Source organism: Oryx dammah, unplaced genomic scaffold (genome assembly GCF_014754425.2).
Source record: "Oryx dammah isolate SB20612 unplaced genomic scaffold, SCBI_Odam_1.1 HiC_scaffold_13, whole genome shotgun sequence".
Classification (NCBI taxonomy): Eukaryota; Metazoa; Chordata; class Mammalia; order Artiodactyla; family Bovidae; genus Oryx; species Oryx dammah.
Genome location: NW_024070197.1, coordinates 4,619,266 through 4,763,444, shown reverse-complemented (window position 1 = coordinate 4,763,444; position 144,179 = coordinate 4,619,266). Strand labels below are relative to the sequence as shown.

Below are 144,179 nucleotides of genomic sequence, written 5' to 3'. Positions count from 1 at the left end.
GTTACTCAAAATGGGCACAGTTTTCCTAGGACCCCCAAGAAATGGAAGAGCAAGCAATGAATGCAGTTCCTCACAAGCCAAGAGGAGACTTTCAGTTCACACTGTGATGAAGGAAAGTAAACACCAGAGATGAATTTATGAATGATTTAAGAGACAGAATTGGGCAGGTAATACATTTCTATGACAGCAGTGGACACAAACCCAGGTTTTCCAAAATCATTTCCACTGAAGATGATCTTCCAAAACCAGCTGACGAAGGATGACTTCCTCACTACTCCTTGGACCTCTCATCTGAGTCATCATCTCCATCCATTCATACATACCTGGGAATATGGCTGTTGTCTCTATTCTCCTTATACTCCTGGGATCGTTCAATTGTTCCAGAAAGGTGATCAGGTCCAGCTTAGTGCCCACAAGGCTTGTTCATCAGAGAAAGAAAAATTTGTGTTGTCAGAGACTTATCCGTGTTCAGCTGAGATGAGAACATAAGGGACAATGTTAATACAGCCTGGAAAATGATTCCCCAAATCCTTTATTCAAATCATCTATATAACACTAACAAATACATAACATCAGATCCTGAGATACTGGTCAAGTACTGCGAAGGCAAATTGTGTAACTGTGAAATTAAGAAAAGGTGTGACTATTTAATACTACAGAGCTTATACAATTACCACTAACCTAGAATGCAGTGATAGGTTACAGTGAAGGGTGTCAGATTCACGATCTCCAAACAAGATTTAACTCTGGGGCCAGGGATCAGGCACCAGGGTTGATTGATCAAGAGCATTTGTGTAGCAGAGTTTTATTAAAGTGAAAAAGGGACAGAGAAGTTTCTGACGTAGACATCAGAAGGGGGTGGAGAGTGCCCCCCTTGCTAGTCTAAGCAAGGGAGCTATATACTTTTTTAATCAGTAATTACAATAAATCAAAATAATGTCTTAAGTTTGTAAAAATTTTACCAGAGCCACTCACACAATTTACATTAGAGGATAACAGGATTAGAACTTCACAATAGAAAGACCCTACCAGACCCAGACCCCTCTATTGACTATGTCAAAGCCTTTGACTGTGTGGATCACAACAAACTGTGGAAAATTCTTCAGGAGATGGGAACACCAGACCACCTGACCTGCCTTCTGAGACATCTGTATGCAGGTCAAGAAGCAACAGTTAGAACTGGACATGGGACAACAGACTGGTTCCAAATTGGGAAAGGAATACTCAAGGAGGCCAGGTTCCCACAGTTCTGTAACATCACGTTCCTGTACAATTCCCTCTGCCCGAGGTCCAGGCATTTCCACTCCTCTTGAGTGAAGTCTATGGCCACATCCTGGAACGTCAGCTGTCCCGGAAATACAAAGTACAGATAACTTGTGGCCATGGGAAGACTTTCTAATGTGACCCAAGGTGAAAACAGCAAGTTCAGAGACCTGGTCGTAATTTAGTGGCTTGGCTGGTATTACAAAATATATTTTTTACACTGTAATCCTTTCTACCCAATTTCTAATATGAAGAAAAAAAGATGAGTTATGATCCACAAGCCATTAGAGAAACTATTCTCATCTGAAAGAGCAATTATAAAATAATCAGGGCAACATTAGGATATTTATTTTTCAGTGTTCTACTCGTGTGACATAGGGTAAATTTTTATCAAAGAAACAGTAAATTTTTTAAAAAGTGTATTCTGAGCCAAGACTTCTGAAGTGGACCCAAGTGCCACATTTTTAGCAAGGTTATTTGACTTAGTAATGTTGAAAATTCTGCTCTATGAATGACGATTTTGAATCTCAATGAAATAAAATAGTAAGGTAAGAATTCATGCTTAAGTGGAACTTTAATTGTATAACAGATTTCAACAGGTCTAATAGGATAGTAACTTTTCTTGTGGTCTGGGCTCGTGTTGGAAAAGAATTTCCAGACGAGACAAAATGAGAGGGAAATAATGTTTATTAGAATGGGGGATGCTGTTAGAACAGCCGGCCAGCTTAAGGGAGAATGGATGTTGTACAGAGGTCCTCAGTCCACTTTCATAGCCAGGGTACAAGGAGTGGGATAAGGGTCTTGCGGATCCTTTGCTGAATGGATGAGGCACATATACTGGGTGGGGGAAGAGTAAGAAAAATACTTTCTCCTTATGGGGTAGGAGGGGACACCGTTTATACTGCTCAGGAGGACCTGAAATCCATCAATAGTTACAACATGGGGAGGGAAAGATACTAAGGGGGCCTTGTTTTTCCATTCCTGCATTCTAAGACCCTCCTTCATTTTATTTACTCTTTAGTTCCTGGGTGACCACATACCTCCCTCTCTATTTTTAGGGCCAATTCTTTGGCCTTTGTTGATACCCTGCTCATGTCTAACTATCTATCCACTTCCCTTCTCACACATTTGGGAATCCAGTTTCAAGGAAAAGGGGGAATGACCGCTCTGGCTTCTTCAGGCTGAGCAAGGGTGCATGGGGCTCTGGGTTCCTTTTGCCTACTCTGTCAGGGTGCATTTATGAAGGGAGATGAGAGTCCATGGAATGATAAAGCGACTTGTTTCACCATTGTCTAGGTGTTAGGGAATATTCTTGCATGACCACTTGAAAAATTGTAGTATTTTAGAAGAAGCAAACTTTACAAGAACGTTAAAGATACATGGCCCAAAGATTAAGAGAAGTAGAAAAGCTGCTCAGGGGCTAGCCAGGAGAACCGGGACCGGACATTGGTTCGTGACGTTAGTGTTTCTCTAGCTATGAGGAGAAGCCAGAATTTGGGCTCATAAAATCTTTACCTGAAAACATCTCACTCTCAGAAGGCCAGTTCTGGGTTTTCCCAGAGCACAGAGTCCCTTATTTCTGATCTCTACTGTGAAATGCTTTCGGCGGTGGGGGTGGGGTGAGGGTGGGGTGGGAGTAGGGGTGGGTTGAAAGTCAGGAGCTTGCAGTGGTCATGATGTCATCTTTGTAGAGACAGCTGGCAGAGTCCAGTCAGCAGAGTCCCTTCATAGCCACATATTTGACCATGCTTTGGGGGCATTTCTTGGCCATTGTGTCCTGTGGCACTGGGAAGGCTCATTCCCAGGTCTAGGGGAGGTTCCATTGATAGGCCACTCAATGTGCTGTTTCTAGAGCAGGCCTTGTGAGCAGCAAAAGTCTTTGGACCATACCTCTCTTACTAGCCTCTTGGTCCTGGAATATATTTCCTCTTGTTGTTTCTTCCCATATCTAGAGTTACATTACTACAATCATTGATCACATATGGAAGAGCATATCAACATTTTATCACAGGCTCAGTCACACATTTAGTAACCTAAGAAACAATCTTCTGAAACAAGCAACATAAAAAATAATATAGCTACAGCTAGCAGTTATTAGTCAGGTCGTAAGTAAGAATGATGTCAAGAGCTTTCATTAGGTAGAGCCCAGTATACCCCAGGTCATCTGACTTCATTTGTTCAATGACTATAGTCAGGTGTTAATCTCCTGGTTATACATCATAGAGTATCTCATCTTTATCTGAAGATTGCTTCCTGAGATTACCTTTAGAAACAAACAGAGTATCATTTTTAATTACTTAATTAAATCTTTTATAAATAAAACAGAAAAAGGAACTATGTCAAAAGTGAGTCTTAGTAAACACTAGACTTTAATTAACAAAACTAGAAACTTCTTTTAACAATGAACAAAACTTAATATTCAGTGAAACAATTTTTTCATTATTAGGGCATTAACCCTGTAGCCAGGGAAGGCTTTAACCCATCAAATAGAAATGAGGTTTGTCAGGGAGCCAGGAAAAGCCATGCAGCCATCTTGGATTTCCCATAGCACTGACTCTTTGATTTACAGCTATTGTTCACCCATTTTTAATTCCACAATTCAGGAGCAGACCATGGCCATGTTTTAAGGACATCAGGATGGCAAAAGTTTAACCATGAGGGGTTATATTTGTAGAAGAAGAATGAGCTTTGTCTACATGTACCATAATCTTGCTGCTGCTGCTGCTGCTGCTAAGTCGCTTCAGTTGTCTCCAACTCTGTGCGACCCCATAGACAGCAGCCCACCAGGCCCTGCCTTCCTTGGGACTCTCCAGGCAAGAACAATGCAGTGGGTTGCCATTTCCTTCTCCAATGCATCAAAGTGAAAGTGAAGTCGCTCAGTCATGTCCGACTCTTAGCAACCCCATGGACTGCAGCCTACCAGGCTCCTCCGTCCATGGGATTTTCCAGGCAAGAGTACTGGAGTGGGGTGCCATTGCCTTCTCTGACCATAATCTTAAGTAATGCTTATTTACTTTACCAAAGTAACAAAAGATTTTAAGAATGAATATAAATCACTTAAAGGGAAAGAAACTCATAATGAGAGATTATGAATCTCACCTGAGAGATAAGCTTAGTTAGAAGGGGATTCTTTAGAACATAAGGACAGCTTTTGATCCTTCGGGCTTTTGAATATAGAAGAAAGACCTGGACCAAAGGGAATCTCAGAATCCTTTCCTAGAGATCATGTGGATATGAAAGGTCGAGTAGGGGTCATCTAGGAAATCTATGGAGAGAGACAGAGAGGGACAGGACACAGGGAGACAACAGAATGTAAGGAAATTCTGAGTCTGTTCCCTTCTTTTGGAAAAACCTAATGTGCCATTCAGAGGCCATTTTTAGGGGAATACCCCATTTCTATAGGAGCCAGGCCTTTTGGAGGGTCAAAATCTTCCAGTTTCTGAGACTGTAGCCAAGGGTTGAGTATGAGAGAGCCTCCTGGGATGTAACAGAACCCATTTTTAGCCTACCTACCATAGAATGGGAATACTGAGAGTCACTGGCTGACAGAAAGGCGTCCCTTTTCCCCCAGTGATCTCTCCGTGCGACTAATGCACAAATTGGCCGAGCATCCCAACAGTTGCGTCCAACAGTGAGAGGAGACCTCTGAGAACCGTGCAGCTAAGCCACCAGGTGACATGGGCAGAGAAAGACAGAGATTCCTGGGAGCAACCAGGTGACTCATCATTTGGTGATTCTCTGAAACGTGGAAGGCACTCTTGGGATGGCTCAGACAACACCCAGTTCAGTTCAGTTCAGTTCAGTTCAGTCGCTCAGTCGTGTCCGACTCTTTGCAACCCCATGAATCACAGCACGCCAGGCCTCCCTGTTCATCACCATCTCCTGGAGTTCACTCAGACTCATGTCCATCGAGCCCGTGATGCCATCCAGCCATCTCATCCTCTTTCTCCTCCTGCCCCCAATCCCTCCCAGCATCAGAGTCTTTTCCAATGAGTCAACTCTTTGCATGAGCTGGCCAAAGTACTGGAGTTTCAGCTTCAGCATCATTCCCTCCAAAGAAATCCCAGGGTTGATCTCCTTCAGAATGGACTGGTTGGATCTCCTTGCAGTCCAGGGGACTCTCTAGAGTCGTCTCCAACACCACAGTTCAAAAGCATCAATTCTTCGGCGCTCAGCCTTCTTCATAGTCCAACTCTCACATCCATACATGACCACAGGAAAAACCATAGCCTTGACTAGACGGATCTTAGTCGGCAACGTAATGTCCCTGCTTTTGAATATGCTATCTAGGTTGGTCATAACTTTCCTTCCAAGGAGTAAGCGTCTTTTAATTTCATGGCTGCAATCACCATCTGCAGTGACTTTGGAGCCCCCCAAAATAAAGTCTGACACTGTTTCCACTGTTTCCCCATCTATTTCCCATGAAGTGATGGGACCGGATGCCATGATCTTCGTTTTCTGAATGTTGAGCTTTAAGCCAACTTTTTCACTCTCCTCTTTCACTTTCATCAAGAGGCTTTTTAGCTAGTCTTCAGTTTCTGCCATAAGGGTGGTGTCATCTGCATATCTGAAGTTATTGATATTTCTCCTGGCAATCTTGATTCCAGCTTGTGTTTCTTCCAGTCCAGCATTTCTCATGATGTACTCTGCATAGAAGTTAAACAAGCAGGGTGACAATATACAGCCTTGACGTACACCTTTTCCTATTTGGAACCAGTCTGTTGTTCCATGTCCAGTTCTAACTGTTGCTTCCTGACCTGCATACAGATTTCTCAAGAGGCAGGTCAGGTGGTCTGGTATTCCCATCTCTTTCAGGATTTTCCACAGTTGATTGCGATCCACACAGTCAAAGGCTTTGGCATAGTCAATAAAGCAGAAATAGATGTTTTTCTGGAACTCTCTTGCTTTTTCCATTATCCAGTGGATGTTGGCAATTTGATCTCTGGTTCCTCTGCCTTTTCTAAAACCAGCTTGAACATCAGGAAGTTCATGGTTCACGTACTGCTGAAGCCTGGCTTGGAGAATTTTGAGCATTACTTTACTAGCATGTGAGATGAGTGCAATTGTGTGGTAGTTTGAGCATTCTTTGGCATTGCCTTTCTTTGGGATTGGAATGAAAACTGACCTTTTCCAGTCCTGTGGCCACTGCTGAGTTTTCCAAATTTGTTGGCATATTGAGTGCAGCACTTTCACAGCATCATCTTTCAGGATTTGAAATAGCTCAACTGGAATTCCATCACCTCCACTAGCTTTGTTCTCAGTGATGAAGAAGGGAATGGCAAGCCACTTCAGTATTCTTGTCTTGAGAACCCCATGAACAGTATGAAAAGGCAAAATGATAGGATACCAAAAGAGGAACTCCCCAGGTCATTAGGTGCCCAATATGCTACTGGAGATCAGTGGAGAAGTAACTCCAGAAAGAATGAAGGGATGGAGCCAAAACAAAAACAATACCCAGTTGTGCATGTGACTGGTGATAGAAGCAAGATCTGATGCTGTAAAGACCAATATTGCATAGGAACCTGGAATGTCAGGTCCATGAATCAAGGCAAATTGGAAGTGGTCAAACAAGAGGTGGCAAGGGTGAACGTCAACATTCTAGGAATCAGTGAACTAAAATGGACTGGAATCGGTGAATTTAACTCAGATGACCATTGTATCTACTACTGTGGGCAGGAATCTCTCAGAAGAAATGGAGTAGCCATCATGGTCAACAAAAGAGTACAAAATGCAATACCTGGATGCAATCTAAAAAACGACAGAATGATCTCTGTTCATCTCCAAGGCAAACCATTCAATATCACAGTTATCCAAGTCTATGCCCCAACCAGTAATGCTGAAGAAGCTGAGGTTGAACGGTTTTATGAAGACCTACAAGACCTTTTAGAACTAACACCCAAAAAAGATGTCCTTTTCATTATAGGGGACTGGAATGCAAAAGTAGGAAGTCAAGAAACACCTGGAGTAACAGGCAAATTTGGCCTTGGAATGCGGAATGAAGCATGGCAAAGGCTAATAGAGTTTTGCCAAAAAAATGCACTGGTCATAGCAAACACGCTCTTCCAACAACACAAGAGAAGACTCTACACATGGACATCACCAGATGGTCAACACCGAAATCAGATTGATTATATTCTTTGCAGCCAAAGATGGAGAAGCTGTATACAGTGAACAAAAACAAGACCAGGAGCCGACTGTGGCTCAGATCATGAACTTCTTATTGCCAAATTCAGACTTAAATTGAAGAAAGTAGGGAAAACCGCTAGACCATTCAGGTATGACCTAAATCAAATCCCTTATGATTATACAGTGGAAATGAGAAATAGATTTAAGGGCCTAGATCTGATAGATAGAGTGCCTGATGAACTATGGAATGAGGTTCGTGAAATTGTACAGGAGACAGGGATCAAGACCATCCCCATGGAAAAGAAATGCAAAAAAGCAAATTGGCTGTCTGGGGAGGCCTTACAAATAGTGTGAAAAGAAGAGAGGCAAAAAGCAAAGGAGAAAAGGAAAGGTATAAGCATCCAAATGCAGAGTTCCACAGAATAGCAAGAAGAGATAAGAAAGCCTTCTTCAGCGATCAATGCAAAGAAATAGAGGGAAACAACAGAATGGGAAAAACTAGAGATCTCTTCAAGAAAATTAGAGATACCAAGGGAACATTTCATGCAAAGATGGGCTCAATAAAGGATAGAAATAGTATGAACCTAACAGAAGCAGATGATATTCAGAAGAGGTGGCAAGAATACACGGAAGAACTGTACAAAAAAGATCTTCACGACCCAGATAATCATGATGATGTGATCACTCATCTAGAGCCAGACATCCTGAAATGTGAAGATAACACCCAGGCTCCTGTAAATCAATCCGGACCAAAAGGGAAAGAAGTGAAAGTGACAGGGAAGAAGGCTGAGGAATCCGCTTTACAATATATCCGGGAGGTGGTGGCCCGGGGACAATGGTCTCTGTTTTGCCTCAACCACTATGTGCCTGACATGGTGGGCGGAAGTTGTCCTGCTGGGAGCGGATGCCCTTGTGGCCTGATCTGTTCTGTGTGCCCCCTATCCTCACATGGAAGGCCTCCTGTGGCAGACGCCCTAATGGCTTTTATGTGTCTGATCTGTGCCCACACAATACTGGTTGGTATAGTTCCTCAGTTGGAAAAAAGACAAAGGAGAGACCCTCACCCATTCAAGTGGCAGCTACTTTGGGTGCAGTGACCAGTGGGGCATTTGAAACACACCAGAGGGTAACCCTGGTCAGAGTTCCTCAATTGCCTCCACAAAACCTGGTCAGAGTTCCTCAATTGCCTCCTCAACAGTTGCCTGTTGGCAGAGGGTCCCTATGAGAAATGAGAAGCGAGGAGGTGGGGAAGAGACTCCAAGTCCCCAAACAAGCCACCAAAAATGTCATGGTCTGGGTGCAGGTTGGAAAAGAATTTCCAGACACAAGACAATAAGGGTCTGGTTTTTCAGTTTCTGCATTCTAAGACCCTCCTTGGTTTTATCTGCTCTTCACTCTTTGGGTAACCACAACCTTGGCAGAAAGAATCATTTTAACTATTTAGTATATATTCTATATCTTTGACTGTTTTTATCAGAGTCTTGAAAGTGCAAGAGAAAAAAACTAAAAATCAGTAATGTTGCTCTTGTACCTTTTGGCACATATTTTAACAAACAGCTATTAAATGGCAGAGCTTAAACTTTTCTTCATTTTATGTACTTTAGACTTTAACTAATAAAACACAGACAGATTCACAGAGACAACTCTAGGAAATGTTGATAGAAATTTCTGTAACTGTAAAGAATACAAAAGACAAGAAATGTTTTAGTCACTCAGTCATGTCCCATTCTTTGTGACCCTATGGACTCTAACTTGCCAGATTCCTCTGTCCAAGAAATTCCCAAGCAGGAATACTGGAATGGGTAGTCATCCCCTTCCCCAGAAGTTCTTCAAAAAAACATAGCAAAAAGAAAAGAAGAAGAAAAAAAAATTGATCAAGTCATGTTAATATTTTTATGCATACGGTTCAGTTCAGTTGCTCACTCATATCTGACTCTTCATGATCCCATGGCCCACAGCACACTAGGCCTCTCGGTCCATCACCAACTCCCAGAGCCTACTCAAACTCATCTCCACTGAGTGCAGACATACAGTCAAATGGGGCTATATGCTCATTAAGAGGAAGAGAGAAAATTTTTCATGTCACTAAACTCAGGTAATTTTGAATGGATTAAAATGTACATCATGTTAGAGGATGATATTCTTTATTTGTACTGAGCTGTATTTTAAATTTTAATACAGTTGAGCATAGATTAGAACTAATAAGATTCTTGTAAACATTTTGGAAAATACAAAACTGTGATGAGACTCTGTGATGTGAGCATGGAGTGTACTGGAAAGATCAGACCTGGGCCTGGGATGAAAACCGCCACTCCCAAATCCCAGTATCTCTGCTAAACACACGTGAGTGTTCATTTTCCAAAGCAGAAAGAACATAAGAAGACATGAAGTTACTCCCTTAACTGTGATAGTTTAGGTACATCCCTCACTTTTTCTTTGCAAGACACTTGTTCAAGTCAAATGGAAAAAAACAAATTGATAGCATGGGAATCTCACAGAAACACCTAAACCAGTGAACGAGTCATGGAGTAAGAAGAACATGGAGGAAGGCATTATCACTGCCCGGGTATTTTGGCACTATTATGGAAACTATGATCTGAATCTATCATTAAAAAATGTTAGTTTGGGGCCTTGGTGATGATCCAGTGACTAAGACCCTGAGCTCCTAATGCACGGAGCTCTGGTTCTTTCCCTGATCAGGAAACTAGATCCCACATGCTGTAGCTAAGAGTTTACATGTCACAACCACAGAACCTGAAAACTACAAGGACGACTGAAGATCCTACCTGCCACAACGAAGACTCAGTGCTGCCAAATAAACTAATATTTTAAAAATGTGTCCTAAGCAACTTCACTTCATATATGCTTTCCCTGATCTGTAGCCTAATACTACATTTAAGTAGTTAAGTCTCACTTATCCATATAGAGCAGTCTCTGCAACTTTTTTATTTCTGAAACTTTTCTGAAGAACTGTGGACCACTGAGTTCACTCTATTTATAAGGACAATCTGTAACTCTTGTTCTAATTAGCTGAAGCTGCACGCACTTGTAAACTCACCACAGCATTTCCCCTACTTCACTATGATCCTAACACCAGACCACATCCCAGTGGGAATCTCTGGTACCAGTGCTTCCCCGTGTTGATCTCATCCAAAGGGCATATAGTGAACAACTGAACGTCACTAATTCATGTTGAGAATTCATCATGCTCTAGAGAAAGCCGGGATACAGAGAATGGATAACAGGCTCTGGGATTTAAAGGAGAATTTAGTCTAAAGAACGGTTCTTCACTATTATAAGAAAAAAAGGAAAAAATAAGAAGATGATAACAAATCCCCCAGAGAGAAAACTTAGAATCAGAGAACTAAAGGTTTGCAGGTTCTCAGTCCAGGCATTTCAGGAGGAAAAGCAGACACAGCCCCAGACCCGGGACAGGAGATTTACGTGAGAAACTGCCATTTCCTGCTCTTCTTCCTGCTGCTCCGAGTCTTCTCTGGGGATGTTATGTCGCAAATGCACATTCACAGGTTGAGAAAATACCTTCAAAGGCATCCACACAACTCTTTCACCTGCAAGTGCTGCAGTGAAAATGAAGAAAAAACGTTCTTGTTTCTCCTGCCTTTTTCTGAGCCTTTATTTTATTTTATTTTATTTATTTATTTTTTTGGCTTCCTCTGTTCCTGATTGGTAGGCAGCAATCAAGACTAATCTGAAATGCTAACCACAGCTTCTGACCCAAATCCCAGTCCTGGGCTGTGACTGAAGCTGGCCCTGTAGTGACCGGCACAGCAATAATACCAATCAGGGATAGAGGCCAGGGTTGACAATAAAAATCTATTAATACTTGGATAGCCATATCCTCAAGCTTCCGCCGAGCACTTACCAGCCAGCTGCTGGAGTGTGTCTGGAGCAAGGCTGAGGAATCCTCAAGCTTCTGCTGTGCATGGACTAATCAGCTTCTGGAGCAACTAGAGCAGGGCTCAGCGTCTTTGGTGGGTGAGGGCCATTGTTTTTGAAACCAGACCTTGATGGGATTTCTGGGGTCCTGAACTGTTTTCCAGGGGTTCTCATCACAGGAAGCCTCTGCCTTCTTGACTCTGGTTTGGTGGATCCAAGGGATGATGTAACTTTAACAGCAGTAGGGGTTGCCAGGACAACCGTGTGAGGGCCTGTCCCAACTGGCTGACTTGGTTCTTTTTTCCAGTCTTCAGCCCATGCCTCATCTCCTGGCTGATTGGGATGAACTCAATTGCCCAAAGGAATGGGTGTCCTTTCTAAGGTTTCTTGGGTGATAAGGTAGAAGACTTTTCCCAGGATCTGGAGGTGTCAGGACATCTCCAGGTCGGCTAGTTGTTGGGGGTTTCCCTTGAGCTTTCCTATCACTGGGGGTTTCCTCTCATATAAGATCTCAAAGGGAGAATAGCCTAAGGACTCAGGGTACATCGGGCTTGGAGTAAGGCTGGGGGGTAACTTGTCGACCCAAGATAACTGGTCTCCTTACAGAGTTTAGCTAAGGTATTCCTGAGGGTACAATTCATGCGTTCAACTTTCTCTGAGCTCTGTGGGCTGTAAGCAGTGTGAAGCTTCCATTTGAGTCCCAGTGTCCAGGATAGAGTTTGGATCATCTGAGAAACAAAAGCTGGCCCATTGTCAGACCCTGTGGAGAGAGGCAGTCCATATCTTGGATCATGTCTCTTCACAGGGCCTTGGCCACTTCTCGTGCCCGTTCAGTGCACGTGGAGTGAAAGTGAAAGTGAATTAGCTCAGTCGTGTCCAACTCTTTGCGACCTGTGGACTGTAGCCCACCAAGCTCCTCCGTCCATGGGATTCTCCAGGCAAGAATACTGGAGTGGATTGCCATTTCCTTAGCTTCATCCAATCCCGAGTAGGTGCAGACTACCACAGGGAAATACTTATGGCCCCTACAGGGCTTGACTTCAGTAAAATCCACTTCTAGATCTTCAAAGGGCAGTGTCCCAATGGTCAGCACCCAACACACAGGCCATCCTACAGCCACTGGATCCAGTGGTTTCAACAAGTATGTGACTGGGCACTACAATGGCCCAACTGTTTGTGTGAGGACCCCCAGTGCAGTGCAAAGAGGGTAAAGTCCCATGTCTCATCTGGCAGCCCTAATGCTGGAGCGCTAGTCAAGAGTCTCCTAATCTCCTTGAAGGCCTTTTTTTTTTTAGGTTCCCACCCCAGGGGGTCCTTACCAGACCCTGCTGTGGCTATAAACAAAGGCTTCATTATTTCAGAGAAACCCAGTCTCCACATCCAACAGAATCCAGCAGCCCCATTCATGGACTTCTTTCTTGGTATTCAGCCGAGGTATTGAACAGATGACTTGTTTCCCCTTATGTCCGAGTGCCCGATGCCCTTTTGGGATGACAAACCCAAGGTACTTGACCTCCTGTCTGCAGATCTGAGCCTTTTTCCATGGCACCTTGTGCCCTGTGGTGGAGAGTAGAGCCAGCAGGGCCCTGGTGCCTCCAAAAGTCCCCTGGGTGGGACTGGCTAGCAACAGGTCATCCTCGTGCTGGAGTGGGGTGCAGTTCAAAATTTCTCTGGGAAAGACAGCAAGGTCCATAGCCAAGTGTTCACCAAACTGGGTAGGTGAGTTTTTGAAGCCTTGTGGCAGTCGGGTCCAAGTCAGCTGTGTCTTTTTCCCAGTGTGTGGGTCATCCCATTCAAAGGCAAACAAGGGCTGGCTGGCTGGTGACAGTCGGAGAAAGAAGAATGCATCCTTGAGATCGAGGCATGTGAACAGCATGTCCGAGCCAGTAAGAGACTCACAAGAGTGTAAGGATTTGGGACCACTGGATGGATGATGATCACTGCACTGTTGATGGCGTGGAGGTCCTGGATGGTGCAGTAGTCGTCCCCTCCAGACTTTTTGACTGGTAAGAGTGGGGTGTTCCAAGGAGACTGACATTTGACTATGAACTTGGCATCTTGTAGGTGCTGGATGTGGTCCTGAATTCCCAGGCATGCCTCCCATGGTACTGGATATTGTTTCCATCTAACAGGTGTGGCTTGTGGCTTCGGGTCCACTATAATAGGCACATCGTTATTGACCAAACCTGGGAGCTCTTTCTCACAGGCTTCTCACAGGCTTTCCGGGGGCAACGGTGATTTGTGTCCCTGCTTTGCCAGTAGGTCTCTCCCTAGCAAGGGAATGGGGCATTCCGGTAAGTAGAAAAATTCACGGGTCCTCATATGGCCCCCTAGCTGACACGAATGGGCCTTGCAAAATGAACGGGATGTCATGTTCCCTGTGGCCCCAACAATAGTCGCTGTTCAGCCTGTGAGGGGAGCCACAGGTGTGGTTACCACGGAGTGTTCAGCCCTGGCATCCACTGTAAAAGTCATTGATTGGCCCCTGACTTTTGTTGAGATCATGGGTTCCTGGGGGCCTAGGATCAGGGAGCTGGGTATTCCCTACTCTGATTCTGTTCCAGCCAAGCCAATAAGGTTTTGGAGGGCCGGCTCAGGCTGGTACATTTCTTTGTTGGGTCGACTGAACTTCTTTGACCTTTTAGATGTCCCTCTGCGGTGGGGGCACTCATTCCTCCAGTGTCCGGTCTCTTTGCAACAGGCGCACTGGTCATGGCATAGAGGTGGTCTCTTAGTTTCCCCTTTCCATGAGGGAACAGTCTGTTTCACTGGATCTGAGCCCCTCAGTGCTGCTCCTAGCAGGGCTGCTTTCTGTTTCATTCTTTTATCTGCTTCTTCTTGGACTTCACGGTCTCAGTTCACAAAGACTTTATTTGCTACTTCCAGAAGCTGTGCAGCATTCATCCCAGCAAAGCCTTCCAGCTTTTGGAGCTTTCGTTGGATGTCTGCACAGGATTGAGCCACAGTGGCAGTGTTAATTAATCGTTGATTCTCAGGAGTCTCAGGGTCAAACGGGGTGTATGTCCGGAATGCTTCACACAGTCTTTCATAGATTGGTGGGAGTCTCATCTACTTTCTGTATTATTGTTGTAATTTTGGACATATTGGTGGGCTTTTTGATTCCCGCTCAAAGTCCATGCAGAAAGGCATCACGGTAGCGATCCAGGGTTTCTTGCCTTCTCTGATATTGAAATCCTGATTAGGTCTTGTCTCTGGCATCGCTTCTCATGCCCATCCTTCTACATCTAAGACTTCTGCAGGGGCTTGCCCTCCGAGCCATTTTTGGGCTTCTGTCGAGATGCGTCGCCTTTCCTCAGTGGTGAAGGAAGACATAAGGAACTGGTGATAGTCATCCGATGTAGGCTGATGGGTGTGGAAAATGGACTCTAGGAGATCAGTCATAGCCTGCGGTCTATCAAAGTATGCTGGGTTATGCTGTTTCCAGTTTAAGAGATCAGTAGTGCTGAAGGGCTGGTAATAGAGGATGGAGCGACCAGGCTGGACTGAGTCATCCTCATTCACTTGTTGAGGATCTTCAGTTTCTCTCAGAGATATCTGACAGGCTGAGGCCAGCTGGTTAGATTGTTTGGCTGAGAGGAGCCGTGTCCCTCCTTGTTCAGGGCTGGAGTCTTGCTCATGAGGTGGTATGGGGGACACGGAGGGAGGTGGACTGCTGTTCTGGTGCTGGCTGTGCTGGGGCTTGTGGAGTCAGGGGACTGTATGGCGGGGGCATCAGTGGGTCTTCTATTGGATCTCCCTGGAATACAGTTTTTTTTTTTCTTTCTTTTTTTTCTGAGTGATTGGGCCACAAATACCCTACTCTGTCCCTGTCCATTTGCTCAAAATCTTGCCCATGGGGGCAGGGTCTGTGCTATTAGAAACCAGGAGTACCAGGGTCCATCCTCGGTTGGATCCAGGGTATCCTCAGGGTAATGGCATCCGCGACTCAGAGATAGAGAAAGAGATAAGGAAAGAATGACACGGGGTGACCAAGCTTCAATGAGCGAGGCCCATCACTTTATTTTCAGAGAGGGCTTTTATACCCTGAGTTGTACATTGAGCAAAGTGAAAAATGCGGAGTCAACTCAACATTCCATTGGTATTAACTTTTATCGACATCAGATTCCTTCCTGCAAGAGTCTTATTTTTTGTACATTATCTTCTGGCCCAGAGGCCTGTTGATATTTTATGACCCCTTTCTGATAAAGGTTGGTCAGCCAGAACAATAATTTTCCCTTGAAGTGTTTCTTCTTAAATTCCTAGCCTGCGTCACCTTTAAAGTACAGAGTTACTTTTTTATGGAGCAAAGATTCAGTGGGTTACAGCAAAGAAAGAACTTATTAATTCAAAGTCTAATGTTGCTAATGCTAAAGCTGCTGCTTGTTTTTTCTACATCCTGACTATATGCACTCCCAGGAACATAATGGATAAGGGATGTGAGAACTTGGCAGAAAGCATTGGCTCAACAATGTTGCAAGAGTCTGGATAAACCTGCCAAGTAAGCTAGAATGCTAACAGGAGGTTTGAAATACTTCTTTCATGCCCAGGAGATTTATCAACTAGAGCCCTAAGTTGATTTTCCCCAGAAAAAAGGTGGTCGGGGATAGCCCCCTGTTAATGTCAGAAGAGTTGGTGAAAGACATAAAATAGTAAGACAGACAGATTCTGGTTTTGGGGTAGATGCTCGAGCAGGTCCAGGGGGTCCATTGAGTCCTGAGGCCTTGCTTATCAGGTCTCATCCACATGACCTTGTCATGGGTGGGATGGCCCAGGGAGTCCCTCGAGTCCTGCATGACCTTGTCATGGGTGGGATCTCCCGTGCTGGCTCCCAGCACAGGCGTCTATGTATGGAAACTGATCTGGATGTCCTGGAGTCCCAGTGACTACCTGGAGCACTGCTTCGACGGTGGGCAGGTCGAGTGCCCTCTGGTGGCCATCCAACATCAAAGGATGGCCAATGGAGTTCACATAAGTTACAAAGCTTCCTAAGGGTCATCTTGACTCCAAAACTCCTCCAAAGCCCTTCTTAAAGTTCTTTATCAAGACTGTTGGTTTAGAGGAGCTTCTACCCACATTGACAAATGTAATCTACTTGGCAGGGTTTTGAGGAAAACCTAATCTCTTAGATGTCGGCTCAAGGAGTCAGTCGACAGAAGAATAACAAGTAACCAATAATTTCTCCCTCCCTGTGTATCCTGTCCTGAGTCAGGAACAAAAAGACAAACAAGGGTGGGTGCCCCCTCAAAAGAGGAGACCATTTATGTGTCTGCTTGGACGTGGCCTCAGGGAGATCTTAGGTGCCTCTTAGCATTGGCAGATCAGTATAAACCCCCTGATGCAGATCTGTCTTGCAGGGAGGGACTGGGTCCCCCAGAGGCAGACACCACCTAGAGCTGTATGAGGTCCCCATGGAACTGCAAGCTAGGGCCCACTCAGACTCCATAGCCATGAAGGCCGTGAAGCCACACTATCGAGCCTGAAGCTCGAGGGAATCAGGCCACACACTTACATTCATTTTGCATCCGCCTGATCACTCTCCCGAGGGAGATTTAAGATGCCTCTTAATACTGGCAGATTGGTATAAACCCCCAACCTGATCCAGCCTCTCAGGAGAGATAACGTCCCCCAGAGACAGGCACTATCTTTCAGCCTTATGAGGTCATCACGGAACCTCAGGTTTTGGACCTTCTCAGGCTCCGTAGTCCATGGACTGTGAAGTTCTCTTTCACTTCCTTCAATGAGCAATCATTCATACACAGTCACTCAGAGTTTATCATCAGTTCAGTTCAGTTCAGTTCAGTTGCTCAGTCGTGTCTGACTTTGCGACCTCATGGATTGCAGCACGCCAGGCCTCTCTGTCCATCACCAACTCCCGGAGTTCACTCAGACTCACGCCCATCTAGTCAGTGATGCCATCCAGCCATCACATCCTCGGTCGTCCCCTTCTCCTCCTGCCCCCAATCCCTCCCAGCATCATTGACTCATTTTCCAATGAGTCAACTCTTCGCATGAGCTGGCCAAAGTACTGGAGTTTCAGCTTTAGCATCATTCCTTCCAAAGAAATCCCAGGGCTGATCTTCAGAATGGACTGGTTGGATCTCCTTGCAGTCCAAGGGATTCTCAAGAGTCTTCTCCAACACCATAGTTCAAAAGCATCAATTCTTTGGCGCTCAGCTTTCTTCACAGTCCAACTCTCACATCCATACATGACCACTGGAAAAACCATAGTCTTGACTAGATGGATCTTTGTTGGCAAAGTAATGTCTCTGCTTTTCAATATGCTATCTAGGTTGGTCATAACTTTTGTTCCAAGGAGTAAGCGTCTTTTAATTTCATGGCTGCAATTACCATCTGCAGTGATTTTGGAGCCCCCCCAAAATAAAGTCTGACACTGTTTCCATTGTTTCCCCATCTATTTCCCATGAAGTGATAGGACCAGATGCCATGATCTTCATTTTCTGAATGTTGAGCTTTAAGCCAACTTTTTCACTCTCCACTTTCACTGTCATCAAGAGGCTTTTTAGTTCCTCTTCACTTTCTGCCATAAGGGTGTTGTCATCTGCATATGTGAGATTATTGATAATACCTTCCTTTTCCTGAGTGCCCAGGTCTCCCTATCTGATGCTCCCTTCCTGGGAGCTCCAAGGAGGTGATCAGTCTCTTCTACCTATTGGGGTAAGATCTCCTGACTGAGGATTGGCCCCAGGGCTTTACCTGATCCTGTGGCTATTCCTGGTGAGTTGTTCTGTCCCTCTAATGGGTCCGGTCAGGGCTCGGCCATCCAGAGAGTTGGAACACCATTCCAGGAATACCATCAGGTGTCATGCCACCTTGTTTGTCTTGGGGCTCCTTCACTCTGACCTAGCTGAGCCACCAGTCCAGTGGATCAAGGGGCCTGAGTAGTTGGAATCTCTCTGGAGCCTCCAGAAATGTTGTAGAAACCAGTACTCAAGAAACCAAGCACCACACGCAGAGAGTTGGAAAACTCAGGTTCATTACACTGGTGGGCCCAGAGGAGTTAACCCTCCAAGCTCTGAGCTGGAACAAAGGGGTAAAAGAGTTTTTTTCATACAGGAATGATTAAGCAGGTTTGCAGTTGCTAGGGGGATTGCAAAGAGCAGTACAAGGGTGAGTGAGATAAGCTCCAGTTCATAGTATTGTGATTCTCCATTTTTTGAGACCTGTGTGATATAGACTTGGCAAGGAAGGAGTAAGCTGAGTTACAAAGGCAGAAGGAGCAGGAGGTCATGTAAAAATTGAACTTTTTCTCTTGACAATCACAAATTTATTTGAAAATAAACCAGGGACAGCAACGAACCTCAGGTTTAAAATGTATGTGCCTAGACGCTCAGTAATGTCTGACTCCTTGTGACCCTTTGGACTGTAGTTCACCAGGCTCCTCTGTCCATTCAATTTGCAGGCAAGAATCCTGGAGTGGAATGCCATTTCCTCCTCCAGGGGATCTTCCTGACCCAGGGATCAAGCCCATGTCTCTTAGGCCTCCTGCATTGGCACTTAGACTCTTTAGTACTACTGCCACTTTGGAAGTCCAAAAGTGTGTATGGCAGTGGAGAAATATCTGTGAAAATGATGCCTTAAATGCATATTTGATGATCACCAAGGGAAATAATTTTCTGTTAAGTAATAAGTGAGATAACTATAGCCTGGGGGGGGGGGGGGAAACATGTGGCCTGAACATTGAGTGTTAGGTTTTATTTTGTGGGAATGTTAGGACTTGAGCCCAGGAGACAGTGTGTCAGGTGACCCCAAGACAGGTGACTCTGAGGTAGCAAGGAAGGAGCCACACAATATACAAGTTTGCAGCAAGGGGCAGGTAATCTGAATATTAAAATTGACAATTAATGTAAGGGAAGAGCATCACTCACATGAAGAGATTTAATGATTTTCCATGTATAGGAAGACGGAAACATCTGAACTTACTGAAATCATTTCTTTCATATGCATCTAGCTATCTGGGGACAATCCTTCAACCTTGATTGTTCATATCCTGATTCTAAGGAGACAACAGAGGACTAGAGATTTTGATGGCATCACCATCTCAATGGACATGATGAGCAAACTCCAGTAGATGGTGAAGGAAGGGGAAGCCTGGCATGTTGTAGTCCGTGGATCTCAAAAAGTTGGACAGGAGTGAGTGACTGAACAACAACAAACATAGAGACAGAAGCCCATCATACCCCGACTTCTGAATGGATAAGGGGGCTCTCTGATCACTAAGTCACACCCTCTATGAATCAGTCTATTCAAGAACCAAAGTCTGAACAACAATGGCGGATGGCAGTCTCTCACCCCCCCCCCCCCCCCCCCCCCCACCCCCCCCCACCGCCCCACCCCTACCCCATTCTCAGCACTTACCAAATAGGAAATATCTGGTGGCTTCTGAACAGCTGCCTTTGTTTCACCTAGGCTCAGAGATCTGCATTTAGAAAAAGGCTTCTTTAGTGTTAGAGTCAAGGTTGCCTGGATAAACAGCAACAACTTAGATATACAGATGATAACACACTACTGGCAGAAAGTGAAGAGGAGCTAAAGAGCCTCTTGACGAAGGTAAATGAGGTGAGTGAAAAAGCTGGCTTAAAACTCATCATTAAAAACTATGATCATGACATCCAGTCCTATCACTTCATAGCAAATAGAGGGAAAAAGTGGAAACAGTGACAGATTTTCTCTTTTGGGGCTCTAAAATCACTGTGAATGGTGACTGCAGCCATGCAATCAAAAGATGCTTGCCTCTTGAAAGGAAAGCTATGACAAACTTAGTGTATTAAAAAGCAAAGACATCAATTGCTAACAAAAGTCCATCTAGTCTAAACTATGGTCTTTCCAATAGTCATTTGAGATTTGGACCATAAAGAAGGCAGGGCACTTAAGAATTGATGCTTTCAAATTGTGGTGCTGGAGAAGACTCTGGAGAGTCCCTTGGACAGCAAGGGGATCAAACTAATCAGTCCTAATGAAGGAGGAAACAGACAGAACTGGCTCCATTTTGAAAGCAGGAGTCCATCTTGGGTCGTACTGTGGACTTTGAGCTATATGCCCAGTATCTGTGGAAATAACATACCAATGGAAAACCAGACCCCTGGATGAAGGAGTCTCAGGAATTGTACCTAGACTCTCTGTCACCTAAAAGAATATGCTTATTATCTCTGTAACAGAACAAAGTCATAAATCTCATTATGCCTATCGGGGTATGACCACAGGCCTATTGATAAATGTCCACTGCTTAACTATCCAGGCTTATGACACCTGAATCATGGGTTAACTTTGATCATATCTCTCTTTCACCTTGTCCAGACTAGTTTCAAGGAATTTGGGGAGGTGGGTTTGAGCATGTACACTTAAGGTATATAAGGTTTTCGTAAAAACTGTTGGGGGTCGCTGGCTAACTCTGCTTTGGGCCCGCTGGTGTAACAAACTGCATTCCAATATCTACACTGTCCTTCTGAGTGAGTTTGTTTCCCGGAACGTGTGGCTACAACACTAAAGGATTGTGAAGTCGCTCAGTCGTGTCTGACTCTTTGTGACCCCGTGGACTGTAGCCCACCAGGCTCCTCATCCATGGAATTTTCTAGGCAAGAGTACTGGAGTGGGTTGCCATTTCTTTCTCCAGGGGATCTTCCCAATCCAGGGATAGAACCCGTGTCTCCCGCATTGCCAGCAGACGCTTTACTGTCTGAGCCACCAGGGAAGCGCTACACTAAAGGATATCAACCTTGAATATTCGTCGGTAGCACTGACACTGAAGCTAAATTCCAACATTTTGGCTTCCTGGTGTGGAGAGCTCACTCATTGGAAAAGACCCTGCTGCTGGGAAAGATTGATGGCAGGAGAAGAAGGTGATGACAGAGAATGAGATGGTTGTTTGGCATCACCGACTCAATGGGAAAAGTTTCAGCAAGCTCTGGACCCCTGGCGAGTTGAAGTCCATGTGTTTGCAAAAAGCCTGATACTACTGAGCGACTGAACAACTCACATCCGTATATGACTACTGAAAAATCCATAGCTATATTTGCTGAAAATAAAATGTCATATTGTAAAAATCATAATTTCTGTAGTCATCACTCCATTTCCCAACGTCCCTAAAATCCCAACACCAAACCACATCCCAGTGGGAGTGAGGATAGGAGTGACTCCCCATGCTGATCTCTCAAAAAAATTAATAGTTTCAACAGTTGAAAGTCACTGGTTCACGTTTAGAATTCATCATGCTCCATAGAAAGCGAGGATGCAAACAAGGGAGAAAAGGCTCTGGGACACAGGAAGGAGTCCAAAGGGCTGGTCTTCACTACTAGAAGAAGAAACGGGAAAAAATAAGATGAAGAGATGCCCGGGAAGGAAAATTAGGATCGGAGAGCTAAAGGCTTGCAGATTTTCATTTGGGCATTTCAGGAGGCAAAGCATACACAGCCCGACTCAGAACAGGACATTTACCTGAGAAGCTGCCATATCGTCTTCTTCCTCCTACTCTCTCTTCTCTGGGGATTTTACACTGCAAATGCACTACTGAGTTTTGAGAAAATACCTTGGAGGGCATCACCACAGCTCGTTAACCTGCAAACACCACTCCTACAGACAGAAGGACCTTGAAAAGGTAAGACCACCCTCGCCTGTCCTCTGTCTCAGGAGAGATTCTGGAACAATCAATTCCTACCTGGAGACCAGCCTGTGAACTTATTTCTTGATTGTTTTCTCCTCATACAGGGCTCCTAACACTCTGCTCACCCAGATGATGTGCGCTGACTTCCCTGGTCGAAATCCAGCTAGACCAACCCTGTTGCCTCTCCTCAGACTGACGACGGGGCTCAGCTCTCACAAACGGACCAGAAGCCACGTCCTTAACCCGGGCCTCCCCTTAGAATCCCATGGAGCACTTCCTACACACCACACTGATGCTCCCACAGGACCAACACAGAACTCTGTTGGGAGGGCATCAGTGAGGTCATTTCCTAACGATGGTCAAGTGATCCTGATGGGAAACCAGATGGAAACCTCTTGCCTAAATATTCTTTATGAACCATTTCAATGAATACAAATCTCTGGTTGTCAGGTCCCACTGTAAGAACTTATGAATTTGCAGGTCTACAGTGGGGCCATGAATGGAGTCATCAGCAAATTCCGTTTTTTTCTGATATTTCTTCCTTTAAACCAACATTCAGGAGTCCTGAGCTCAAGGCCTCACACTCATCATACCTGAGACCTCTCTGTAGGGGAGGATTTAGGGAGGGAATTTCTGAGAGAGGTCAAAGCTGGAATCAGACACAGAAAACAGGACTACTTGCAGTTATAGCTTTTATAAGTTACCCTGGGTGAAGTGCTCTGGGTTCCCTAAGCTGAGTGTGGATTAATCCATTCAAACCAAGAAAAGGATTCTGGTGAGTGCTGTGAGGGTGTTGAAAGGTTGTTGCTGAACCACGAAAGATGCAGGGATTCTTGGCCTCCAGTAGAGAAGAAATCAATCCAGGGCCAGAGACAAGGCTTGATTGGTCAGAGTTTTTGTGTAATAAAGTTTTATTAAAGTATAAAAGTGATAGAGAAAGCTTCTGACATAGACATCAGAAGGAGGCATAAAGAGTGCCCCCTCGCTAGTGTTAGCAATGGAGTTATATACTTTTAATTAGTTATTACAGTGAATCAAAAGAATGTCTGGAGGTTGTAAAGACCTCACTAGACCCACTCCCATAATTTACATTTTAAGATAACAGGATTAGCCAGAAGGTTTTTTTCAGAGACTGTCCTCAAGCAGGATAGATTATTTTTATATAATCTTAAGGAATATGGGGGGGGGGGGGGGAGAACAACTTTTGTCCTTTCTTCCTCCTTGAGAATTCTAGATCCCTCTCTCCTTGGGGACCCCTGGACTTCTTATCAACCTGCCTAGAAACTGACTCTCTCATTCCCCCCTTTTCTTTTAGGAGAATTATGTTGCCAAGGGAAAGGGGCATCATTTTCAATTCCTAACTACTCCTGCTGTTTAGGGGAGTATTCTACTAACCTTCACATTGAGGGTCCACAAATAAAAGTTGTGGAACCTGTGGCACTCGTAGGAACTTGGACAATGGTTTGTAACTTAAAAGCTTTCCGACGGTTAAAAAAGTCCATTATACAGTTACAGATATATGGCAAGATAGTCATTAAACCAAGTTAAAATCAAAATCAAAAGTCACATTATGTCCATAGTTATATCAGTCCATCTTAGGATTGTTAGACGTCATCACAGAGTTGAAGAAAGTCCTTTCCTTGAAGTGGAGAAACCCACCATGGGAAGTCTTCCACTTGATGAGGAGGGGAGCACTCTGCAGACCCACCAGTTAGACCAATTGTCGAGTGCAGCATAGGATGAGCCGAGGACAGGAAGGTATTGTCTTCAGTGTCAAAGGCAGACTCAGGACTTTTGGAGTCCACAGAAGTAGGCTCATATAGATTATCAGGCCCATCTGAAAAGTCAGAGCATAGAAACTAAAGACATGAAAAGACATCACTTAGTTCTGGTCAGGGTGCCACGTCTTAACTCGAGTGTGATGCACCCACGAATCAACTCCTGGCACTGTAACAGCTGTGGGAAAAGAGACTAACCTGGTAAGGGCCTTCCCAGAGGGGCTTGAGAGATTGGACCCCCAGATTCCAATGTTTTTTATCAGGACCTTGGTTCCTGGTTCAAATACAGGTTTGCTTGACTCAGAGGCTGTGTCTGGAGTCACCTCCTGGAGTTCCATTAATGCCTGTTGTAAAGCTGAGAGCTGAGTTATATAATTAGCTCATTCCAAGGACATGGAACAACAGACTGGTTCCAAACAGGAAAAGGAGTACATCAAGGCTGTATATTGCCACCATGCTTATTTAACTTATATGCAGAGCACATCATGAGAAACGCTGGGCTTGAAGAAGCACAAGCTGGAATCAAGCTTGCTGGGAGAAATATCAATAACCTCAGATATGCAGATGACACCACTCTTATGGCAGAAAGCGAAGAGGAACTAAAAAGCCTCTTGGTGAAAGTGAAAACGAGAGTGAAAAAGTTGGCTTAAAACTCAACATTCAGAAAATGAAGATCATGGCATCTGGTCCCATCACTTCATGGGAAATAGATGGGGAAACAGTGGAAACAGTGTCAGACTTTATTTTGGGGGGCTCCAAAATCACTGCAGATGGTGACTGCAGCCATGAAATTAAAAGATGCTTACTCCTTGGAAGAAGTTATGTATGACCAACCTAGATAGCATATTCAAAAGCAGAGACATTACTTTGCCAACAAAGGTCCATCTAGTCAAGGCTATGGTTTTTCCAGTAGTCATGTATGGATGTGAGAGTTGGACTGTGAAGAAAGCTGAGCGCCAAAGAATTGATGCTTTTGAACTATGGTGTTGGAGAAGACTCTTGAGAATCCCTTGGACTGCAAGGAGATCCAACCAGTCCATTCTGAAGGAGATCAGCCCTGGGATTTCTTTGGAGGGAATGATGCTGAAGCTGAAACTCCAGTACTTTGGCCAGCTCATGTGAAGAGTGGACTCATTGGAAAAGACTCTGATGCTGGGAGGGATTGGGGGCAGGAGGAGAAGGGACGACAGAGGATGAGATGGCTGGATGGCATCACTGACTCAATGGACTTGAGTCTGACTGAACTCCAGGAGTTGGTGATGGACAGGGAGGCCTGGTGTCATGGGGTCGCAGAGTCAGACACGACTGAGCGACTGAACTGAAAGTATAAAAGAGATAGAGAAAGCTTCTGACAGATTTCAGAAGAGGGCAGAAAGAGTGCCCCCTCGCTAGTGTTAGCAAAGGAGTTATATACTTTTAATTAGTTATTCCATTGAATCAAAAGAATGTCTGGAGGTTGTAAAGACCTCACTAGACCCACTCCCCTAATTTACATTTTAAGACAACAAGATTAGCCAGAAAGTTTTTTTCCAGAGACTGTCCTCAAGCAGGATAATGTTACATAATCCTAAGGAATGTAGAGGAAAACAAACAAACACGTTTGTCCTTTCTTCCTTTGAATTCCAGACCCCTCTCTCCTTGGGGACCCCTGGACTTATCAACCTGTCTAGAAATTGACTCTCTCAGTGTGATTGAACGGGGGTCTGTGAACAGACCCTGAGTCCAGTAAGACTGCTGGTCTCAAGGAAGGGGGTCATCTAGTGCTGGTGCTCACAAGACTGGCTGGTGTGAGCTCAAGGACCTGCAGGCTGCCTGACCCCCAGACAAATGCTGAGGAAGCAACATCATGGAGCAGTTTAGGGAAACTGTCAACAATACTCTGTATAATCTTTCTTATTAGAACCATCCCAGTGTCTAAGTAGTTACAAAATGGGAGAGGAGATACAACATAGAAATGATGGAATGTACATGAAGTTATGAGAAGTTTAAATCCAGTGAGGAAACTAAATTCCCCATATGCCATCTTTGTGTGGTACCGAACAGTTAATTGAGGTCTCTTCACTACAACCTTAAATAAGGTGGGCGAAGTTGCTCTTGGTGGTGGGTTAACATTTCATTCATTACAATCAACCGAAACAATAAAAGCCATTCACTTTTATGAATAACCATGTATTAAATTTCACACATAGTTAAAATAAAACCTTTTACAATCCACGGTATGATCCATGATTAAATACAGATAAAAAGTACGAAGAAAGATATTCATTTTTTGATATAATGATGTGAGATTTCTGATTTTCACGGCTTACCATACAAAGCCTAGGAAGCACTTAGCAAGCATGATATACACCAATTCCGTGCCTTTTCCAGGAAGGGTTTCTTACGTTTCTAGGTTATCACTGTCTTTATTTCAACACTGTCAAGTAATAATCATGACGTGTTGATATTATAAAGATACATCAATATTGCAGTGAACTGTCATTGTGTTCTTACAAATCAAGGATATTACTATTGAAACATTACAACCAACATCTGTCTTACTTTAATACATGGAAAGATTAAATGATCACTTATTTAATGGCAACCTCCAGATATTTCATGTCAACGACAAACACCTCTATTTAAATGTTCATTGTCCATTTTACATTATGGTATCCTCAATCTTCTAATGGAGATTAGATAGAAATGGTTGCAACACAATATAAAAAGGCTAATCTTTAATGAAGCATCAAAAACCTATCTTTGCAAACACACTAGAAAGAAAGCATAATGTGGATTTGAGTGGTGAATTACATTCACTTCAAATAACCTCACATCACATCATTATTAACAAGCATATATACATTGCTAAGAATTGTAATGTTCTAACCATCAACCTTCACCTCACGACTCATGCTAAAATATCCATTTTCTATCTGTTTTAACTACGGAATGCTCCCTACAGTCATTCTCCTTGAGAAACTTCTGAAAACAAAATTGATGAAATGCCTTCTAGTACGCATATTTACTTCAATTTAACTTTTGATTAAATACCTTTCTATATATTTGTTACATCGTTTCCATTGGTTTCTTTTACAATCTCTTGTGTTTTCTGATGCATGTTTAGGGCAAACCTCTTCAATCACTTGTTCCATTACTAGGGTTAAGTGTGTGTTCTCAGATGTTTAGTGAGATTACTACTATGACTAAAGGCTTTGCCACATTCTGTACATTTATAAGGTCTCTCTCCAGTATGAATTCGCTGATGTTGAGTAAGATGTGAGCACTGAATAAAGGCTTTGTTACATTCTTTACATTTATAAGGTCTCTCCCCAGAATGAATTAGTTGATGTCGAGTAAGAAGTGAGGGACGATGAAAGGCTTTGTTACATTCTTTACATTTAAAAGGTTTCTCTCCAGTATGAACTCGCAAATGTGTAGTAAGAATTGAATTCCGATTAAAGGTTTTGCCACATTCTGTACATTTATACAGTCTCTCCCCAGTATGTGTTTGCTGATGCTTAGTAACTCTAGAAACCTTAATGAAGGCCTTGCCAATTTCTGTACCTTTATAACATCTACCCCAAGTATGAATTCGGTGATGTTGAGTAAGGGCTGAACTTGTAATAAAGGCTTTGCCACATTCTTTACATTTATAAGGTCTCTCTCCAGTATGAATTTGGTGATGTTCGGTAAGATGTGAGCAACGGATAAAGGCTTTGTTACATTCTTTACATTTATAAGGCTTCTCTCCAGTATGAATTCGCTGATGTCGAGTAAGATTTGAGCGATGAATAAAGGCTTTGTTACATTCTTTACATTTATAAGGTCTCTCCCCAGAATGAATTCGCTGATGTCCAGTAAGATGTGAGGAACGGATAAAGGCTTTGTTACATTCTTTACATTTATAAGGCTTCTCTCCAGTATGAATTCGCTGATGATAAGTTAGCTGTGAGTAACAGATAAAGGCTTTGCTACATTCTGTACATTTATAAGGCCTCTCTCCAGTATGAATTTGCTGATGATAGATTAGATGTGAGGAACAGATAAAGGCTTTGCTACATTCTGTACATTTGTACGGCTTCTCTCCCGTATGAATTCGCCAATGTTGAATAAGATTTGAGTTGTGATTAAAGCGTTTGCCACATTCTGTACATTTATAAGGTTTCTCTCCAGTGTGAATTCTCTGATGTTTAGTAAGAAGTGAGCTATGGTTAAACGCTTTGGTACATTCTGTACATTTGAAAGGTTTCCTTCCTGTATGAATTTTCTTATGCCTACCTAGATGGCATGAGTTACTAAACACTTTCCCACATATCTTACACTTATTTTCTTTCTGTGGATTCTGAACAGTCTGCTGTTGAGTAAGTTCTGAAGACTGATTAGAAACTTTCCCATATTCAGTACAAGTCGTCTCTTCAGTACAATTACTCTTATCTAGAGAAAAACCTGACATTTGATCAAAGGTATTTCTACATTTATTACTTTTAGAATCCTTGTTTGATGATTTGGGTCCCTTATGTTTCACAAGGTTTGAGTCTCCTTCAACCCTATACCCATTTTCATTGCCTGAATACCTTCTCAGTCCACCATTAACACTCTTGTAATTATTGGAGCTGGAGCTCTTACTTAAGGTCTGACTCATTTTATTACATATGGAAAGTTGTTGTGTATTAACCATATCACAATATGTATTGAACAATGATGGCTGGATTATGTCTCCTCCATTATCATCAACATTATACATCTTGGAATGGAGAGAAAATATCCGTCGGGGGAAGAAAAATGACCCTCTGCTCACGGATCTCTCAAATTGATTAGACTGTGATTTTTCCCACTCATTGTTAAATTGTAGGTGTTCAGACATTCTTGAATGTATGTTTAGTCGAAGCCTACGTTCACAATTGTCTGAATGAGTATTTGCAGTAGAGACTAGATTACCTTCCAGATTTTCCATGTGTCCCTTTAGAGAATATGTGTGTTTCAAAAAAGGATGGAAATCTTTTCTTAAACACTTATACTTCTCGTCAGATGTTGAAGACTGAAGTTGGTGTTTTTCCCAGTTTGACTCACGTTGCTCATTTCTTTTTGCAGTAATGTTAGCATTATGTATAACCGTCTCCATTTCTTTATGTCCATATAAACATCCTCTCTGTCTTTCATATACCCTTGTATATTCCCAGTCTTTCATTAAATTTAAGTTTCGGAGGTGAAATATTTGATATATTCCTAGGTTTGCTTTTGGGAATATATCTTCTAACACTGGATTCTTCAGCATCAAATCCTGGGTGTCTTGTGGAGACATAGCTGAAAGATACCAAATAATAAATAATTTTCCCTGCTATTCTCAGTGAATATCTTTAAAGATTTAGAGAAAATTGATGACCATTAGCTAGTTTAAAAATAAAATAGAGACCAAAGGATCAAGATGCCAGAGGCTTAGGCAGATGTGAAGATCATCTATCTCTCTCTCCACAAGGAATGAGAAATGGAACAATTTTCTCAGAGCCCAGCTGAACAGTAGCAGAGGCCCTTGGATATGTGAAAGGACAAGAAAGATTCCTGCTGAGCCAGGTAGGACAAAAGTAAGAAGAAGGAAAAGGAAGAGGAGAGGAAGTGGGTTGGGGCCTGTAACCCTGTGGGGAGATGAAGGTGAGGCGAGGTCTCCATATCGGGGGAAGCCCCTCCCTGGGGGAGCTCGGTTTGGACAGAAGGAGAGCCTCACTTTCTGTGGGAAGAGAACACGGCAACCAGCGTGTGGCGGCGGGACAGAGTGAGAGCTGCGCACAGGGTACTGGCCCCAGCCCTGCCCGCCCAGCCCGGGAGGCGTGTCCAGCAACGCGGACGAGGGCTGGGCGCTGAAAGGCGGGGTTTGGAGAGCAGACCCAGGCAGAGGACTGCAGTTGGCTGTGAGGAAACAGCCTGAAGGATGGGCATGAGGGAGGAGCTCTGCAACCGGGATGCTTGTGGTGGAGCCTGAACCACCAGAGAGCAGAGTGCCTATGGTGAGTGATGGCCAAACAAGAAGCCCACTGCATCCCTTCCACCCACATAGGACTTTTGAGCCACCAGCCACAGCCTCCCCCATCGACCTCCTCCACAGTCAGCAGAATCCTGTGCTCTGGGGCAGCCTCAGGAGAAGACACCTGTGAGCTGGCCACATGCACAGATGGAGCTGAAAGCACAGGTGAAACCCAGGGATAAAGAAGAAAAGCTGAAACCTCTCCTTGCAGCAACACAAGCCATGGGCTTACACCCACGACCAGCTTTGTAACCTCAGCCCCTACAGAGCATCTGAATCAACTACCAGGACTCTCCCAGTCAAGGCAGGTGGAGCTTTAGCAGCTGTAGACTTTGTGGGCTCCTACACAAGGGGGCTGGGCCAGGACAGAGCCTGAGCTGCCCCGTAGCACCACAGTGGGTCCAGCTCCACGCTCAATGCAATCCCAGGACCTGACTTCACTGAATCTATGCTGGTGACCTTGTGAAAACAACATCTGAGAGACACCAGGGCCATGTGCCATTATGCCCATGGTTAAGGTGGTCCAAGAGCAGTGTCAACACTACATAACATGAGAGCTTGCGCATAAGAGGGGACACCAGAGCACACCCTGAGGTGAACATTCCCAGAAGAGTAATACTCAGTGACTTCTCTCCCAGTGGGTGTGCTCCAATCGCACCTGCCTCAGACCACAGATCAGAATCACAGCGAAGACTCAGATCTGGGGGCTCTATTCCACTACGCAGGGAGCAGGCCCCACCAGAGACAGGGCAGTAACAACTACAGAACAAGGAGGAAACAGCCCTGAATATCAAGGGCAAGCTCTGGTCACAGTTAACAGTAATCAAACCACAGATCAAGAGAGTATAAGGGCACAATCCTCTGGACCAACCTCACCCACCAAGGTGCAGATACCAGCAGGAAGATTAACTAGGTTTCTGCACCCTTGAAAGCAGAGACCACAAACAGAATGCTGGACAAAATGAGATGGCAAAGAAACAGGTTATAGGGGAAGAAACAAGATAAAAACCTCCAAGGACCACTGAATTAAGAGGTGATAGGCAATCTAATGATTACTTCTTGCTTTTAGTCATCTTAAGTGGAGACACCAAACACTTTAACAAATCCTAGGTGCCTAGTAATTCTTTAATGCACTTCTTGCCACACATGTTTCTGAGAATGTTCTATTAGATCTTTCTATCTAAAAATCATAAATGATAGAGACAGAGAACTAATCATAAACTGAGGACACATAAGACAGTGTCCAAGGAAGCTGCATACAAATAAGATAAACTTAATATAGTACTAGTTTTAAGAAATTAAATAAGAAGAGAGACTTTCAAACTATGATTCAAAGAGGGAATTCTATTCATTGCTCTGTGGAGACCTAAATGGGAAGGAAATCAATAGAATGGTAAAGAGTAGAGATATCTTTAAGAAAATTAGAGGTACCGGGAATATTTCATGCCAAGATGGGAACAATAAAGGACAGAAATGGGATGGACCTAAAAGAAATAGAAGTTATTAAGAGAAGCTGGCAAGAATACATGGAAGAACTATACAAAAAAGATCTTAATGACCGAGATAACCACGATGGTGTGATCACTCACCTAGTAACAGACACCCTGGCATCCAAAGTCAAGTCAGCCTTAGAAGGCATGACGACCCACAAAGCTGATTGAACTCCAGCTGACATATTTCAAGTCCTAAAAGATGATAATGCTAAAGTTCTGCACTCAATAAGCCAGCAAATTTGGAAAACTCAGCAGTGTTTTCAGGACAGCAAAAAGTGAGTTTTCCTTCCAATCACAAAGAAAGGCAATGCCAAAGAACACTCAAACTACTACACAGTTTCCCTCATTTCAAACAACAGCAAAGGCTCAAAATTCTCCAAGCGAGGCTTTAACAGTATGTGAACCGAGAGCTTCCAGATGTTTAAGCTGGATTTATGAACAGCAGAGGAACCAAAGATTGAATTGCCAACATCCCTTGGATCATATAAAAAGCAAGAGAGTTCTGGAAAAACAATGACATCTGCTTTATTGACAACACCACAGCCTTTGATTGTGTAGATCATAAGAAACTGTGGAAAATTCTTAAAAAGATGGGAACACCAGACTACCTTACCTGTCTGCTGAGAAATATGTATGCATGTCAAGAAGCAACAGTGAGAACTGGACATGTGATAATGGACTGATTCCAAATTGGGAAAGGAGTACATCATATTGTCACCCTGCTTATTTAACTTATATGCACAGTACTTCATGTGACATACCAGGTGGATGAAGCACAAATTGGAATCAAGATTTCAGGGAGAAATACCCATAATCTCAGATACACAGATGACACCACCCTTATAGCAGAAAGCAAAGAGGAACTGAGGAGTCTCTTGATGAAACTGAAAGAAGAGGATGAAAAAGCTGGTTGAAACTCAACATTCAAAAAACGAAGATCATGGCACAGGTCAGATCATTTCATGGCAAACAAGGGTAGAAACAGTAGAAACAGTGAGAGACTTTAAGTTTTGGGTTCCAAAATCACTGCAGATGGTGACTACCGCCATCAAAGTAAAAGACGCTTGCTCCTTGGAAGAAAAGCTATGACCAACCTAGGCAGCATATTAAAAAGCAGAAACATTACTTAGCTGACAGAGGGCCATCTAGTCAAAGCTATGGTTTTTCCAGTAGTCACGTATGGATGTAAGAGTTGGACCATGAAAAAGCTGAGTGCCGAAGAATTGATGCTTTTGAGCTGTGGTGTTGGAGAAGACTCTTGAGAGTACCTTGGACTGCAAGGTCACACCACTCCATCCTAAAGGAAATCAGTTCTCAATATTCATTCGAAGGACATGATGAAGCTGAAGTTCTGATACTTGGCCACCTGATGCAAAGAACTGATGCATTGAGAAAGACCCTTATGCTGGGAAAGATTGAAGATGAGAGAAGAAGGGGACGACAGAGGATGAGATGGTTGCATGGCATCACTGACTCCATGGACATGAGTTTGAGCAGGCTCTGGGAGCTGGTGATGGACAGGGAAGCCTGGTTGCTGCAGACCATGGATCACAGACTCAGACTTGAGTGAGTGACTGAACTGAACTGACTGATATTTATAATTAACTCTCTTTGCTGTATAGGAGTACAAAATTGGAGAACAGCTATATTCCAATTAGAACTTTTAGTAAAGAGTTCTTTATATAATTTAAAAATTGTCATAGTTTGAATCAACCATTAATAATATAGTGGAAAATGTGCTAAGATTTTATGTCAATTTATTTTAAAATTCTATAGAACACAATAAAGTATTTTAGCATGTTAGGATTGGGGCAAATACACTAAAGATATTTAATATGAGATCATATAAGGAAAAGAGAAACTTTCCAGCCAACCTGAAATATGCATTGTTTCATTTTAACCAGGTTTTGCTTTCTGCAGTGAAAAATTACTTGAATCTGAAATTTATTTAGAAGGTCCTATGTGTCGCTCCCAGTGGATAGGAAATTATAAATCAGAGAACAAAAACCCGTCCCTAGTATTCCTAGCAGTTTGGCAGTTTGTCTACCACTCCACTCACACATTTCTGTCTAGAGGTAGAAGGAAACTTTAAAAGGACTGTCATACAGTTACTCAGAAATGGGCAGAGTATTCCTAGGGCCCCCAAGAAATCAAAGAGCAACGAATGAATGCAGTTTGTCACAAGCCAAGAGGAGACTTTTAGGTCACACTGTGATGGAGAAAAGTAATCACTGGAGATAAATTCATGAATGATTTCAGAGAGAGAATGGGGCAGGTGATACATTTCTATCACAGTAGCAAATACAAACCCAGGTTTCTGAAAACCATTTCTATAGAAGCAAATCTTCCAAAAACATGTGACAAAAGATGAGTTCCTCCCTGCTCCTCAGACCTCTCATCTGAGTCATTATCTCCATCCATTCATACCTACCTGGGTAAATGGCTGTTGTCTCCATTCTCCTTATATTCCTGGGATCCTTCAGTTGCTCCAGAAAGGCAACCAGGTCCAGCATAGACACAAGCCCTGTTCATCAGAGAAAGGAATAGTTGTGTTGTTAGAGATTCATCAGTATCAAATCCAATATGTATTCAGGTGAGATGAGAATGACATTTTGTTCTAGAAAATGATTTCCTGAAATACTTTATTCAAAGTAGCTATACAATACTGACAAACACCTAACAATCAGATCCTGAGATTCTGGTCAAGTAGTACTAAGGCAAAAGTAAGTAGTGTCAATATGAAATTAAGAGAGGGTGCAACTATTTAATACCACAGAACTTACACAATTACCACTAACCTAGAAGGAAGGAGGCAGAGTACATCAAGGAAGAAAAACATCACCAGCATAACGATTCATCATGAAGGCTTTCTTTCTAAACTCACAAATACCCATTTTCCCCTAGAAAGCAGAGATCTGAAACTACTGTGGGAAGCAGAAAATTTCAGAAGACATTCTTGACATGACGGAACTAAAATCCAGTGGGTAGATAAGGGATTCTGGAAGGCAGTTATCCTCACCCAAGGAGGCCAGGTTCCCATAGTTCTGTAACATCACGTCCCTGTACAATTCCCGCTGACTGAGGTCCAGGCATTCCCACTCCTCTTGAGTGAAGTCTATGGCCACATCCTGGAACGTCAGCTGTCCCTGAAATACAAAACACTGATGCCATGTGGCTGTGCGAAGACTTCCTAATGTGACCCAAGATGAAAACGGCAAGTTCAGAGAACTGGTCGTGATTTAGTGGCTTGGCTTGTATTACAAAATATATTTTTTTTACACAGTAATCCTTTTTACCCAATTTCTAATGTGAACAAAGGAGGATGAGTTATGATCCACAAGCCATTAGAGAAACTATTCTCATCTGAAAGAGCAATTATAAAATAATCAGGGCAATGTTAGCATATTTATTCTTCAGTGTTCTAGTCATGTGACATAGCATAAATTGTTTATCAAAGAAACAGGAAACTTTTTTTTTTAAGTGTATTCTGAGCCAAGAGTTCTGATGTGGGGCCAAAGTGCCACATTTTTAGCAAGGTTATTTGACTTAGTAATGTTGAAAATTCTGCTCGATGAATGACGATTTTGCACCACAATGAAACAGAATAGTAAGGTAAGAATTCATAAATTAAAATCTAATTGTTTTACAGATTTTAACAGGTCTAATAGGACAGTAACCTTTCTTGTGGTCTCAGCTTGTGTTGGAAAAGAATTTCCAGACATGAGACAAAATGAGAGAGAAATAAAGTTTATTAGAATGGGGGACGTTGTTAGAACAGTTGGCCAGCTCAAGGGAGAATGGATGTTGAACAGGGGTCCTCAGTCCACTTTCATAGCCAGGGTCCAAGGAGTGGGATAGGGGTCTTTCAGATCATTTGCTGAATGGATGAGGCACCCATACTGGGTGGGGGAAGAATAACAAAAATACTTTCTCCTTATGGGGTAGGAGGGGACACCGTTTATACTGCTCAGGAGGACCTGAAATCCATCAATAGTTACAACATGGGAGAGGGAAAAATGCTAATGGGTCTTGTTTTTCCGTTCCTGCATTCCAAGACCCTCCTCAGTTTTATCGTCTTTTGTCCCTGGGTCACCGCATACCTCCCTCTCTTTTAGGGCCAATTCTTTGGCCCTTGTTGATACCCTGCTCATGTCTAACTATCTACCCATTTCCCTTCTCACACATTTGGGAATCCAGTTTCAAGGAAAATGGAGCAATGACCGCTCTGGCTTCTTCAAGCTGAGCAGGGGTGCCATGGGGCTCTGGGTTCCCTTTGCCTACTCTGTCAGGGTGCATTTATGGAAGGAGATGAGAGTCCATTGAATGATAAGGTGACTTATTTCACCATTGTTTAGGTGTTAGTCAGGGAATATTCTTGCACGACCACTTAGAAATTCATGGTATTTTAGAAGAAACAAACTTTACAAGAAAGTTAAAGGTACACGGCCCAAAGACTAGGGGCTAGCCAGGAAAACCAGGACCGGACATTGGTTCATGATGTTAGTGTTTCTCCAGGTACAAGCAGCAAGAATTTGGGCTCATAAAATCTTTACATGAAAACACCTGACCTTCGGAAGGCCAGTTCTAGGTTTTTCCTTGTTTCTAATCTCTACTCTGAACTCCTTTCGGGGGGTGTTGAAAGTCAGAAGCTTGCAGTCATGGTCATGATGTCATCTTTGTAGAGACAGCTGGCAGAGTCCAGTCAGCAGAGTCCCTTCATAGCCACATATTTGACCATGCTTTGGGGGCATTTCTTGGCCATTGTGTCCTGTGGCACTGGGAAGGCTCATTCCCAGGTTTAGGGAAAGTTCCATTCATAGGCCACTCAATGTGCTGCTTCTAGAGCAGGCCTTGTGAGTAGCAAAAGTCTCTGGACCATACCTGTCTTACAGTTCTAGGTCCCCGAAAATATTCCCTCTTGTTGCTTCTTCACATATCTAGAGTTACATTATTACAATCATTGATAGCATATGGAAGCTGCATATCAACATTTTATCACAGGCTCAGTCACACGTTTAGTAACCTAAGAAACAATCTTCTGAAACAAGCAACATAGAAAATAATATAGCTATAGCTAGCAGTTATTAGTCAGGTCGTAAGTAAAAATGGTATGTGAAGCACTTTCATTAAGCAGAGCCCAGTATACTGCAGGTCATCTGACTTCATTTGTTAAATGACTATAGCCAGGTGTTAATCTCTTGGTTGTATATCATGGAGCATCTACTCTTTATCAGAAGATTGCTTCCTGAGATTACCTTTCAAAACAAGCTTAAAGTGCACCACAATGACTGAAGCCTGCGTACCCTCGAGCCCATGCTCTGCAGCAAGACAAGCCATGGCAATGAGAAAGCCTGTACAACATAACTAAAGAGTAGCCTCCACTAAATCTTTTAGAAATATAACATAAGAAGGAACTATCTCAGAAGTGAGGCTTAGTAAACACTAGACTTTAATTAACTAGAAACTTCGTTTAACAATGAACAAAACTTAATATTCAGTGAAACAATTTTTTCATTATGAGGGCATTAACTCTGTAGCCAGGGAAGGCATTAACCCATCAAACAAAAGTGAGGTTTGTCAGGGAGCCGGGAAAAGCCAGGCAGCCATCTTGGATTTCCCATAGCCCTGACTCTTTGATTTACAGCTACTGTTCACCCATTTTTAATTCCCCGATTTAGGAGCAGACTATGGCCATGTTTTAAGGACATCAGGATGGCAAAAGTCTAACCATGAGGGGTTATTTTTGTAGAAGAAGAATGAGCTTTGTCTACATGTACCATAATCTTAAGTAATGCTTATTTACTTTACCAAAGTAACAAAAGGTTTTTAAAATGAATATAAATCACTTAAAGTCAAAGAAATTCATAATCTCTTATCGAAAGCTGTATTCTAAGAAAACTTTGTTCTATTAACATAGAGATTAGACTAAATTCCAGTCTGGTACCAGCTTCAGTTCAGTTCAGTTGCTCAGTTGTGTCCAACTCTTTGTGAGCCCATGAATCGCAGCACGCCAGGTCTCCCTGTCCATCACCAACTCCCGGAGTTCACTCAAACTCACCTCCATCGAGTCAGTGATGCCATCCAGCCATCTCGTCCTCTCGTCCTCTTCTCCTCCCGCCCCCAATCCCTCCCAGCATCAGAGTCTTTTCCAATGAGTCAACTCTTCGCATGAGGTAGCCAAAGTATTGGAGTTTCAGCTTTAGCATCAGTCCTTCCAATGAACACCCAGGACTGATCTCCTTTAGAATGGACTCGTTGGTATCTCTAATTTTCTTGAAGAGATCTTTAGTCTTTCTCATTCTATTGTTTCCCTCTATTTCTTTGCATTGATCACTAAGGAAGGCTTTCTTATCTCTCCATACTATTCTTTGGAACTCTGCATTCAAATGGGTATATCTTTCCTTTTCTCCTTTGCTTTTGGCTTCTCTTCTTTTCACAGCTATTTGTAAAGCCTCCTCAGACAGCTATTTTGCCTTTTTCATCAGATAGCAAGCAAAACTTGTTTATCAGTTAACCTCAGAAAAATATTTTCCGTAAATCTTGAAATAGCAGTATTCTTACAAAGGCATCAGAGTGAAACCATAGAAATCATGTTTAAATCTGATTAAATTGCAATTGACAATGTAGCCTGGTTACTGCTCTGACTTGTAACACTTTAACAGTATAAGTAGAATTATAGTTGACCACATTTTATTAGGGCATATCAGATCTATGACTTCCACATAATTTTAGGATATCTATATTAGTAACATCAACCAATAGCATAATCTGAGAAGATTTATCACCCCTTCAACAGTACTTCCCATGTAATTTAACATGTCCAACGAGCCCAGGTAGTTTAATAGCTCCCTGGGATGTCTCAGGGGCCCTCTGAAGCAATCCAAAGTCAGCCAGAAGTCAAGTCATTTAGGAAGTTTTGTGGACAAATATCAAAAGGGGTTATAACACTCAGTCAGATAAAATCATATCGATCACTGGGAAGCAATATATTTACTTAGCCAAAGTAATAATTTCAAAGGTCAACAGAACAGATCACTTCAGAGGTAAAGAAACTTAAAATCCATTATCAAAGGCAGCTCAACATCTCAAGAAAACATGTATTTATGCACAAAACTCTTCCCTTGGTGTCCACTTTCCATAAAACCTTATCACTTTCTGGATCCATTACTTTGTTCTCCCATGCTGAAACAGCCACCTGTAAGTCAGACCTACTTCCTTTTCTCTTCATAAAATGTAATTTCTTTCCTCATACCTTCTTTACTGAAAATACACTACTTTCCTTAAGCAGCCAAAAACTTAAGCATTCTGTGGATTAGTGAACATAAATAACAGTGATAATTTCTTAAAAAAAATATTCTAGATGCCATTCTCAGGATGGCATCAAGCATTATTCATGAATAGTCCAAAATATCTAGTTTCTCTGTAAGAGGAAAGTTAGTCCTCAGTAATGAATGTTTCAGAATCTTATTTTATTTGGAAATGACCTAGCTATTTAATAAACTTCCATCACTTAGTTTGGCACAGTCCTAGAAAGTCAGGTTACCGAAATCTAGAGAATATTTTAGAGAGACATTTCTAAAGTATAATTATTCTTAAAAGAGTTTCTCTGAAAGATCCTATCTCTTTTACATTTTCTTTGAAGGTTCCCCCCCCCCCCCTTTCCTAGAGGTACTTTCCTGGTTGAGAAACTTGTAACAGACATAAACATATAACAATATGTAAGTAATAATAAACCTAGGCACAGTGAAAATACTGGGCTTAATGACTCGCAGACATACCTACATTAGATTAGCAAACAAACATTAATGCTAGATATTTAATATTGAATATTTCCCAATTCAAGTGAATCTGAAATTCATTTAGGTAAACTTCTCTTGTAGTTAGAATTGTCTGATTTGTAAGCACTTACCTTCTTTTGAGTGAAGTGAGTGAAGTCGTGTCCAACTCTTTGCAACCCCGTGGACTGTAGCCCACCAGGCTCCTCTGTCCATGGGATTCTCCAGACAAGAATACTGGAGTGGGTTGCCATTTCCTTCTCCAGGGGATCTTCCCAACCCAGGGATAGAACTCAAGTCTCCCACACTGCGGGCAGACGCTTTAAACTCTGAGCCACCAGGGAAACCCGTTAGGCCAATTAAATTAGAACTCATTTAAAACTTCAGCAATATTATAAAAAAAAAAAAATCAGCACACTGAGACATACATAAATCCAGACAGACAAACAGAGATTTCATAGTTTCCTGCTTAAGATTTAAAACATCTCTTTGACCCTTCTTTTGTTTGTTTCTTTGTTTGGCTTGAAGTTCTGATTTGCCCAAGGCTGAGCCAGGTCTCAGGCAAAGTGGGCAGTGACATTCAAGGACATGGAAAGCTTTTCCCTAGGCAGGCCTCTTAACAGGCTGCTGCTGCTGCTGCTAAGTTGCTTCAGTCCTGTCTGACTCTGTGCGACCCTATAGACAGTAGCCCACCGGGCTCCCTCACCCCTAGGATTCTCCAGGCAAGAATACTGGAGTGGGTTGCCATTTCCTTCTCTAAGCTAGTTGTTAACAAGCTAATTGCTTTAAAATACATATGCAAAAAGAACCGGTTTTACAGTTTCCAAGGGAAAGAAAATTTCCTTTTAACCAGTTTCTCCAGAGTCTAAAGAATATCAGGGCCATCCTGTATCAAAAAGTTATCTTTCCTTTCTGTAGTTTTAGTTTTATAGCTAAAATATAGATCAAATAATGCTCAAATTGACTCTGATATCAAGGGCATTTCAGCTCATAAAAATTTTGGACTGTCCCTCTGGTGGGAAGTGAGGTCTTTGTCCCATCAGAAGAATCTGAAGGTTAAGGGAATTTGCAGGACCGGGGGAAGCTTGGTCCTTCCCAGCCCTGAGAAACAGGAGTACTCAGAAGGGAATTCTTTAGGATGTTCCAGAGTGGGGTAAGCTTGGTTCCCTCTCCACCTGAAAGATAAGCTTCCTTGAAGGGGATTCTTTAGAGTGTTAGGACAGTTTTTGATCCTTCAGGCTTTTGAATATAGAAGAAAGACCTGGACCAAAGGGAACCTCAGAATCCTTTCCTAGAGATCATGTGGATATGAAAGGTCGAGTAGGGGTCATCTACGAAATCTGATGGAGAGAGACAGAGAGGGACAGGACACAGGGTGGCAACAGAATGTAAGGAAATTCTGAGTCCTTTTTCTTCTTTTGGAAAAACCTAATGTGCCACTCAGAGGCCATTTTTGGGGGGTCCCCCGTTTGTATTGGAGCCAGGACTTTCGGAGGGTCAAAAGTTTGCAGTTTCTGAGAATGTAGCCAAGGATTGAGTATGAAAGAGCCTCCTGGGATGTAACAGAACCCACTCATAGCCTATGTACCATAGAATGGGAATACTGAGAGTCACTGGCTGACAGAAAGGCATCCTGTTTCCCCCAGTGATCTCTCCATGCGACTGAGGCCACAGAATGGCCGAGCGGCCCAACAGTCACATCCAACAGTGAGAGGAGACCTCTGAGAACCATGCAGCTAAGCCACCAGGTGACACGGGCAGAGAAAGACAGAGATTCCCGGGAGCAACCAGGTGACTCATCATTTGGTGATTCCCTCAAACGTGGAAGGCACTCTTGGGATGGCTCAGAGGCAACACCCAGGCTCCTGTAAATCAATCCGGACCAAAAGGGAAAGAAATGAAAGTGACAGGGAAGAAGGCTGAGGAATCCACCTTACAATATATCTGGGAGGCGGTGGCCTGGGAACAATGGTCCCTGTTTTCCTTCAACCACTATGTGCCTAACATGGTGGACAGAAGTTGTCTTGCTGCGGGCAGATGCCCTTGTGCCCTGATCCGTTCTGTGTGCCCCCATCCTCACATGGGAGTCTTTCTGTGGCAGGCGCCCTATTAATAGCTTTTATGTGTCTGATCTGTGCCCACAGAATATTGCTTGGCATAATTCTCAGTTGGAAAAAAGAAAAAGGAGAGACCCTCACCCATTCAAGAGGCAGTTACTTTGGGTGCAGTGAGCAGTGGGGCGTTTGGAACACACCAGAGGGTAACCCTCGCCAGAGTTCCTAAGTTGCCGCCACAGCAGTTGCCTGTTGGCAGAGGGTCCCTATGAGAAAGCAGAAGCGAGGAGGGGGGACAAGAGACTCCAAGTCTCCGAACAGGCACCAAAAATATGGTCTGGGTGCGAGTTGGAAAAGAATTTCCAGACATGACACAATAGGGGTCTGGTTTTTCAGCTTGTGCATTTTAAGACCCTCCTTGGTTTTACCTGCTCTTCACTCTTTGGGTAATCACAACCTTGGCAGAAAGAATCATTTTAACTATTTAGTATATACTCTGTATCTTTCTGATTGTTTTTATCAGAGTCTTGAAAGTGCAAGAGAAATAACTAAAAATCAGTAATGTTGCTCTTGTACTTTTTTGGCACATATTTTAACAAATAGCCATTAAATAGCAAAGCTTAAACTTTACTTCAGTTTATGTACTTTAGACTTTAATAAAACACAGACAGATTCACAGAGACAACTAAGAAAAGTTGATAGAAGTTTCTGTAACTGTAAAGAATACTAAAGACAAGAAATGTTTTAGTCACTCAGTCATGTCCCATTCTTAGGGACCCCATGGACTCTATAACTTGCCAGATTCCTCTGTCCAAGAAATTCCCAAGCAGGAATACTGGAATGGGTAGTCATTCCCTTCTCCAGAAGTTCTTTAAAAAACAAAAAGAAAAGAAGAAGAAAAAATTGATCAAGTCATGTTAATATTTTCATACACACAGTTCAGTTCAGTTGCTCAGTTGTATCTGACTCTTCGTGATCCCATGGCCCGCAGCATGCCAGGCCTCCCAGTCCATCACCAACTCCCAGAGCCTACTCAAACTCATCTCCGCAAAGTACAGACATACACTCAAATACGGCTATATGCTCATTAAGAGGAAGAGAGAAAAATTTTCATGTCACTAAACTCAGGTAATTTTGAATGGATTAAAATGTACTTCATGTTAGAGGATGACACTCTTTATTTGCACTGAGCTGTATTTTAAATTTTAATACAGTTGAGCATAGATTAGGACTAATAAGATTCTTGTAAACATTTTGGAAAATACAAAACTGTGATGAGACTCTGTGATGTGAGCATGGAGTGTGCTGGAAAAGATCAGACCTGGGCTTGGGATGAAAACCGCCACGCCCAAAACCCAGCATCTCTGCTAAACACACATAAGTGTTCATTTTCCAAAGCAGACAGAAAGTAAGAAGACAGGAAGTTACTCCGTTAATTGTGATAGTTTAGGCAAATCCCACATTTTCCTTTCCAAGACACTTGTTCAAGTGAAAAAAAAAAATCATAGCATGGGAATCTCACAGAAACATCAAAACCAGTGAACATGAGACATGGGGTAAGAAGTACATGGAAGAATCCATTATCACTGCCCGGGTATTTTGGCCCTATTATGGAAACTATGATCTGAATCTATCATTAAAAAATGTTAGTTTAGGGACTTCATGATGACCCAGTGACTAAGACCCTGAGCACCCAATGCACAGAGGTCTGGTTCTTTCCCTGATCAGGAAACTAGATCCCACATGCTGTAGCTAAGAATTTACATGTCACAACCAAAGAAACTGAAGATTACAAGGATGACTGAAGATCTTACCTGCCACAAGAATACCCAGTGCAGCCAAATAAATAAATATTTTAAAAATGTGTTGTATGCAAATTTCAGTTCATATATGCCTTCCCTGATCTTAAGCCTAGTGTTGAGGTCCTTTAATGGACCGGAATCTGGTGGTCTGGCATTAACGATAAGAAAGCAAAAGAGAGAAGAGGCTGATATTCCCTGGTTTATGCAGAGAACCAATAAAGCCCTTGACACAGGGCTTGTACCACTCACAAAGGCACAGGGCATCCTTTCAAGGAGGTCTTGAAAGCCCAGGTGAGAAAGTGAGCTCGCCAGGTTTCCACGCTCCAGAGAATTAGCCTGAAGGAGAAAGACAGAGAGAAAGAAAGAAAGAAAGAAAGACACAGGGACCCAAGCTCTGATGAAATAAGGGTGCTTTAATGATTTTTGCGTGAGCATATATAGGCTGTTAAAGAATTTCTTTGACAATGATAAAGATCAGAAAACCAAAGGTATAGTTACTGTTACAAGGAAAGAAGGAATTAACAATGGTCATAAGGTCAGAAGACAACCCATATCTCAAGAGGGAGGGTCGTGACTAGGCAGATTTACCAAAGGGAAAGAGTTTACTGAAGGAAATCCATGCATGCGATTCATCTCATTATTTCAGTTCTGGCAGCAGGACTGAACTGGTGTTACACTATAATATGACTTTTACACAGCAATATTTTCTACCAGAATCCTAATCAAAAAAAAAGATGAGAAATGACCCACACACCATTTCAGAAACTATTCTGATCTGGAAAAGAAATGATAAAATAATCAGAACAACATGGGCATATTTATTTTTGAGTGCTGTATTCATATGACACAGGATGAATTGTCTATCAAGGAAACAGGCAATATTTTTAAAAAGCATACTCTGACCCAAGAGTTCTTGAGTGGGAGAAATGTGCCATTTATTTTAACAAGCTTAATTTTTTTTAGAGTATTGTTAACAAACTTCTTTTAACTAGTGATGTTCAAAATTCTCCTCCATAAATGACCATTTTGAATAGTAATGAAATACAATAGTAAGGTAAGCGTTCATACTTACTTTTGAACTTCAAGTGTTTTATAAATTTTACAGATCAAGTATGATAGCATCCTCAGTAGCAACAATCATGTTAACTATTTAGAATATACTATGTATCTTTCTGAGAGTTTTTACAGAGTCTTGGATGTGTAATGGAAATAATTTAAAATCAATTAAGTTGTTGTTCCACCTTACTGCAAATATGTAGCAAACATTCCTTAAACAGCTTAAATTTACTTCACTTTATGTACTCCAAACCTTAATAATACACAGACAAATACATAGGGACAATTCTAAAGAAAGTTCATAGAAGTTTTTCTGTGAAGAATACAAATTATAAGAAAAATAACTGATCAAATCATATGAACATTTTCATGCATAAATATATTAAAATGGAACTATATATTCATTTCACTAAAATGAAACAATCTAAGGCAATGGAAAATATGTCAGAACAATTTTCAAAGGTTAGGATAAATAAAAAATATTCATGAAATGATGACGGCATTTATATAAACATTAGGTTTATGCCTGCACACACATATGCACACATGAAGACACTTAAGGTAAAAGGAACCTTCCCTAAGTAACAGATCTTTTGGAAGAAACATTTTTAATCCACTTTTTTTTTTAAACTTAAGTATACTTTACCATTTATGGTAAAACAAACATTTACAAATTGTGCATGAATGCTTGCTAAGTCACATCAATCATGTCTAACACTTTGGGACCGCAGGGACTGTAGCCATCCAGACTCCTCTGTCCATGGGATTTCCCAGGCAAGAATACTGGAGGGGGTTGCCATTTCCTTCTCCAGGGGACTTTTCCAACCTGGGGATCAAACTCAGTTCTCCTGCTTTGGCAGGCAGATTCTTTACCACTGAGCCACCTGGGTTCACTGAAAACAGTTTTGAATGATCAAAAACACAATATGAGAAATAGTCAACATTTTATTAGCAAATATACCATGACACCTATTTAGAACACATTTGCAGACCTATGTGAAGAAATGTAAACCTTTACTGAAAATCACAAGTTTTACTTGGAAGATGTGGTAACATAAAGACTTCAGTGACGGCAATTTTGAACAAACTCAAAACAAACATGGATATTTCAAATATAAGTCTCAGCTGTATCTAGGAGAGCCAATACAATTTTGAATTTAAAAATGAAAAAAACCTAAATAGAGGGAAATTACAGATTTCTGTAATTTCAATCTGTAAATCTGTAATTCTGCCAAATTACAGATGAAGTTATCACTGTATAGACTAGTGAAACTTCAAACTAAATGAAACAAAACAGCTACAAGGTAGCCAAAGGAGTTCACCTAAAGAGAGACTTAGACATTATTTGAACAATAAAATAGAACGTAAACATAACAAAATATTTTTAAATAATGCAACAGGTGAGGTATTCCAAGGTAACAACAAAAATCAGAGGAGGGGCGGAAATCAAAGGGCATAAAGGAAAGATTTCAGTGTTGTGTAATGAAGAATTTAGGGACTTTCCTGATGGTCCAGTGCTGAAAACCTGCCTGTCAATGCAGAGGACATGGGTTCCATCCCTGGTCAGGGAAGATCCCACATACCTTGAAGCAACTACGCTAGTGTGCCACAACTACTGAAACCCACCTGCTCCAGAGGTTACCAGTTATTAATACAATGACTGAACCCATGCCTTAGAGCCAGAGCTCCACAACAAAGAAAGCCCAAGTGCAACAGCAAAATCCCAGTCTAGCCAAAACTAAATAAATATTAAAACTAAAAAAAAAAAAAGAATTTGGTAGGCTTTGGTCTCCAGGTTGTGGAAGTTTGTTAACTACTCTTGGAATTTAAGTTTTTTTCCCTTGGAATTTCCTTAGTGACTGAAGTGGCTTTATTACTCTCCGTGGGCCCTGATTGTTTATGCTAACAACATGACCTACGCTGGGCCCCTAGTTTAATAATGGGATGACTCAGGTTGTGAGGCTAGCCACTTCACAAAGACCAAGGAAATGACTAGAGGTTTGGGGCTTTGAGCCAGGTGAGCTTATTAGCCCAACCTCTAAGGAGTAGAGAATGCTGGAGATGTTATCAACCACGGCTATGTAGCTAAACCCCAATAAAAACTCAAGACTTAAAAGTTTGAGTGAGCTTCTTTGGCTGGCTATACTCTGTTTTCTGTCACACTGATGTGCCAGGAGGGCAACGGGTCTCTTGGGATGATGACCACGGGTAAGTTCAAAAAAACTCGTTCAGAAGTTAAAAAGCTTATCAAGTCCAAAGAAACAGCATTTCAGGAAAGAGAGACAGAACAAACAAACAAAAGGATTATGCCTCTTACCTCAGAACGAGTCATTTCTGATTCCTTGCTTTCCTCTTCCTCTGGGATTCCTTCTCAGGTAAGACCAGCCTTGGGAAGTGACCCCTGAGTGTTGAAAATAGGCTGTTCAATACTTCGATAAACACACCGAGCTCCCTGTAACACAGCCCCACACAGAGGGAGGATCTCAACAAACACGAAGCACAATCCTCTTCGGCCACTAACACAGCAGGGATTCTGGAACACAGAATCAAACGAGGTGTTTTTAGTTTTATTGTTTTCTTCAGAACTCGCGGCCCTTCCTGTGAAAACCACACGTTCTAGGCTGATCCTCCCCTTCAAACTTTAGGCAAGAACCTGACCAAACTCCATACAGAGTAGAGCCTCCTTCATCTCTTCGTGGATCAGGGATCTAGCGGTTGGGCAATGCAGGACTTTAAGCAGCGGTCTCTACAAGTTAGAAGGTAGAACTGCCAGAGAAGAACGTGGACTCTAGAACATTAACAGGAAGCGGACGTGGACCGCAGGGACCCGCAGCTAAGCTAACGGACTTCAGAACTTCTCACGGCGATGCGAGGACACACTGGGGACGGGAAAATAGGGACGGTAGTTTGAACGTCCACAGAGACCCCCAAACCCACGTGTGAAGGACAACAGGCTGTGGGACTGGGAAATCCGGGTTTTAAACAAACAAACTCACCAGAACTCTCTGTCGCTCATTTAAACTCAATTCCCAGTCTGCAGGATACTGCGCACGCGCGGGCGGAAGATCCGGTACAGACGAAGGTGAGTGCGCTACGCCGCGGCCAACGAGAGGCGACGTAAGGAGAGAGGGTGGGACAAGGCCGGAAGCGCAGGTTCACAGGGGCGGGGCGAGTGGGGACGGAGCCTTGCCTCCCCTCACCCCCGCCCTTGTCAGTTTGGAGTCTGTTGGCCCTTCTGTCCAGCTATGCCCGCTTTCTCTGCCTTTTGATGCCTTTAAATCTTTGATTTTCTCTGGAGAGCCACTTCCTGCCTGTTCTAAGTTAGTGTTTCACACAGCTGAAGGCAAAAGAGACGAATTTTAAGAGCTGCCTCTATGGGAAGCCGAGATGTTTTCAGCAAGTTGAAAAAAACGGGGAAAATTCAAAAGCCCTTTGTGTGAGTTGTGAAGATGGGTGTCTCCTCAGTGAGGAAAAATAGAATGTAATCACTCATGATCCGTTGGGAGGAAGCATCATTAATTGTAACCAGAGACTTGCTTACAACAGGGCAGCTGGCTTTTCTTTTAGGAAATGATTCCAGAAAGAAAGAGGGAGACCGGAATCCACATTGTCGTTTATAACGTAACCACAGATATGACATACCCTTACTCCTGTCAGAATGTGTTGATACACAGATTGCCTCTGTTAATTGATGCTGCTGATGAAGCTACCAATTGCCCTGCTTCTTTCAGGAACAAGTTTCCAAGAAGCAGTTTTTGTGCTAAAACTGGGCACGAAGCTAGGCAAATGGGGCGTGTGGATCACATCGACTGCTCTGCACTTAACTTCCCAAACACCCTCCCCACTGTTCGCTTTCTTTCCTAACCTCCTCCTCTTCACCCAGTCCTTGAAAGGTTAATCTGGAGAAGAGCTAGCACTAGACAGGTAAAACAGTGAGAGGCCCGCAGACAATTGTATCCCAGGAGAGTACACCTTTCTCTTTAAATGTGAGATTAGCAACTTCCCTGGTAGTCAAGATGCTGTGCTTCCACTGCAGGTTATGTGGATTCAATCCCTGGTTGAGGAGCTAAGATCTCAAAGTTGAAGATTTAATCATTTCTTAAACAGAAAGCATTAATCGTTACAATATAAAGGAAAATGAATGTCAAGTTAATAAATTACTTATTAAAGAAAATGTGTTTAGTTGCAGCCCAATGGTTAAGACCCTACCTTCTGTTGCAGAATTGTGGTTCCTTCCCTAGCCAGGAAATAAGATCCCACATGTTTTGGGGTGTGAACAAAATGAAAAGAAAATATGTTTCTTAAGTATCTGTTAGTAGGGACAAATTCTAAGTAGAGGATATTGCTTTTTATCACAGAAGTATCAGTAGGTCAAATCTCACGATTCCCTGCTGGAACCTCTGGTTCTGAATATGACTTTGGTCGCTAATAACTAAAATATTCTCTAGGGAGTTGGCACTAAGGTGTACCTGCTATTGCAGACTACAGTGGAAATTATGTGGGCATTTCTATCTATCAGACATTGAATCCTAACTATAAACTGGGGCTATTTGCCTCAAGATACTTTTTGAGAAGTTCTATGACATTTCAGACAATGAGGTATGAAAATTTCACCTTTGTAAAATGACAGATGGAGAAATTCTTGAAAATCCCTCTCTGGTGCTTTGGCTCTATTTCTCTACTCATAATCTAAATAGAGGCACAGTTCAGTTGTCTCAAGAATAGGAAATAACTCGTTTTTGGTAAAAACACATCTCATGGATACAAGCAGACACATGAAATTCCCTTCCTTTCTTAGACCTCACTATTTACTACTGGTTCCTTGTGAGTCCCTGTCTGTCTTCAGGAACCAAAGGGAATAGAACCTTCCTCAAGCATTTCAATAGTCCTTTTAGAGATGATCAGTACAAACTTTTAATTGTTGTTTTATCATTAGCAACTGATCAATAAAGATTTTCATAAATAATCTCAGTTCCCCAAGCCTGTCTCACATCACAGATACAGGTGAAAAGATAATTGCAGTTCTGAGGGGACATGAGGTCACAGGATCACAAACCCATATCTAGGGGTCTGGCTGCCTTCCTCCCTGTCACAGGAGCAGCTTGCTGTGACCAGCACCCTGACCTCAGTATCCGGGCTATGTGAGGATATCAGGTGAGTGTTTTCTGTTTTAGCCTGTGGGCAAGAATCTGCAAGAAACAGGTGCTTTGGGGAGTCTGGGTTGGTGACCATACAGGAAAAGGGAAGTGTTCTGACTCAAAGTAATGCAGTGCCAAAGCAACACTGGAAGGAGGAATAATTCAAACACTTAAATGGAGCTATTAAAGAGAGATTAGGTGCTACACCAGATATCAGTTCCCAATGCCTCTTAATGTATCTTAGTGTAATTCTTTTTGAAAAATATTTATTTGGCTGTACTGGACCTTACTTGTGGTATATGGGATCTAGTTCCCTGACCAGAAATCAAACCTAGGCACCTTTCCCCAACCCCACCCCTCACCCCCCACCCCTGCCCTCGCTGCAGCTAGCATTGAGAGTGAGGTATCTTAGTCACTGAACCACCAAGGAAATAACAGTGTAATTTTTGGCACATGATTATTATTTTAGAATCCAAGCAATATGAAACCTAATGTTTAGTGTAACTAATGACTGGAATTGCAGAGATATATGGGAAATCATGGAGTACCTTACAGAAATCATACATTTTGGGTGTTATTATATGTATGCCAACAGTACCTCCATGATTAATAAACCTATAGGAATATTTATTAGAAACAGTGTATACAGTTGACAATTGTGTGCTTAGTCAATCAGTCGTGTCTGACTCTTTGCAACGCCATGGACTGTAGCCAGCCAGGCTCATCTATCCATGGAAATCTTCAGGCAAGAATAGTGGAGTGGATAGCCATATCCTTCTCCAGGGGATCTTTCCCACCAAGGGATCAAACCCTGGTCTCCTGCATTGTAGGCAGGTTCTCTACCATCTGAAATACCAGAGAGCAGTAGAAATACCTTCTCTAACTCTGGCATTTATAAAGTGCTTAACAAAGACATTGTTTCCTATTGAAAACACCCATAGTTGGCTGATTTGGGTCAGACCATTTTCCAAAAGTAACTTCAGAAATGGGTTTTAGCTGGCGGCTATCAGGCATAAAAGCAGTGTGTCCTATTCTCTGATTTGAAAATATTCTCAAAATTTATAGTTGTATAACTTCATTTTACAAAATAAAAACTACTTTTTTAATATGTCATTTTCTTTAAATGTGATATATTAATGTTTCAGAAATCATGACTTCCGCTCAATACTTTTAAGGTCACATTAATTAACAGATCAGTTTATGATTTGGAATTCAGTTCAGTTCAGACGCTCAGTAGTGTCTGACTCTTTGGAACCCCATGAATTGCAGCACGCCAGGCCTCCCTGTCCATCACCAACTCCCGGAGTTCACTCAGACTCAAGTCCATTGAGTCAGTGATGCCATCCAGCCATCCCATCCTCTGTCGTCCCCCTCTCCTCCTGCCCCTAATCCCTCCCAGCATCAAAGTCTTTTCCAATGAGTCAACTCTTTGCATGAGGTGGCTAAAGTGCTGGAGTTTCAGCTTTAGCATCATTCCCTCCAAAGAAATCTTAGGGCTGATCTCCTTCAGAATGGACTGATTGGATCTCCTTGCAGTCCAAGGGACTCTCAAGAGTCCTCTCCAACATCACATTTCAAAAGCATGAATTCTTTGGCGCTCAGCCTTCTTCACAGTCCAACTCTCACATCCATACACGACTACTGGAAAAACCATAGCCTATCTGTACTCCCTTTTGACTTAAAAGTAACTATTTGAAGATAAACAGAAATTTGCTACCCAAATAATGTCTAGAAATGCTATCAGACTTAAATGACAAGGCATGGCAACATATATGTATACATATATCTTTTATTTTAAAACATAACTGCTTGTGTAAAATACATTAATATCATTGTGATTAAGTATAATTATTTGGGTAAAGTTCATAATAAAAGACAGAAACGGTATGGACCTAACAGAAGCAGAAGATATTAAGAACAGATGGCAAGAATACACAGAAGAACTATACAAAAAAGATCTTAATGACTCAGATATCCACGATGATGTGATCAGTCACCTAGAGCCAGACATCCTGGAGTGCAACGTCAAGTGAACCTTAGGAAGCATCACTTATAAACAAAGCTAGTGGAGGTTTTGGAATTCTAGTTGAGATATTTCAAATCCTAAAAGATCATGCTGTTAAAATCCTGCACTCAATGTGCCAGAAAATTTGAAAAATTCAACCCTAACTACAGGACTGGAAAATATCAGTTTTGATTCAAATCTCAAAGAAAGGCAGTGCCAAAGAATGGTCAAACTGAAGCACAGTTGTTGCACTCATCTCACATGCTAGTAAAGTAGTGCTCGGAATTCTCCAAGCCAGGCTTCAATAGTATGTGAACCAAGGACTTCCAGATGTTCAAGCTGGATTTAGAAAAGGCAAAGGAACCAATCTGCCTCGGACACTTCATTTCCGAGTGTTAGATAAGAGCCCGGTTTCGGGCCCTGGAAGGGGTCCACCTTCCTGCAACAAATGGCGACTCTGGCGGGGACTCTTCTTCGCTGAGACTGACATCCTGCCCACTCGGGGTACTCAGGGGTCAGCTTGCCTGCCAATGGACCAGACCCAGCGGCTGCAACTGGGACCCTTTTGTCCCTGGTCTTCTCATGACTCAGACAACTGGCCAGAGTGCCCCGACCGGTAAGAAACAAGAGACTTTATTGACCTCTCTCCCCTTCCCTCTCTCTTTCCTCTCCCTAACCCTTCCTATCCTTCCCTGTTTTTCTAGTCCCCTGGTTCTGGATGCAGGAATCTGGTCGAAGGGCCCTCAGCCTGAGCTGAGGATTGGAGACTGATCACCTCCTCTTGGCAGAGAACTCGCATTATGGTTCTGGTCTGGTCTGATTTCTGGTAGGGCCGAATTCCAGTCCTCCCTTCTCTGGAGGCCCAGGGAAAACTCCCATAATGCCTGGGTATCTGTAGGTGGCAGGAAACGTCTGTAAGGCCACCACTTTTGCCCCCTCTCTCCTGCCGCCTCCTCCTTCTTTCAACCTGGCTTCCTTTCCTCCCTTGAAATCTTTGATGTTAGTACTTGGATCTGAAGTTTTGTGTCTCTATAGGAGGTTTTGCTCCCCTGGTGGTGCAGAGGTTAAAGCGTCTGCCTGCAATGTTGGAGACCTGGGTTCGATCCCTGGGTCGGGAAGATCCCCTGGAGAAGGAAATGGCAACCCACTCCAGTATTCTTGCCTGGAGAATCCCATGGATGGAGGGGTTTGGTGGGCTACAGTCCACGGGTCGCAATGAGTTGGACACTACTGAGTGACTTCACATTCACAAAGGAACCAAAGATCACATTGCCAACATCCCTTGGATCATAGAAAAAGAGAGTTCCAGAAAAACCTCTACTTCTGCTTCATTGACTATGTTAAAGCATTTGTGTGGATCACAAGAAACTGTGGAAAATTCTTAAAGAGATGGGAAAGTCAGAACACCTTAGCTGTCTCCTGAAAAATCAGTATGCAGGTCAAGAAGCAACAGTTAGAGCTGGAGATGGAACAACAGACTGGTTCCACATTTCAAAAGGAGTACATCAAGGCTGTATGTTCTCACATTGCTATTTAACTTAAATGCAGAGCACATCATGTGAAACGCGCAGCTCGATGAGGCACAAACTAGAATCAAGACTGCTGGGAGAAATATCAATAACCTTAGATATACAGATGACACCACCCTTAGGGCAGAAAGTGAAGAGGAACTAAAGAATCTCTTGATGAAAGAGAAAGAGGAGAGTGAAAAAGCTGGCTTCAAACTCAACATTCAGTAAATGAAGATCATGAAACCCAGTCCCATCACTTCATGGGATGGACGTCAATAGATGGAGAAACAAGGCAAACAGTGACAGACTTTATTTTCTTGGGCTCCAAAATCACTATATTGGCTGCAGCCATGAAATTAAAAGGCGGTTGTTTCTTGGAGGAAAAGCAATAACCAATCTAGAGAGCATATTAAAAATTGAAGTCATTACTCTATTAACAACAGTCTGTATAGTCAGAGCTATGGTCTTTCCAGTAGTCATGTATGAATGTGAGAGTAAGACCATAAAGAAAACTGAGCGCTGAAGAATTGCTGCTTTTCAACTATGGTGTTGGAGAAGACTCTCAAGAGTCCTTTGGACAGCAAGGAGATAATAACAGTCAATCCTAAAGGAAATCAGCCCTGAATATTCATTGGAAAGACTGATACTGAAGCTGAAGCTCCAATAGTTTTGGCCACCTGATGCGAGGAACTGACTTATTGGAAAAAACCCTGATGGTAAGAAAGATTGAAGAGAGGAGGAGAAGGGGATGACAGAGGATGAAATGGTTGGATGACATCATTGACTCAATGGACTCGAGTTTGAGCAAACACTGGGAGTTGGTGATAGACAGGGAAGCCTGGCGTGCTGCAGTCCATGGGGTTGGAAAGAGTTGGTCACAAATGAACTGAACTGAACTAAGTTCTAATTTTCACCTTTTTTGTAAAAAGGATTTAAATTTTTACAAATTTGTAACCTGTATTAGCCTCACTGCTACTTATAGTTCAATGAAAATACTCCTCCTGGCAAGAATTTTGATGTATATAAACCTGTATTATAGACACGACTTTTATTTATTTTCATAATTTCATGTTATGTATGTTTTACCAAGATTTTTAAAAACTTTGATTCACTTGGTATGTACAAAGGTGGGAAGATAGTCGCCATTATACTAACTCATTTGTTGAAAAAAAAAAATCATCTTTTCACTACTGCTTTGTAATGCAGTATTTATCCTCCTTCCCACCATTGTACTGAAATTATCAATTCACATCCACCTATTTCTACTTTATTATCAAACTTTCATTTATTGTAACTAAATGATATGCTTTAATATTGTTTCCTGAATATTTTTACTCTTACCTTATCTTTACCCTGTGTGAACTTAAAAATCATCTACTGATATTACACTCATTTGTTCCTTACCCAGGGATCAAACACTGGTCTCCTGCTTGGCAGGTAGAAGCTTTACCATTGAGCCAGCAGGCCATGACTTTTAAATCCTCATTGATATTCCTTTAAGTTTTTTCACTGTTACACATTCAAATATCAGACTCTTGTTTTACAGGAAGAAATATAAATAATTCATTTTCAGTGAGATCTAAGGTAAATGAAAAATACTTAAGAGTATCAATTCCAGTTGACATGGTACAGAGTTCTGCCTCATTTTCTCATGCAGGATTCTCTGGCTCAGAAGAAGATTATCAGTTCCTGGGATCTGATAGAATGGCCCCCGAGGATTTGGCAATAGGAGTGATCTTTTTATTGCAGACTACAGCAGGGATTAATGGGAATTTCTGTCTTGTTTGCCATTTTCTCTCCCTTTATTTCAAATGTCAGTCTACAGATTGGATTCTCAAGCATGTGACTCTAGCCAAACTCTTAGTTGTTCATTTGAAAGGAATTCCTGAAACACTGGCAGCTTTGGATGCACACTAGCTTGTTACGTTCAAAGAGTCGGCAGAGGTGTGTCCATTGGCACTATCTTCCTCTTGAGTGTCTTTCAGGTGATCATTATTCCCAGTGACTCCAGGTGGGCAGAGCTTAAGAGAAAAGCTCCCAAATATGTGGGCACCTTCAGTATCCTCTGCTGGATCTTCAGCATCATTCTCAGTGTTTTGGTTCCACTTTCTATGACTGCCAAGTGGAACAACACAATCAACACAAACAATATAGATCATGGCTACTGTTATTTGTGGCATGCTGCCCCAACGCCACAGATGCGAAGCCTTGCACCAAGAACACAGAATCGGAGCTCAGAATCAAGGACACTTTCAAAGCTGACTAAGCCCCTTTGTAACCTTTCCAAAAGCCCACTGATAGTCATTACCAAGCTTCCCGACTCCCAGTGGGGCAAAGATGCCCACTCCAGTATGCAACCTATAGTGCCCCAACCAATCACCTAACTTCAACCATCTAGCAGCAATTTTGCTTTGAGTCTGTAAAAATTGGCTATTAGCCCATGGAAACTGTCGGCATCCTCTGGTGTGTCCAGATGTGGGCCCATTGCACTCGCAGTGCCTGCTTTATCTCTGCTCTTTGTTTTTCATAAACTGACTCCTTTCACAAATGGCCTGTGTCTAGAAAACCTTTTCTGAACCCGCACTCAGACTGCCTCAACACTTATGGCTGATTGACAATGTTGTACAGCAGAAAGGAACACAGCACCCTAACAGTCTAGGAGGGTGGGATGGGGAGGGACATGGGAGGGAGGCTCAGAAGGGAGGGGACACGGGTGTGCCTACGGCTGGTTCTTGTTCATGTTTGACAGAAAACAACAAAATTCTGTAAAGCAATTATCCTTCAATTGAAAATTTTTAAAAAGACAAAAAACTCAAAAACAAAAAATATATACATCTCAAAAGAAAAAAAAATTCCCTGTTTTTACAAAAAACTGTGAAACAATTGCCCAGTGGATACAAATCTGCCAGCAAGTGCAGGGGACATGGGTTTGAACGCTGGCCCAGGAATATTCCACATGCTGCAGGGCAACTTAGTCTGTGCACCACAACTACTGAGCCTGTGTGCTGCAACTACTGACACCTAGAGCTGTGCTTCACAAAAAAAGCCACTGCAATGAGAAGCACATGCACCACAACTAGAGGAAGCCTGTGCACAGCCACAGACAAAAATTTAAAAAATTTTTTTAAATATCAGGGACAAAAATAACTCAATCAAAAATTGGGCCAAGACCTCATATCTCCAAAGAAGACATTTAGATGGGCAAGAGGCAAATGAAAGACACTCAGCATCACTAATTATTAAGAAATGGAAAACAAAACTACAATGAGGTATCACCTCATTCCAGTCAGAATAACTATTATCAAAATACCCACTAATGATATAATAAAAGCTGAAGAGGCTATGGAGATCAGAAAACCTCCTATATGACTGAAGGGAATGGAAGCTGGTGCAGCGATTAGGGAGGACAGTGTGGAAATTCCTTAACAAACAGAACCTCCTGGCTTGTAAGGAAATAAATTCCATGAAAAGTCGACAAAAGATATTAGTTGACAATTCTGTAAGTTCTTGCTAAATCATCTGTAATGCTGAAATTCTCCCTTTTGATCTATCATTACCAAATTCTTTAAATAAATATGCACTAATACACCTACACTCACACATTCTCCATTAGTTTTCTCACTGCTAATGTGTGTACCTTTAGATCTTTATATATTGCATTCAATGTATGTCAAAGCCATGAGAAAACAGTTCCTTTAAGCCCAGACAGAAACGTGCTGAGAGTTTTACATGGGGTAAAATTTTATGAATCTTAGTTCAGAATTTTGCAATCATGCTTTTTAATTATTCTTCCTGTGACTTTGTTAAATTTACATTTGCTAAAATGATCCCATGGAAAGTCTTAGTTCAACAGAGGAAGAAAGGAAAATTGAAGCCGGTGAGTTTATGAGAGAATTCACAGCAAGCCTTGAGGGACAAGGCACAGAGAGTGCTAGTACATTGGGCTCAAGCTTATAAATGACCCTGGGTGATGTGTTCTGGGTTCCACAGACTGAGCGTGAATTGGTCCCTTCAGACCAAGAGGAGCAGGATTCAAGGGGGACCTGTGAAGTAGAACCTGGGGTTGAGTAAGACTGCTGGTCACAGCCTTAACAGTCCATTCGCTATAATCAATTGAAACACTAGAAACCATTCACTTTTATTAATAACTATGTATTAATTTCACACAAGGTTGAAATTAAACATTTTACAATCCACAGTATGATCCATGTTTAAATTAGATTAAAAGTACAGAGAAAGATACTCATTTTTCTGATAAAAGGATGTGAGGATCATTATTTTTATGACTTACAAAACAAAGCCTAGGAAACACTTAGTAAACAAGAAATACACTAATTACATGCCTTTTCTGGAAAGGGTTTCTAATACATTTCTAGGTTATCACAGAGGCTGTCTTTATTTCAACATCGTCAAGTAATATACTTCACTTATGTTGATATTATAAAGATACATCAATATTGTAGTGAGCTGTGATTGTGTTCTTACAATTCAAGTGCTATAAGTATTGAAAATTTAGAATCAACTTTTGGAGAAGTTCCCTGGTGGTCCAGTGGCTAAGACTCCGCATTCCCAATGCAGGGTTTCTGGGTTCAATCCCTGGTCAAAATAGAACAAACGTCTATCTTACTTTAAAACATGGAAATATTTCATTATCATTTTCATTATGTCAACCTCCCAGGATATTTCTGCTTGGAGCCAGTGTGAGGAACTCTGCCCATGGCTAAAGTCATGAGGAAGGAGGCTCGGCATAACGCAAAGGCGGGATCAAGCCTTAGGAGACCCCCTGTTCCCGAGCATCTACCCTCAAAACCAGAGTCTGCCTACTTTACTGTTTTATTCTCTCACCTACACCTCTGACTTTACAGGGGGCTGTCCCCCATCACTTCTCTCGGAGAAAGAGTTAACTTACAGCTCCAAGATAATAAAAATTCCTGGGCATGACAAGAGTGTTTCAACTTAGAAACTCCTCTGAAGTTTATCTAGCCTGCCTGAACAGATTCGTCTGGCCACATGTGATTGTTTACAGCCTCCCAACTGTAAGAGGCACAAGATGTTTTAGACTTACTAAAGGCAGATTCTTTTAGGAAGTTAGAAATTATTAGTATAGTGGGTTGATTAGGAATTATATTGGTGAAGGGTTTTTCATTTGTTGGGCCAATATTTGATGCTAAGTCTCCATATTCCCTGCCCTTATAATGAATATAACTAGCATATAGGAGAAATAAGTATTAACCTTTAAGATTAATCATGTTAACCTTAGGCTAAGTAAATTGTTTTCTTGATTGTAACCCACTACACCCTCACCCTATAGGAATGCAACTTTATCTGGTACCTTCAGAGGATGGTGCCTGGTTTAAGAAAAATCACCCCTGAAAAATAAGTTTCTGGTTGACTGACCGATATCAGAAAGAAAGGATCATAAAATGTTAGCAGGCCCCCTGGCCAGAAGAGGATGTAAAACCCCTAAGACTTTTTGTATACATTTATATGAAGCACCTGATTTTGATAAAGGTCAGGACTGCTGACCCCCATGTGACTTTAAAATTTCCATTTGTCTCTATGTGTAAAAAAAGGTATATAAGCAAACCTGAAAATAAAGAAAACGGATCAGTTTCTGGAAAGACTGATTCCTCCGTGTCTTTCTTTCTTGTTCTCCATTTTTCTGGCTGAATTCCCATCTGGAGCGTGGGTACTCGCCAAGCCTGCTAATTTTGCCCTGGCTTGTAAGATCCACGTGAGAGGGAGCCCAACGCGGGGCACCCTCCGCTATTCAAGTGGGCGCCGGTGACCTATGTAGGTGGTGCAAATCTCTTGTCTTGAGATTTTATTGGTACCCCACATAAACCAAGTTATTCAGCCTCTTTTTCTCCACTAATTTTCCTACTACACTATTCTTTTCTAATCTCTCTTTATACTTCTAATTAAATAGCTTTTTCCTAGGACGCCAAATCCATCCCCGCTTTGAATTACCCTGGATCCACCGGGGCTGGACCCTGGCATATTTCATGTCAATGACAAACACCTCCACTTAGATGCTCATTGTACATTTTACATTATGGTATCCTTCATCTTCTAATGGAGAATAAATAGAAATGGTCACAACACAACATAAAAAGGCTAATCTTCAAAACATAAACCTTCAAAAATTTGTTTTCATTCACAGTAGAAACAAAGCATAGTATGGATATTTCAGCATTGAATTACATTCATTTTGCTTTTCAACTAATCGCAAATCAAGTCATTGTAAACAAAGATACATTGCTAATAAGTGTAGCTTTCTAACCATCAACCTTCATCTCACGATCCTGGCTAATATATCCATTTTCTATGTTTTTAAACTATGGATTACTCTCTACAGTAATTCTCCTTCTAGAGAAAATTTAGAAAAGAGGATAGATGAAATACTTTCTAGTATGAAATCTCTGTAATTTATTTCAATTTGATTTTTGATTAAATACTTTTCGACATATTTGTTACAACATTTCCATACGTTTCTTGTATAAACTCTTGTATTCTGATGTATGTTTAGGGCAAACATCTTCCATCGCTTGTTCCATCACTCTCCAGCGTGTGTTCTGAGATGTTTAGTGAGATGACCATTATGACTAAAGGTTTTGCCACATTCTTCACATTTATAAGGTTTCTCTCCAGTATGAACTCGCATATGTGTAGTAAGAATTGAGCTCCGATTAAAGGCTTTGCCACATTTGGTGCATTTATACGATCTCTCCCCAGTATGGATTCGCTGATGTTTAGTAAGACAAGAGCTGTTAATAAAGGCCTTGCCATATTCAGTACATTTATAATGCCTGAATTTATAACATATGAATTTGGTGATGCTGAGTAAGATTTGAACTTGTAATAAAGGTTTTGCCACATTCTTCACATTTGTATGGTTTCTCCCCAGTATGGATTCGATGATGTGCAGCTAAAGTTGAACTTTGAATAAAGGTTTGACCACATTCTGTACAATAATGTCTCTCGCCAGTATGAATTCGCTGATGTCGAGTAAGATGTGAGCAATGCATAAAGGCTTTGTCACATTCTTTACATTTATAAGGTTTCTCTCCAGTATGCATTTGGTGACGTTGAATAAGACTTGAGTTCTGATGAAAGGCTTTGCCACATTCTGTACATTTATAAGGTCTCTGAGACATTACTTTGCCAACAAAGGTCCATATAGTCAAGGCTATGGTTTTTCCTATGGTCATGTATGGATGTGAGAGTTGGACTGTGAAGAAAGCTGAGCACTGAAGAATTGATGCTTTTCAACTGTGGTGTTGGAGAAGACTCTTGAGAGTCCCTTGGACTGCAAGGAGGTCCAACCAGTCCATCCTAAAGGAGATCAGTCCTGGGTGTTCTTTGGAAGGAATGATGCTAAAGCTAAAACTCCAATACTTTGGCCACCTCATGCAAAGAGTTTACTCATTGGAAAAGACTTTGATGCTGGGAGGGATTGCGGGCAGGAGGAGAAGGGGATGACTACCAGAGTCCAGCCCTGGTTGGATCCAGGGTATCCGAGTGTGGACGGCATGGCAAAAGTGAGATTTATAGATATAGAGACAGATAAAGAAAGAATAGTGCAGTAGAGAAAATAGAGGCGAGAAAGAGGCTGATATTCTTTGGTTTACGCAGAAAGCCAATAAAGCCTCAGACAAGAGACTTGCACTGTTCACGTAGGCCACAGGCACCCTCTCGAATAGCGGAAGGTGTGCCACCTTGGGCACCTTCTCAAGTGGGTCTTAGAAGCCCAGGCAGGAAAGTGAACTCAGAGGGCCCCTGTGCTCCAGGGAATTAGCCTGAAAAAGAGATAAAGAGAAAGAAAGTATGACATGGGGAGGCCAAGCATCGGTGCAAGACCCGCAACTTTATTTTCAAAGGGAACTTATATACCTCAGTTGTACATAAAGAATAATGGAAAATACAGTCATGCAGGGTCAGCAGCCCTGACCCTTATTGAGACCAGGTATTCTTTCTGTATGCCTATCTGTATACACAGGTTTTAGGTGATTTACATCATCTGGCCAGGAGGCCTATTAGCATTTTATGACCCTTTTCTGATAAGGGTCCATCACCCAGAAAACTTATCTTCCCTAAAAGTGTTGTTCTTTCTAAAGTCTGGCACCACTCTCAGAAAGCACTAAATAAAGTTACATTCCTATAGGGCAAAGGTGTAGTGGGCTATAACAAGGACAGAACTTATTTAACTCAAAGTTTAATGTTGTTACTATCAAGGCCACTACTTATATTTCAACTATATTAATTAATGCACTCCCAGGTACACAACGAAAGATATGAAAACTTGGTGGCAAGAATGGGCTCAACAATGAAACCCTTAACCAGTTCTATTCTAATGATTTTTAACTCCTCGAAAGGCTCTACATTCCTAGAATGTTTTAAGCTTCCTGTGCCTCTTGCAGTTGGGAGGCTGTAAACAATCACATGTATAGTTGTAAGAGTCCGGATAAACCTGCCTGGCAAGTGAGAAGGCCAACTGAGGGGTTTGAATTGAAACACTCCAATTATGCCCAGGAGATGTATTAACTAGAGCTCTGAGAAGTTAACTTTTTCCAGAGAAAGGTGGTCGGGGATAGCCCCCTTTTAATGTCAGAGGAGTTGGTGAAAGTCATAAAATAGTAAGACAGATTCTGGTTTTGGGGTAGATGCTTGAGCAGGTCCAGGGGGTCCCTCGAGTCCTGACTTGCCTTTGCCTGTCAGGCCTCTTCCTCATGACCTTGGTCATGGGTGGGATCTCCCGTGCTGGCTCCCGGCAGATGACAGAGGATGAGATGGATGGATGGCATCACTGACTTGACATGAGTTTGAGTGAACTCCGGGAGTTGGTGATGGACAGGGAGGCCTGGCGTGCTGCAATTCATGGGGTCACAAAGAGTCGGGCACGATTGTGTGACTGAACTGAACTCCCCAGTATGAATTTGCTAACGTTGGGTAAGATGGGAGTGACAGATAAAGGCTTTGCCATATTCTGTACATTTATAAGGTTTCTCTGCAGTATGCACTCACTGATGTTGAGAAACTGTTGAGTTGTGATTAAAGGCTTTGCCACATTCTGTACATTTATAAGGTTTCTCTCCAGTATGAATTCGCTGATGTTGAGTAAGATGTGAGCGAGCGGATAAAGGCTTTGCTACATTCTGTACACTTGAAAGGTTTCCTTCCTGTATGAATTTTCCTATGTCTGCTTAGATTGGATGAGTTACTAAAGACCTTCCCACATATCTTACAGTTGTTTTCTTTCTGTGAATTCTGAATAGTCTGCTGTTGAACAAGTTCTGAAGACTGATTAGAAATTTTACCATATCCACTACAATTGTAAGTCTTCTCTCCAGTATGAGTACTGTTATATAGAGAAAGACCTAATATCTGATAAAAGATATTTGTATATTTATTACTTTCAGAATCCTTGTTTGAAGTCCATGGGATTTTCCAGGCAAGAGTACTGGGGTGGGGTGCCATTGCCACAGTATGATCCATGATTAAATCAGACTTAAAGTACAGAGAAAGATACTGAGTTTTCTGACAAAAGGCTGTGAGGATCATTATTTTTATGACTTACAAAACAAAGCCTAGGAAACAGTAAACAAGAAATACACTAATTACATGCTTTTTCTGAAGGGTTGCTAATACATTTCTAGGTTATTACAGAAGCTGTCTTTATTTCAACATTGTCAAGTAATATACTTCACTTATGCTATTATAAAGATACATCAATATTGTAGTGAACTGTGATTGTGTTCTTACAATTCAAGTAATATAAGTATTGAAAATTTAGAATCAACTTTTGGAGAAGTTCCCTGGTGGTCCAGTGGCTAAGACTCTGCATTCCCAATGCAGGGTTTCTGGGTTCAATCCCTGGTCAGGGAACTAGATCCCACATGCTGCAACAAAGATCTGATGCAGCCAAATAAATAAATATTAAAAAAAAAATAGAACCATCATCTGCCTTACTTTAATACATGGAAAGATTTCATGATCACTTACATTAGGGCAACCTCACAGGATACTTCATATCAATGACAAACACCTCCATTTAGATGCTCCTTGTACATTTTACGTTACAGTATCCTTCATCTTCTAATGGAGAATAGATAGAAATAGTTGCAACACAACATAAAAAGGATAATCTTTGAAGCATAAACCATCAAAAACCTGTTTAACAAAGCATAGTGTGGACTATTTGAGCATTGAATTACATTCATTTTGCTTTTCAACTAATCGCAAATCAAGTCATTGTAAACAAAGATACATTGCTAATAAGCGTAGCTTTCTAACCATCAACCTTCATCTCACGATCCTGGCTAATATATCCATTTTCTATGCTTTTAAACTATGGAATGCTTTCTATACAGTAATTCTCCTTCTAGAGAAAATTTTTTAAAAAGGATTGATGAAATAGTATGCAGTATCTGATATTTATTTCAATTTGATTTTTGATTAAATACTTTTCTACATATTTGTAATAACATTTCCATAGGTTTCTTGTATAAACTCTTGTTTTCTGATGTATGTTTAGGGCAAACGTCTTCCATCACTTGTATCATCACTCCCCAGCATGTGTTCTGAGATGTTTAGTGAGATGACCACTATGACTAAAGGCTTTGCCACATTCTGCACATTTATAAGGTTTCTCTCCAGTATGAACTTGCAAATGTGTAGTAAGAATTGAGTTCCGATTAAAGGCTTTGCCACATTTGGTGCATTTATACGGTCTCTCCCCAGTATGGATTTGCTGATGTTTAGTAAGACAAGAACTGTTAATAAAGGCCTTGCCACATTCCATACATTTATAACGTCTGTCCCTCATATGAATTCGATGATGTTGAATAAGATTTGAACTTGTAATAAAGGTTTTGCCACATTCTTTACATTTGTATGGTTTCTCCCCAGTATGGATTCAATGATGTGCAGCTAAAGTTGAACTCCGAATAAAGGCTTGACCACATTCTGTACAATAATAAGGTTTCTCGCCAGTATGAATTCGCTGATGTCGAGTAAGATATGAGAAACGGATAAAGGCTTTGTCACATTCTTTATAAGGTTTCTCTCCAGTATGCATTCGCTGATGTTGAGTAAGACTTGAGTTCTGATTAAAGGCTTTACCACATTCTGTACATTTATAAGGTCTCTCCCCAGGATGAATTTGCTGATGTTGGGTAAGATGTGAGCAACAGATAAAGGCTTTGCCACATTCTGTACGTTTATAAGGTTTCTCTGCAGTATACATTCGATGATGTTGAGAAAGTGTTGAGTTGTGATTAAAGGTTTTGCAAATAAATCTGTACATTTATAAGGTTTCTCTCCAGTATGAATTCGCTGATGTTGAGTAAGATGTGAGAAAAGATAAATGTTTTCCTACATTCTGTACATGTGAAAGGTTTCCTTCCTGTACGAATTTTCCTATGTCTGCTTAGATTGGATGAGTTACTAAAGACCTTCCCACATATCTTACAGTTGTTTTCTTTCTGTGAATTCTGAATAGTCTGCTGTTGAACAAGTTCTGAAGACTGATTAGAAATTTTACCATATTCACTACAATTGTCAGTCTTCTCTCCAGTATGAGTGCTCTTATATAAAGAAAGACCTGACATCTGATAAAAGATATTTCTACATTTATCACCTTTAGAATCCTTGTTTGAAGATTCAGGTCCCTAATGTTTCATAAGGTTTGAGTCTCCCTCAACCTTATACCCAGTTTTATTGCCTGAATACCCTCTCACTCCATCATAAATACTCTTGCAATTATTGGGGCTGAAGCTCTTAAAGAAGGGTTGACTCATTTTATTACACATGGAAAGTTCTTCCATATTAACCATATCGTGGGATGTATTGAACAATGATGATTGGATTACATCTCTTCCATTATCATCAATGTTATACATTTTGGCATGGGGAGAAAATATCTGTTGGTGGAAGAATAATGACCCTCTGCTCATGGATCCCTCAAATTGATTATATTGTGAGGTTTCCCCCTCATTTTTAAATTTCCGGTGTTCAGACACACTTGAATGATTGTTTAATTTAATGTTACATTGAGTATTGTTGGAATGAGTATTTGTAGTAGAGACTAGATTACCTTCCGGGCTTTCCACGTTTCCTTTCAGAGAACATGTATGTTTCAAAAAATGATGGAAATGTTTTCTTCAAAACTTACAGTTCTCATCAGATGTTGAAGACTGAACTTGGTGTTCTCCCCAATTTGACTTGCATTGCTCATTTCTTTTTGCAGTAATGTGTGCCTTATGTGTAACTGTCTCAGTTTCTTTATGTCCATATAAACATCCTCTCTGTCTTTCATATGCCCTCATATGTTTCCAGTCACTCATTAAATGTAAATTTCTGAGGTGAAATCTTTCATATTTCCCCAGGTTTCCTTTTGGAAATACATCTTCTAACCCTGGATTCTTTAGCATCAAATCCTGGGTATCGTGAGGAAACAGAACTGAAAGATACCAAATAACAAGTTATTTTACCTACTATTCTCAGTGAATATCCTTAAAGATTTAAAGAAAAGTGATGAATCCTTTGCTTGTTTAAAAATAAAATAGAGACAGAAGGATCAAGATGCCAGAGGATCAGGCAGAGATAGGAATTCATCTCTCTCCACAAACACAACAAGAATACATCAACAATGGAAGAATTTTCACAGAGCCCACAGTGAACACAAGCAGAGGGCCTTGGACAATGAAAAGGTCAAGAAAGATTTCTGTGTTGACAGATAGGACAAGAGAAAGAAGAAGGAAAAGGAAGAGGAGAGGAAGTGGAGTGGTACCTGCAACCTTGGGGTGATCTGAAGACAGGTCAGGTCTCCACATCCAGGGAAGGCCCTCACTGTGGGAGCCCAGTTGGTACAGAAGGGGAACCTCATTCTCTGTGGGAAGAGAACACGCCAACAGACTGTGGGAGCAGCACAGAGTGAGACGGGTACACAGGGTATTGACCCGAGCCCTACCCACCCAACCTGAGAAGGTGTCCACCACTGCAGACAAGGCCTGGGTGCTGAAATGTGGGGGCTGGAGAGCAGACCCAGAGGACTGCTGTGGCCTGTGAGGAGACATCCTGCAGGAAAGGCAGGGATGGAGATGCTCTATAAACGGGGATGTTGTGGCAGAAGCCTGAACCACCATACAGCATAGCGCCATTGCTGACTGATAACCAAAGAAGAACCCCACCGCAGGCCCTCTCCCTCTGTGCTGGCCCCTGCCTCGCCAGCATTGAGGAAGGGCCACCACCCGGGTGGGCTCTATGGAGCCCCAGCCATGGCCTCCCCCCTTGCACCTCCTCCACCATCAGCAGACTCCTGTGCTCTGTGGAAGCCTCTGGAGCAGACACCTGTGGGTAGGCCACATGCACAGATGGAGCTGAAAGCACAGCTAGCCCCAGGGTTAAGGAAGAAAAGCTGAAATCTTTCTTCACAGCTGCACAAACAATGCTTTTACACCCACAATTGGCTTTGTAACCTCAGCCCCTTAAGAGCATCTGAATGGAAAAGCAGAACACCCCCCCCACCCCCAGTCACAGCAGGTGTAGCTTTAGCACCTGTAGACCTTGTGGGCTCGTACATGAGGGGACTGGGCTAGGCCAGAGCCTGAGCTGCCCCTACAGCACCACAGCGGGTCCAGCTCCATGACGAATGTGATCCTGGCCCCTGATTTCAGTGGATCTATGCTGGTGACCTGGTAAAAACATGTGAGAGACCCCAGGGCCATGTGCCAGCATACCCATGGTTAAGGTGGAACCAGGAGCAATGTCAACACAGGGTCACATGAGACTCACACAATGTGCAAAAGGTGACACACAGAGCACACCCAGAGATGAACATCCCCAGAGGAGCAATCCTCAGTGGCTTCTCTCCCAGTGGGTGTGTTCCAATCCCACCTGCCTCCACCACATATCAGAAACAAAGCAAAGAAACAGATCTGGGGACTCTTCCACCAACCGGGGAGCAGACTCCACCCCTGACAGGGCAGTCACAACCAGAGAGCAATGGGAAACTCCCCTCAACATCCAGGGCACAATAACAGCAATCACACCCCGTATCAAGGGGATAAGGACACAAGCCTGTGCACCAACCTCACACTCCAGGGGACAGACACCAGAAGGAAAAACTAGGATTCTGCAGCTTTCATAACACAGAACACAAACACAGAAAATTGCACAAAATGATCATACAGAGAAATATGCTGTGGAGGAAGGAACAAGATAAAAGCCTATAGGAACCAATAAATGAAGAGGAGATATTAGTCAGTATAATGATTAATTTTCCCCTTCAATTTAATTTAGTCACTCAGTCATGTCCAGCTGTTTGCAACTCTGTGGACTGCAGCACGCCAGGCTTCCCTGTCCATCACCAACTCCCAGACCTTACTCAAACTCATGTTCATTGAGCCAGTGATGCCATCCAACCATCTCATCCTCTGTGGTCCCCTTCTCCTCCTGCCTTCAGTCTCTCCCAGCATTAGGGATTTTTCCAATGTCAGTTTTTTTCATCAGGTGGCCAAAGTATTGGAGCTTCAGCTTCAGTATCAGTTCTTCCAATGAATATTCAGGACTGATGTCCTTTTGCATTGACTTGTTGCATCTCCTTGCTGTCCAAGGGACTCTCAAGAGTCTTCTCCTACAACACAATTTAAAAGCATCAATTCTTTGGTGCTCAGCTTTCTTTATGGTCCAAATCTTACATCCATACGTGACTACTGAAAAATACGCAGCTTAACTATATGGACCTTTTTTTAGTAATTTCTCTGCTTTTTAATACACTGTCTAGCTTTGTCAGTTTTCCTTCCCTTGAGCTAGCATCTTTTAATTTCATGACTGCAGTCACCACTTGCAGTGATTCTGGAGCCCAGGAAAAGAAAATCTCACACTGATTCCATTGTTTTGCCATCTATTTGCCATGAAAAGATGGGATCAGAGGCCACGATCTCAGTTTTTTTGAATGTTGAGTTTTCAGCCAGCTTTTTCAGTCTCCTCTTTCACTTTCATTCATAGGCTCTTCAGTTGCTCTTCACTTTCTTCCATAATGTCAGTGTCTTCTACATGTCAAGCTATTGATATTTCTCCTGGCAATCTTGAATCCAGCTTGTGCTGACAACAAACATTTTGACAAACAGTAGGTGCCTAATACTTCTTTAATCCACTTCTTCCCACCACTGTTTTTATTTGCGCATATTCTACTTGGTTATTTGAATGTAAAAATCATAAATTATATTGACATAAAACTAATCAGAAAATGAGGACATATAGGATAAAGGCAGAGGAAGCTGATAACAAACAAGATAACCTTAATAATGCAGCAGTACTAAAGAAATGGGACTTTAAAAATATGGTGAGAACCTAGGGAAGTCTACCAATGTTGGGTGGAGTCCTAACTACAAGGAAATCTAAAAGAGAGCTTATATATATACATACGACTGATTCTGTTTGATGTACAGCAGGACAACACTGTAAAACAGTTATATTCCAATAAGAACTTTTACAAAAGATGTCTTTGTATAATCTAAAAATCTTAAGAGTGAGAAACAACAATTAAAAATATGGTGGAGAATCTTCTAGGATCTCATGAGAATGTATTTGAAAACGCTTTGATTTCAGGGATAAACTCTGAAAATAACAAGTTTAATTGGAAGATATAGTGACATAAAGACTTCAGTGACTGCAAATTCAAAACAATTTAAACTCAAAGCAAATATGGATGTAATTCTAAGCTATATCTGGAGAGCTAACATAATTTTGAATATAAAAAACAAAAAAGCCTAAATAGTGGAAACCTGCCAAATTACAGATGAAGCTATCACTGTATACACTAGTTGAAATTATTTTAAACTAAATGAAGCAAAATAGCTACAAGCTAGCCAAAGAAGCTCACCTAAAGAGAGACTTGGACATTATTTTGAACAATAAAAGAGTAGGATGAAACACAACATAATATTTTGTAATCATGCAACAGGTGAGGTATTCCAAAGCAACATCAAAAATCAGAGGGGAAAAAGTATCACATGGCATAAAGGAAAGATTTAGGTGTCAACGCTGTGTAACAAAGAATTTAGGGACATGCCTGATGCTCCAGTGGTGAGAAATCTGCCTGTCAATGCAGGGGACTCGGGTTCCATCCCTTGTCAGGGAAGATCCACAAGCCTCAGAGCAACTAAGCTAGTGAGCCACAACTACTGAAGCCCACCTGCTCCAGAGCCTGCCAGTTATTAATACAACAACTGAACCCGTGCCTTAGAGCCAGAGCTCCACAACAAGATAGTAGCTCCTCCTAATGACCACAGAGAAAGCCCAAGTGCATCATCAAAACCCCAGCATAGCCAAAACTAAATAAATATTAAAATTTCAAAAGAATAAGAGAATTTAGCAGGCTTTGGTCCACAGGTTCTGAAAGTTAGCTTTTAGTTTTGGAATTTAAGTTTTTTCCCTCTTGGAATTTCCTTAGTGACTGAAATGGCTTTATTAGTCTCCGTGGGCCCTGATAATTTACGCTACCAAAATGACTTATGTGGGTCTGTAGTGTCATAAGGGAATGACTCAGGTTGTGAGGCTGGACATTTCACAAAGACCAACGAAGTCACTAGAGGTACGGGGTTTGAGCCAGGTGGGTTATTCACCCAATCTCTAAGGAGGGGAGAATGCTGGAGATGTTATCAACCATGCATATGTAGCTAAACCCCAATAAAAACTCGGGACTTAAAAGCTTGAGTGAGCTTCTTTGGCTGGCAATACAGTTTTCTGTTACTGATACGCCAGGAGGGCAATGGGTCCCTTCGGATGAAGACTATGGGTAAGTTCAAACAAACCCGTTCAGAAGTTAAGGAGCTTATCAAGTCCAAAAAAAAAGAAAAGAAAAGCATTTTAGGAAAGAGAGACAGAACAAATAAACAAAAGGACTATGCCTCTTACCTCGAAACGAGTCATTTCTGACTCCTTGCTTTCCTCATCCTCCGGGCTTCCTTTTCAGGTAAGATCATTCTTGGGAAGTGACCCCTGAGTGTTGAAAATAGACAGTTCAATACTTAGAAAAATACACCGAGGTCCCTGTAACACAGACCCCACAGAGGGAGGATTCCAACAGGTACAAAACACAATCATGTACGGCCACTGACACAGGAGGGACTGTGGAACAGAGAATCAGACGAGGTATTTTTAGTTTTATTGTTTTCTTCAGAACTCAAGCCCTTCCTGTGAAAACCACACGTTTTAGGCTGACCCACCCTTCAAACCTTAGGCGAGACCCTGACCAAACTCCATACAGAATAGAGCCTCCTTCATCTCTTCGTGGATCAAGGACCCAGCGGTTGGGCAATGCAGGACTTTAAGCAGCGGTCTCTACACGTTAGAAGGCAGAACTACCAGAGGACAGGACTCTAGAACGATATTAACAGCAAGGGGACCTGGGCCACAGGGATACGGCAGCTAAGCTAAAGGACTTAAGAACTTCTCACGCGATGCGAAGACACACGGGGGACGGGAAAATGGGGACGGTAGTTTCAACGTCCACAGAGACCCCCGAAACCCACGTGGGAAGGACAACAGACTGTGGGACTACGAAACCCAGGTTGTAAACAAACAACATGCAAACAAACTGACCAGAACTCTCTGTCGCTCATTTAAACTCTGGGTCTGCAGGATACTGCGCACGCGCGGGCGGAAGATCCGGTACAGTGGAACGTGAATGCGCTACGCGGCGGCCAAGGAGAGGCGACATAAGGGAAGAGGGTGGGACGAGGCCGAAAGCGCAGATATGTAGGGGAGGGGCCAGTGGGGGCGGAGCCTTGCCTCCCCTCAACCCCGCCCCTGTCAGTTTTGGGTCTGTTGGTCCTTCTGTCCAGCTGTGCTTCCTTTCTCTTCATTTTGATGTCTTTAAATCTCTCTGATTTCCTCTGGAGCAGAGCTGCTTTCTGCCTGTTCTAAGTTAGTGTTTCACACAACTTAAGGCAAAAGAAAAATTTTGAGAGCTGCCTCTGGGAAGCCATGATGTTTTCAGCAAGTTGAAAAAAGGGGAAAATTCAAAAGCCCTTTGTGTGAGTGTGTGAAGATAGAGGTCTCCTCAGTGACGAAAAGTAGAACATAATCACTTCAGCAGCAGCAGCAACAATTAACAGAATCAATCTCTGTATCAACAGATTGTGGCAGGAATAACGGTATGTCATTTCTGTGGTTATATTATAAACGACAATGTGGGTTCCGGTCTCCCTCTTTATTTCTGGACTCACTTTCTAAGAGAAAAGCCAGCTGTCCTGTTGTAAGCCGGTCTCTAGTTACAGTTACTGAAGTTTCTTCCTAACAGTCATCTGAGTGATTCAGTTCAGTTCATTCCCTCAGTCGTGTCCGACTCTTGGGACCCAATGGACTGCATCACACCAGGCCTCCCTGTCCATCAGCAAATCCCAGAGTTTACTCAAACTCATGTCCATTGAGTCACTGATGCCATCCAACCATCTAATCCTGTGTTGTCCCCTTCTGCTCGTGTCTTCAACCTTTCCCAGTATAAGGGTCTTTTCCAGTTTCACTTCTTCACATCAGGTGGCCAAAGTATTGGAGTTTCAGCTTTGGCATCAGTCCTTCCAATGAACATTCAGGGCTAATTTCTTTTAGGATGGTCTGGTTGGATCTTCTTGCCTTCCAACGGACTCTCAAGAGTCTTCTCCAACACCACAGTTCAAAAGCATCAATACTTCGGCACTCAACTTTCTTCACAGTCCAACTCTCACATCCATACATGACCACTGGAAAAAACATAGCCTTGACTAGATGGACCTTTGTTGGCAAATTAATGTCTCTGCTTTTGAATATGCTATGTAGGTTGGTCATAACTTTTCTTTCAAGGAGTAAGCGTCTTTTAATTTCATGGCTGCAATCACCATCTGCAGTGATTTTGGAGCCCAAAAAAATAAAGTCTGACACTGTTTCCCCATCTATTTCCCATAAAGTGATGGGACCAGATGCCATGATCTTAGTTTTCTGAATGTCGAGCTTTAAGCCAACTTTTCACTCTCCTCTTTCACTTTCATCAAGAGACTCTTTAGTTCCACTTCACTTTCTGCCATAAGGGTGGTGTCATCTGCATATCTGAGGTTATTGATATTTCTCCCGGCAATCTTGATTCCAGCTTGTGCTTCTTCCAGCCCAGAGCTTCTCATGACGTACTCTGCATATAAGTTAAATAAGGAGGGTGACAATATACAGTCATGACGTACTTCTTTTGCTACTTGGAACCAGTCTGTTGTTTCATGTCCAGTTCTAACTGTTGCTTCCTGACCTGCATATAGGTTTTTCAAGAGGCAGGTCAGGTGGTTTGGTATTCCCTTCTCTTTCAGAATTTTCCACAGTTTATTGTGATCTACACTGTTAGAGGCTGTGGTGTAGTCAATAAAGCATAAATAGATGTTTTTCTGGAACTCTCTTGCTTTTTTGATGATCCAGCGGATGTTGGCAATTTGATCTCTGGTTCCTCTGCCTTTTCTAAAACCAGCTTGAACATCTGGAAGTTCATGGTCCACATATTGCTGAAGCCTGGCTTGGAGAATTTTGAGTATTTCTGTACTAGTGTGTGAGATGAGTGCAATTGTGTGGTAGTTTGAGCTTTCTTTGGTATTGCCTTTGTTTGGGATTGGAATGAAAACACCTTTTCCAGTCCTGTGACCACTGCTGAGTTTTCCAAATGTGCTGACATACTGAGTGCAGCACTTTCACAGCATCATCTTTCAGGACTTCAAATAGCTCAACTGGAATTCCGTCACCTCCATTAGCTTTGTTCGTAGTGATGCTTTCTAAGGCCCACTTGACTTCACATTCCAGGATGTCTGGCTCTAGGTGAGTGACCACACCATCGTGATTATATGGGTCGTGAAGCCTTTTTTTGTATAGTTTTCTGTGTATTCTTGCCACCTCTTCTTAATATCTTCTGCTTCTGTTAGGTCCATACCATTTCTGTCCTTTATCAAGCCCTTCTTTGCATGAAATATTCCCTTGGTATCTCTAATTTTCTTGATGAGATCTCTAGTCTTTCCATTATGTTGTTTTCCTCTATTTCTTTGCATTGATCACTGAGGAAGGTTTTCTTATCTCTCCTTTCTATTCTTTGGACCTCTGCATTCAGATGCTTGTATCCTTCCTTTTCTCTTTGCTTTTCACTTCTCTTCTTTTCACAGCTATTTGTAAGGCCTCCCCAGACAGCCATTTTGCTTTTTTACTTTTTTTTCCCATGGAAATGGTCTTGATCCCTGTCTCCTGTACAATGTCACAAACCTCTGTCCATAGTTCATCAGGCACTCTATTAATCTAGTTCCTTAAATCTATTTCTCACTTCCATGGTATAATCATAAGGGATTTGATTTAAGTCATACCTGAGTGGTCTAGTGGTTTTTCCTACTTTCTTCAATTTCAGTCTGAATTTGGCAATGAGGAGTTCATAATCAGCTACAATCAGTTCCCAGTCTTGTTTTTGCTGACTGTATGGAGCTTCTCCATCTTTGGCTGAAGAGAATATAATCAATCTGATTTTGGTGTTGACTATCTGGTGATGTCCATGTGTAGAGTCTTCTCTTGTGTTGTTGGAAGAGGGTGTTTGCTATGACCAATGTGTTCTCTTGGCAAAACTCTATTAGCCTTTGCCCTGATTCATTCTGTACTCCAAAGCCAAATTTCCCTGTTACTCCAGGTGTTTCTTGACTTCCTACTTTTGCATTCCAGTCCCCTATAATGAAAATGACATCTTTTTTGGGTGTTAGTTTTAAAAGGTCTCAAAGGTCTTCATAGAACCATTCAACTTTAGCTTCTTCAGCATTATTGGTTGGGGCATAGACTTGGATTACCGTGATATTGAATGGTTTGCTTTGGAAAGGAACAGAGATCATTCTGTCGTTTTTGAGATGGCATCCAAGTACTGCATTTTGGACTCTTTTGTTGACTATAATGGCTACTCCATTTCTTCTAAGGGATTCCTGCCCACAGTAGTAGATATAATGGTCATCTGAGTTAAATTCACTCATTCCAGTCCACTTTAGTTCACTGATTCCTAGAACGTCGACATTCACTTTTGCCATCTTCTGTTTGACCACATCCAATTTACCTTGATTCATGGACCCAACATTCCAGGTTCCTATGCAATATTGATCTTTCCAGGATCGGACCTTGTTTCTATCACCAGTCATATCCACAACTGGGTTTTTTTTTTTTTTTTTTGCTTTGGCTCCATCCCTTCATTCTTCCTTCAGTTATTTCTCCACTGATCTCCAGTAGAATTTTGGGCACCTACCAACCTGGGGAGTTACTCTTTCAGTATCCCATCAATTCTTCAGTGCTGAGCTTTCTTTATAATCCAACTCTTACATCCCTACATGACTACTGGACAAACCATACCTTTGACTACACGGACCTTTGTAGGCAAAGTAATATCTCTGCTTTTTAATATGCTGTCTACATTGGTCATAACTTTTCTTCCAAGGAATAAATGTCCTTAAATTACATGGCTGCAGTCACCATCTGCAGTGATTTTGGAACCCCAAAAAATAAAGTCTGTCACTCTATCCATTTTTTCCCATCTATTTGCCAAGAAGTGATGGGACCAGATGCCATGATCTTAGTTTTCTGAATGTTGAGTTTTAAGCCAACTTTTTCACTCTCCTCTTTCAGTTTCATCAAGAGGCTCTTTAGCTCTTCTTCACTTTCTGCCCTAAGGATTGTGTTATCTGCATATCTGAGATTACTGGTATTTCTCCCTCCAATCTTGATTCCAGCTTGTGCTTCATCCAGTCCAGCATTTCTCATGATGTACTCTGCATATGAGTTAAATAAGCAGGGTGACCCATGCTTAAGCTGGGGCCAAGAGCAGTGCCAATAATAGGATCACACAAGAGCTTACTGGAGCATGAAAGGTGACACACAGAGCACACCCAAGGTGAACATTCTGATAGGAGCAATACTCAGTGGCTTCTCTCCCAGTGGGTGTGTGCCAATCCCACCAGGCTCACATCACAGATGAGAAACACAGCTAAGAAACAGATCAGGGGCTCTATTCCACCCACCAGGGAGCAGGCATCAGCACAGAGAGGGCAGTGAAAACCATAGAGCAATGGGGAAGTTCCCCTCCATATCCAGGGCAAGCTCTGATCATAGTAACCCAATCAAAGCCCAGATCAAGGGGATAAGGGTACAAACCTCTGGACCAACCTCACCCATCAAGTTGCAGACACCAGAAGGAAGACTAACTAGGTTCCTGTATCCTTCAAAACGGAGATCACAGACAGAAAACTGGACAAAATGAGATGGCAAAGAAATAGGTTATAGAGAGCAAAGCAACATCAAACCCTACAAGAACCACTAAATGAAGAGAAGATAGGCAATCTAATGATTACTTCTTGCTTTTAGTCATCTTAAGTGGAGACAACAGACATTTTCACAAATCCTAGGCTCCTGATAATCCTTTAATCCACTTCTTTTCAAACATGTTTCTGAGAATGTTCTATTAGATGCTTCAATCTAAAAATCATCGATGATAGTGACAGAAAACTAATCAAAAACTGAGGACACATAAGACAATGTCTGAGGAAGTGGATTACAAATAAGATAAACTTAATAAAGTGCTCGTTCTTAAGAAATTAAATAAGAAGAAAGCCTTTTAAAAATATGGTAGAAACACAAGGACGTGTATTCATAGCTATGTGGAGACCAAAGTGGGATGGAAATCAGCAGAATGGGGAAGACTGGAGATCTCTTCAAGAAAATTGATATACCAAGGCAACTTTTCATACAAAGATGGGCACAATAAAGGGCATATATAGTATGGACCTAACAGAAGTGGAAAACATTAAGAAAAAGGGAGAAGAATACACAGAAAAGATATACAAAAAAAACCATCTTAATGACCAATATAACCAGGATGGTGTGATGACTCAGCAAGAGACAGACATCCTGGAGTCTGAAGTCAAGTGGGCCATGGGAAGGATCACTATGAATAAAGCTAGTGGAAGTGATAGAATTCCAGTTGAGCTGTTTCAAATCCTAAAAGATGATGTTGCTAAAGTGCTACACTCAGTATGTCATCTAATTTGGAAAACTCAGCTGTGCCCACAGGACTGGAAAAGTCAGTTTTCATTCCAATCCCAAAGAAAGGCAATGCCAAAGAATGATCAAACTACTGCACAATTGCACTCATTTCACACGCTACCAAAGTAAGGTTCAAAATTCTCCAAGCATGGCATCAGCAGTATGTGAACTGAGAACTTCCAGATGTTCAAGCTGGATTTAGAAAAGGCAGAGGAACTAGAGATTAAATTGCCAATATCCTTTGAATCATAGAAAAAGCAAGAGAGTTCCAGATAAACATCTATTTATGTTTTATTGACTATGCCACAGATTTTGACGGTGTGGATGAAAACAAAGAGTGAAAAATTCTTAGTAAGTTGGGAATATCAGACCACCTTACCTGCCTCCTGACAAATCTGAATGCAAGTCAAGAAAAAACAGTCCTGGACATTTTACAACGGACTAGTTCCAAATTGGGAAAGGAATCTGTCAAGACTGCCCATTGTCACCCTGCTTATTTAACTTATATGCAGAGTACCTCATGCCGGAGACCTCGGTTTGGTCCCTGGGTTGGGAAGATCCCCTGCAGAAGGGAAAGGCTACCCACACCAGTATTCTGGCCTAAAGAATTCCATGGATTGTATAGTCCATAGGATCATGAAGAGTTGGTCAGAACTGAGTAACTTTCACTTTCACTTTATATCATGTGAAAAGTCAGGCTTGAAGAAGCACAAACTGGAATCAGGACTGCAGGGAGAATTATCGTTAACCACAGATATGCAGATGACACCACCCTATTGGCAGAAAGCAAAGAGGAACTGAAGAGTTTCTTGATGAAACTGAAAGAAAGGAGTGAGAAAGTTGGCATCAAACTCAGCATTCAAAAAACCAATCATGGCATCCGGTCCCATTGCTTCATGGCAAATAGATGGGAAAACAATCAAAACAGTGACAGACTTGATTTTCTTGGGCTCCAAAATCACTGCAGATGTTGACTTCAACCATGAAAGTAGAAAACACCTGCTCCTTGGAAGGCAAGCTATGAGCAGTGTGAAAGTGAAAGTGAAGTCGCTCAGTCTTGTCTGACTATTTGCGATCAGTGGACTGTAGCCTACCAAGCTCCTCCGTCCATGGGATTCTCCAGGCAAGAATACTGGAGTAGGTTGCCATTTCCTTCTCCCAGGGATCTTCCCAACTGAGGGATCGAACCCAGGTTTCCCCCATTGCAGGCAGACGCTTTAACCTCTGCACCACCAGGGAAGCCCATGAGCAATGTAGACAGCACAATAGAAAATATAGACATTACTTTCCAGACAAACGTCTGTCAGGTCAAAGCTATGGTTTTTCCAGTAGTCATGTATGGATATGAGAGTTGAACTATAAAGAAGGCTGAGCATCGAAGAATTGATGCTTTTGAACTGTGGTGTTGGAGAAGACTCTTGAGAGTCTCTTAGACTGCAAGGAGATCACCACTCCAATCTAAAGGAAATCATCCTGAATATTCGTTGGAAGGACTGATGCTAAAGCTGAAGCTCCAATACATTGTCCATCTGATGCAAAGAACTGATGCACTGGGAAAACATCCTGATGCTGGGTAAGACTGAGAGCAGGAGGAGAAGCAGACAACAGAGGATGAGATCTTTGGATGGCATCACTGATGAACATGAGTTTGAGCAGGGTCTGGGAGTTGGTGATGGACAGGGAAGGCAGGCGTGCTGTAGTCCGTTGGGTTCCAAAGAGTTGGACACGACTGAGCGGCTGAACTGAACTGACTGATAGGTATAATTGATTCTCTTTGTGGTACAGTAGTACAAAATTATAAAACAGCTATATTCCAATTAGAATTTTTTAAACTGATTTCTTTATATAATCTAGAAATTGTTATAGCTTGAATCAACCATTAATAATATGGTAGAAAATGTGCTAAGTGTTTATGCTAGTTTATTTTAAAATTCTATGAGGTAATTGAGTGTTTAAATATTTTAGCATTTTAGAATTGGGGGAAATACACTTAAGATATTTAATATGAGATCTTATAAGGAAAAGAGAAACTTTGAAGTCAACCTGAGATGTGCATTCTTCACTTTGGGGAGATTTTGCTTTCTGTAGTGAAAAAAGTATTTGAGTTTGAAATTTATTTAGAAGGTCCTATCTCTAGCTCCCAGTGGATAGGAAGTTATAAATCAGAATACACAAACCTTTCCCCAGTATTCCTAGAAATTTAGCAGTTTGTCTACCACTTCACTCACACATTTTTGGCTAGAGGTACAAAGAAACTTTAAAAGGACTGTCATACAGTTACTCAAGATGGGCACAGTTTTCCTAGGACCCCCAAGAAATGGAAGAGCAACCAATGAATGCAGTTTCTCACAAGCCAAGAGCAGACTTTTAGTTCACACTGTGATGAAGGAAAGTAATCACTGGAGATGAATTTATGAATGATTTAAGAAACAGAATAGGGCAGGTGATACATTTCTATGACAGCAGTGGACACAAACCCAGGTTTTCCAAAATCATTTCCACTGAAGATGATCTTCCAAAACCACCTGATGAAGGATCACCTCCTCCAGCTCCTTGGACCTCTTATCTGAGTCATCATCTCCATCCATTCATTCCTACCGTATATGGCTGTTGTCTCCATTCTCCTTATATTCCTGGGATTGTTCAATTGCTCCAGAAAGGTGATCAGGTCCAGCTTAGAGGCCATAAGATCTGTTCATCAGAGAAAGGTATATTTGTGTTGTCAGAGATTCATCAGTGTCCAATCCAATATGTATTCAGTTGAGACGAGAATGCAAGGGAGAATGTTAATACAGCCTGGAAAATGATTTCCCCAAAATCTTTATTTAAATCACCTATTTAACACAAACAAACACGTAACATCAGATCCTGAGATACTGATCAATTACTACGAAGGCAAAGTAAGTGTGTAACTGTGAAATTAAGAAAAGGTGTGACTATTTAATACTATAGAGCTTATACAGTTACCACTAACCTAGAATGCAGTGATAGGTTACAGTGAAGGGTGTCAGATTTATGATCTCCAAACAAGAAGATTTAACTTCGGGACCAGGGACCAGGCACCAGGGTTGATCACTCAAGAGCATTTGTGTAGCAGAGTTTTATTAAAGTGGAAAAGGGCCAGTGAAGCTTCTGACGTAGACATCACAAGGGGGTGGAGAGTGCCCCCCTTGCTAGTCTAAGCAAGGAAGCTATATACTTTTTAAATCAGTAATTACAATAAATCAAAAGAATGTCTGAAGGTTGTAAAAATTTTAACAGACCCACTCCAACAATTTCCATTTGCGGATAACAGGATTAGAACTTAACAATAGAGAGATCCTACCAGACCTAGACCCCTTTATTGACTATGCCAAAGTCTATGACCATGTGGATCACAACAAACTGGGAAATTCTTCAGGAGATGGGAACAACAGACCACCTGACCTGCCTCCGGAGAAATCTGAATGCAGGTCAAGAAACAAGTTAGAACTGGACATGGGACAACACACTGGTTCCAAATTGGGAAAGGACTACTCAAGGCTGTATATTTTCACCCTGCTTATTTAACTTATATGCACAGTACATCATGAAAAATGCTGGGCTAGATGAAGCACAAGCTAGAGTCAAGATTGCCAGGAGAATTATCCATAACTTCAGATATGCAGATGACACCACCCTTATGGCAGAAAGTGAAGAAGAACTAAAGACCCTCTTGATGAAACTGAAAGAGAAAACCACTACAATATTGTAATTAGCCTCTAATTAAAATAAATAAATTAAAAAACTACTATGTATAAAATAGACAAATAACTGGATATATTGTATAGCATAGGGAATTATTCCCATTGTCTTGTGATAACTTTTAATGAAGTATAATTTGTAAAAATACTGAATCACTATGTTATATACCTGAAACTAATGTAATACTGTACATCAACTATACTTAAATTAAGAAAAGAATTGAGGACAAAATGAATATGAGACACTTTTTTTCTTGGAAGAAGAGCTCAACTCAATGTAAAGATAGGTTCTTCTTTCTTGAAAAAAATAAAAAGAAACTGAAAGAAGAGAGTGAAAAAGTTGGCTTAAAACTCAACATTCAGAAAACTAAGAACATTGCATCTGGTTCCATCACTTCTTGGCAAATAGTTAGGGAAACAATCTAAGCAGTGATAGACTTTATCTTGGGGAGGGGGGCGCTCCAAAATCACTGCAGATGGTGACTACAGCCATGAAAATAAAAGATGCTTGCTTCTTGGGAGAAAAGGTATGACCAACCTAGACAGCGTATTAAAAAGCAGAGACATTACTTTGCCAACAAAGGTCTATCTAGTCAAAGACATGGTTTTTCCAGTAGTCATATATGGATATGAGAGTTGGACTACAAAGAAGGCTGAATACCAAAGAATTGATGCTTTTAAACTGTGGTGTTGGAAAAGTCTTTTGGAAGTCTCTTGGACTGTAAGGATATCCAACCAGTCCATCCTAAAGGAAATCAGTTCTGAATATGCACTGGAAGGACTGATGCTGAAGCTGAAACTCCAATACTTTGGAGAGCTGATGCGAAGACCTGACTCATTTGAAAAGACCGTGATGCTAGGAAAGATTGAAGGCAGGAGGAGAAGGGGATGACAGAGGATGAGATGGTTGGATGGCATCACTGACTCAATGGACATGAGTTTGAGGAAACTCCAGGAGTTGGTGATGAACAGGGAGGCCTGGTGTACTGTGGTCCATTGGGTCACAAATAGACAGGACTGAGCGACTGAATGGAACTGAATCAGACCCACTCCTATAATATAGATTCTAAGATATCAAGATAAGTCAGAAGGTTTTCAGGAAGAAGAAAGAGTCCTCAAGCAGGATACATTGTTGTTATATAATCCCTAGTACAGAGTTTAAACCGAGTTGTTTGTTGTTTAATCATCAGTTCTAGGATTAAAGAAAAAGTCATGTGTCTAAGACACATAAAGACAATAAAAAGTCATTTTATGTGTCTAAGACCAAGGGATGTAGAGGGGAAAAAAGGTGTTTTTCCTTTCCTCCTCCTTTAGAATTCCAGACCCCTGTCTCCTCTTCGAGAGTCCCAGACACCCCCACCTCTCCTCCTCGGGGACCCCAGACTTCTTATCAACCTGCCTAGGAACTGATTCTCACAGAAGAAGGCAGAGTACATCAAGGAAAAAAACATAATGAATTATCCTGAAGTCTTTCTAAACTCATACATACACATTTCCCCTAAAGGAGAGATTTCAAACTATTGTGGGAATCAGAAAATTTCAGAAACATTCTAGAAATGATGGAACCAAAACCCTGTGGGTAGATAAGGGATTCTGGAAGGAAGCTGTCATCACCCAAGCAGGCCAGGTTCCTATAGTTCTCTAACAAAATGTCCCTGTACAATGCCCGTTGAAAATTTTCTGAAAAACTCTGGACCAGTGAGTGGAGTCACTGGGCTTCCCGGCTGGCTAAGTGGTAAAGCATCTGCCTGCCAATGCTGGAGATGCGGCTTCAGTCTCGGGGTGGAGAGAATCCCAGGGAGGAGGAAATGGCAACCCACTGCAGAATTCTTACCCGGAAAATCCCATGGACAGAAGAGTGTTGGTTCTATGTATAATGGCACTTTCAAACACTATTTTAAATATCTAAATTGCATTCAAGTGCTAAGTCATCACTGCATTTCCCAACGTCCCTAAATTCCCAACACCAAACCACATCCCAGTGGGAGTGAGGATAGGAGTGACTCTCAATGCTGATCTCTCACAAAAAGAATAGTTTCAACAGTTGAAAGTCGCTGATTCATGTGGAGAATTCATCATGCTCCATAGAAAGCGAGGATGCAGACAAGGGAGAAAAGGCTCTGGGACACAAGGAAGGAGTCTAAAGGCCAGGTCTTGGCTATTATAAGATGAAATGGGAAAAAATAAGATGATAACAAATGCCTGGGAAGAAAAATTAGGAGCAGAGAGCTAAAGCCTTGCAGATTCTCATTGGGGCATATCAGGAGGAAAAGCAGACACAGCCCCAGACCCAGGACAGGACATTTACCTGAGAAGCTGCCATTTCGTCCTCTTGTTCCTCCTGCTCTAAATTCTCTGGGTATGTTATGCTGCAAACGCACTTCTGAGTTTTGAGAAAATACCTTTGATGGCATCAACACAGCCCTTTAACCTGCAACCACCGCTCCTACAGAGAGAAGGACCTTGAAAAGCTGAGAAGACCGACCTCTTCTGTTCTCTGTCTCAGGAGAGATTCAGGAGGAATCAATTCCTATGTGGAGACTAGTCTATGAACTAATTTCTTGATTGTTCTCTTCCTCGTAGAGAGCTGCTAACACTGCTCCCACAGACGATGTGAGATGACTGACTTTCCTGATCCAAATCCAGCTAGAGCAACCCTGCTTCTTCTCCTCAGACTGACGTCAGGGCTCAGCTCTCACAAATGGACCAGGAGCCACGTCCTTAACCAGGGCCTCCCTAACAATCCCCTGGAGCACTTCCAACACACCACAGTAATGTTCCCAAAGGACCAACATAGAACTCTGTTGGGAGGGCACCATTGAGGTCATTTCCTGACACTGGTTGCCAGGAACCAGCGTGAGGAACTCCGCCCATGGCAAAGGTCATGAGGAAGGGGGCTTGGCATACGCAAAGGCATGATCAAGCCTCAGGAAACCCCCTGTTCCCGAGCATCTACGCCCAAAACCAGAGTCTGTTTTATGCTCTCACCTACACCTCTGACTTTATGCAGGGCTCTCCCTCATAACTATTTCTCTCGGAGAAGGAGTTAACTTGCAGCTCCAGTTAATAAAAATTCCTGGGCATGACAAGAGTGTTTCAACTTACAAACTCCTCTGAAGGTTCTCTAGCCTGCTTGAGTGGGTTCGTCTGGCCACATGTGATTGTTTACAGCCTCCCAACCGTGAGAGGCACGAGATGCTTTAAACTTTCTATATACAGACTCTTTTGAAAAGTTAGAAAATTATTAGTATAGTATAGTGGGTTGATTAGGAATTATATTGGTGAAGGGTTTTTCATTTATTGTGCCAATAATTGCTGCTAATTCCCTGCCCTGGGTGTGGCAAGGGTGTCTCAGGTCAAACCTCTCTGCTGACAGACTAGCTTGTGTGACAACCTCTCAACCATAAACAGCACAGAGTTTGGAGTACTTTGAAAGTCTTAATTAGCATAGGGCTTTTCTCAATGTTGAGTCAATGATTGCCACCAGGCCTCCATATCCTTAGGCACCTGGGAATATATTAATCAAAGTATTTGGAATATAGAAAAGGAAATATATTAGTTTTTGATGTTAGCAATACTAGACTTTTTGAGTTAATGAATTTTCTCTTTTGTTATGGATCATTGTACTTTGTTATAAATCACTGTGTCCTTGCTATGTAAAAATGTAACTTTATCACTATCTTAAGACTAAATAGATCTTAAGGGGAACATTGGTGAAGTGTTTTCATTTGATAAGCCAATATTTGCTGCTAAATTTCCATATTCCTTGCCCTTATAATAAATATAACTAGCATATAGGAGAAATAAGTATTAACCTTTAAGATTAATCATGTTAAACCTTGGGCTAAGTAAATTCCTTTCTTAGTTGTAACTCACTACACTCTCACCCTATAGGAATGCAACTTTATTTGGAGGGTGGCGCCTGGTTTAAGAAAAAATCACCCCTGGAAAAAATAAGTTTTCTGGTTAACTGACCATTATCAGAAAGGGCCATAAAATGTCAGCAGGCCTCATGGCCAGAAGATGATGTAAAACCCATAAGATCTTTGTATAATTTTATATGAAGCACCTTATTGTGACAAGGGTCAGGTCTGCTGACCCCCGCATGACTCTGTATTCATCCTTATGTATAACAAAAGGTATATAAACAAACCTAAAAAATAAAGAAATCGGATCAGTTTCTGGAAAGACTGATTCCCCCGTGTCGTTTTCTTCCCTTCTGGCTGAATTCCCATCTGGTACGTGGGTACTCACCAAGGCTACTAACTTTGCCTGGGCTTCTAAGATGGGACCGGGGAGGCCTCAGTGCCTCCTCTCCTTCGGGAGAACGGAAAGACGCCTGTGGCCTACGTAGGTGGTGATTGGTATGCCATGTAAATCAAGTTATTCAGCCTCTATTTCTCCACTAATTTTCCTACTACACTATCCATTTCTAATCTCTCTATATATCTGTAATTAAATAAGTTTTTTCCTAGGACGCTGATTCCGTCCCCACCTTCAAATTACCCTGGAACCACCGGGGCTGGACCCCGGCAACTGGTAACGTGATCTTGATGGGAAACCAGATGGAAACCAGCTGGTTAAAGATTCTTTCTGAACCATTTCAATGAATACAAATCCTTGGTGGTCAGGTCCCCACTCCAAGAAGTTATCAATCTGCAGGTCTACAGTGTGGCCGTTAATGGAATCATCAGCAAATCCCATTTTTTTCTGATGTTTCTTCCCCCAAACGAACGTTCAGGAGTCCTGAGCTCAAAGCCTCACACTCACCACACCTAAGACCTCTCTGTAGGGGAGGATTTAGGGCAGGAATTTCTGAGAGAGGTAAAGCTAGAATCAGGCAGAGAAAACGAAACGTGCAGTTCAGCTTTGCAGTTACCCTGATTGAAGTGGAAAAGAAATGCAAAAAAGGAAAATGGCTGTCTGGGGAGGCCTTACAAATAGCTGTGGAAAGAAGAGAAGTGAAAAGCAAAGGAGAAAAGGAAAGATATAAGCATCTGAATACAGAGTTCCAAAGAAAAGCAAGAAGAGATAAGAAAGCCTTCCTCAATGATCAATGCAAAGAAATAGAGGAAAACAACAGAATGGGAAAAATTAGAGATCTCTTCAAGAAAATTAGAGATACCAAGGGAACATTTCATGCAAAGATAGGCTTGATAAAGGGCAGAAATGGTCTGGACCTAACAGAGCAGAAGATATTAAGAAGAGGTGGCAAGTATACACAGAAAACTATACAAAAAAAAAAAAAATCTTCACGACCAAGATAATCACGATTTGTGATCACTCACCTAGAGCCAGACATCCTGGAATGTGAAGTCAATTGGGCCTTAGAAAGCATCACTACAAACAAAGCTAGTGGAGGTGACGGAATTCCAGTTGAGCTATTTCAAGTCCTGAAAGATGATGCTGTGAAAGTGCTGCACTCAATATGTCAGCAAATTTGGAAAACTCAGCAGTGGCCACAGGACTGGAAATGGTCAATTTTCATTCCAATCCCAAAGAAAGGCAATGCCAAGGAATGCTCAAACTACCACACAATTGCACTCATCAAACACGCTAGTAATGCTCTAAATTCTCCAAGCCAGGCTTCAGCAATACGTGAACCGTGAACTTCCAGATGTTCAAGCTGGTTTTAGAAAAGGCAGAGGAACCAGAGATCAAATTGCCAACATCCACTGGATCATGGAAAAAGCCAGAGAGTTCCAGAAAAACATCTATATCTGCTTTATTGACTATGCCAAAGCCTTTGACTGTGTGGATCACAATCAACTGTGGAAAATTCTGAAAGAGATGGGAATACCAGACCACCTGACCTGCCTCTTGAGAAACCTATATGCAGGTCAGGAAGCAACAGTTAGAACTGGAAATGGAACAACAGACTGGTTCCCAATAGGAAAAGGAGTACGTCAAGGCTGTATATTGTCACCCTGCTTATTTAACTTCTATGCAGAGTACATCATGAGAAACGCTGGACTGGAAGAAGCACAAGCTGGAATCAAGATTGCCAGGAGAAATATCAATAACCTCAGATATGCAGATGACACCACCCTTATGGCAGGAAGTGAAGAGGAGGTAAAAAGCCACTTGATGAAAATGAAAGAGGAGAGTGAATAAGTTGGCTTAAAGCTCAACATTCAGAATACGAAGGTCATGGCATCTGGTCCCATCACTTCATGGGAAATAGATGGGGAAACAGTGTCAGATTTTATTTTTCTGGGCTCCAAAATCACTGCAGATGGTGACTGCAGCCGTGAAATTAAAAGACACTTACTCCTTGGAAGAAAAGTTATGACCAACCTAGATAGCATATTCAAAAGCAGAGACAATACTTTGCCGACTAAGGTCCGTCTAGTCAAGGCTATGGTTTTTCTTGTGGTCATGTATGGATGTGAGAGTTGGGCTGTGAAGAAGGTTGAGCGCCAAAGAATTGATGCTTTTGAACTGTGGTGTTGGAGAAGACTCTTGAGAGTCCCTTGGACTGCAAGGAGATCCAATCAGTCCATTCTGAAGGAGATCAACCCTGGGATTCCTTTGGAGGGAATGATGCTGAAGCTGAAACTCCAGTACTTTGGCCACCTTATGCGAAGAGTTGACTCATTGGAAAAGACTCTGATGCTGGGAGGGATTGGGGTCAGGAGAAGAAGGGGACAACAGAGGATGAGATGGCTGGATGGCATCACTGACTCAATGGATGTGAGTCTGAGTGAACTCCGGGAGTTGGTGATGGACAGGGAGGCCTGGCGTGCTGTGACTCATGGGGTCGCAAACAGTCGGACACGACTGAGCAACTGAACTGAAGTGAACTGTGTGAAGTGCCTCGGGCTCCCTAGGCTGAGTGTGGATTAATCCATTCAAACCAAGATGAGGATTCTGGTAAGCACAGTGACAGTATTGAATGGTTGCTTCTGCTGCTAAGTCACTTCAGTCGTGGCTGACTCTGTGTGACCCCATAGATGGCAGCCCAACAGGCTCTCCCGTCCCTGGGATTCTCAGGCAAGAACACTGGAGTTGGTTGTCATTCCCCTCTCCAACGCATGAAAGGTTGCTGCTCAACCACAAAAGATGCCTGGGTTTTTGGCCTCCTGAGGAAAAGAATTCAATCTGGGGCCAGAGATGAGGCTTGATCACTCAGAGCTTTTGTGTAATAAAGTTTTATTAAAGTATAAAAGAGATAAAGCTTCTGACCTAGACATCAGAAGGGGGCAGAAAGAGTGCCCCCTCACTAGTGTTAGCAAAGGAGTTATATACTTTTAATTAATTAGTTATTATAGTGAATCAAAAGAATGTCTGGAGGTTGTAAAGACCTCACTAGAACCACTCCCATACTTTACATTTTTAGACAACAGGATTAGCCACAAGGTTTTTTTTTTTTGTTTGTTTGTTTGTTTTTGAGACACTGTCCTCAAGTGGGATAATTTGTTACATAATCCTAAGAAATGTACAGGGGAAAAAAAGTACTTCCTCCTTGAGAATTCCAGACTCCTCTCTCCTTGGGGATCCCCGGACTTAGCAGCCTGCCTAGAAATTGATTCTCTCAGTGTGATTGAAGGGGGGACCTGTGAATAGACCCTGGGGTTCAGCAAGACTGCTGGTCTCAGGAAGGTGGTCACCTAGTGCAGGTGCTTACAGGACTGGCTGGTGTGAGCTCAAGGACCTGCAGGCTGCCTGCTCCCCAGACAGATGCTGAGGCAGCAACAGCATGGAGTAGTTTAGGGAAACTGTCTACAATAATTTGTATAATCTTTCTTATTAGAATCATCCCAGTGTCCAAGTAGTTACAAAATGGGAGAGGAGCTACAACATAGAAATGATGGAATATATCTGAAGTTATGAGAAATTTAAAGCTAGTGAGTAAACTAACTTACACATATGCCATCTCTCTGTGTTACCAAATAGTTCATTGTGGTCTCTTCACTACAACCTTAAATAAGGTGGGCGAGGTTGCTGTTGGTGGTGGGTTAACATTTCATTCATTATAATCAACTGAAACACTAAAAGCCATTCACTTTTATTATTAACCATGTATTAATTTCACACATATTGAAACAAAACCTTTTACAAGCCACGGTATGATCCATGATTAAATACAGATAAAAAGTACGGAGAAAAATATTCATTTTTTGATATGATGATGTGAGATTTGTGATTTTTACAGCTTACCAAACAAAGCCCAGGAAGCACTTCGCAAGCATGATATACACTAACTCCATGCCTTTTCCAGGAAGGGTTTCTTATGTTTCTAGGTTATCACTGTCTTAATTTCAAGATTAAGTTATAATCATGACTTGTGTTGATATCATAAAGATACATCAATATTGCAGTGAACTGTCATTGTGTTCTTACAAATCAAGGATATTACTATTGAAACCTTACAACCAACTTCTGTCTTACTTTAATATATGGAAAGATTAAATGATCACTTATATCATGGCAACCTGCAGATATTTCACATCAATGACAAATACCTCCATTTAGATGTTCATTGTCCATTTTACATTATGGTATCCTTCATCTTCTAATGGAGAATAGATAGAAATGGTTGCAACACAGTATAAAAAGGCTAATCTTTAGTAAACCATCAAAGACCTATGTTTGCAAACACACTAGAAACAAAGCATAGTATGGATTATTTGACTGCTGAATTACGTTCCCTTCAAATAATCTCAAATCACGTCATTATTAACAAGCATACATACATTGCTAAGAATTGTTAACTTTCTAAAGCAGAGACATTACTTTGCCAACAAAGGTCCGTCTAGTCAAAGCTATGGTTTTTCCCGTGGTCGTGTATGGATGTGAGTTGGACTGTGAAGAAAGCTGAGCGCCGAGGAATTGATGCTTTTGTACTGTGGTGTTGGAGAAGATTCTTGAGAGTCCCTTGGACTGCAAGGAGATCCAACCAGTCCATTCTGAAGGAGATCAGCCCTGGGATTTCTTTGGAGGGAATGATGCTGAAGCTGAAACTCCAGTACTTTGGCCACTTCATGCGAAAAGTTGACTCATTGGAAAAGACTCTGATGCTGGGAGAGATTGGGGGCAGGAGGAGAAGGGGACAACAGAGGATGAGATGGCTGGATGGCATCACTGACTCGATGGACTTGAGTCTGAGTGAACTCCAGGAGTTGGTGATGGACAGGGAAGGCCTGGCGTGCTGCGATTCATGGGGTCGCAAAGAGTCGAACACAACTGAGCGACTGAACTGAACTGAACTGAACCATTAACCTTCATGTCACAATTCATGCTAATATATCCATTTTCTATGTGTTTTAACTATGGAGTACTCCCTACAGTCATTCTCCTTCAGAGAAACTTCTAAAAACAAAATTGATGAAATGACTTCTAGTATGCAATCTCTGATATTTACTTCAATTTAACTTTTGATTAAATAACTTTCTACATATTTGTTACATCATTTCCATAGGTTTCTTGTATAAACTCTTGTGTTTTTTGATGCATGTTTAGGACAAACCTCTTCCATCACTTGTTCCATTACTAGGGTTTCTCTCAAGTGTGTGTTCTCAGATGTTTAGTGAGATTACTACTATGACTGAAGGCTTTGCCACATTCTGTACATTTATAAGGTCTCTCTCCAGTATGAATTCGCTGATGCTGAGTAAGATGTGCGCACTGAATAAAGGCTTTGCTACATTCTTTGCATTTATAGGGTCTCTCTCCAGAATGAATTCGCTGATGTCGAGTAAGAACTGAGTACTGATGAAAGGCTTTGTTACATTCTGTACATTTATAAGGCTTCTGTCCAGTATGAATTCGCTGATGTCGAGTAAGATTTGAGCGCTGAATAAAGGCTTTGTTACATTCTTTACATTTATAAGGTCTCTCCCCAGAATGAATCCGCTGATGTCCAGTAAGAAGTGAGAGACGATGAAAGGCTTTGTTACATTCTTTACATTTATAAGGCTTCTCTCCAGTATGAATTCGCTGATGATAGGTTAGCTGTGAGTAACAGATAAAGGCTTTGCTACATTCTGTACATTTATAAGCTCTCTCTCCAGTATGAATTTGCTGATGATAGGTGAGATGTGAGTAACAGACAAAGGCTTTGCAACATTGTGTGCATTTATAAGGTTTCTCTCCAGTATGAATTCGCAAATGTTGAGTAAGATGTGAGTTGTAAGTAAAGGCTTTGCCACATTCTGTACATTTATAAGGTCTCTCTCCAGTGTGAATTCTCTGATGTTTAGTAAGAAGTGAGCGAAGGTTAAACACTTTGCTACATTCTGTACATTTGAAAGGTTTCCTTCCTGTATGAATTTTGTTATGTCTACTTAGATGGCATGACTTACTAAACACTTTCCCACATATCTTACACTGGTTTTCTTTCTGTGGATTCTGAATAGTGTGCTGTTGAATAAGTTCTGAAGACTGATTAGAAACCTGACCATATTCACTACAAATCCTCTCTTCAGTACAAGTACTCTTATCTAGAGAAAAACCTGACATTTGATCAAAGGTATTTCTACATTTATTACTTTTAGAATCCTTGTCTGAAGATTCAGGTCCCTGATGTTTCATAAGGTTTGAGTCTCCAACTGTATACCCAGTTTCATTGCCTGAATACCTTCTCACTCCACCATAAATATTCTTGTAATTATTGGAATTGGAGCTCTTATTTAACGTGTGACTCATTTTACTACACATGGAAAGTTGTTGTGTATCAACCATATCACAATATGTATTGAACAATGATGGCTGAATTGTGTCTGTTCCATTATCATCACCATGATACATCTTGGAATGCAGAGAAAATATCTGTTGGGGGAAGACAAATGACCCCCTGCTCATGGATCCCTCAAACTGATTAGATTGTGAGTTTGCCCACTTGTTAAATTGTAGGTGTTCAGACATGCTTGAATGTATGTTTAGTCGAAGCCTACGTTCAGAATTGTCTGAATGAGTAGCTGCAGTAGAGACTAGATTACCTTTCAGATTTTCCACGTTTCCTTTCACAGAACATGTATGTTTCAAAAGAGGATGGAAATCTTTTCTGAAACACTTACACTTCTTGGCAGACGTTGAAGACTGAAGTTGGTGTTTTTCCCAATTTGACTCACGTTGTTCATTTCTTTTTCCAGTAATGTTAGCATTATGTGTAACTGTTTCCATTTCTTTATATCCATATAAACATCCTCTCTGTCTTTCATATACCCTTGTATATTCCCAGTCTTTCAGAAATATTTCATCTATTCCTAGGTTTGCTTTTGAGAATACATCTTCTAACGCTGCATTCTTCAGCATCAAATCCTGGGTGTCTTGTGGAGACATAGCTGAAAGATACCAAATAACAAGTAATTTTCCCTGCTATTCTCAGTGAATATCTTTAAAGATTTAGAAAAAATTGATGACCATTAGCTAGTTTAAAACTAAAACAGAGACGGAAGTATCATGATGCTAGAGGCTTAGGCAGATGTGAAGCTCATCTCTTTCTCCACAAATGAATGAGAAATGAAACAATTCTCACAGAGCCCAGCTGAGCACTAGTAGAGGCCCTTGGAAATCTGAAAGGACAAGAAAGACTCCTGCTGAGCCAGGTAGGACAAAAGAAAGAAGGAAAAGGAAGAGGAGAGAAAGAGGGTTCAGGCCTGCAACCCTGCGGGGAGATGAAGGTGAGGAGAGGTCTCCATATTGGGGGAAGCCCCTCCCTGGGGGAGCTCGGTTTGGACAGAAGGAGAGCCTCACTCTCTGTGGGAAGAGAACACGGCAACCAGCGTGTGGCGGCGGGACAGAGTGAGAGCTGCGCGCAGGGTACTGGCCCCAGCCCTGCCCGCCCAGCCCGGGAGGCGTGTCCAGCAACGCGGACGAGGGCTGGGCGCTGAAAGGCGGGGTTTGGAGGGCAGACCCAGGCAGCGGACTGCAGTTGGCTGTGAGGAAACAGCCTGAAGGGATGGGAGTGAGGGAGGAGCTCTGCAAACGGGATGCTTGTGGTGGAGCCTGAACCACAAGAGAGCAGAGTGCCATTGGTGAGTGATGCCCAAAAAAGAAGCCCACTGCATCTCTTGTCCCTTGTGCCCGCCCCTGCTTGACAGGGACTATGAAGAACCCCACCCACATAGGTCTTTTGAGCCCCCAGTCATGGCCTCCCCCATTGACCTCCTCCACAATCAGCAGACTCCTGTGCTCTGGGCAGCCTCAGGAGCAGACACCTGTGAGTTGGCCATAGGCACAGAGGGAGCTGAAAGCACAGGTGAAACCCAGGGATAAAGAAGAAAAGCTGAAACCTCTCCTTGAAGCAACACAAGCCAGGGTCTTACACCCACGACCGGCTTTATAACCTCAGCCCCTACAGAGCATCTGAATCAAATACCAGGGCTCTCTCATTCATGGCAGGAATAGCTTTAGCAGCTGTAGACTTTGTGGGCTCCTACACAAGGGAGCTGGGCCAGGATAGAGCCTGAGCTGCCCCATAGGACAACAGCAGGTCCAGCTCCAGGCTGAATGAAATCCCAGGACCTGACTTCACTGAATCTATGCTGGTGACCTTGTGAAAACAACATCTGAGAGACACCAGGGCCATGTGCCATCATGCCCATGGTTAAGGTGGGGACAACAGCAGTGCCAATACTACATAACATAGGAGCTTGCATAACGCATGAGAGGGGGCACCAGAGCACACCCTGAGGTGAACATCCCCAGAAGAGTAACACTCAGTGACTTCTCTCCCAGTGGGTGTGCTCCAATCCCACCTGCCTCGCACCACAGATCAGAATCACAGCGAAGACTCAGATCTGGGGGCCTCTATTCAACCATGCAGGGAGTAGGCCCCACCAGAGAGAGGGCAGTAACAACCAAAGAACAAGGAGGAAACAGCCCTGAATATCCAGGGCAGGCTCTGGTCAAGGTTAACAGCAGAGCACAGATCAAGAGAGGATAAGGGCACAAACCTCTGAACCAACCTCACCCACCAAGGTGCAGATACCAGAAGGAAGACTAACTACATTCCTGCACTCTTCAAAACAGAGACCACAAACAGAAGGCTGGACAAAATGAGATGGCAAAGAAATAAGTTATGGGGAAGAAACAAGATAAAAACCTCCAAGGACCACTGAATTAAGAGGTGATAGGCAATCTAATGATTACTTCTTGCTTTTAGTCATCTTAAGTGGAGACACCAAACACTTTCACATATCCTAGGTGCCTAGTAATTCTTAAATCCACTTCTTGCCACACATGTTTCTGAGAAGGGTCTATTAGATGTTTCAATTTAAAAATCATAGATGATAGTGACAGAGAACTAAGCAGAAACTGAGGAGACATAAGGCACTGTCTGAGGAAGCTGAATACAAATAAGAGAAACTTAATAAAGTACTAGTTTTAAGAAATCAAATAAAAAGAGAGACTTTCAAACTATGATTGAAAGAGGGAACTCTACTCATTGCTCTGTGGAGACCTAAATGGGAAGGAAATCAATAGGATGGTAAAGACTAGCGATCTCTTTAAGAAAATTAGAGGTACCGGGAATATTTCATGCAAAGATGGGAACAATAAAGGACAGAAAAGGGATGGACCTAAAAGAAGCAGAAGACATTAAGAGAAGTTGGCAAGAATACATAGAAGAACTATACAAAAAAGATCTTAATCACCGAGATAACCACGATGGTGTGATCACTCACCTAGTAACAGACATCCTGGTATCCAAAGTCAAGTCAGTGTTAGAAGGCATGAAGACCAACAAGCTAGTGCAGGTGATGGAACTCCAGCTGACCTATTTCAAGTCCTGAAAGAAGATAATGCTAAAGTTCTGCACTCGATAAGCCAGCAAATTTGGAAAATTCAGCAGTGGCCACAGGACGAGAAAAGGTCAGTTTTCCTTCCAATCACAAAGAAAGCCAATGCTAAAGAACACTCAAACTACTACACAATTTCCCTTGTTTCAAACAATAGAAAGGCTCAAAATTCTCCAAGCGAGGCTTTAACAGTATGTGAACCAAGAGCTTCCAGCTGCTCAAGCTGGATTTAGAAATGGCAGAGGAATGAGAGATCAAATTGCCAACATCCCTTGGATAATAGAATAAGCAAGAGAGTTCTGGAAAAACAACTACATCTGCTTTATTTACTAGACCACAGTCTTTGATTGTGTGGATATCAAGAAACTGTGGAAAATGCTTAAAGAGATGGGAACACCAGACTACCCTACCTGCGTCCTGAGAAATCTGTATGCATGTCAAGAAGCAACAGGGAGAACTGGACATGTGACAACGGACTGATTCCAAATTGGTAAAGGAGTATGTCAAGGCTGTATATTGTCACCCTGCTTATTTAACTTATATGCACAGTACATCATGCGACATACCAGGTTGGATGAAGCACAAATCAGAATCAAGATTTCACGGAGAAATATCCATAATCTCAGATATACAGATGACACCACCCTTATAGCAGAAAGTGAATGAAACGTTGCTGAATCATGCAAAGATGCCAGGATTCTTGTTCCGGAGGAGAAGAATTCAATTTGGGGCCAGAGACGATGCTGGATTGCTCAGAGCTTTTTTGTAATAAAGTTTTATTAAAGTATAAAGGAGATAGAGAAGCTTCTAGACATCAGAAGGGGGTAGAAAGAGTACCCCCATGCTACTGTTAGCAATGGAGTTATACATTCTCCAATGAATCCAAAGAATATTTGGAGGTTGTAAAGATCTCACCAGACCTACTCCCATAATTTACATTTTAAGATAACAGGACTAGCTAGAAGGTTTAGTCCAGAGACTGCCTTAGGCAGGAGACATTATTGTTACATCATCCTTGTAAAGACCAGACCTACTCCCATAATTTACAGGTTAAGATAACAGGATTATCCAGAAGGTTCAATCCAGAGACTGTCCTCAGGCAGGATACATAATCCTAAGGAATGTAGAAGGAAAAAAAGTTTGTCCCTTTTTCCTCCTTGAGAATTCGGACCCCTCTCTCCTTGGGGACCCCTAGACTTCTTATAAACCTGCCTAGGAAATGACTCTCTCACAAAGTGGAATGGAGGAGTCTCTTGATGAAACTGAAAGAAGAGGGTAAAAAATCTGGCTTCAAACTCAACCTTCAAAAAAGGAAGATCATGGCACCGGTCAGATCGTTTCATGACAAACAGCAGAAGAAACAGTGGAAACAGTGAGAGACTTTAATTTTGGGGGTTCCAAAATCACTGCAGATAGTGACTACAGCCATGAAAGTAAAAGACTCTTGCTCCTTGGAAGAAAAGCTATGACCAACCTAGGCAGCTTATTAAAAACCAGAAACATTACTTTACTGACAAAGGTCCATCTCGTCAAAGCTATGGTTTTTCCAGTAGTCATCTATGGATGTGCGAGTTGGACCATGAAGACAGTTGAGTGCCAAAGAATTGATGTTTTTGAACTGTGGTGTTGGAGAAGACTCTTGAGAGTCCCACCTGCAAGATCACACCACTCCATCCTAAAGGAAATCAGTCCTCAATATTCATTGGAAGGACATGGTGAAGCTGAAGCTCCGATACTTTGACCACCTGATGTGAAGAACAGACTCACTGAAAAAGACCCTGATGCTGGGAAAAATTGAAGATGAGAGGAGAAGGGGACGACAGAGAATGAGATGGTTGCATGGCATCAGTGACTCGATGGACATAAGTTTGAGGAAGCTCTGGGAGTTGCTGATGGACAGGGAAGCCTGGCTTGCTGGAGACCATGGATCGCAGAGTCAGACTCGAGTGAGTGACTGAACTGAACTGACTAGTATGTATAATTGATTTTCTTTGCTGAATAGTAGAACAGCTATATTCCAATTAGAACTTTTAATAGACATTTCTTTATATAATCTAAAAATTGTCATAGTTTGAATCAACCATTAATAATATAGTGGCAAATGTGGTAAGATTTCATGTCAATTTATTTTAAAATTCTATGAAGTAATAGAACATAATAAAGTATTTTAGCATGTTAGAATTGGGGCAAATACACTAGATATTTAATATGAGATCATATAAGGAAAAGAGAAACTTTCAAGCCAACCTGAAATATGCATTGTTTCATTTTCATGAGGTTTTGCTTTCTGCAGTGAAAAATTACTTGAATTTGAAATTTATTTAGAAGGTCCTATGTGTCGCTCCCAGTGGATAGGAAATTATAAATCAGAGAACAAAAACCTGTCCCCAGTATTCCTAGAAGTTTGGCAGTTTGTCTACCACTCCACTCACACATTTCTGTCTAGAGGTAGAAGGAAACTTTAAAAGGACTGTCATACAGTTACTCAGAAATGGGCAGAGTTTTCCTAGGGCCTCCAAGAAATCAAAGAGTAATGAATGAATGCAGTTTCTCACAAGCCAAGAGGAGACTTCTAGTTCATACTGTGATGGATAAAAATAATCACTGGAGATAAATTCATGAATGATTTCAGAGAGAGAATGGGGCAGGTGATGCATTTCTACGACAGTAGCAGACACAAACCCAGGTTTTCGAAAACCATTTCTATTGAAGCAAATCTCCCAAAACCATATGATGAAGGATCAGTTCCTCACTGTTCTTTGGACTTCTCATCTGAGTCATCATCTCCATCCATTCATACCTACTTGGGTAAATGGCTGTAGTCCCCATTCTCCTTATATTCCTGGGATCCTTCAATTGCTCCAGAAAGGCGACCAGGTCCAGTTTAGAGACAAGACCTATTGATCAGAGAAAGGAATATTTGTGTTGTTAGAGAGTCATCAGTATCGAATCCAATATGTATTCAGGTGAGACGAGAAAGCATTTTGTTCTAGAAAACGATTTCCTGAAATACTTTATTCAAAGCCACTATACAATACTAACAAACACCTAACAATCAGATCCTGAGATTCTGGTCAAGTAGTACTAAAGCAAAATTAAGTAGTGTCACTGTGAAATTAAGAGAGGGTGCAACTATTTAATACCGCAGAATTTACACAATTACCAGTAACCTAGAATGAAGGAGGCAGAGTACATCAAGGAAGAAAAACATCACCAGCATAGGGAATCAGGAAGCCTTTCTTTCTAAACTCACAAATACCCATTTTCCTCTAGAAAGCAGAGATCTGAAACTACTGTGGGAAGCAGAAAATTTCAGAAGACATTCTTGACATGACGGACAAAAACCCAGCGGGTAAATAAGGGATTCTGGAAGGCAGTTATCCTCACCCAAGGAGGCCAGGTTCCCATAGTTCTGTAACATCACATCCCTGTACAATTCCCGCTGACCGAGGTCCAGGCATTCCCACTCCTCTTGAGTGAAGTCTATGGACACATCCTGGAACGTCAGCTGTCCCTGAAATACAAAGTACAGATGCCATATGGCCATGGGAAGACTTTCTAATGTGACCCAAGATGAAAACAGCAAGTTCAGAGACCTGGTCGTGAGTTGGTGGCTTGGCTGGTATTATAAAATATATATTTTTTACACAGTAATCCTTTTTACCCAATTTCTAATGTGAAGAAAGAAGGATGAGTTATGATCCACAAGCCATTAGAGAAACTATTCTCATCTGAAAGAGCAATTATAAAATAATCAGGGCAACATTAGCATATTTATTGTTCAGTGTTTTACTCGTGTGACATAGGATAAATTGTTTGTCAAAGAAACAGGATTTTTTTTTTTAAAGCATATTCTGAGCCAAGAGTTCTGAAGTGGGGCCAAAGTGCCACAATTCTAGCAAGGATATTTGAGTTGGTAATGTTGAAAATTCTGCTCGATGAATGACGATTTTGAACAGAAATGAAATAGAATTGTAAGGAAAGAATTCATACTTAAGTTGGAACTTGAACTGTTTTACAGATTTTAACAGGTCTAATAGGATAATAACTTTTCCTGTGGTCTGGGCTCGTGTTGGAAAAGAATTTCAAGACATGAGACAAACTGAGAGGGAAATAAAGTTTATTTGAATGGGGGATGCTGTTAGAAGAGCAGGCAGGCTCAAGGGAAAACGGATGTTGAACAGAGGTCCTTAGTCCACTTTCATAGCCAGGATACAAAGAGTGAAATAGGGGTCTTGCGCATTGCTGAATGAATGAGGCACATATACAGGGTGGGGGAAGAGTAAGAAAAATACTTTCTCCTTATGGGGTAGGAGGAGAGATCATTTATACTGCTCAGGAGGACCTGAAATCAATACTTACAACAGGGGGAGGGAAAGATGGTAAGGGGTCTTGTTTTTCCATTCCTGCATTCCAAGACCCTCCTTGGTTTTATCTACTCTTTTGTCCCTGGGTCACAACATACCTCCCTATTTTTAGGGTCGATTCTTTGGCCCTTGTTGATACCCTGCTCATGTCTAACTATCTACCCATTTCCCTTCTCACGCATCTGGGAATCCAGTTTCAAGGAAAAAGGGGCAATGACCGCTCTGACTTCTTCAGGCTCAGCAGAGGCGCATGGGGCTCTGGGTTCCATTTGCCTAGTCTGTCAGGGTGCATTTATGCAGAGAGATGAGAGTCCATGGAATGATAAGGTGACTTGTTTCAGCATTGTCTAGGTGTTGGGCAGGGAATATTCTTGCACGACCACTTGGAAATTTGTGGTATTTTAGAAGAAACAAACTTTACAAGAAAGTTAAAGTTACAAGGCCTAAAGATTAAGAGAAGTAGAAAAGCTGCTCAGGGGTTACTTAGGAGAACCAGCACCGGACATTGGTTCGTGACGTTAGTGTTTCTCTAGGTACGAGAAGAAGCCAGAATCTGGCCTCATAAAATCTTTACCTGAAAACATCTGACTATCAGAAGACCAGTTCTGGGTTTTTCCCAGGGCACAGATTGCCTTATTCCTGATCTCTACTCTGAACAGCTTTCAGTGCGGGGGTGGGGGGGTGGGGGTGGGGGTGGGGTAGGGAGGTGGTGTATGGGGGGTGGGGTTGAAAGTCAGGAGCTTGCTGTGGTCATGATGTCATCTTTGTAGAGACAGCTGGCAGAGTCCAGTTAGCAGGGTTCCTTCATAGCCACATATTTGACCATGCTTTGGGGGCATTTCTTGGCCATTGTGTCCCATGGCACTGGGAAGGCTCATTCCCAGGTCTGGGGAAGGTTCCACCGATAGGCCACTCAATGTGCTTTTTCTAGGCCAGGCCTTGTGAGTAGCAAAATCTCTGGACCATACCTGTCTTACTAGCCTCTTGGTCCAGGAAAATATTCCCTTTTCTTGCTTCTTCCCATATCTAGCGTTACGTTATTACAATCACTGATAGCATGTGGAACTTCATATTAGCATTTTATCACAGGCTCAGTCACACATTGAGTAACATAAGAAACAATCTTTTGAAACAAGCGACATAGAAATTAATATAGCTATAACTAGCAGTTATTAGTCAGGACGTAAGAATGAAAAGTCAAGAACTTTCATTAGGTAGAGCCCAGAATTCCCCAGGTCATCTAACTTCACTTGTTAAATGACTATAACCTGGCGGTAATCTCCTGGTTGTATATCATGGAGCATCTAATCTTTATCTGAAGATTGTTTACTGAGATTAGCTTTAGAAACAAACTTAGAGTATCCTTTTTAATAACTTAATTGAATCTTTCAGAAATATAACATAAGAAGGAACTATCTCAGAAGTGAGTCTTAGTAAACACTAGATTTAATTAACAAAACTAGAAACTTAGTTTAACAATGAAAAAAGTTAATATTCAGTTAAACATAACTTTTTCACTATGAGGGCATTAAACCTGTAGCCAGGGAAAGCTTTAACCCATCAAATAAAAATGAGGTTTGTCAGGGAGCTGGGAAAGCCAGGCAGCCATGTTGGATTTCCCACAGCCCTGACTCTTTGATTTATAGCTATTGTTCACCCATTTTTAATTCCCCAATTGACAAGCAGACCATGGCCATGTTTTAAGAACATCAGGATGGCAAAAGTCTAACCATGAGGGGTTATTTTTGTAGAAGAAGAATGAGTTTTGTCTAAATGTACCATAATCTTAAGTAATGCTTATTTACTTTACCAAACTAACAAAAAGATTTTTTAAATGAATATAAATCACTTAAAGGCAAAAAAACTCATAATCTCTTATTGAAAGCTGCATTCTAAGGAAACTTTGTTTTATAAACATAGAGACTAGACTAAATTCCAGTCTGGTACAAGCTTGTGTGTTAGTCATTCAGCCATGTCTGACTCTTTGTGACCCCACGGACTGTAGCTCACCAGGCTCCTCTGTCCGTGGGATTCTCCAGGCAAGAATACTGGAGTGGGTTGCCATTCCCTTCTCCAACAAGCTTACCAGATAGCAAACAAACAAAATTTGTTTATCAGAATGTGTATTCTGTTGATAGATGAAATGTTCTGTATATGTCTGTTAAGTCCATCTGGTGTAATACATAGTTTTAAGTCTAATTTTACCTTATTTTCTGTCTATATGATCTATCCGTTGGTGAAAGTGGGATACTAAAGTCCCCAATTATAACTGAGTATTTCTATTTTCCTTTAATGTCTGTTAATATAAACATAAATATATAATATTTAATAAAGATGCAAACTATATAAATATACAATAATACACATATATAATAAATATATATTTGCTTTCCCTAAAAAAAAAAAGAAAAATCTTTTCCATAAATCATGAAGTAGCAGTATTCTTACAAAGACATCAGAGTGCAATCATAGAAGGCATGTTTAAATCTGATTAAACTGCAAATAACAATGTAGCCTGGTCATTGCTGTGACTTGTAACACTTTACCAGGATAAGTAGAATTATAGTTGACCACATTTTATTAGGGCGTATCAGATCTATATGAACTCCACATAATTTTAGGATATCTATATTAGTAACATCAACCAGACAGTATAATCTGATAAGATTTATCACCCCTGCAACAGTACTTCCCATGTAATTTAACATGTCCAATGAACTCTGGTAATTTAATAGCTCCCTGGGATGTCTCAGGGGCCCTCTGAAGCATTCCAAAGTTAGCTACAAGTCAAGTTACTTAGGAAGTTTTGTGGGCAAATATGAAAAGGGGTTATAACACTCAGTCAGATTAAACCATACAGATCACTGGGAAACAATATATTCACTTAGCCAAAGTAACAAAGAAGATTTCAAAGGTAAACATAGAACAGATCACTTCAGAGGTAAAGAAACTTAAAATCCAGTATCAAAGGCAGCTCAACATCTCAAGAAAACTTGTATTTATGCACAAAACTCTTCCCTTGGGGTCCACTTTCCATGAAACTTTATCACTTTCTATACCCATTACTTTGTTCTCCCATCCTCAAACAGCCACCTGTAAGTCAGACCTACCTCCTTTTCCCTTCATAAAATGTAATTTCATTCCTCATACCTTCTTTATTGAAAATACACATGCTACTTTCTGTAAGCAACCAAGAACTTAAGCATTCTGTAGATTGGTGAACATATATACGAGTGATAGTCCCCCCCCCCCCCATTTCTAGAGGTACTTTGCTGGTTGACAAACTTGTAACAGATATAAAAATATAACAATATTTAACTTATAATAAATCTAGGCACAATGAAAATACTGTGCTTAATGACTCAGACATACCTACATTACATGAGCAAACAAACAGTAATACTACATATTTAATATTTATATTTCCCAGTTCACATGAATCTGAAATTCATTTAGGTTAATTTCTCTTATAGTTAGAATTGTCTGAATTGTAAGCTCTTACTTTCCTTTAGGCCAATTAAATTAGAACTCATTTACAACTTCAGCATTTAAAAAAAAAAAAAAACACAATAGAGCCCACACTGACACATATATAAATCCAGACAGACAGAGATCTCATAGTTTCCTGCCTGAAATTTAAAACTTCTCTTTGACCCTTTTTTGTTTGTTTGTTTGACTTGAAGTTCTGACTTGCCCAAGGCTGAGTTAGGTCTCAGGCAAATTGGGCAATGTATTTCAAGGACATGGAAAGGGTTAACTTCAAGCTTTTCTCTAGGCAGGACTTTTAACAAGCTAGTTGTTTTTAAATGCATATGCAAAAAGAAAGGGTTTTGCAGTTTGCAAGGGAAAGAAAATTTCATTTTAACCAGTTTTCTCCAGAGTCTGAAGAATATCAGGCCCATCCTGTGTCAAAAAGTCATCTTTGCTTTCTGTAGTTTTAGTTTTATAGCTAAAATATAGATCAAATAATGCTCAAACTGACCCTGATATCAGGGGCATTTCAGCTGATAAAAATCTTGGACTGTCCTTCTGGTGGGAAGTGAGGTCTTTGTCCCATCAGAAGAATCTGAAGGGTTGAGGGAATTTGCAGGACTGGGGGAAGCTTGGTCCTTCCCAGGCCTGAGAAACAGTAGTCAGAAGGGAATTCTTTAGGATATTCAGGAGTGGGGGAAGCTTGGTTCCCTCTCCACCTGAGAGATAAGCTTCCTTAGAAGGGGATTCTTTAGAATGTTAGGACATTTTTTGATCCTTCAGGCTTTTGAATATAGAAGAAAGACCTGGACCAAAGGGAACCTCAGAATCCTTTCCTAGAGATCATGTGGATATGAAAGGTTGAGTAGGGGTCATCTAGGAAATCTGATGGAGAGAGACAGAGAGGGACAGAAGACAGAGAGGCAACAGAATGCAAGGAAATTCTCAGTCCTTTCCCTTCTTTTGGCAAGACCTAGTGTGCCATTCAGAGGCCATTTTTGGGGTGCCCCCGTTTCTATTGGAGCTAGGCGTTTTGGCGTGTCAAAATTTTCCAGTGTCTGAGAATGTAGCCAAGGGCTGATTATGAAAGAGCCTCCTGGGATGTACAGAACCCACTCTTAGCCTACCTACCATAGAATGGGAATACTGAGAGTCACTGGCTGACAGAAAGGCATCCCTTTTCTTCCAGTGAGCTCTCCGTGCGACTAATGCACAAAATGGCCGAGCGTCCCAACAGTCGCGTCCAACAGTGAGAGGAGACCTCTGAGAACCCTGCAGCTAAGCCACCAGGTGACACAGGCAGAGAAAGACAGAGACTCCCAGAAGCAACCAGGTGACTCACCATTTGGTGATTCCCTGAAACATGGAAGGCACTCTTGGGACAGCTCAGAGGCAACACCCAGTTTCCTATAAATCAATCTGGACCAAAAGGGAAAGAAGAGAAAGTGACAGGGAATAAGGCTGAGGAATCCGCCTTACAATATATTTGGGAGGCGGTGGTCCAGGGACAATGGTCTCTGTTTTGCTTCAACCGGACATGGTGGACAGAAGTTGTCTTGCTGGGGGCAGATGCCCTTGTGGCCTGATCCGTTCTGTGTGCCCCCATCCTCACATGGGAGTCTTTCTGTGGCAGGCACCCTAATGGCTTTTATGTGTCTGTCCTGTGCCCACACAATATTAGTTGGCATAGTCCTAAGTTGGAAAAAAACAAAAAGGAGACACCCTCACCCATTCACAAAAAGGAGAGACCCTCACCAGGGCTTCCCTGGTGGCTCAGAGGGTAAAGTGTCTGCCTGCAATGCAGGAGACCTGGGTTTGATCCTTGGGTCAGGAAGATCCCCTGGAGAAGGAAATGGCAACCCACTCCAGTATTCTTGCCTGGAAAATCCCATGGACAGAGAAGCCTGGTAGACTACAGTCTATGGGATCACAAAGAGTCAGACATGACTGAGGGACTTCACTTTCACTCACCCATTCAAGCTGCAGATACTTTGGGTGCAGTGAACAGTGGGGCCTTTGGAACATACCAGAGGTTAACCCTGGCCAGAGTTCCTACGTTGCTGCCACAGCACTTGCCTGTTGGCAGAGGGTCCCTATGAGAAAGGAGAAGCAAAGATGAGAGGAAGAAACTCCAAGTCCCTGAACAAGCCACCAAAAATGTCATGGTCTGGCTGTGGGTTGGAAAAGAATTTCCAGACATAAGACAATACGGATCTGGTTAATCAGTTTCTACATTCTAAGATCCTCCTTGGTTTTATCTGCTCTTCACTTTGGGTAACCACAACCTTGGTAGAACGAATCATTTTAACTATTTAGTATATACTCTATATTTTTCTGATTGTTTTTATCAGTCTTGAAAGTGTAAGAGAAATAACTAAAAATCAGTAATGTTCTTCCTGGCATATATTTTAACAAACAGCCATTAAATGGCAGAGCTGAAACTTTATTTCAGTTTATGTACTTTAGACATAACTACTTTTAACTAATAAAACAGAGACAGATTCACAGAGACAACTCTAAGAAAAGTTGATACAAGTTTCTGCTCATTTCAGTTCAGTTCAGTTGCTCAGTCATGTCCGACTCTTTGCGACCTCATGATTTGTAGCACGCCAGGCCTCCCTGTCCATCACCAACTCCTGGAGTTCACCCAAACTCATGTGCATCGAGTCAGTGATGCCATCCAGCCATCTCATCCTCTGTCATCCCCTTCTCCTGTCCCCAATTACGCCCAGCATCAGGGTCTTTTCCAATGAGTCAACTCTTTGCATGAGGTGGCCAAAGGATTGGAATTTCAGCCTCAGCATCAGTCCTTCCAATGAACACCCAGGACTGGTCTCCTTTAGGAGGGACTGTTTAGATCTCCTTGCAGTCCAATGTACTACCAAGAGTCTTCTGAGCACCACAGTTCAAAAGCACCAATTCTTCAGCACTCAGCATTCTTCACAGTCCAACTCTCACATCCATACATGACCATTGGAAAAACCACAGCCTTGACTAGATGGACCTTTGTTGGTAAAGTAATGTCTCTGCTTTTCAGTATGCTATCTAGGTTGGTCATAAATTTCCTTCCAAGGAGGAAGCATCTTTTAATTTCATGGTTGCAATCACCAACTGCAGTGACTTTGGAGCCCCCAAAAATAACGTCTGACACTGGTTTCCTATCTATTTCCCATGAAGTGATCGGACCAGATGCCATGATCTTCGTTTGCTGAATGTTGAGCTTTCAGCCAACTTTTTCGCTCTCCTATTTCAATTTCATCAAGAGGCTCTTTAGTTCCTCTTCACTTTCTGCCATTAGGGTGGTGTCATCTGCATATCTAAGATTATTTATATTTCTCCCGGCAATCTTGATTCCAGCTGGTGCTTCTTCCAGCCCAGCGCTTCTCAAGAGGTACTCTGTATCAGTTAAATAAGCAGGGTGACAAAATACAGTCTTGACAAACTCCTTTTTGTATTTGGAACCAGTCTGTTGTTCCATGTCCTGTTCTAACTGTTGCTTCCTGACCTGCATATAGGTTTCTCAAGAGGCAGGTCAGGTGCTCTGGAATTCCCATCTCTTTCAGAATTTTCCACAGTTTATTGCAATCCATACAGTCAAAGGCTTTGGCATAAAGCAAAAATAGATGTTTTTTTCTGGAACTCTGTTGCTTTTTCGATGATCCAGGAGATGTTGGCAATTTGATCTCTGGTTCCTCTGCCTTTTCCTAAAACCAGCTTGAACATCTGGAAGTTCACGGTTCACGTATTACTAAAGCCTGGCTTGGAGAATTTTGAGCATTATTTTACTAGTGTGTGAGGTGAGTGCAATTGTGTGGTAGTTTGCCCATTCTTTTGCATTGCCTTTCTTTGGAATTGGAATGAAAACTGACCTTTTCCAGTCCTGCAGCCACTGCTGAGTTTTCCATATTTGCTGGCATATTGAGTGCAGCACTTTCACAAGTTTCTGCAACTGTAAAGAATACTAAAGACAAGAAAAGTTTTAGTCACTCAGTCATGTCCCATTCTTTCTGACCTCATGGATTCTAACTTGCCAGATTGCTCTGTCCAAGAAATTACCAAGCAGGAATAGTGGAATGGGTAGTCATTCCCTTCCCCAGAAGTTCTTCAAGAAAACAAAAAGAAAAAATTGATCAAGTCATCTTAATATTTTCATACATATGGTTCAGTTCAGTTGCTCAGTCATAAACAACTCTTCGCTATCCCATGGCACACAGCTTGCCAGGCCTCCACCAACTCCTGGAGCCTACTCAAACTCATCTCCACTGAGTACAGACATACACTCAAATGGGTCTATATGCTCAATTAGAGGAAGAGAGAAAGTTTTTCATGTCACTAAATCAGGTAATTTTGAACGGGGTAAAATGTACATAATGCTAGAGGATGATATTCTTCATTTGCACTGAGCTGTATTTTAAATTTTAATACAGTTGAGCATAGATTAGGACTAATAAGATTCTTGTAAATATTTTGGAAAATACAAATACCTGTGTAATTACCTGTGATAAGACTCTGTGATATAAGCATGGAGTGTACTGGAAAAGAACAGACCTGGGCTTGGGATGAAAACTCCCACTCCCAAAACCCACCATCTCTGCTAAATACACATGAGTGTTCATTTTCCAAAGCAGAAAGAAAGTAAGAAGACATGAAGTTACTCCATTAATTGTGATAGTTTAGACACATCCCTCACTTTTTCTAAGACACTTGTTCAAGTCAAGTGGAAAAAAAAAAAATTGATAGCATGGGAAACTCACAGAAACACCTAAAGCAGCGAACATGAGTCACGGAGTAAGAAGTACATGGAGGAATGCATTATCACTGCATGTGTATTCTGGCATTATTAGGAAACTATGATCTGAATCTATCATTAAAAAATGTTATTTTGGGGACTTCAGTGACTAAGAACATGAGCTCCCAATGCACAGAGGTCTGGTTCTTTCCCTGATCAGGAAACTAGATCCCACATGCAATAGCTAAGAGTTTACATGTCACAACCAAAGAAGCTGAAAATTACAAGGATGACTGAAGATCTTACCTGCCACAAGAAGACCCAGTGCAGCCAAATAAATATTTTTAAAATGTGTTGTAAGCAAAATTCACTTCATATATACCTTCCCTGATCTGTAGCCTAATGTTGCGGTTCTTTAACGGACCAGAATCTGGTGGTCAGAGTCAACGATAAGAAAGTAAAAGAGAAAAAGAGGCTGATATTCCCTGGTTTATGCAGAGAACCAATAAAGCCCTTGACACAGGGCTTGTACCACTCACGAAGGTACAGGGCATTCTCTTGAGGAGGTCTGGAAAGCCCAGGCAAGAAAGTGAGCTCAGCAGGATTCCACGCTCCAGAGAATTAGCCTGAGGGAGAGAGAGAGAGAAAGAAAGACAGACACAGGGACCCAAGCTCTGATGGAATAAGGGTGCTTTAATGATCTTTGTGTGAGCCTATATAGGCTGTTAAGGAATTTATTTGACAATGGTAAAGATCAGAAAACCATATGAATAGTAACCGTTACCAAGGAAACAAAGAATTAACAATGGTCATAAGGTCAGAAAACAACCCATATTTCAAGAGGGAGGGTCATGACTAGGCAGAGTAACTGAAGGGAAAGAGTTTACTGAAGTAAATCCATGCATACAATTCATCTCATTATCTCAGTCCTGGGAGCAGGACTGAACTGGTGGTGTACTATAATATGACTTTTACATAGCAATATTTTCTACTGTAATCTGAACCCCCCAAAAAGATGAGAAATGACCCACACACCATTTCAGAAACTATTCTGATCTGGAAAAGAAATAAAATAATCACAACTGCATGGGCATATTTATTTTTGAGTGTTGTATTTGTATGACACGGCGTGAATTGTCTATCAAAGAAACAGGTAACATTTTAAAAAAGCATACCCTTACCCAAGAGTTCTTAAGTGGGAGAAATATGCCATTTATTTTAACAAGCTTAATTTTTTTCAGAGTATTGTTAACAAGCTTCTTTTAACTAGTGATGTTCAAAATTCTGCTCCATGAACGACCATTTTGAATAGTAACGAAATACAATAGTAAGGTAAGCATTCATACTTACTTTTGAATGTAGTGTTTTACAAATTTTACAGTTCAAATATGATAGCATCCTCAGTCCTCAGTAGAAACAATCATTTTAACTATTTAAGGTATACTATATGCAGATGACACCAGCCTTATGGCAGAAAGTGAAGAGGAACTAAAAAGCCTCTTGATGAAAGTGAAAGTGGAGAGTGAAAAAGTTGGCTTAAAGCTCAACATTCAGAAAACAAAGATCATGGCATCTGGTCCCATCACTTCATGGGAAAAAATGGGGAAACAGTGGAAACAGTGTCAGACTTTATTTTTCTGGGCTCCAAAATCACTGCAGATGGTGACTGCAGCCATGAAATTAAAAGACGCTTACTCCTTGGAAGAAAAGTTATGATCAACCTAGATAGCATATTGAAAAGCAGAGACATTACTTTGCCAACAAAGGTCCATCTAGTCAACGCTATGGTTTTTCCAGTGGTCATATATGGATCTGAGAGTTGGACTGTGAAGAAAGCTGAGTGCCGAAGAATTGATGCTTTTGAACTGTGGTGTTGGAGAAGATTCTTGAGAGTCCCTTGGACTGCAAGGAGAGCCAACCAGTCCATTCTTAAGGAGATCAGTCTTGGGATTTCTTTGGAGGGAATGATGCTGAAGCTGAAGCTCCAGTACTTTGGCCACCTCATGTGAAGAGTTGACTCATTGGAAAAGACTGATGCTGGGAGGGTTGGGGGCAGGAGGAGAAGGGGATGACAGAGGATGAGATGGCTGGATGGCATCACTGACTCGATGGACTTGAGTCTGAGTGAACTCCGGGAGTTGTTGATGTATAGGGAGGCCTGGCGTGCTGCGATTCATGGGATCACAAAGAGTCAGACACGACTGAGCGACTGAACTGAATGGGACTGATATATATTTCTGAGAGTTTTTTACAAAGTCTTGGATGTGTAATGGAAATAAGTTAAAATCAGTTACGTTGTTGTTCCACCTTTTTGCAAATATGTAGCAAACATTCCTTAAATAGCTTAAATTTGCCTCACTTTATGTACTCTAAACAGACAAACACATAGGGACAACTCTAAAGAAAGTTCATAGAAGTTTCTCTAACTGTGAAGAATACAAAATACAAGAAAAATAACTGATCAAATCATATGAACATTTTCATGCATACATATATTAAAATGGGGCTATAGATTCATTTCACTAAAATGAAACAATCTAAGGCCATGGAAAATATGTAAGAACAATTTTCAAAGGTTAGAATAAAAATATTCATGAAATGATGGCTTTTATAAACTCTAGGTTTCTGCACACAAAGATGCACACATAAACACACTTAAGGTAAAAGCAACTGTCCATAAGTAACAGATCTTTTGGAAGAAACATTTTTAATCTACCTTAAAAAAAATTTTTTTTTCAAGTGTATTTTAGCATTTATGGTAAAACAAACATTTACAAATTGTGCATGAATGCATGCTAAGTCACCTCAATCATGTCTAACAGTTTGCAACTGCATGGACTGTAGCCATCCAAACTCCTCTGTCCATGGGATTTCCCAGGCAAGAATACTGGAGGGGTTGCCATTCTCCAGGGGACCTTCCCAACCCAGGGATCAAACCCAGTTCTCCTGCATTGGCAGGCGGATTCTTTACCACTGAGCCACCTGGGTTCACTGAAAACAACTTTTTCTCTTTAGTAAGAATAATCAAAAACACAATATGAGAAATAGTCTACATTTTATTAGCAAATATAGCATGACACCTATTTAGAACACATTTCCAGACCTATATGAAGAAACTGTAAACCTTTACTGAAGCACATAATGTCTGAAAATCACAAGTTTTACTTGGAAGATGTGGTGACCTAAAGACTCCAGTGACTGTAAATTCAGAACAATTCAAACTCAAAATTATAAGACTCAGCTGTATCCAGGAGAGCCAACATAATTTTGAATTTAAAAACGCAAAAAACCGAAATAGAGGGAAATTACAGATTTCTGTAATTACAATCTGTTAACCTGTAATTCTGCCAAATTACAGATGAAGTTATCACTGTATAGACTAGTAAAACTTCAAAATAAATTATGCAAAGTATCAAGAAGGTAGCCAAAGAAGCATACCTAAAGAGAGACTTAGACATTATTTTGAACAATAAAATAGAAGGTAAACACAAAAATTTTTTTTCTAATAACGCAACAGGTGAGGTATTCCAAGGTAACAACAAAAATGAGCGGGGGGTGGGGGGCTGGGGTGGGTAAGTCAAAGGGCATAAAAGAAAGATTTAGGTTTCAGGGTCGTGTAATAAATAATTTAGGGACTTGGCTCACGGTCCAGTGGTGAGAAATCTGCCTGTCAATGCAGATGACATGGGTTCCATCCCTGGTCAGGAAACATCCCACATGCCTTGAAGCAGCTAAGCTAGTGAGCCACAACTACTGAAGCCCACCTGCTCCAGAGCCTGCCAGTTATTAATACAACGACTGAACCTGTGCCTTAGAGCCAGAGCTCCACAACAAGATAGTAGCTCCTCCTAATCACAACAGAGAAAGCCCAAGCGCATCAGCAAAATCCCAGTATAGCCAAAACTAAATAAATACTAAAACAATAACAACAAAAAAAGAATTTGGCAGGCTTTGGTCCCCAGGTTGTGGAAGTTTCTTAACTACTTGGAATTAAGTAGTTAACTACTTTCAAGTTTATTAACTTGGAATTCCCCCCCCCTCAACTTTGGGAATTTTCTTAGTGACTGAAGTAGCTTTATTACTCTCCGTGGGCCCTGATTATTTATGCTAAAAACATGACCTACAGTGGGCCCCTAGTTTAATAATGGGACGACTCAGGTTGTGAGGCTAGCCATTTCAAAAGACCAAGGATGTTACTAGAGGTATGGGGCTTTGAGCCAGGTGGGCTTACTAGCCCAGCCTCTAAGGAGGGGAGAATGCTGGAGATGTTATCCATCCCGCCTCTGAGGCTAAACCGCAATAAAAACTTGAGTGAGCTTCTTTGGCTGGCAATACTCTGTTTTCTGTCATACTGATGTGCCAGGAGGGTAATGGGTCCCTTGGGATGACTATGGGTCAGTTCAAACAAACCCGTTCAGAAGTTAAGAAGCTTATCAAGTCCAAAGAAGCAGCATTTCAGGAAAGAGAAACAGAACAAACAAACAAAAGGACTATGCCTCTTACCTCTAAACGAGTCATTTCTGACTCCTTGCTTTCCTCTTCCTCTGGGATTCCTTCTCAGGTAAGATCAGCCTTGGGAAGTGACCCCTGAGTGTTGAGAATAGGCTGTTCAATACTTAGAAAAACACACCGAGCTCCCTGTAACACAGCCCCACACAGAGGGAGGATCTCAACAGGTACAAAACACAATCCTCTACGTCCACGGACACAGCAGGGATTTTTGGAACATAGAATTAAACGAGGTGCTTTTAGTTTTATTCTTTTCTTCTGAACTCGCGGCCCTTCCTGTGAAAGCCACACGTTCTAGGCTAACCCTCCCGTTCAAACCTTAGGCGAGACCCTGACCAAACTCCATACAGAATAGAGCCTCCTTCGTTCACCTCTTCGTGGATCGGGGACCTAGGGGTTGGGCACTGCAGGACTTTAAGCAGCGGTCTCTACAAGTTAGAAGGTAGAATTGCCAGAAAAAGACATGGACTCTAGAACGATATTAACAGGAAGCGAACGCGGGCCCCAGGGACCCGGCAGCTAAAAGGACTTCAGAACTTCTAACGGCGATGCGAGGACACACTGGGGACGGGAAAATGGGGACGGTAGCTTGAACGTCCACAGAGACTCCCGAAACCCACGTGTGAAGGACAGCAGGCTGTGGGACTAGGAAATCCGGGTTTTAAACAAACTCACCAGAACTCTCTGTTGGTCATTTAAACGCAATTCCGGGTCTGCAGGATACTGCGCACGCGCGGGCGGAAGATCCGGTAGAAAGGAAGGTGAGTGCGCTACCCCGCGGCCAAGGAGAGCAGCGTAAGGGAGAGAGGGTGGGAAGAGGCCGGAAGCGCAGGTGTGTAGGGGCGGGCCAGTGGGGGCGGAGCTTTTCCTCCACTCACCCCGCCCCTGTCAGGTTTGGGTCTGATGGTCCTTCTGTCTAGCTGTGCTTCAATTTCTCTCCCTTTTGATGCCTTTAAATCTCTTTGATTTCCTCTGGAGCAGAGCTGCTTCCTGCTTGTTCTAAGTTAATGTTTCACACTGAGACCCCACGGACTGTAGCTTACCAAGCTCCTCTGTCCATGGGATTCTCCAGGCAAGAATACTGGAGTGGGTTGCCATTTCCTTCTCCAATGTTGCACACAACTTAATGCAAAAGAGAAGAATTTTGAGAGCTGCCTCTAAGGGAAGCCGAGATGTTTTCAGAAGTTGAAAAACGGGGAAAATTCAAAAGCCCTTTGTGTGAGTGTGTGAAGATGGGTGTCTCCTCAGTGAAGAAAAGTAGAATGTAATCACTCAGATGATCCGTTGAGAGTGTCACGCGAGTGTAGGCTCCTCGATTCTGTCTCGTCACAACAAAGATTTGGAGTGACGGACATTAAAGCCCTCCTCGGCGTGTCACAGCTCTCGGCTCTTGGACAGACCGTGTTATAGCTCTCAGGTCTCAAATGGACCGTGTTATAGCCCCTAGACAAATCAGTGTTACAGCTCTGCTTTATTTAGATAATAGGAAATTCCATCTTCGAGGAGTGAGGGCGAGTCAACCCAAAGACTCAAAGAGAAGAGCGCCCCAGGGCGTGGGGGAGAGAGAGAGCCCTTTGGCTCCTCTTTTGTGTGTGTGTGTGTGTGTGTGTGTTTTTTCCCTTCCCCCTGGTCCTGCGCTATGCAAACTGGGCTTAGCCAGGTTTGCTGTTCTACCCGAAGTTGTCACTCCAGTCCTCAGACCTTCCTTTGTTCTATTTTCGTGGGCTTTTCCCTTCCCTGTCTTTTCAGTTCAGTTCAGTTCAGTCGCTCAGTCGTGTCCGACTCTTTGTGACCCCATGAATCGCAGCACGCCAGGACTCCCTGTCCATCACCATCTTCCGGAGTTCACTCAGACTCATGTCCATCGAGTCCGTGATGCCATCCAGCCATCTCATCCTCAGTCGTCCCCTTCTCCTCCTGCCCCCAATCCCTCCCAGCATCAGTCTTTTCCAATGAGTGAACTCTTCGCATGAAGTGGCCAAAGTACTGGAGCTTCAGCTTTAGCATCATTCCTTCAAAAGAAACCCCAGCGATGATCTCCTTCAGAATGGACTGATTGGATCTCCTTGAAGTCCAAGGGACTCTCAAGAATCTTCTCCAACACCACAGTTCAAAAGCATCAATTCTTCGGCGCTCAGCTTTCTTCACAGTCCAACTCTCAGATCCATACATGACCACAGGAAAAACCATAGCCTTGACGGACCTTAGTCAGCAAAGTAATGTCTCTGCTTTTGAATATACTATCCAGGTTGGTCATAAGTTTTCTTCCAAGGAGTAAGCATCTTTTAATTTCATGGCTGCAGTCACCATCTGCAGTGATTTTGGAGCCCCCCAAAATAAAGTCTACACTGTTTCTACTGTTTCCCCATCTATTTCCCATGAAGTGATGGGACCAGATGCCATGATCGTTTTCTTCTCTTTTAGCGACCGCTATTTTGGACTCCTATTTTCTATTCTACCTACCTAACAGGAGGAAGCCTCAGTAATTGTAACTGTCGCGCGACTGTATGTTTTTCAATTTTTTGTCTCTTCACAACAAAGATTTGGAGTGACGAACATTAAAGACCTCTAGGCGTGTCACAGCTCTCAGGTCTTGGACAGACCGTGTTATAGCTCTCAGGTCTCGAATGGACTGTGTTATAGCTCTTAGACAAATCAGTGTTACAGCTCAGTGTTACAGCTCTATTTTATTTAGAAAATAGCAGAAAAATCCATCTTTGAGGCGTGAGGGTGCGTCGATCTAAAGACACGAGAAGAAGAGCGCCCCAGCGAGCAGGAAAGAGAGAGAGAGCTGGCTCTGGCTCCACTATTTATATGTTTATCTCTCTCTGGGCCTGTCTTATGTAAATTGGGCCAGCCAGGAGTGTTTTACCTGAGGTCCTCACTCGGGTCTTTGGACCTTCTTTTGTTTTATGTTTGCAGGCTTTTCCCTTCCTTGTCTGTAGCCACCGCCATTTTGGACTCCTTTTCCCTGTTTTACTTACCTAACATAACCAGAGATCTGCTTACATCAGGGCAGCTAGCTTTTCTCTTAGGAAGTGATTCCAGAAAGAAAGAGGGAGACCGGAATCCACATTGTCGTTTATAACGCAACCACATAAATGACATACTGTTACTTCTGCCAGAATCTGTTGATATACAGATTGCCCCTGTTAATTGCTGTTCCTGAAGCAACCAGTTGCCCTGCTTCTTCCAGGACTGAACAAGTTTCCAAGAAGCAGGACTTTTTGTGCTAAAACTGGGCATGAAAGTAGCCAAATGGGAAACGTGGATCACACCAACTGCTCTGCACTTAGCTTCCCAAACACCCTCCCCCAATGTTGGCCTTCTTTCCTACCCTCCTCCTCTTCACCCAGTCCTTGAAACGATAATCGGGAGAAGAGGTAAGAGAAGACAGGAAAAACAGTGAGAGGCCCACAGACAATTGTATCCCAGGAGAGTACACCTTTCTCTTTCAGTGTGAGATTAACAACTTCCCTGGTAGTCTAGTGGTTAAGACACTGTGCATTCACTGTAGGTTAAGTGGGTTCAATCCCTGGTCGGGGAGTTAAGATCTCAGAGTTGAAGTTTTAAACATTTCTCACACAGAAAGCATTAATCATTACAATATAAAGGAAAATGTATGTCAAGCTAATAAATTACTTATTAAAGAAAATGTGTTTAGGAGCTCCCCTGGCAGTCCAATGATTAAGACCCCACCTTCCGATGCAGGGCTTCCCTGGTGGCTCAGCTGGTAAAGAATCCGGCTGCAATGCAGGAGAACTGGGTTCGATCCTTGGGTTGGGAAGATCACCTAGAGAAGGGAAAGGTTACCCACTCCAGTATTCTGGCCTGAAGAATTCCACGGACACTCCATGTGGTTGCAAAGAGTCGGACACCACTGAGCAATATTCGCTTTCTTTTTTTCCTATGCAGAAACTTCCCTAGCCAGAAAACTAAGGTTCCCCATGCTTTGGGGTGTGAACAAAAATGAAAAGAAAATATCTTTCTTAAGTATCTGTGAGTGGGGACAAATTCTAAGTAGAGGATATTGATACTTATTTTCATGACAAAAGTATCAGTATGTCAAATCTTACAGTTCCCTGCTGGAACCTATTGTTCTCAATATGACTTTGATGACTAAGAACTAGGAGAATATTCTCTAGGGAGTTGGCACTCAGGTGTACCTGCTATTGCAGGCTACAGTTGAAATTATATATGAATTTCTATCTATCAGACATTGAACCCTAACTATAAACAGGGGTTATTCGCCTCAAGATTCTTTTTGAGAACTTCTAAGACATTTCAGACAATGAGGTATGAAAATTTCACCTTTGTAAAATGACAGAAGGAGAAATTCTTGAAAATCCCTCACAGGTGCTTTGGCTCCATTTTTCTACTCATAATATAAATGGAGGCAGAGTTCAGCATTTCAGAATAGGAAATAACTCGTTTTGGGTAGAAACACATTGCATAGATACAAACTACACAGGCAGAGACATAAAATTCACTTCATTTGTTCAGCTCAGTTCAGTTCAGTTCAGTCACTCAGTTGTGTCCGACTCTTTACGACCCCATGAATTGCAGCACGCCAGGCCTCCCTCTCCATCACCAACTCCCGGAGTTCACACAAATTCATGTCCAGCAAGTCGGTGATGCCATCCAGCCATCTCATCCTCCGTCATCCCCTTTTCCTCCTGCCCCCAATCCCTCCCAGCATCAGAGTCTTTCCCAATGAGTCAACTTTTCGCATGAGGTGGCCAAAGTACTGGAGTTTCAGCTGTAGCATCATTCCTTCCAAAGAACACCCAGGACTGATCTCCTTCAGAATGGACTGGTTGGATCTCCTTGCAGTCCAAGAGACTCTCAAGAGTCTTCTCCAAACACCACAGTTCAAAAGCATCAATTCTTCAGCACTCAGCTTTCACAGTCCAACCCAAATCCATACATGACTACTGGAAAAACCATAGCCTTGATTAGACGGACCTTTGTTGGCAAAGTAACGTCTCTAGGTTGGTCATAACTTTCCTTCCAAGAAGCGTCTTTTAATTTCATGACTGCAATCACCAACTGCAGTGATTTTTGGAGCCCACCAAAACAAAGTCTGACACTGTTTCCACTGTTTCCCCATCTATTTCCCATGAAGTGATGGGACCAGATGCCATGATCTTCGTTTTCTGAATGTTGAGCTTTAAGCCTTTTCGCTCTCCTCTTTCACTTTCATCAAGAGGCTTTTATGTTCCTCTTCACTTTCTGCCATAAGGGTGGTGTCATCTGCATATCTGAGGTTATTGATATTTCTCCCGGCAATCTTGATTCCAGCTTGTGCTTCTTCCAACCCAGCGTTTCTCATGATGTCCTCTGTGTAGAAGTTAAATAAGCAGGGTGACAATATACAGCCTTGACGTACTCCTTTTCCCATTTGGAACCAGTCTGTTGTTCCATGTCCTGTTCTAACTGTTGCTTCCTGACCTGCATATAGGTTTCTCAAGAGGCAGGTCAGGTGGTCTGGAATTCCCATCTCTTTCAGAATTTTCCACAGTTTATTGCAATCCACACTGTCAAAGGCTTTGGCATAGTCAATAAAACAGAAATATATGTTTTTCTGGAACTTTCTTGCTTTTTTGATGATCCAGCAGATGTTGGCAATTTGATCTCTGGTTCCTCTGCCTTTTCTAAAACCAGCTTGAACACCTGAAAGTTCGCGGTTCATGTATTGCTGAAGCCTGGCTTGGAGAATTTTGAGCATTATTTTACTAGAGTGTGGTATGAGTGCAATCGTGTGGTAGTTTGAGCATTCTTTGGCATTGCCTTTCTTTGGGATTGGAATGAAAACTGACCTTTTCCAGTCCTGTGGCCACTGCTGAGTTTTCCAATTTTGCTGGCATATTGAGTGCAACACTTTCACAGCATCATCTTTGAGGATTTGAAATAGCTCACCTGGAATTCCGTCACATCCACTAGATTTGTCCATAGTGATGCTTTCTAAGGCCCACTTGACTTCACATTCCAAGATGTCTGGCTCTAGGTGAGTGATCACACCATCGTGATTATCTTGGTCATGAAGATTATTTGTGTACAGTTATTCTGTGTTTTCTCGCCACCTCTTCTTAATATCTTCTGCTTCTGTTGGGTCCATACAATTTCTGTCCTTTATCGAGCCCATCTTTGCATGAAATGTTCCCTTGGTATCTCTAATTTTCTTGAAGAGATCTCTAGTCTTTCCCATTCTGTTGTTTTCCTTTATTTCTTTGCATTGACTGCTGAAGAAGGCTTTCTTATCTCTTCTTGCTATTCTTTGGAACTCTGCATTGAGGTGCTTATATCTTTCTTTTTCTCCTTTGCTTTTCACTTCTCATCTTTTCACAGCTATTTGTAAGGCCTCGCCAGACAGCCATTTTGCTTCTTTGCATTTCTTTTCCATGGAGATGGTCTTGATCCCTGTCTCCTGTTCAATGTCATGAACCTCAGTCCATAGTTCATCAGCACTCTATCTATCAGATCTAGGCCCTTAAATCTATTTCTCATTTCCACTGTATAGTCATAAGGGATTTGATTTAGGTCATACCTGAATGGTCTAGTGGTTTTCCCTACTTTCTTCAATTTAAGTCTGAATGTGGCAATAAGGAGTTCATGATCTAAGCCACAGTCACGTCCTGATTTTTTTTTTTTTTTTTTTGCTGACTGTATAGAGCTTCTCCATCTTTGGCTGCAAAGAATATAATCAGTCTGATTTCAGTGTTGACCATCTGGTGATGTCTATGTGTAGAGTCTTCTCTTGTGTTGTTGGAAGAGGGTGTTTGCTATGACCAGTGCATTCTCTTGGCAAAACTCTATTTGCCTTTGCCCTGCTTCATTCCGTATTCCAAGGCCATATTTCCGTTACTCCAGGTGTTTCTTGACTTCATACTTTTGCATTCCAGTCCCCTGACAGAATGTGGTCCACTGGTGAAGGGAATCGCAAACCACTTCAGTATTCTTCCCTTGAGAACCCCATGAACTGTGTGAAAAGGAAAAATGATAGGATACTGAAAGAGGAACTCTCCAGGTCGGTAGGTGCCCAATATGTTACTGGAGATCAGTGGAGAAATAACTCCAGAAAGAATAAAGGGATGGAGCCAAAGCAAAAACAATACCCAGTTGTTGATCTGACTGGTGATAGAAGCAAGGTCCAATGCTGTAAAGAGCAATATTGCATAGGAACCTGGAATGTCAGTTCCATGAATCAAGGCAAATTGGAAGTGGTCAAACAGGAGATGGCAAGAGTGAACGTCGACATTCTGGGAATCAAGGAACTAAAATGGACTGGAATCGGTGAATTGAACTCAGCATTATTTGTACTACTGTGGCCAGGAATCCCTTAGAAGAAATGGATTAGCCATCATGGTCAACAAAAGAGTCCTAAATACAGTACTTGATTGCAACCTCAAAAACGACAGAATGATCTCTGTTCCTTTCCAAGGCAAGCCATTCAATATCACAGTAATCCAAGTCTATGCCCCAACCAGTAACACTGAAGAAGCTGAAGTTGAATGGTTCTATGAAGACCTACAAGACCTTTTAGAACTAAAACCCACAAAAAGATGTCCTTCCTTTGTTAGACTTCAGTATTTACTACTGCTTCCATGTGAGTCCCCATCTGTCTCCAGGGACCAAAGGGAATAGAACCTTCCTCAAGCATTTCAAGGGTCACTTTGGAGATGATCGCTACAAACTTTTATTTGTTGTTTTTTCATTAGCAACTGAGCAATAAAGGTTTTCACAGACAATCTCAGTTCCCCAAGCCTGTTTCACATCACAACTACAGGTGTAAAGATAACTGCAGTTCTGAGGGGACGTGAGGTACAAAATCACAAACCCATATCTAGGGGTCTGGCTGCCTCCCTCCCTGTCACAGGAGCAGCTTGCCATGACCAGCACCTTGAATCTAGTCTCTGGGCAATGTGAGGACATCAAGTGAGTATTTTCTGTTTTAGACTGAGGGCAAGAATCTGCAAGAAACAGGTGCTTCGGGGAGTCTGGGTTGGTGACCACAGAGGAAAAAGGAAGTCTTCTGGGTCAAAGTAATCTAGTGCCAAAGCAGCACTGGAAGGAGGAATAATTCAAAAATTAAATGGAGCTATTAAAGAGAGATTAGGTGCTACCAGATGTCAGCTGCCAATGCCTCCTAATGTATCTTAGTGTAATTCTTTTTGAAAAATATTTATTTATTTGGCTGTACTGGACCTTACACGTGGCATATGGGATCTAGTTCCCTGACCAGGGATCAAACCTAGGCACCTCCCCCCAATCCTGACACTCACCCCCCACCCACCTACTCTCGCTGTCACTGCAGCTAGCATTGAGAGCGAGGTGTCTTAGTCACTGGACCACCAAGGAAATCACAGTATAATTTTTGTGACAGTGATTGTTATTGTAGAATCCAAGCGATATGAAATCTGAGGTTTAATGTAACTAATGACTGGAATTGCAGAGATATATGTGAAATCATGGAGTACCTTACAGAAATCATACATTTTTATGGTTACTATATGTGTGCCAACAGCACCTCCATGATTAATAAAAATAAATCTATAGGAATGATCTTTTATAGAAACAGTGTATACAGTTGACAATTGTGTGCTTAGTCCATCAGTCCTATCTGACGTGTTGCAATGCCATGGACTGCAGCCAGCCAGGCTCATTTATCCATGGAAGTCTCCAGGCAAGAATAGTAGAGTGGGTAGCCAGTTCCTTCTCCAGGGGATCTTTCTGACCAAGGGATTAAACCCTGGTCTCCTGCATTGTAGGCATGTTCTCTGCCATCTGAGCTACCGGAAGTGGTAGAAATACCTTCTCTAACTCTGGAATTTATAAATTGCTTAGCAAAGACATTGTTTCCTACTAAGAACATCCATAGCTGGCTGATTTAGGTCAGACCATTTTCCAAAAGTAACTTCAGAAATGGGTTTCATATGGCAGCTATCAGGCATATATCATAGTTTGTCCTATTCTCTGATTTGAAAATATTTTCAAAATTTATACTTGTGTAACTTCATTTTACAAAATAAAAATTACTTTTTAAATATGTCATTTTCTTTAAATATGATGTATTAATGTTTCAGAAATCTTGACTTCCACTTAATACTTTTATTTTTTATATTATTTATCTATTTATTTATTTTTTTACTTGACCACTTAATACTTTTAATGTCACATTAACAGATCAGTTTGTGACTTGGAATTAGTCACCTTTATTTTCTATGTCACACCAGTTAATCACAAATTGTTGTTTCTAAGTATGATTGTTTAGGTTTTAGTCTCCCATGACTAGTAGATATTTATTCAATTCCTGTCAAAAAAACAATTAGTATTTCTGTCACCAAGCAAGTAAAGAGCTTAGAGTGCATTTGAAAACCAAATATGTCAAAACTTTTTTTAAACATTTAAAAATTTTATTTTTTAATTGAAAGATAATTGATTTACAGAATTTTATTCTCTGTCAAACCTCAACATGAATCAGCCATTCAGTTCAGTTCAGTCGCTCAGTCGTGTCCGACTCTTTGTGACCCCATGAATCGCAGCACGCCAGGCCTCCCTGTCCATCGCCATCTCCCGGGGTTCACTCAGACTCACGCCCATCGAGTCCGTGATGCCATCCAGCCATCTCATCCTCGGTCATCCCCTTCTCCTCCTGCCCCCAATCCCTCCCAGCATCAGAGTCTTTACCAATGAGTCAACTCTTCTCATGAGGTGGCCAAAGTACTGGAGCTTCAGCTTTAGCATCAACATACATATATCCCCTCCTACTTGAACATTCCTCCCATCTCCCTCCCTAATTGCACCCCTGTAAGTTGATAAAGAGCCCCTATTTGAGTTTCCTGAGACATTCAGCAAATTCCCACTGGCTACCTATTTTACATGTGGTAATGTAAGTTTCCATGTTACTCTCTCCATACATCTCACCCTCTGCTCCCCTCTCCCCATGTCCATAAGTCTATTCTCTATGTCTGTTTCTCCACTGTGGCCCTGCAACTAAATTCTTTCATACCATCTTGCTAGATTCCATAGATGTGTTAGTATATGGTATTTATAGTTCTCTTTCTGACATACTTCACTCTGTATAATTTATATAGTTTTTAATTTATATATAAATTATATATACTTCATTTCAGTTCATTTCAGTCGCTCAGTCGTGTCTGACTTTTTGCGACCTCATGAATCGCAGCATGCCAGGCCTCCTTGTTCATCACCAACTCCCGGAGTTCACTCAGACTTACGTCCATCGAGTCAGTGATGCCATCCAGCCATCTCATCCTCTGTTGCCCCCTTCTCCTCCTGACCCCAATCCCTCCCAGCATCAGAGTCTTTTCCAATGAGTCAACTCTTCGCATGAGGTGGCCAAAGTACTGGAGTTTCAGCTTTAGCATCATTTCTTCCAAAGAACATCCAGGGCTGATCTCCTTTAGAATGGACTGGTTGGATCTCCTTGAAGTCCAAAGGACTCTCAAGAGTCTTCTCCAACACCACAGTTCAAAAACATCAATTCTTCGACGCTCAGCTTTCTTCACAGTCCAACTCTCACATCCATACATGACCACTGGAAAAACCATAGGGTTGACTAGACAGACCTTTGTTGGCAAAGTAATGTCTCTGCTTTTCAATATGCTATCTAGGTTGGTCATAACTTTTCTTCCAAGGAGTAAGCGTCTTTTAAATTCATGCCTGCAATCACCATCTGCAGTGATTTGGAGCTTATACATATATAATTTATATGTTTGTATAATTATATAGCTTTTAATAAAAAATAAAATTTGTCATCGAAATGTGAAAGTGGCTCAGTCATATCTGACACTTTGCAACCCCATGGACGATACAGTCCATGGAGTTCTCTAGGCCAGAATACTGGAGGGGGTAGCCTTTCCCTTCTCCAAGGGATCTTCCCAAGCCAGGAATCCACCCTGGGTTTTCTGCATTGCAGGAGGATTCTTTATCAACTGAGCTATCACGGAAGCCCTGCCATAGAGCAGGCCTCTAAATTAGACTACAATCAGGGCGTCCCTGGTGGTTCAGACAGTAAAGAATCCTGAGATTCAGGAGACTCATATTCAATCCCTGGGTCAGGAAGATCCCCTGGAGTAGAAATGGCAACCCACTCCAGTATTCTTGCTTGGAGAATCCCATGGACAGAAGAACATGGCGGGCTACTGTCCATGGAGTCACAAAGAGTTGGACATGACTGGACATGACTGAAGATGACTGAATGGCTCATACTTTCTACTTCTTTCAGTATATCTACATTTTATTAGATGCATAAAATTTATCCATACTCCCTATTGACTTAATAGTAACTATTTGAAGATAAACGAAAACTTGTTACCCAAATATGTTTAAAAATACTATCAAACTTAAAATTAAATGACAAGGCATGGCAACATATATGTATACGTATATCTTTTATTTTAAAACATAACCACTTTTGTAAAATACATTAATATCAATGTGAATAAATACAATTATTTTATAAATCAAGTCAAGTTCACAATAAAGGACAGAAACGGTATGGACCTAACAGAAGCAGAAGATATTAAGAAGAGGTGGCAAACATACACAGAAGAACTATACAAAAAATATCTTAATGGCTCAGATATCCACGATGGTGTGATCAGTCACCTAGATTCAAACATCCTGGAGTGCAACGTCAAGTGAGCCTTAGGAAGCATGATTTACAAAGCTACAGGAGGTTTTGGAATTCTAGCTGAGCTATTTCAAATCCTAAAATATGATGCTGCACTCAATGTGCCAGCAAATTTGGAAAACTCAGCCCTGGCCACAGGACTGGAAAAAGCCAGTTTTCATTCTAATCTCAAAGAAAGGCAATGCCAAAGGATGGTCAAACTGAAGCACAGTTGTTGCACTCATGTCACATGCTAGCAAAGTAGTGCTCGGAATTCTCCAAGCCAGGTTTCAATAGTATGTAAACCAAGAACTTCCAGATGTTCAAGCTCGATTTAGAAAAGGCAAAGGAACCAAAGATCACATTGCCAACATCCCTTGGATCATAGAAAAAGAAAGAGAGTTCCAGAAAAACATCTGCTTCATTGACTATGTTAAAGCATTTGTGTGACTCATAAGAAACTGGAAAATTCTTAAAGAGATGGGAAAGCCAGAACACCTTAGCAGTCTCCTGAAAAATCAGTATGCAGGTCAAGAAACAACAGTTAGAGCTGGAGATGGAACAACAGACTGGTTCCACATTTCAAAAGGAGTACATCAAGGCTGTATGTTCTCACATTGTTTATTTAACTTAAATACAGAGTACATCTGGCGAAATTTGTGCCTGGATGAGGCACAAACTGGAATCAAGACTGCTGGGAGAAATATCAATAGCCTCAGATATGTAGATGACACCACCCTTAGGGCAGAAAGTGAAGAGGAACTAAAGAGTCTCTTGATGAAAGTGAAAGAGGAAAAAAAAAACAAACAAACAAAAAAAAAGAAAGTGAAAGAGGAGAGTGGAAAAGCTGGCTTCAAACTCAGCATTCAATAGATGAAGATCATGAAATGCAGTCCCATGATTTCATGGTAAATAGATGGAGAAAGAATGGAAACAATGACAGACTTTATTTCCTTGGGCTCCAAAATCACTAGATATTCACTGCAGTCATGAATTTAAAAGATGCTTGTTCCTTGGAAGAAAAGCAATAACCAACCTAGAGAGCATATTAAAAATGGAGTCATTACTTTACTAACATAAGTCTGTATAGTCAGAGCTATGGTTATTCCGGTAGTCATGTATGGATGTGAGAGTTAGACCATAAAGAAAACTGAGTGCTGAAGAACTGATGCTTTTCAACTGTGGTGTTGGAGAAGACTCTCAAGAGTCCCTCGGATAGCAAGGAGATCCAACCAGTTCATCCTAAAGGAGATCAGTCCTGAATGTTCACTGGAAGGCTGATACTGAAGCTCCAATACTTCTGGCCACCTGATGCAAAGAACTTATTGGAAAATACCCTGATGCTGAGAAAGATTGAAGGGAGGAGAAGGGGACGACAGAAGATGATGGTTGGATGGCATCACTGACTCAATGGATTCGAGTTTGAGCAAACTCTGGGAGTTTGTGATGGACAGGGAAGCCTGGTGTGCTGCAATCCATGGGGTTGCAGAGTCGGTCACAACTGAGTAACTGAACTGAACTGAACTAAGTTGTAGAAGGAAATGGCAACCCACTCCAGTGTTCTTTCCTGGAGAATCCCAGGACGGGGGAGCCTGGTGGGCTGCCGCACAGAGTCAGACACCACTGAAGCGACTTAGCAGAAGCAAACTAAGTTCTAATTTCCACCTTTTTAATAAAAAGTCTTTAAATTTTTACAAATCTATAACCTGTATTAACCTCACTGCTACTTATGGTTCAATGAAATACTCATCCTGGCAAGAATTTTGATGTATATAAAGGATCTATTATATACATGACTTTTATTTGTTTTTATAATTTCATGTTATGTATGTTTTACAAAGATTTTTTAAAAACTGATTCACTTGGTATGTACAAAGTTGGGAAGATAGTCGCTATTATTCTAACTCATTTGTTGAAAAAAAAATCATCTTTTCACTACTGATTTGTAATGTACTATTTATCCTCCTTCCCACCATTATACTGAAATTATCAATTCACATCCACCTATTTCTACTTTAGTATCAGACTTTAATTTATTGTAACTAAATGATATGGTTTAATATTGTTTCCTGAATATTTTTACTCTTATCTTATCTTTACCCTGTGTGAACTTAAAAATCATCTTATGTATTTTAAAATATAATCATGGTATCTTTACTGATATTACACTCATTTGTTCCTTACCCAGGGATCGAACACTGGTCTCCTACTTGGCACGTGGAAGCTTTACCATTGAACCACCAGGCCATGACTTTTAAATCCTCATTGATATTTCTTTAAGTTTTTTCACTGTTACACATTCAAATATCAGACACTTGTTTTACAGGAAGAAATATAAATAATTCTTTTTCAGTGGGATCTAAGGTAAATGAAAAATACTAAAGAGTATCAATTCCAGTTGACATGGTACAGAGTTCTGCCTCATCTTCTCATGCAGGATTCTCTGGCTCAGAAGAAGGTTATCAGTTCCTGGGATTTGACAGAATGGCCCTGAGAATTTGGCAATAGGAGTGATGTTTTTATTGCAGACTACCGCAGGGATTATGGGGAGTTTCTGTCTTATTTACCATTTTCTCTCCCTTTATTTAGGAGGAAGCAAATGTCAGTCCACAGATTGGATTCTCAAGCATGTGACTCTAGCCAAACTCTTAGTTGTTCATTTGAAAGGAATTCCTGAAACACTGGCAGCTTTGGGGTTGAAACAGTTCACAGTTCATCAGTAAAATTTGGACGCACACTTGCTTTTTACATTCAAAGAGTCGGCAGAGATGTGTCCATTGGCACCATCTTCCTCTTGAGTGTCTTTCACGTGATCATCATTCCCAGTGACTCCAGGTGGGCAGAGCTTAAGAGAAAAGCTCCCAAATATGTGGGCACCTTCAGTATCCTCTGCTGGATCTTCAGCATCATTCTCAGTGTTTTGGTTCCACTTTCTATGACTGCCCAGTGGAACAACACAATCAACACAATATAGATCATGGCTACTGTTATTTGTGGCACGCTGCCCCAAGGCCACAGAGGCAAAGCCTTGCACCAAGAACACAGAAGTAGAGCTCAGAATGAAGGACACTTTCAAAGCTGACTAAGCCCCTTTGTAACCTTTTACAAAAGCCCAATGATAGTCACTACCAAGCTTCCTGACTCCCAGTGGGGCAAAGATGCTCACTCCAGTAAGCACCCTCTAGTGCCCCAACCAATCACCTAACGTCAACCATGCAGCAGGAATTTTGCTTTGAAGCTGTAAAAATTGGCTATTAGCCCATGGAAACTGTCGGCATCCCCTGTTCTGTCCGGATGTGGGCCCGTTGCACTCACAGTGCCTGCTTTATCTCTGCCCTTTGTTTTTAATAAACTCACTCCTTTCTGAAATGCCGTGTGTCTGGAAATTCTTTTCCAACTCACACTCAGACTGCCTCAACACTTATGGCTGATTGACAATGTTGTACAGCAGAAAGGAACACAGAACTCTAACAGTCTAGGAGGGTGGGATGGGGAGGGACATGGGAGGGAGGCTCAGAAGGGAGGGGACACGGGTGTACCTACGGCTGGTTCTTGTTCATGTTTGACAGAAAACAACAAAATTCTGTAAGGCAATTATCCATCAATTGGAAAATTTTAAAAAGATTAAAAAACTCAAAAACAAAAAATATATACATCTCAAAAGAAAAAAATTGTAAAACAATTGCCCAGTGGATACAAATCTGCCAGCAAGTGCAGGGGACATGGGTTTGAACGCTGGCCCAGGAACCACATGCTGCAGGGCAACTTAGCCTGTGTGCCACAACTACTGAGCCTGTGTGCTGCAACTACTGACACCTAGAGCTGTGCTTCACAAAAAAAGCCACTGCAATGAGAAGCCCATGCACCACAACTAGAGGAAGCCTGCACACAGCCACAGACAAAAATTTAAAATTAAAAAATATCAGAGACAAAAATAACTCAATCAAAAATTGGGCCAAGACCTCATATCTCTAAAGAAGACATTTAGATGGGCAAGAGGTGAATGAAAGACACTCAGCATCTCTAATTATTAAGAAATGGAAAACAAAACTACAATGAGGTATCACCTCATTCCAGTCAGAATAACTATTATCAAAAAGCCCATTAATGGTATAATAAAGGCTGAAGAGGCTATGGAGATCAGGGAACCTCCTACATGACTGAAGGGAATGGAAGCTGGTGCAGCAACTAGGGAGGACAGTGTGGAAATTCCTTAACAAACGGAACCTCTTGACATGTAAGGAAATGAATTCCATGATGAGTCGACAAAAGAGATTAGTTGACAACTCTAAGTTCTTGGTAAATCATCTGCAATGCTGAAGTTCTCCCTTTTGATCTATCATTCCCAAATTCTTTAAATAAATATGCACCAATATACGTACACTCGCACATTCTATATTAGTTTTCTTACTGCTAATGTATGTACCTTTAGATATTTATATATTGGATTCAATGTATGTCAAAGGCATGAGAAAACAGTTCCTTTAAGCCCAGATGAGAGACGTGCTGAGAATTTTACATGGGGTAAAACTTTATGAATCTTTTGTTCAGAATTTTGTAATCATGCTTTTTAATTATCCTTCCTGTGACTTTGTTATATATATATTTGCTAAAATGATCCCATGGAAAGTCTTAGTTCAACAGAAGAAGAAAGGAAAATTGAAGCTGGTGAGTTTATGAGAGAATTCACAGCAAGCCTTGAGGGACCCTGTGGGAGGTCAATGCTAGAACCAGGCACGGCACGTGGGGCTCAGGCTTATAAATGACCCTGGGTGAATTGCTCTGGGCTCCGCAGACTGAGGGTGGATTCGTCCCAGACCAAGATGAGCAGGATTCTGGTGAGCTCTGTGAGGGTGTCATTGAAGGGGGCCTGTGAAGTAGACCCTAGGCTTGAGTAAGACTGCTGATCACAGTCTTAACACTTCATTCATTACAATCAATTGAAATGCTAGAAACCATTCACTTTCATTAATAACCATGTATTAATTTCACACAAGGTTGAAATTAAACATTTTACAATCCATAGTATGATCCATGATTAAATCAGATTAAAATTACAGAGAAAGATACTCATTTTTCTGATAAAATGATGTGAGGATCATTATTTTTATGACTTACAAAACAAAGCCTAGGAAACACTTAGTAAACAAGAAATACACTAATTACATGCCTTTGCTGGAAAGGGTTTCTAATACATTTCTAGATTATTACAAAAGCTGTCTTTATTTCAACATTGTCAAATAATATACTTCCCTTATGTTGATATTATAAAGATAAATCAATACTGTAGTGAACTGTGATTGTGTTCTTACAATTCAAGTGATGTAACTATTGAAAATTTAGAACCAACATTTGGAGAAGTTCCCTGGTGGTCCAGTGGTAAGGACTCCACATTCCCAATGCAGGGGGTCTGGGATTAATCCCTGGTCAGGGAAATAGATCCCACATGTTGCAACTAAGATCTGATGCAGCCAAATAAATAAATATTAAAAAAAAAAATAGAACCAACCTCTTACACATCATGGCAACCTCCCAGTATATTTCATATCAATGACAAACATCTCTGTTTAGATGTTCATTGTACATTTTACATTACAGTATTCTTCATCTTCTAATGGAGAATAAATAGAAATGGTTGCAACACAACATAAAAAGGTTAATCTTTGAAGCATAAACCGTCAAAAATCTTTTTTCATTCACACTAGAAACAAAGCATAGTATGGATTATTGGAGCATTGAATTACATTCATTTTGCTTTTCAACTAATCTCAAATCAAGTCATTGTAAACAAAGATACATTGCTAATAAGAGTAGCTTTCTAACCATTAACCATCATCTCATGATTCTGGCTAATATATCCATTTTCTATATTTTTTTAACTATGGATTGTTCTCTACATTAATTCTCCTTCAGAGAAAATTTAGAAAAGAGGATTGATGAAATACTTTCTAGTATGCAGTATCTGATATTTATTTCAATTTGATTTTTGATTAAACATTTTTGACATTTGTTACAACATTTTCATAGGTTTCTTGTATAAATTCTTATTTTCTGATGTATGTTTAGGGCAAATATCTTCCATCACTTGTTCCATCACTCTCCAGTGTGTTCTGAGATGTTTAGTGAGATGACCACTATGACTAAAAGCTTTGCCACATTCTGCACATTTATAAGGTTTCTCTCCAGTATGAACTCGCAAATGTGTAGTAAGAATTGAGTTCTGCTTAAAGGCTTTGCCACATTCGATGCATTTATACGATCTCTCCCCAGTATGGATTCACTGATGTTTAGTAAGACAAGAACTGTTGATAAAGGCCTTGCCATAGTCCATACATTTAAAACATCTCTCCCCCATACGAATTCAGTGATGTTGAGTAAGATTTGAACTTGTAATAAAGGTTTTGCCACATTCTTCACATTTGTATGGTTTCTCCCCAGTATGGATTTGAATATGTGCAGTTAATGTTGAACTTCGAATAAAGGTTTGACCACATTCTGTACAATGACAAGGTCTCTCGCCTGTATGAATTCGCTGATATCGAGTAAGATGTGAGCAACGGATAAATGCTTTGCTACATTCTGTACACTTGAAAGGTTTCCTTTCTGTATGAATTTTCCTATGTCTACTTAGATCGGATGAGTTATTAAAGACTGTCCCACATATCTTACACTTGTTTTCTTTCTGTGACTTTTTGAATAGTCTGCTGTTGAACCAGTTCTGAAGACTGATTAGAAATGTTATCATATTCACTACAAGTATAAGTCTTCTCTCCAGTATGAGTACTCTTATATAGAGAAAGACCTGACATCTGATAAAAGATGTTTCTACATTTATTACTTTTTGAATCCCTGTGTGAAGATTCAGGTCCCTGATGTTTCATAAGGTTTGAGTCTCTTTCAACCTTATACCCAGCTTTATTGCCTGAATACCCTCTCACTCCATCATAAATACTCTTGCAATTATTGGGGCTGGACCTCTTACTTGAGGGTTGACTCATTTCATTTCATTACATATCGAAAGTTCTTCCATATTAACCATATCATGGGATGTATTGAACAATGACGGTTGGATTATATCTCTTCCATTATTAGCAACATTACACATTTTGGCATGGGGAGAAAATAGCTGTTGGTGGAAGAATAATGACCCTCTGCTCACAAATCCCTCAAATTGATTATATTTTGAGTTTTCCCCCTCATTTTTAAATTTCTGGTGTTCAGACATGCTTGAATATTTGCTTAATCTAAGGCTATATTGAGTATTGTTTGAATGAGTATTTGTAGGAGAGACTAGATTACCTTCTGGGCTTTCCACATTTCCTTTCAGAGAACAAGTATGTTTCAAAAAAGGATAGAGATCTTTTCTTAAAAACTGACAGTTCTCATCAGATTTTGAAGACTGAAGTTGGTGTTCTCCCCAATTTGACTTGCGTTGCTCATTTCTTTTTGCAGTAATGTATGCCTTATGTGTAACTATCTCAGTTTCTTTATGTCCATATAAACATCCTCTCTGTCTTTCATATGCCCTCGTATGTTCCCAGTCTTTCATTAAATGCAAATTTCTGAGGTGAAATACTTCATATTTTCCTAGGTTTGCTTTTGGGAACACATCTTCTAACCCCGGATTCTTTGGCATCAAATCCTGGGTGTCTTGAGGAGACAAAGCTGAAAGATACCAAATAACAAGTTACTTTACCTATTATTCTCAGTGAATATCCTTAAAGATTTAAAGAAAAGTGATGAATCCTTTGCTTGTTTAAAAATAAAATAGAGACAGAAGGATCAAGATGCCAGAGGATCAGGCAGAGATGGGAGTTCATCTCTCTCCACAAACACAACAAGAATACATCAGAAATAGAAGAATTTTCACAGAGCCCCTGGTGAACACAAGCCATGGACAAAGAAAAGGTCAGGAAAGATTCCTGCTTTGACAGGTAGGACAGGAGAAATAAGAGGGAAAAGGGACAGGAAAGAAGTGGAGTGGGACCTGCAACCCTGGGGGCATCTGAAGAGAGGAGAGGCCTCCACATCTGGGGAAGCTCCTCACCGGTGGGGGGCGCCCACTTGAGACAGAAGGGGAGCCTCATCCTCTGTGGGAAGAGAGCACAGCAACAGTCTGTGGCAGCAGGACAGTGTGAGATGTACTGACCCCTGCCCTGCCCACCCAGCCTGAGAGGGCGTCCACCACTGCAGACAAGGGCTGGGTGCTAAATGTGGGGTCTGGAGAGCAGACCCAGGCAGAGGACCGCTGTGGGCTGTGAGGAGACATTCCACAGGAAAGGTGGGGAGGGAGGTGCTCTATAAATGGGGATGTTGTCGCAGAAGCTTGAACCACCAGACAGCATAGCGCCATTGCTGACTGATGATGAAAGAAGAACCCCACCGCAGCCCCTCTCTGCCTGTGCTGGCCCCTGCCTCGCCAGCATCCAGGAAGGGCATTCACTCAGGTGGACTCTACTGAGCCCAGCCAGGCCTCCCCGCAAGAACCTCCTCTACTATCAGCAGACTCCTGTGCTCTGGGGAAGCCTCTGGAACAGACACCTGTGGGTAGGCCACATGCGCAGATGGAGCTGAAAGCACAGCTAGCCCCAGGGTTAAGGAAGAAAAGCTGAAATCTCTCTTCACAGCTGCACAAACAATGCTTTTACACCCACAACTGGCTTTGTATCCTCAGCCCCTTAAGAGCATTTGAATGGAAAAGCAGGACCCTACCCCCCCTCACCCAGTCACAGCAGGTGTAGCTTTAGCAGCTCTAGACTTTGTAGGCTTGAACATGAGAGGACGGGGCCAGGCTGGAATCTGAGCTGCCTCCACATCACCACAGTGGATCCAGTTCCATGATGAATGCAATCCTGGGCCCTGATTTCAGTGGGTCTATGCTGGTGACCTGGTGAAAACAACATCTGAGAGACCCCAGGGCTATGTGCCAGCAAAGCCATGATTAAGGTGGGGCCAGGAGCAGTACCAACACAGGGTCACATGAGACTCACACAATGTGCAAAAGGTGACAGAGCACACCCAGAGGTGAACATCCCCAGAGGAGCAATCCTCAGTGGCTTCTCTCCCAGTGGGTGTGCTACAATCCCACCTGCCTCCACCACAGATCAGAAACAAAGCAAAGAAACAGATCTGGGGACTCTTCCACCAACCGGGGAGCAGACTCCACCTCTGACAGGGCAGTGACAACCAGAGAGCAGTGGGAAACTCCCCTCAATATCCAGGGCAGGCTCAGGTTCAATAACAGCAATCACACCCCGTATCAAGGGGATAAGGACACAAGCTTATGGACCAACCTCATACTCCAGGGGACAGACACCAGAAGGAAAAACTAGGATTCTGCAGCTTTCATAACACAGAACACAAACACAGAAAATTGCACAAAATGATCATACAGAGAAATATGCTGTAGAGGAGGGAACAAGCTAAACCCTACAGGAACCAATAAATGAAGAGGCGATATTAGTCAGTGTAATGATTAACTTTCCTCTTCAATTTAATTTAGTCGCTCAGTCATGTCCAACTCTTTGTGACCCCATAGACTGCAGCACGCCAGGCTTCCCTGTCCATTACCAACTCCCGGACCTTGCTCAAACTCATGTTCACTGAGTCGGTGATGCCATCCAACCATCTCATCCTCTGTCGTCCCCTTCTCCTCCTGCCTTCAGTCTCTCCCAGCATTAGGGATTTTTCCAATGAGTCACTTCTTTGCATCAGGTGGCCAAACTACTGGAGCTTCAGCTTCAGCATCAGTCCTTCCAATTAATATTCAGGACTGATGTCCTTTTGCATCGACTGGTTGGATCTCCTTGCAGTCCAAGGGACTCTTGAGAGTCTTCTCCAACAATACAATTTACAAGCATCAACTCTTTGGTGCTCAGCTTTCTTTATGGTTTAACTCTTACATCCATACATGACTACAGAAAAATAAGTAGCTTACCTATATTGACCTTTGTCAGTAATGTCTCTGCTTTTTAATATACTGTCTAGGTTTGTCAAAGTTTTTCTTCCAAGGAGCTAGCATCTTTTCATTTCATGACTTGCAGTGATCCTGGAGCCCAGGAAAAGAAACTCTCTCACTGATTCCATTGTTTTGCCATCTATTTGCCATGAAAAGATGGGATCAGAGGCCACGGTCTTACTTTTTTGAATGGTGAGTTTTAAGCCAGCTTTTTCACTCTCGTTTTTCACCTTCATTAACAGGCTCTTTAGTTCCTCTTCACTTTCTGCCATAATGGCCGTATCATCTGCACATCTAAGCTTATTGATATTTCTCCTGGCAATCTTGATTCCAGTTTGTGCTGGCAACAAACATTTTGACAAACAGTAGGTGCCTAATGTTTCTTTAATCCACTTCTTCCCACCTCTGTTCTTATTTGAGCATATTCTATTGGATATTTGAATGTAAAAATCATAAATGATATTGACATACAATGAGTCAGAAAGTGAGGAGATATAGGATGAAGTCCAGAGAAGCTGATAACAAACAAGACAACCTTAATAATGCTGCAGTACTTAAGAAATGGGACTTTGAAAATATGGTGAGAACCTAGGGAAGTCTACCAATGCTGTGTGGAGTCCTAACTGCAAGGAAATCTAAAAGAGAACTGATATATGTACATACGACTGATTCTCTTTGATGTACAGCAAGACAACATTGTAAAACAATTATATTCCAATAAGAACTTTTAAAAAAGATGTCTTCATATAATCTAAAAATCTTAAGAGTGAGAAACAACAATTAAAAATATGGTGGAGAATCTTCTAGGATCTCATGAGAATTTATTTAAACTCTTTGAGTTAACTGAATATATTAAAGTATTTTAGCATTGAAGAATTAGGGCAAATGCACTTAAGATATTTAACATTGAGTTCATTTAAAGAAAAATGAAACTTGAAAGTAACCCTGAGATTTGCATTCTCCCATTTTAGGGAAAAGAAAGTGAGAGTGTTAGTCCCTCAGTCACATCCAACTGTTTGTGATCTCATGGACTGCAGACTTCCAGGCTCCACTCTACATGGAAATTTCCAAGGAAGAATACTGAAGTTGGTTGCCATTCCCTTCTCCAGGGGATCTTCCTGGCGCAGGGATTAAAGCCAGGTCTCCTGCAATGCAGGCAGATTCTTTATATCTGAGCCACCAGGGAAGCCCATTTTAGGGAGGTTTTGCTTTATACAGCAAAGAAGTGATTTGAGTCTAAAATCTGTCAAATCATATCTGTAGCTTCCAGTGTTTTAGGAATTATAAATCAGAAAAACAAAAAACTGTCCCCAGCACCCCTAGAACCTTCTCAGTTTGTCTATAACCACACACTTCTGTCTAGAGGTGGAAACAAACTTTAAAAGGAGCATCATGTTTACTCAGAAATGTGCACAGTTTTACTAGGGCCCTCAAGAAATGAAACAGCAACCAATTCATGCAAGTTGTCACAATCCAAGAAGGGCATTTTAGTTCTCACTGTGAAAGAGAAAGGTAATCAACATGGAAAAATTCATGATGGTTTAACAAACAGAATGGGGCAGGTGACAGCTGTCTATGACAGCAACAGAAATAAATCCAGACTTCTCCAAAATGATTTCCAATGAAGCAGATCTTCCCAAACTACATGGCAATGACTTCCTCACTGATACTTGGACCTCTCACCTGAGTCATCGGCTCCATCCATTCACACGTACCTGGATATAGGGCCACTGTCTTCATTCTCTTTATATTCCTGGGCTCCTTCATTTGCTCCAGAAAAGTGACAAGGTCTGGCTTAGAAACCGCAAGGCCTGTTCATCAGAGAAAGGAATATATGTTTTGCTAGAGATCCTTCACTTTCCAATCTAGTATGTATCTAGGTGAGGAGAGAATGTATGATAGAATGTGAAGACAGCCTAGAAAGTGATTTCCTCAAATACTTTTTTGAAAGCACATATACAACAGTAGGGAGAAGAAAATGGCAATGCAATCCAGTATTCTTGCCAGGAGAATCCTAAGGACAGAGGAGCCTGGTAGGCTAAAGTCCATGGGGTTGTGAAGAGTTGGACAGGATGACTTCATTTTCACTTTTCATGCACTGGAGAAGAAAATGGCAACCCACTCCAGTATTCTTGCCTGGAGAATCCCAGGGATGGGGGAGCCTGGTGGGCTGGTCTCTATGAGGTCGCACAAAGTCAGTCACAACTGAAGTGACTTAGCAGCAGCAGCATACAACACTTACTACATAAAAATCATATTCTGAAATTCTGGTCATGTGCTACAAGGCAAAAGTAAGTAGTGGAAATTTGATTTGAAGAGGAAGGTAGCATCATTTTATACCACAGAACGTACAGAATTAGCACTAACTTAGAGGAAGCAGGCAGATTACATTAAGAAAGAAATAAATTGGAATCATAATAAATCATCATGAAGTCTTCCTTCTAAACTCACAAATTCCCATTTTCCCATGGAAATCAGGGATCTGAAGTGCTATTATAAGAAGCAGAAGATTCCAAGAGACATTCTAGAAATGCAGGAAGCAAATCCTTGACAGTAAATAAGGGATTCTGGAAAGAAGTTATCCTCACCCAAAGTGGCCAAGTTCCTATAGTTCTCTAACATCACATCCCTGAACAATTCCCGTTGACCAAGATCCAGGCATTCCCACTCCTCTTGAGTGAAATCTGTGGTCACATCCTGGAACATCAGCTGTCCCTGAAATACAAAGTACACGTGCCATGTGACTGAGAAGACTTCCTAACGTGCCCAAAGACGACAACAGCAAGTTCACAGAACTGATTTCGATACAGGAGAGGGTCTGGTGTTATACGATACTATGACTTTTACACAGTAATATTTCCACCATATTTCTAACCCAAGAAGAAATGACCTATGGCCCACAAATCATTTCAGAAACTATTCTGATCTGGAAGAGAAATGATAAAATAATCAGATCAACATTGGCATATTTATTTTTGAGTGTTGTATTTGTATCACACAGGATGCGTTGCCTATAAAGGAAACAGGTAATATTTTTAAAAAGCATACTGTGATCCAAGAGTTCTTGAGTGGGACAAATGTGCCATTTATTTTAACAACCTTATTTTTCTTCTTAGTATTTTTAACAAGCTTCTTTTAACTAGTAATGTTGAAATTCTCCTTCATGAATGACTGTTTTGAACGGTAAGGAAGGACAATACTAAGATAAGCATTCATATTTACTTTTGAACTTCAAGTGTTTTACAAATTTTACAGATCTAATAGGATAGCATCTCAGCAGCAACAATCATTTTAACTATTTAGGATATACTATATATCTTTCTGAGAGTTTTTACAGAGTCTTGGATGTGCAACAGAAATAATTTAAAATAAAAAATGTTGCCCTACCTTTTTGCAAATATTTAATAAACATTCCTTAAATAGCTTAAATTTACTTCACTTTATGTACTCTAGACTTTAACTAATAAAACACAGGCAAATACACAGGGATAACTCTAATGAAAGTTCATAGAAGTTTCTTTATTGTGAAGAATACAAAAAACAAGAAAATTAATCGATCAAATCATATGAACATATTCATACATATATATAGTAAAATGGAACCATATATTCATTTAATAAAATGAAACAATCTAAGGCCATGGAAAATATGTAAGTACAATTTTCAAAGGTTAGAATAAATAAAAATATTCATAAAATGATGATGGGTTTAATATATACCCTAGGTTTTGCTTGCATACACACATGCACATAAACACACATAAGGTAAAAGTAAATCTTCTGTGAATAACAACAGATCTTTTGGAAGAAATATGTTTATCTTTTTTTAAAAAAAGAATATGTGTATTTTAGCATTTATGGTAAAATAGCAATTTCTAATTATGCATGAATGTGTTCTAAGTCACATCAATCATGTCCAACTCTTTGTGACCCCATGGGCTGTAGCCTGCCAAGCTCCTCGGTCCATGGGATTTCCCAGGCAAGAATACTGGAGTGGGTTGCCATTTCCTTCTCCAGGGGACCTTCCCCACCCAGGGATCAAACCTAGGTCTCCTGCATTGGCAGGCAGATTCTTTACTGGGTACACTGAAAACAATTTTTCCTCTTTAGTAATAGTAATTAAAAACACAATATGAGAAACATTCTACATTTTATTAGCAAATATACCATGACACCTATTTAGAACACATTTCCAGGCCTATGTGAAGAAACTGTAAAACTTTACTGAAGCATATAAAGACTGAAAATCACAAGTTTTACTTGGAAGATGTAGTGACATAAAGACTTCAGTGACTGTAAATTCAAAACACTTCAAACTCAAAACAAACATGGATATATCAAATGTAAGTCTCAGCTGTATCTAGGAGAGCTAACATAATTTTGAATATAAAAAAACACCAAAAGCCTAAATACAGGGAACCTGCCAACTTACAGATGAAGCTATCACTGTATGGACTAGTTGAAATTTTAAAATAAATGAAGCAAAATAGATACAAGGTAGCCAAAGAAGCTCAGCTAAAGAGAGACTTGGACATTATTTTGAAAAATAAAAGAGTAGCATGAAATGCAACATAATATTTTGTAATCATGCAACAGGTGAGGTTTTCCAAAGCAACATCAAAAATTAGAGGGGGAGAAAATATCACAGGGCATAAAGGAAAGATTCAGGTTTCAACGTTGTATAATAAAGAATTTAGGGATTTGCCTGATGGTCCCGTGGTGAGAAATCTGCTTGTCAATGCAGGGGACACAGGTTCCATCCCTGGTCAGGGAAGATCCCACAAATCTCGGAGCAACTAAGCTAGTATGCCACAACTACTGAAGTCCACCTGCTCCAGAGCCTGCCAGTTATTAATACAACAACTGAACTCATGCCTTAGAGCCAGAGCTCCTCCACAAGATACTAGCTCCTCCTAATCACAACGGAGAAAGCCCAGGTGCATCAGCAAAGTCCCAGCATAGCCAAAACTAAATGAATATTAAAATTGAAAAAGAAAAAGAGAATTTAGCATGCTTTGGTTCACAGGGTTCTGGAAGTTTGATTTTACTCTTGGAATCTAAGTTTTTTCACTATTGGAATCTCCTTAGTGACTACAGTGGCTTTATTACTCTCTGTGGGCCCTGATAATTTATGCTAACGATGACTTATGTGGGCCCCTAGTTTAATAAGGCAATGACTCAGGTTGAGAGGCTGGTCATTTCACAAAGACCAAGGAAGTGACTAGAGTTTGGGACTTTGAGCCAGGTGGGCTTATTAGCCCAACCTCTAAGGAGGAGAGAATGCTGGAGGTGTTATCAACCATGCCTATGTAGCCAAACCCCAATAAAAACTCGGGACTTAAAAGTTTGGCTGAGCTTCTTTGGTTGGCAATACTCTGTTTTCTGTCACATCTATATGCCAGGAGGGCAATGGGTCCCTTGGTATGATGATGGGTCAGTTCAAACAAACCCGTTCAGAAGTTAAGGAGCCTATCAAGTCCTAAAAAAGACCATTTCAGGAAAGAGAGACAGAACAAACAAACAAAAGGACTATGCCTCTTACCTCGGAACCTTGCTTTCCTCTTCCTCTGGGCTTCCTTCTCAGGTAAGATCAGTCTTGGGAAGTGACCCCTGAGTGTTGAGAAGAGGCTGTTCAATACTTAGAAAAACACACCGAGCTCCCAGTAACACAGCCCCACACAGAGGGAGGATCTCAACAGGTACAAAACACAATCCTCTACGGCCACTGACACAGCAGGGATTCTGGAACACAGAATCAAACGAAGTTTGGTTTTTTTTTTTTTAATTCTTTTCTTCAGAACTCGGGGCCTTTCCTGTGAAAACCACACGTTCTAGACTGACCCTCCCCTTCAAACCTTAGGTGAGACCCTGACCAAGCTCCATACAGAACAGCCTCCTTCACCTCTTCGTGGATCAGGGACCTGGGGCTTGGGCAATGCAGGACTTTAAGCAGCGGTATCTACAAGTTAGAAGGTAGAACTGCCAGAGAAGGACATGGACTGTAGAACATTAACAGCAAGTGGACCGGGGCCCCAGGGACCCGGCAGCTAAGCTAAAGGATTTCAGAACTGCTCACGGCGATGAGAGGACACACTGATGACAGGAAAATGGGGACGCTAGTTTGCACGTCCACAGAGACCCTCGAAACCCACGTGTGAAGGACAACAGGCTGTGGGACTGGGAAATCCGGGTTTTAAACAAACAAACTCACCAGAACTCTCTGCCGCTTATTTAAACTCAATTCCGGGTCTGCAGGATACTGCGCACGCGCGGGCGGAAGATCCGGTACAGAGGAAGGTGAGTACGCCACGCAGCGGCCAACGAGAGGCGACGTAAGGGGAGAGGGTGGGACAAGGCCGGAAGCGCACGTACGTAGGGGCGAGGCCAGTGGGGACAGAGCCTTGCAACCCCTCACCCCCGCCCCTGTCAGTTTTGGCTCTGTTGGTCCTTCTGCCCAGCTGTGCTTCCTTTCTCTGCCTTTTGATGCCTTTGGAGCAGAGCAGCTTCCTGCCTGTTCTAAGTTAGTGTTTCACACAACTTAAGGCAAAAGAGAAGAATTTTGAGAGCTGCCTGTATGGGAAGCCGAGAAATTTTCAGCAAGTTGAAAAACTGGGAAAATTCAAAAGCCCTTTATGTGAGTGTGTGAAGATAGGTGTCTCCTCAGTGACAAAGAGTAGAACGTAATCATTTCAGCAGCAGCAGCAACAACAATTAACAGAAGCGTATGGATGTGAGAGTTGGACTATATAGAAAGCTGAGCACCGAAGAATTGATGCTTTTGAACTGTGGTGTTGGAGAATATTCTTGAGGGTCCCTTGGACTGCAAGGAGATCCAACCAGTCCATCCTAAAGGAGATCAGTCCTAGGTGTTCATTGGAAGGACTGGTGTTGAAGCTGAAACTCCAATACTTTGGCCACCTGATGCGAAGAGCTGACTCATTGGGAAAGACCCTGATGCTGGGAAAGATTGAGGGCAGAAGGAGAAGGGGACGACGGAGGATAAGATGGCTGGATAGCATCACTGACTCGATGGACATGGGTTTGGGTGGACTCCGGGAACTGGTGATGGACAGGGAGGCCTGGCGTGCTGCTGTTCATGGGGTCGCAAAGAGTCGGACACGACTGAGCAACTGAATTGAACTGAACTGAATCTACGTATCAACAGATTCTGGCAGGAGTAACGGTATGTCATTTCTGTGGTTATGTTATAAATGACAATGTGGGTTCTGGTCTCTCTTTTTCTTTCTCATTTGCTAAGAGAAAAGCCAGCTGCCCTCTTGTAAGCAGGTCTCTGGTTACAATTACTGAGGTTTCCTTCCAAGGGATCATCTGAGTGATTTTAGTTCACGCTGTGATGAAGAAAAGTAATCACTGGAGATGAATTCATGAATGATTTACGAGACAGAATTGGGCAGGTGATACATTTCTATGACAGCAGTGGACACAAAACCAGGTTTTTCAAAATGATTTCCACTGAAGATGATCTTCCAAAACTACTTGGCAAAGGATGACTTCCTCCCTGCTCCTTGGACCTCTCATCTGAGTCATCATCTCCATCCATTCATACCTACCTGGGTATAGGCTGTTGTCTCCATTCTCCTTATACTCGTGGGATCATTCAATTGCTCCAGAAAGGTGATCAGGTCCAGCTTAGAGACCATAAGACCTGTTCATCAGAGAAAGGAATATTTGTGTTGTCAGAGATTCATCACTGTCCAATCCAATATGTATTCAGTTGAGACGAGAACACATGGGACAATGTTAATACAGCCTGGAAAATGATTTCCCCCAGTTCTTTATTCAAAACACCTATATAACACTAACAAACACATAACATCAGATCTTGAGATACTGATCAAGTCTACGAAGGCAAAGTAAGTGTATAACTGTGAAATTAAGAAAAGATGTGACTATTTAATACTACAGAGCTTATACAATTACCACTAACCAGAATGAAGTGATAGCTTACAGGGAAGGGTGTCAGATTCATGTTCTCCAAACAAGAAGATTTAACTTCAGGACCAGGGACCAGGCACCAGGCTTGATCAATCAAGAGTTTTTTTTTTTTTAATATAAATTTATTTATTTTAATTGGAGGCTAATTACTTTACAATATTGTACTGGTTTTGCCATACATCAACATGAATCGGCCATGGGTGTACATGTGTTCCCCATACTGAACCCCCCTCCCATCTCCCTCCCCATACCATCCCTCTGGGTCATCCCAGTGCACCAGCCCCTAGCATCCTGTATCATGCATCAGGCGTGGTCTGGCAATTCGTTTCACATATGATATACATGTTTCAATGCCATTCTCCCAAATCATCCCACCCTTGCCTTCTCCCACAGAGTCCAAAAGACTGTTCTATATATCCGTGTCTCTCTTGCTGTCTCGCATAAAGGGTTATCATTACCATCTTTCTACAGCATTAATAGACTGTAGAAATAAGACTGAAAACCAAAGCAGGAGGCTTAAGTCCAAATCCTGAGAACACCAGAGAACTCCTGACTCCAGAGAATATTAATCAACAGGAGCTCATCAAACACCTCCATACCTACACTGAAACCAAGCATCATCCAAGGGCCAACAAGTTCCAGAGAAAACATACCATGCAAATTCTCCAGCAACACAGGAGCACAGCCCTGAGCTTCAATATACAGGTTGCCCAAAGCCTTTGACTGTGTGGATCACAATCAACTGTGGAAAATTCTGAAAGAGATGGGAATACCAGACCACCTAACCTGCCTCTTGAGAAATCTATATGCAGGTCAGGAAGCAACAGTTAGAACTGGACATCAAACAACAGACTGGTTCCAAATAGGAAAAGGAGTACGTCAAGCCTGTATATTGTCACCCTGCTTATTTAACTTCTATGCAGAGTACATCATGAGAAATGCTGGACTGGAAGAAGCACAAGCTGGAATCAAGATTGCCGGGAGAAATATCAATAACCTCAGATATGCAGATGACACCACCCTTATGGCAGAAAGTGAAGAGGAACTAAAAAGCCTCTTGATGAAAGTGAAAGAGGAGAGTGAAAAAGTTGGCTTAAAGCTCAACATTCAGAAAACGAAGATCATGGCATCTGGTCCCATCACTTCATGGGAAATAGATGGAGAAACAGTAGAAACAGTATCAGACTTTATTTTGAGGGGCTCCAAAATCACTGCAGATGGTGATTGCAGCCATGAAATTAAAAGACGCTTACTCCTTGGAAGAAAAGTTGTGATCAACCTAGATAGTATATTCAAAAGCAGAGACATTACTTTGCCAACTAAGGTCCGTCTAGTCAAGGCTATGGTTTTTCCTGTGGTCATGTATGGATGTGAGAGTTGGACTGTGAAGAAGGCTGAGTGCCGAAGAATTGATGCTTTTGAACTGTGGTGTTGGAGAAAACTCTTGAGAGTCCCTTGGACTGCAAGGAGATCCAACCAGTCCATTCTGAAGGAGATCAGCCCTGGGATTTCTTTGGAAAGAATGATGCTAAAGCTGAAGCTCCAGTACTTTGGCCACTTCATGCAAAGAGTTGACTCACTGGAAAAGACTCTGATGCTGGGAGGGATTGGGGGCAGGAGGAGAAGGGGAGGACAGAGGATGAGATGGCTGGATGTCATCACGGACTCGATGGACGTGAGTCTGAGTGAACTCTGGGAGATGACGATGGATAGAGAGGCCTGGCGTGCTGCTATTCATGGGGTCACAAAGAGTCAGACACGACTGAGTGACTGAACTGAACTGAAAAGTCACTCCAAACCCACTGACACCTCATAACGCATTACTGGACACTTCATTGCACTCCAGAGAGAAGAAATCCAGCTCCACCCACCAGAACACTGAAACAAACTTCCCTAACCAGGAAACCTTGACAAGCCACCAGTACAACCCCACCCACAGCAAGGAAACTCCACAATAAAGAGAACTCCACAAACTGCCAGGATACAGAAAGGCCACCCCAAACAGCAATATAAACAAGATGAAGAGACAGAGGAATACCCAGCAGGTAAAGGAACAGAAAGTGAAAGTGAAGTCGCTCAGTCATCTCCAACTCTTTGCAACCCCATGGACTGCAGCCTACCAGGCTCCTCCATCCATGGGATTCTCCAGGCAAGAATACTGGAGTGGGTTGCCTTTTCCTTCTCCAGGGGATCTTCCTGACCCAGGGATCGAACCCAGGTCTCCCACATTGCAGGCAGACGCTTTAACCTCTGAGCCACCAGGGACGTGAACAGGATACATCCCCACCAAACCAAACAAAAGAGGAAGAGATAGGGAATCTACCTGATAAAGAATTCTGAATAATGATAGTGAAAATGATCCAAATTCTTGAAAACAAAATGGAATCGTAGATAAATAGCCTGGAGACAAGGATTGAGAAGATGCAAGAAAGGTTTAACAAGGACCTAGAAGAAATAAAAAAGAGTCAATATATAATGAATAATGCAATATATGAGATCAAAAACACTCTGGAGGGAACAAATAGTAGAATAATGGAGGCAGAAGATAGGATTAGTGAGGTAGAAGATAGAATGGGAGAAATAAATGAAGCACAGAGGAAAAAAGAAAAACGAATTAAAAGAAATGAGGACAATCTCAGAGACCTCTGGGACAATGTTAAATGCCCCAACATTTGAATCATAGGAGTCCCAGAAGAAGAAGACAAAAAGAAAGACCATGAGAAAATACTTGAGGAGATAATAGTTGAAAACTTCCCTAAAATGGGGAAGGAAATAATCACCCAAGTCCAAGAAGCCCAGAGAGTCCCAAACAGGATAAACCAAAGGTAAAACACCCCAAGACACATATTAATCAAAGTAACAAAGATCAAACACAAAGAACAAATATTAAAAGCAGCAAGGTAAAAACAACAAATAACACACAAGGGGATTACCATAAGGATAACAGCTGATCTTTCAATAGAAACTCTTCAGGCCAGGAGGGAATGGCAGGACATACTTAAAGTGATGAAAGAAAATAACCTACAGCCCAGATTACTGCACCCAGCAAGGATCTCATTCAAATATGAAGGAGAAATCAAAAGTTTTACAGACAAGCAAGAGCTGAGAGAATTGAGAGCCACCAAACCAGCTCTCCAACAAATGCTAAAGGATCTTCTCAAGACAGGAAACACAAAAAGGGTGTATAAACTCAAACCCAAAACAATAAAGTAAATAGCAATGGGATCATACTTATCAATAATTACCTTAAACGTAAATGGGTTGAATTCCCCAACCAAAAGATAAAGACTGGCTGAATGGATACAAAAACAAGACCCATATATATGTTGTCTACAAGAGACCCACCTCAAAACAAGGGACACATACAGACTGAAAGTGAAGGGCTGGAAAAACAGATTACATGCAAATAGAGACCAAAAGAAAGCAGGAGTAGAAATACTAATATCAGATAAAATAGACTTTAAAAGAAAGGCTGTGAAAAGAGACAAAGAAGGACACTACATAATGATCAAAGGATCAATCCAAGAAGAAGATATAACAATTATAAATATATATGCACCCAACATAGGAGCACTGCAATATGTAAGACAAATGCTAACAAGTATGAAAGGGGAAATTAACAATAACACAATAATAGTGGGAGACTTTAATACCCTACTCATACCTATGGCTAGATCAACTAAACAGAAAACTAACAAGGAAACACAAACTTTAAATGATACAATAGACCAGTTAGAACTAATTGATATCTATAGGGCATTTCACCCCAAAACAATGAATTTCACCTTTTTCTCAAGCACACATGGAAACTTCTCTAGGATAGATCACATCCTGGCCCATAAATCTAGCCTTGGTAAATTTAAAAAAAAAAAAATTCAAATCATTCCAAGCATCTTTTCTGACCACAATGCAATAAGATTAGATCTCAATTATAGGAGAAAAACTAGTAAAAATTCCAACATATGGAGGCTGAACAACACGCTGCTGAATAACCAACAAATCACAGAAGAAATCAAAAAAGAAATCAAAATATGCATAGAAATGAATGAAAATGAAAACACAACAACCCAAAACCTGTGGGACACTGTAAGAGCAGTGCTAAGGGGAAGGTTCATAGCAATATGGGCATACCTCAAGAAACAAGAAAAAAGTCAAATAAATAAACTAACTCTACACTTACAGCAACTAGAAAAGGAAGAAATTAAGAACCCCAGGGTTAGTAGAAGGAAAGAAATCTTAAAAATCAGGGCAGAAATAAATGCAAAAGAAACAAAAGAGACCATAGCAAAAATCAACAAAGCCAAAAGCTGGTTCTTTGACAGGATAAATAAAATTGACAAACCATTAGCCAGACTCATCAAGAAACAAAGGGAGAAAAATCAAATCAATAAAATTAGAAGTGAAAATAGAGAGATCACAGCAGACAACACAGAAATACAAAGGATCATAAGAGACTACTATCAGTAATTATATGCCAATAAAATGGACAACTTGGAAGAAATGGAC

General features: G+C 41.6%; 1 protein-coding gene and 2 pseudogenes across 10 annotated transcripts; all 3 read right to left on the bottom strand.

The window, feature by feature from the left end:
- Positions 1-23,220: 23,220 nt before the first annotated feature.
- Positions 23,221-110,876, bottom strand: LOC120871947 (zinc finger protein 708-like). 10 transcript variants are annotated; one of them, XM_040251999.1, is made up of 7 exons: positions 110,800-110,861; positions 110,119-110,514; positions 106,155-106,241; positions 96,436-96,562; positions 95,853-95,945; positions 90,325-90,591; positions 77,991-78,275 (listed from the first exon to the last, which is right to left on the bottom strand). In XM_040251999.1, the coding sequence occupies exons 2-7, from the start codon at positions 110,131-110,133 to the stop codon at positions 78,121-78,123; spliced, it is 744 nt and encodes a 247-aa protein (XP_040107933.1). In that variant the 5' UTR covers positions 110,134-110,514; positions 110,800-110,861; the 3' UTR covers positions 77,991-78,120. The 10 variants fall into 10 exon arrangements, 9 of the variants coding, with proteins under 9 accessions (XP_040107935.1, XP_040107929.1, XP_040107930.1 ...); XM_040252000.1 differs by lacking the exon at positions 106,155-106,241; XM_040252001.1 differs by lacking the exons at positions 77,991-78,275; positions 90,325-90,591; positions 95,853-95,945; ... (2 more) ...; positions 110,119-110,514; positions 110,800-110,861 and adding exons at positions 23,221-23,741; positions 33,608-33,700; positions 34,196-34,322; positions 46,181-46,264; positions 46,860-46,969.
- LOC120872036 lies at positions 62,969-63,887 on the bottom strand (annotated as a pseudogene).
- Positions 110,877-127,658: 16,782 nt separating the features above from the next.
- Positions 127,659-137,020, bottom strand: LOC120873049 (annotated as a pseudogene).
- Positions 137,021-144,179: the final 7,159 nt, after the last annotated feature.

Bases quoted from the DNA above. Each gene is read 5' to 3' on its own strand.
- LOC120871947 (XM_040251995.1), bottom strand. The intron at 33,701-34,195 runs GTGAGGATAACT...TCTGATGAACAG, and splicing joins TGGGAACCTGGCCTCCTTGG to GGCTTGTGTCTATGCTGGAC. The intron at 28,969-33,607 runs GTAGGTATGAAT...GGTATCTTTCAG, and splicing joins GACAACAGCCATTTACCCAG to CTATGTCTCCACAAGACACC.